The 144,179-nt window shown below is 41.5% G+C and overlaps 1 protein-coding gene across 1 annotated transcript; it reads right to left on the bottom strand.

Annotated features, from left to right (window-relative positions):
• Nucleotides 1–26,245: 26,245 nt before the first annotated feature.
• LOC124803177 lies at nucleotides 26,246–86,428 on the bottom strand. The gene is made up of 5 exons (XM_047264361.1): nucleotides 86,423–86,428; nucleotides 86,189–86,329; nucleotides 57,548–57,828; nucleotides 44,235–44,420; nucleotides 26,246–26,504 (listed from the first exon to the last, which is right to left on the bottom strand). Exons 1-5 carry the CDS (start codon nucleotides 86,426–86,428, stop codon nucleotides 26,246–26,248), a joined length of 873 nt encoding a protein of 290 aa, XP_047120317.1.
• Nucleotides 86,429–144,179: the final 57,751 nt, after the last annotated feature.

Here is a 144,179-nt window from a genome sequence, read left to right on the forward strand (position 1 = left end):
GGGAGATCTCCAAGAAGTAAATAAAGTTTTGTTTGCAGAATACTGCAGTAAAACAAACCCTGTCCTTTCCTTTTGTGTTATTCTGCTATGTGTTTGTGTACCCTTGTGTATTTGTGTTCTTGCTGTCTTTATATGTTTATCTGAAAAGAGATACGTTGTAGAATTTTTCTAATAATATGTTATTTTAGACATTATTTATTCTGTTTTGCTTTAATGCTCATGTGTGAAGTTGATGTTTTGAAAGTTATTCTAATCTTTTATGTATGTACTTATGTCATAATTCCTGTAACACTGATGTGTATGTTATTTAGATTCTTTTGTAAAGCCTGTATTACTACAAATGTTATCTATATCATTATGTTTTAATGATGTTTTCTGTATCTTTGTAATTGTATTCTCATGTTATAAAATTCTAATGGACACCAATTCATCAAATTAAGTAACTTGTAAGCATACAATTCACTGCACACGTTTCTGTTGGTCATAGTATATGCACAATATGTGAAAAAAAAGGGACTGCCAGTGCTCGCACGTGTGCTGATAATTCAGCAGGGGACTGGTTAACAGCGTTGCTTGTTCTAAGGACATTTAAAAAAAAAAATTGTGAGTGTACAAGTGGTGGTTCATAGACTTGCTATATTGTTCGCAAGACTTTTCGATGCTGATTGTGCACCTGCGCAGTCACAACAAATGGCTGCTGGCCGTCTCTAGAAGGACTGCAGTGGGTCTGCAACTCTGGTGGCCCATCAATACCATAATCTCTACCAGGACTACAGTGGGTCTACTGTGTGATGACTTGCCTACCAATATTCTTCAAAACTTCGACTGACTCTGCTGTGGGTTTGCTTTGTTGTGGCCCATTACCTGTCTGCATGTCAAGAGTCAGCACTGTCTTTCCATTGGAAGGACAGCACTACTTCTTCAAGACTGCATGGAAATCCATTACTTCCTTGTGCATTTTCTTTTACTGCTCAGATTTTGAGAAAAAAAGCACTGCAATTCCTACTGTACTAATGTGATAAATGATCAGGACTGTCTTCATGAGAAAATTTTAGCTTTTGAGCAACATTGTATCAATAAGTGTGAGCATTTGATATCTTTGTTATTGTAATTATGAAAAATTTTATCAAATCGTTATTGGCCACTGCCCAAAACAATTTGTAAAATTTTTTGTGGGGAACATAGGGGCTATGTAAGTAGGCTGTTTAGGATTTTATATTGGTAACGCCACGTAGCGCCCCTTAGAAAAATTATAAATGACTGTGCTTAAATTGACACACAATATTTTTAGTGCAACGCAGTCTGACTTTCAATAATCCCTACAAAAGAATAGCCCTGACTAACAATAACATATACCTTTCATGAATCACTTACCTCACAAAAATCTTTGTTACTCGAACTACTGCAATACAGCAAGCGCCACTAGTGCCAGCTAAATAAAAGACTCTAGCTACTGAAGGCACTAACTGCTGATAGGCATAGTTAGCAAATGAAAGATTTTGATAGAGAACAAACAATGCATTTACCTTAATAGTGTTCAAAAGTCATAATATATGTATCAGTTCATGATATCAAGTATTACAAATTTACTCTCTCTGATGGACACACGTCCAGATCATCCGCTCTCAAAACTCCGCCATCTCTCTCCCCACATCCACCACTGCTGGCGGCTCACCTCCAACTGTGCAATGCTCCGCGCTGTTAACAGCCAACTGCCCAACACTACAATAGCAAATTCCAACAATGCAAACCAGCCACAGACTGCACACAGCACAGCCAGTGATTTTCATACAGAGTGCTACGTGGCGTTACCAATATAAAAACCTAAACAGCCTACTTACAAAGTAACCTTGCCCAAAGTGAAAGTGAAAGTGTAACGAAAAACAAAGTGATGCGTGTGGCAAAGTCATTGTAATATTGTAAAAAGAGTGAGAAAGACACTCATTCCAACAAAGAATTAAATACAAGTAAATAATAAATCACACCTGTACCAGTGCACATTTGTATTTTTGTAATTCATTCTATTTTTTAATTCCACTTGTAAATTGTAATGTAATTCAAAAATGTACCATGTTTTTATATTTTGTATTTCATATGTAATGTTTTTTCAGTTAATCCAATATTTATGTATTGTAAATATTATGAAAACATGTTTGCAACGATAAATAATATGAATGAATGTAAAATTTGTATTATGAAAAAATTATTAATTATTTTAGATATGATAACAATTTAATTAATGTAACAGATGTGTTGAGACTATAGATAATAAAAACAAACGTTCCTTATCTTCAATTCATCTTCCATAATCAACATCATGAGTGTTTGATAACTGTGGAATGCCTGGAATTATTAAAAAAATAGGACAAGATAAGGAGTTGATGAACCGTTTGACATAAGTTAACAATAAGACAAAGTAAATATTGTAGAATTAAATTAATCAGAACTGCTATGAAAGACTGTAAAGACAAAACAGTAATCATCTAGATAGACAATACTGTGTAACGCCAGATTTCAAATTAATAATTTAGAATACTAAGACAATATCACCTAGAATAAGCTAGACCAGTAGCTGAACAACGATCAAAAATTAATTGAGCTTATAATTTTGCACTGCAATGACCAATGCCTCAACAATTGCTTGCAGCAGCACAAAGTCAAGTCGGAAGGGACGGCATGTGTACGACGTCCGCATTTTTCGCAACTTACATGAGCTTCATAATTACGATACAGAATGAAATCCCCAGAAAATAACTCTATATTGTTAACAGGAAACAACTGTAGTAATCTCATATACCGAATAACAAAACAGCATCTACCCTTATAACGACAGGGGAATGCGTAAATGAGATAAAGTGAACGCAGTTTGGAGGTGGACTGTGCACGTCACTAATGGCATTGGGAACCCCCAATTAACATTAACAAAAGAAGGCCCAGCTGCAGCAGAGAACGAAACATTACCTTTTAAATAAACACAACCGAGACCGTGGGTAAGTGGCTAGACAGCATTAACAAGGCTATGACGAGGAAGCGGTTGGCTGAAGCCTTACTGTGTGACATAGAAGAGACATGGTGGGGAGAGTGACATCATATTAAAGCATTTTTGAGAACTAAATTAACAGAACTCTCCTGTCTCGCAGCGGGCCAAACCTGTGTGTGGAAAAATAGCGAAGAGGTTGGGACCTTTACGTCTGCAAAGTCAGGGTGGTACGCTTCACGTATTGTGGCGACAGATTAAAGCGGTAGTTCATATTCCTGCGGGAATATTTGAGGGCATAGTATTGTGCACGTCGCCCCGTCCCTTAGCGAGTGTGCAATAGCCATTATTTCGACTAGGGAAAATTTAACATTCTACAGAACGCAGGAAAGTTGAGACTGAGTGATTCAGTCACGGCCAGAGTAGGGAATTAGCGTTTCATATCCAGCACAGAGCCAACGCCACTGCAGTTCCTGATTGCTAATGAACCAATGCACATTAGACAACATTAAATGTTGAGTCGAGACTTTGCTCACTCCAAACTGCATGCGCTTTGAATAAAGAATTTCAAGAGTTGAATACTAACATACCCTCCATTGAGTACATGAGAGTTTAATCAGTTTAAAAGACAAAATTTCATTCTCCACCAACTTAGTCCATTGAACATCTACAACATAAATGTAAATTTCACTGATGAAAGTTTAAGTGTTTTGCTACTTATAACATTCTCATATATAGGGATAAAAATTTAATAATCACAAATTTAATGTCTAAATGTTAATTATTTTGTTGAGAGTTGGACGTAATTGAACTTGCTCGTTATGTATCACTTGAACCCTGAAAGCAGTGATAAATTAAATGTAGAATGAAAAAGGGAGAGGTTGTGTTCCCATTTTAGAAAATAATCCCAAACTCTCATTTATATCAATTTGTGCATTCTTGTTATGTAACAGCAGAATTTCTAATTAATTTGAGACGATCCGCACCTAACATTAGCGGTATTACAGGACCAAAATTAATAGCTATGTAGAATGTCTGTTTACCACACCAGGCTTGAGAAGACATTAAGATATGTTATCCACTTGCATGCGATCACAAAATAGCTTTACCCACTAGCACTTTACACAAAATAACTACACGTTACAGGTACAGGTTCGTTCTATCTGTATGTCTCTCTATATTTATAGTACTCTATGTAGAACAGTCTGAAGAGGTCCGCCTTTGGACTGAAACTGGTCACAACAAAGGTGATTTGCGCCATCTAGACTGTTTTCCTCAGTACAGTTTATTGCGAAATTGATCGCTGTTTTTTCAAAATGTTTTCGAAAATATTCAGTGTGATTCTGCAAATTGCATGTCATGCAAACATTATTTTTCATCCGGTGAAGAGGCCATCGCATAGTACAACAGTGCTCTAGGTGACTTCCATGAAGAAACATGGAGACGCGTTTCCGAAGTGGTTTCAACGATAGGAAAAATGTGTAAGTGTTCATTGAGTCTATTTTGAAAAGTTGTAACAGTTATACGGCAAACAAATATTTTTCTGAATTTCCGCTAAATATTTTGGCATGATCCCTGTGTTACACACCCTGCTGTAGACAACAGGGGACCAGGCCATCAGATGTGATAGTCGTAATAAATGTTTAGGAAACTACCTTTATGAAAAACTATAAACACTAACCCGAAACAAGAAGACAATTCAGGCACAAATGATGTAAATGGTCAACCGGATCTAAATCACTTTTCTGATAGAGATATTGGATATGTGTTTAGACGAGTTTCTTCTCCACACAGTTGCTAAATAATTTATTCTAACCGTCGTAACACACAACTACAGAACATTCCAATATGCGTTACTTTTGAGCTGTAAATGTATTTCAGCTCAAAGAATAAATAAATCTTAGGTGACTTTCAATTAAGTAAACAAATACCATTCAGTTTACCTATCACTGTAGCGTTACTAGGATCTCCTGCAGCTTGTAGAAGTTTTCCATGCACCATCGTTCTCTATAATTCGATAATATCATAATTTAACGATAACTCAAATAGTTCTCTATAGAATGACGTGGAACATAAACTTCTGCCAACAATCTCCAATATTTTTGAAAAGGTAATTTATAAGCGACTCCTTATCCATCTTACAACAAATGATGTATTGTCAAAGGTACACCTTGGATTCGGATATTGATAAGGTTGTTTACACATAAGCGAAAACCTACTTAATTCATTAGGAAATAAAATACAGGCTACTTGTACCAGTACATATTATAAAAGGAGATGGATGTAGGTGAATATGTACGCTCCACACTTCTCCTGAACCACTGAACTGATTTGAACCAAACTTCGTACACATATCCCTTACTGTCAGTAAACAATCACTCTGGTTGCACGAACCACCTAAGTATCATAGTTCAGAAGATATGACGTCATAAACAATGAGATACGTGAAAAACTGCCGTATCACAAATTATGTTAAAATTTATTACTTCTGATCTACTAACAATATTCGCAATACATTTCACAGACAATATCCACATATGCCAGTGAATGTACCTACACAAATACTTCATTGTACGTCACATAGTTCAAGAGATATGGCGTCATAGCACAGAGATGCCGATGATGCAGTTACCTATAATGAAGCACTGTCTGAAAGAAGCTAGACAAATATTCAGTCAGATCTTGATAAGATTTCAGAATGATGCAAAGATAAACAACTTGCTCAAATGTTCAAAAATGTAAAATTGTGCACCGCACTTCAACAAACGAAAAACTGTAGTATCGTATGACTGTAATATCAATGAGTGACAGTAGGAATCGGCCAACTCATACATGTATCTGTGTGCAACAGTTTGCAGGTATATAAAATACAATGATCAGATGGCCGCCGAGTAAGTGACGCCAGAAACTATTTCCAGGAAGTTAAGTGATTTAGACAGGAATATAATTTAGTTTAACACCGACAACAAATTAAATACGTGCATTAGTGTATCGTTTAGTCTTGCCGTTAGTTTCACTTTTCTTTGCGTATTTTTTCAGAAAACACGAAGCCGCGTTTAGGCTTAAATTGTGTAAACGTGTTTGTTTCTTGTTTCACGATAATTTGACTAGTTTCTCGGTAACAAAGAAGTAAACTACCGTAAATAGCATATAACTTCATTGTTTTAATACAGATTTCAGAAAAACAGCGTAACTTTATATCGGAAACTTGCTTATATACATTTGTTTATAGGCCTAATTCTCGTAACGTTTTTGGAGAATCAAACTTAAAGTATCACGTTTAATTGTCCTTTTTTTCATTCCATTGAGTGAAATATATAATAAATAGCTTTTTTTTAAAAAAAAGAGGTGGAGCCCCTCCACGCCCACACCGGCATGATGGCCAACACAAAAGGTCTACTGCCATCTCTGCATAAGGGTTAGTATTCACTAAAGTGAGGTGTCGCAGGATGTGGGTACTGCGATGTCTGCGTACGTCTGGTTAGGATTAACCGTTAATACGCGCTCATCTGGAGATAGATTGGTCGAAATCTGACGAAGGGTAGCGCTTTGAAGGGCAGAGGAAAAAAAGTGCCAAAGCAAGAGCCAAGGGAAAAAAAACCTCTGCGAAAGTTAGGTCGGGCGGCAAGAGCAGTAGCGGTTGTCTTGCTGCCTGCGATAGGTTGTGTAAGGATAGGCTTTGTTAGTAGTGGGTATCATGCATGTCGATACCTTGACGTTGTGCGTTTGTGCTGCTCGGCGGCTGGCGCTGGGTGCTGGTACAGAGTCCTCGTTCAGCGTCCTGCATCCTGCAACTGTTAGGTTTGTTATCGGTCTTGTGTCCGATAGGTCATATACTAGAGGCACAGTGTGAGGGAGTGTTGGCAGATTGTTCGTGCGTCTGTGGGCGAGCTCGTCGGTGTCCCTGCTGTGGCCTGTTGGTTGGCTCTAATAGCAGCTGGTAGTTGCCAGTCAGTATTGCTGATATGCAGGGGCTTACCGGCGTTTGTCGCTGTTTGCGTATGTTAGTTTACCATAGGTGGTTATGCCCTAGCTAGCAGTGTCTTTGGCCGCTTGTGTTTCCACCTGTGGTTGTGATCGTAGTTTCCCAGAGTGAGGATGAAAGGATTGTTCGAGTGTCTCGAGTTCCTGTATAGTCGTGTGGCGTGTTTCTTGAATACTTCCTTGAGGGTATCAAGGCGGTATTCACGGTGAAGATCTACGGTGCGTGTGTAGCGTGGAGCATTGCTGATGATTCGTAGCACTTTGTTCTGTATGATCTGCAGGCGGCGCAGTCGTGTGGGAGCTGTATATCCCCAGACGGGAGCTGCGTACATCATCAGAGGTCTAATCAGTGTCATGTATAAGGACCTCGACACCCTCCTATTCAGTGTGCTTGCCCTGTTGAGCATTGGGTAGAGCTGTTTGAGCCTCGCGTGCGCTCGGTTGGCAACGTATTCGATGTGGTCCCCCCATGTAAGTTTCCGGTCCAGCCAGACACCAGGGTACCTGACTTTCTCTCGGAAACGTATTGGGCGTGTATGTAGTGTTATCGGTCTACAGTGTTGGTGTTTGCGCAGTAGTTTCGGTCTGCGTGTGAACAGAACTGCTTCGCACTTGTCGACGTTTACTTTAATACGCCATCGCTCCAGCCAAGGCTCAACTGTTCTGAGTGCTGTCTGTATTCGTGAGTTGATGTTCGACGGTTTCCAGTCTTGCGCGAGGATGGCTGTGTCATCCGCGTAGACGGCTAACGTCGTGTTTCGTGTCGCTGGGAAGTCATTAATGTACAGGTTAAACAAGATGGGCCCTAGGATGCTTCCTTGGGGTACTCCAGCTTGGATACCGTGTTGTGTTGATTGTTTATCCTGCACGTTAGTGTTGAAACATCTGTTCGTGAGATATGAGTGTATGAGACGCACGAGTCCGTCCGGGAACCAGCTTCGCTTAGTTTGCATATGAGTCCGTTGTGCCAGAGACGATCGAAAGCCTTTTCGATGTCTAGGAACACGGCCCCTGTGGCTTTGTTCATGTTGTAGCCGTGTGTTATATGTTCGACTACGCGGAGGAGTTGTTGTGTTGTCGAGTAGTGATTCCTAAAGCCGAATTGCTCCGGTCTTAGGGTGTCGTTGGCGGTGCAATGCCTAGTGATACGTTTTAGTATTACCTTCTCAACAATCTTGCTGAGCGAGCACAGCAGACTGACAGGTCGGTAATTTTGTGGGAGGGAGTGGTCTTTCCCTGGCTTCCTGAACATCAGGACCTTGGCCGCCTTCCAAAAGGCAGGGAAGTGTTGGTGTGTCAGGATGGCATTCGTTAAGTGTGTGAGGTATTCTACGGCTTTATCCGTGAACTCCTGGAGGACACGGTTTTGAATGCCATCAGGCCCAGGGGCTTTTCTAGCGTTGGTGTGCTTGATAGCCCATGTGACTTCATTTGTGCTAGCACGTCTTATTTCGTTGCGCGAGGGCTGGGCTACAAGTCGTGTAACCTCCTGGTCCGTTTCAAGTGTGAATGCTGGGTCTGAAGGAACCAGATTCGGCATGAAAGACGCTGCAAGTGTTGTGGCCATAAGCTCTGCCTTCTCCGTCGCGGAGTAGGCTGGGCCGTCTCGTCCTTGTAACGTGGGAATGTAATGTTTCTCCCTGGTGAAGTGTCTGGCCAGCTGCCACACGCCAGGACGTGTGGTATCCAGCCCAGCGAGTTTCTGTCCCCATTGTTCGTTTCTGAATGTTTGAATTTTATTCCGTATTATGCCCTGGAGTCTGTTGACGTGCGGTTTATAGAACGGGCGCCTGGTACGCTGCCAGTATCTCTTGAGGCGGTTCCTCATTGAAATAAGGCCCAGGATTTCCTGGGGCAGGGCCGTCGAGTGTTGTCTTGGTGTTGTAAATGGAATGGCGTCAGTCATTGCGTCTTGGACGGCAGTTGTGAGAGCCTCCACAGCCTCATCAATTTGCTGTGTGTTGTTAATTTCGTGTGTGTCAGGAATGCGACTATCAAGCGTTTCCTTGAACAGTGTCCAATTCGCACGCTTGTAGTTGAGCATCCTGCGTGGTTCGATGTCCTGCAGTGTCTCTTCCATGTGCAGTATTACAGGCATGTGGTCTGAGTCCAGATCGTTTTCAACCGCTAGGTTGAGTGTACATGTAATGCCCTTTATGAGGGCTATGTCTAACACGTCTGGCCTATGTCGGGCCTGTGTAGGCACGAACGTGGGAACGTCCGGTCCAAGTATAATGTAGTTTCGGCCTAGCGCGTGTTCGTACAGTTTCTTGCCGTTGGAGGTTCGTATTCGTGAGTTCCAATCAGGGTGTTTTGCGTTGAGATCTCCAGCGGCTATTACCCGCGGTGCTATGTTGAGTACTGTGCTGATATCGCGTGTTACTATGTGATTAGGAGGATTGTATAGCGATACCAGTGTGGTGTTGGCTCCGTTGAACTTGACCCTGACGGCCGTAGCCTCTAGTCTTTCAAGTGCTGGGAGCTCGATGTTCGTGTGGTCTATGTCTCTGTGTATGATGATTGCCGTGCCGCCTCCCCTCCTGCCATCCGCTCGGTCGGTACGATAGACGCAATAACCTGGGAAGAAGTATAATAAATAGCGTATACCTTCATCGTATTTATACAGATCTCAGAAAAACAGCGGAATTTTAAATCAGAAACGTATACATTTGTGAATAGGCTTAATTCTTGTAACGTCTTTTTTTGATTTTCGGTAATTTAATTGATTTATTCTAGCTAAAGTATTATTTTTGCCATGAGTGAGAAGTGCCTGAATTGCCATAGAATTGTTAGTTCCGGGGTTTGGTGTGATGGATGCAGTAGTTTTTTTTCATTGGGGGGATTGCAGTGGCGTGGGTGTTGGGAATGGATCAGGCTCATTAGTGGTTATGTAGGATTTGCAGCAGAGATAGGAAGATAGTGGAACAGGAAGGGAAAATTTCTGCCCTTCAGGCTGAGCTAGATCAGGCTAGGGAAGATCTGGACAGGTTAAGGAGGGAGAAGGGCAAAGAGAGGTGGGAAGTGGCAACAGGTAACAGCAGGAACAGGCCTAGAACTAAGTCTGACAGTTTTGTGGTGAATGTCAAAAATGAGTTTGAACTGTTGCTTCAGTTAGAAACTAATGAGCCTCAAGCAGAGGTAGGTGTAGACAGGACACAACAAACCTTCAATAGGAAATTGAAAAAGAATGTAGGAAAGTCATCAAAAAGGAAGAAAGTTTTGTTGTTAGGCAGTTCTCATGCCAGAGGTGTAGGCCAACTTCTGCAGGAGGAATTAGGACCAGAATACCAGGTCCCAATTTTTTTTTCAAAGCAAGTGCTTGTCTGGATCAGGTGACAGAGGATTTAGGTTCACTCTGTAAAGGATTTACCAGGGAAGACACCGTGGTTATTGTGGGAGCACCAGGGAACAGTATCGACAGAGATCCTGGGTACAGTATAGAGTGTGACCTGGTGAAGATTGTGTTGGCATCGAGACACACCAATGTTGAATTTGTATCTGTCCTGAGACGCCATGACCGGCCTCATTTGAACTCTTCTGTTGGGAGAGTTAATTTGGAGTTGGAACGGCTGCTTGGGTTGGGTGCGGGGGTCATATTGGTGTGGTTCCTGTTGATTCTCTCAGTAGGTGGGACTATACCAGGCACGGCCTACATCTCAACAGGAAAGGGAAGGGTAAACTGGCTGGGGTAATAGCAGGAAATTTAAGGGGGGGAGGCACTGCCATGAATGGTAAAATACCAGTGGTTACAGGTGTTGGAGCAGCACCTTTTTTAGGATAGGTAAGACAGAAAGATGTCAAGTTCTACGAAAGGTCAGGATTGAAACAAATCTTCAGTTTAGGAAAGAAATTAAACAGCACAGTTCTAGCACATTTGATCACCAATCACAGCTGTCAATTATAAATTTTCACGAATCACCAGATATTTTATCTCCACCAAGTTGTATCTCAGTCCTACATAATTGCATTGATGAATTAAAGTCACCCAACCCAGTTGACATAATCTGCCTCTCTGAACACCAAGTGACCACTGGTATAGGAACTAGGCCTAAGCACAATGAGAAACTCAGACAGGAGAGTACTGCAAATGTTAGAATAAGGAAAGGTTCTCATAAAAGTATAATTAAAAATAATGTAAGTATATTTCATCAAAATATTGGGAGTTTAAAGAATAAAATAGATGAGCTTCTGGTTTGTTTAGAAGATTTAGAAGGTGAGGATGAAATAGATATACTATGCTTGTCTGAGAATCACATTGTTACTGATATGGATAAGGTAAATGTAAGTGGATATAAGCTCTCTGCCATTTAATTAGAGAAAATATGGAGAAAGGAGGAGTTGCCATATATGTCAAAAGTTATCATTGTGCAAAAAGTATAGAAACAAAAAAGTTTTGTGCAGAGAAACATATAGAAGCATGTGTCTGTGAGCTTAAATTAAATAAAGGCACATTTATAATTGTAACTGTATATAGGTCCCCATCGGGAAATTTTCATCTATTTCTGAAAAATTTGGACTCCTTGTTGTGCTATCTGTCAGACAGGGGGAAGCAAATTATTATTTGTGGGGACTTCAATGTAGATTCTCTGAAAGAAGGTAATAGGAAAAATGACCTTGAAGTATTACGCGGTTCTTTTGATTTGACACCCGTTATTGATTTTCCTACTCGGGTGGTAAAGGATAGCAGCTCACTGATAGATAACTTCTTTATAGACCAAGATAAGTTTAACCAGATAAATGCTCAGCCTGTTGAGAATGGTCTTTCTGATCATGGTGCACAGCTAGTTACAATATATGACATAGCTCCATTCAGCAGTACTAAACAGTCCTCCAAAGTAGTACGTTCAGTCAACAATTTAACAATTGCAGATTTCAGGGAAAGCCTACAGCAGTTAGACTGGGATGAGGTGTACCGTGAACCTGATGCCAATTTAAATATAATTTATTTCCTGACACTTTTGTAAATGCATTTGAAAACTGCTTCCCCAAGAAAATAGTTAAATATACTCGTAAGAATCGATGTAACAAACCATGGCTTACTAAGGGTATAAAAATATCTTGTAACTGGAAAAGGGAAATGTATCTGACAGCAAGAAAGAGTAGTGACCCAGAAACTATCAAACATTATAAAAACTACTGTGCTATATTAAGAAAAGTTATTAAAAAATCCAGAAGTATGTATATCAAGTCTGAAATCAGTAACTCTGATAATAAAACTAAAACAATTTTGAATATTACTGAAAGAGAAACAGGTCAACCAAGAGCACAGGAAGACAGTATTACCATCAAATTGAATGAAAACTTTATGAACAAAAAGTCAGAAGTTGAAAATATTTTTAATCATCATTTTCTAAATGTTGTGGATGTAGTAGGATCCAGGTGTTCATTAGAAGATGCTAAGCTGTTGATAGAAGAGGCCATACCTATGCAATTTGATACAATTGAAATCTCACCCACTTCTCCCTCTGAAATTAGGAAAATAATAAACATGCTCAAAAGCAAAAACTCACATGGAATTGATGGCATTTCCAGCAAAATACTAAAAGCTTGTTCTCAACAGATAAGTAAGAGTCTCAGCCACCTGTGCAATAGCTCTCTGGAACAGGGCATTTTCCCTGTTAGACTGAAATATGCTATTGTTATACCATTGCATAAAAAAGGGGATAGATCTGATGTCAACAATTACTGTCCAATCTCCCTTCTAACAGCTTTATCCAAAATTTTTGAGAAAGTAATGTATTCAAGAGTAGCTTCACATATCTGTAAAAATGAAGTACTAACAAAATGTCAGTTTGGTTTCCAGAAAGGTTTTTCAACAGAAAATGCCATATACGCTTTCACCAATCAAATTTTGAATGATCTGAATAACCGAACACCACCCATTGGGATTTTTTGTGATCTCTCAAAGGCTTTTGATTGTGTAAATCATAAAATTCTGCTAGACAAGCTCAAGTATTGTGGCATGAGTGGGACAGTGCACAAATGGTTTAATTCGTAACTAACTGGAAGAGTGCAGAAAGTTGAAATAAGCAGTTCTCATAATATGCAAAGATCAGCACATTCCTCAAACTGGGGAACTATCAAGAATGGGGTTCCACAAGGGTCGGTCTTGGGTCCTTTGTTGTTCTTAATATATATTAATGACTTGCCATTCTATATTCATGAAGAGGCAAAGTTAGTTCTCTTTGCTGATGATACAATTATAGTAACCACACCAGACAAACAAGAGTTAACTGATGAAATTGTCAATAATATCTTTCAGAAAATTACTAAGTGGTTCCTTGTAAACAGACTCTCACTGAATTTTGATAAGATACAGTACATACAGTTCCGTACAGTAAATGGTATGATGCCATTAATAAATATAGACCTTAATCAGAAGCATATAGCTAAGGTAGAACATTCAAAATTTTTAGGTGTGTCCATTGATGAGAGATTAAATTGGAAGAAACACATTGATGATCTGCTGAAACATTTGAGTTCAGCTACTTATGCAATAAGGGTCATTGCAAATTTTGGTGATAAACATCTTAGTAAATTAGCTTACTTCACCTATTTTCACTCATTGCTTGCGTATGGCATCATATTTTGGGGTAATTCATCATTGAGGAATAAAGTATTTATTGCACAAAAGCGTGTAATCAGAATAATAGCTGGAGTCCACCCAAGATCATCCTGCAGACATTTATTTAAGGATATAGGGATATTCACAGTAGCTTCTCAGTATATATACTCTCTTATGAAATTTGTTATTAACAACCAAAACCAATTCAAAAGTAATAGCAGTGTGCATAACTACAATACTAGGAGAAAAGATGATCTTCACTGTTCAAGATTAAATCTAACTTTGGCACAGAAAGGGGTGAATTATACTGCCACTAAAGTCTGTGGTCACTTACCAAATAGTATCAAAAGTCTGACAGATAACCAACTTAAGAAGAAATTACAAGAATTTCTGAATGACAACTCCTTCTACTCCATAGAGGAATTTTTAGATATAAATTAAGAAAAAAAGAAAAAACCAAACAAAAAAATATAAAAAATTAAAAAAGCAAAAAAATAAAAAAGTTGTTATATTAACTTAATTATGTTGTTAAATTAACCTAATTATGTCATGTATCGGAAAATTTGACACATTTCACATCATTACGAAATATCGTATTCATGATCCATGGAACTAGTATTAATCTAATCTAATCTAAAGATAGGCTCGATCGTGGATAAAGCAGATAACAACCTTGGTTTATTGGTAGAACACTAGGGAAACGCAGTCAGTATACAAAGGAGGTTGTTTGTCCTAGAATACTGCTGAAGTGTATGGGACCTGCAGCAAGTAGGACTAACAAGGCATAATGAATATATGCAGAGAACAGCAGGATGAATGCTCACAGGTTTGTTTGATCTGTGGGAGAATGAACTGGCAGACTCTTGAAAACAGACGTAAACCGGCACGAGAGAGTCTACTAACAAAGTTTGAAGAACTAGCATTAAATCATGACTCTAGGAGTATATTGCAACCCCCTACGCATCCACGTATCTCTCACACAGGGATCGTGAGGATATGATTAGAATAATTACGTCATGCACAGCGACATTCAGACAACCATTCTTCCCGCTCTCCATACGTGAATGGAACGGGAAGAAAGCATAATTACTGGCACAATGGGACGTATGCTCTGTCAGGAACTTCGCGGTGGTTAGCAGAGTGTAGATGTTGACATAGGTGCGTGAAAAAATGCCACATCATGCATAAACTTCTAATAGATATATTCTTTACTACTAAGACGCTACTGCGGTCGAGTCAGCCTACGGAAATCCCTGAGAGCTGGCAGCTCTTTTAGCCCTCCGTCTGGAGTAGTCAGCCTGACAGGTACAGCTGGCATGTTTTTGTTCCCCTCTGTCCAATAATGCGACATGGGGTTTCCCTACCATTAGTGCCTTCCCATAAAATTACAACTCCCTCCATTACTTTTATACTTTTAGCGTGACCTTCGTGGAGAGTGGATGTGGAGTTAGTGGCCTCTCAAGCGCATTGCGCCCCATTACTTCTCACTGACAGAGGTTTGTATTTTTGGTTCGTTTTCGCCACAGTTGTTATATTGCTCACTTAGTGGATGTGTAATGTGAATTTTGCGTATATTTTCTGAAAATAAATACGTAGTATACCGAGTTTGGCCTTTCAGTCACATAGCACCTGAACACGTAATTATCGTCGTGTTCTCTCTTTTACATTCCAGATTCTCCACAGATATGGCTCGGAGTTTGTCTAATCCACGGCATCTCAAAGAAATACAGGATTTGCTGCTGTGCAGTGTCGAGGAAGACCCAATGCTGTCTGAGGATCTTAGTGATGAGAGTGACACTGATTCACATGATGAGATGGAAAAAGGTGAAAGCGATTCTGTAATAGAGCAAGATGGTGAGGATACTGCTGAAGATGAAGAAGGAAGAGACAATAAAACTAGAAACTACTGTTTGGGAAGAGATAAGAAGACAATGTGGGCTTAAAAGTCACCTGGGAAGGGATATCGCATGGGATATCATAACATCATCACACATCTTCCTGGAGTCATAGGAAATGCTAAGAATGCTAAAAGTGCAATTGAATGTTGGGATAGTTGATACATTGACGACATCCTTAACACAATCATCAAATATACCAACCAGTACATTGACACTATCAAGGATCGGTTCTCCAGAGAGAGAGAGAGAGAGAGAGAGAGACGGAGACAGAGAGAGAGAGAGAGAGAGACATCATTTCCACTTCCACAGATGTAATTGAATTAAGAGCTTTTATCTGCTTGCTGTACCCAGCAGATCCATACAGAGGGAATCGTCAAAGTCTGGAGGAACTTCAGCGGACTGAAGGCGATGGTGTTGAAAAATTAAGTCTCGTGATGAATCTCAAATGTTTTATGAGTATAATACATTGCCTTATTTTTGATGACTGTATTGCGAGAGCCCAATGGAAAGAATTAGACTGGCTAGCTCCTATTTGTGAAGTTTTCGAAAAGTTCGTAGAAAATTGTAAAAAGAGCTAATGTGCTTGGGATAGCGTCACAGTGGACGAAACGGCGGTAGATGTGTTTTCCTCCATAGCCTCAAAACCAAACAAATATGGAACAAAACATGTTGCTCTTGTTGATTTAAAATGATGTACACAGTCAACACAAAAATATATGTTGTACTACAGCCTGCAGATCCTTTCTTGTGTCAGCAACAAACCAACTGAAGTTGTCAGGAGGATGTCTAAGCCTGTATTTCGACCGGGTCGCAATATTGCAGTATCATTGCTGATGACTGGTTTCTGATTCCGACCCCATCGACTATTTGAGACAAGAAAGCTGTCATATGTTGGAACTGTCAGAAAAAATAAGACAACTGCCATGAGATTTTGTTGATGTAAAAAGGGAGAAGCATTCAGACGGGCCATGGTTCAAACCCACGCCCAGCAATCCACAGTTTGGTTTCCTGTGATTTCTCTGCATCACTCCAGGAAAATGCTGGGATGCTTCCTTTGAAAGGGCACAACAGACTTCCTTCCCCATTTTTGACACAATCCGACCTTGTGCTCCGTCTTTAGTTATTTCAATGCTGATGGGTTGTTAAACAGACTCTTCCTTTTAAGGGAGAAACAATACAGCAGTATGTTCAGCTTTAATGATGGGAAGGTTTTCGTTTCCTACATACCACACAAGAACGAAAATGTGATTCTTGTACCTTCCTTTTATAATGACAATGCCATTGATGCCGAATCTGGAGAGAAAAATAAACAACAGATTGTCACTTTCTACAGTCCAACAAAAGCTGGCACTGATAGAGCAGATCAAATGTGACCAAAACACAAAGTGCTGGCATCAACTCCCAGCCTTTTCATCTTGGAAACCAACTTAAGAAACTGTGTAGAAGAGTGTACCTAAAATCGACGGCACCTCAACTTGTTCTTGGAGAGCTGTAGAGGAGAAGGATGAACAATATTGGAATCCGCTCCAGATTCCAAAGCCGACTCAAAAGATTTGCCCCCACAGAAGACAGGGAGAAATTGCCGCCTCTCCCACATCTCAAAAGATATAGATCCATCACCTGCACTACAGAAACGGGCAGCAGAAGGACGTCAGACTACAAATGTAAAATCTGCTGTAACATGATCTGCTTATCCAAAGCAAGTATGGTCTGCCAACTTGGCTTCTGTGTGCGCCAATGTGTTTCTTCTGATAATTCTGCGTGATCGTGAAAGACACCAGTACCAAAATAGTGACTTAAAATTGGAGTTTTGTGCATACGTTTACTGCTTAATAAAATTTAGGTACTGAAAACGTTAACTGTTCAGTGGTGGTTTCAAAATTTCGGTCCTTCATATTTTGTTTCTTTTGTGTTTAATAAATGTTTCTTTTTGGCACCCGTTTTCATATGTTCCTTTCCTACACATTCCCACGATAGCCGCTGATTACGTTTAGGGTATTAAAGTTGAAAATATGAGGTAACAGGTGATTTCAAAACTGTGCCTTTCGGGCTAGTTTGCGCCCGAATACAGGAGTCCCAGGATTGCACCTGATAGAAGGTTAACAACAATCAACTGTGAAGATCGAATGGCTGTAGGCGAAAACAATATCCATCTGTAGAGCTATGAAGAAGTGTTGCCATAGAGACGTGTACAAAATGGCGCTGTAGACACAAGAAACATCTGTGAACAGTGTACTGGAACTGTCTGGGATCATCTCACACCAAGTCTACTGCAAAATGAATACCCAAGTTAGTCAGCTACAATTTTGTAATATGTCATGCTTGAGTGCATAAATCCTTACGACCTTTTAAATAAATTATAATATTGTTGCGTCGCAGGAAATTCTGCCAAATGACTCGTACAATACATCTCTTACAGCAAACAAAGCGTGGCGATAGTAAAGCAGTCAGTCCATCACCCAACTGGGATGAGGAGAGTATTCAAAGGAACTTGTGTGAAGCATGGAGAGCCAGACAGAAGTTCTGGCGGCAGCGAAGCTGTGAGTCACGTTGGAACAGCTCGGTCGGCAGAGGGCTGCCCACGAAAGTCAGTCTTCTAAATACGAGCGTTGGTCCCAGCCACAGTTTTAATTTGCGTAACGATTTTCTTCCTGGATCACAGTAGCGATTATTCTCCCTTTTGTGTTTGGAGTGCTTTGTTGATTCCTAAACATTTACTTACTACCATCGTGGCACAGACTGAGCTGACCAGTCATGGGATACACAGATGGCGGTAGTATCGAGTGTACAAAGTACAAAAGGGAAGTGCGTTGGAAGAGCTGTCATTTGTGCTCAGTTGATTCATGTGAAAAGATGTCCAACGTGACTACGGCCGCACGACGGGAATGACCAGACTTTGAATGTGGAATGGTAGTTGGGGCTAAGCACATGGGACATTTCATTTCACAAATCGTTAGGGAATTCAATATTCTGAAACCCACAGTGCCAAGCGTTTGCCGAGAATACCACATTTCAGGCATTATCTCTCACCATGGACAATGAAGTGGTCGATGGCCTTCACTTAACGACCAAAAATACAGGCAATTGCATAGAAATTTCGGTGCTGACAGACAAGCAACACTGCATGAAATAACCGTAGAAATTAATGTTGGACGTACGACGAACGTATCCGTTATGACAGTGAGGCGAAATCTGGCGTTAATGGGCTGTGGCAGCAGACGACTGACGCAAGCGCCTTTCCTAGCAGCACTTCTCCAGGGCTCGTGACTATATCGGTTGGACGCTAGACGATTGGAAAACTTTGGCCTGGTCGGATGAGGCCCGATTTCAGTTGCTAAAAGCTGATGGTAGGGTTCGAGTGTGGCGCAGACCCCATGAAGTCATGGATCCAGGTTGTCAACAAGGCACTGTGCAAGCTGGTGGTGGCTCCATAATGGTATGGGCTGTGTTTACGTGGAGTGGACTGGGTTTTCTGGTCCAGTTGAACCGATCATTGGCTGAAAATGGTTGTGTTCGGCCACTTGGAGATCATTTGCATCCATTCATGGATTTCCTGTTCCTAAACACGTCACCGGCCACAACTGTTCGTGATTGGTTTGAAGAACATTTTGATCAATACAGTCAAACGATTGAAACACCCAGATCGGCTGACATGAATCCCATCGAAACTTTATGGGACATAATCGAGAGGTCAGTTCATGCACAAAATACTAACCAGTCAACACTTTCGCTGCTATGGACGGTTACAGAGGCAGCATGGCTCAATATTTCTACAGCGGCTTCCGACGACTTTTTGAGTCCGTGCCGCGTCGAAATGCTGCACTAAACCGTGCGAAAGGAGGTCCGAGACGATATTCGGAGGTATCCCATTGCTATTGTCACCTCAGTGCATATTTATGACAGCTGTGGTTCCTTCCACTTGTTTGTTGCGATAATTGTGCTGTAATATACTATGGTTACTATTGAAAGTGTCTCGCAATTAATTTGCACAATATTGGGCCTCAAAACGTCCATCTCGTTCTCAACGAGTTTTGACGCTAAATGAACCAAAAATGGAAACGCCTTTGGGAGGAATGATCAATGAACTTTTTGACGACAATGATATTGATGCAGATTACGAGACACAAAGTGATGATACGAATTCAAACAGGAAGTGGATGGTGGTAATGACGATTGAACGGACGTGATTCCTAATTTTATGATAGGGGAATGTCAGAATAAGACAACGTACCGTAGTGTTGGAGATTCCTGATCCGCAACGTAGAGCTAATTCCTTGGTTGGGAATCCAGATATTGAGCAACAATGGCGTCTACATTTTACTCATGGCATTTTAGATGAGATTCTACAGTGATCGAAGACTAACATAGGTAAAATAAAAGTACTCTCATAATAACTTACTTTGGTACATTGATTTTGATGTTCTGGGATTGAAAGCTCTTAAGTGATTACTTGTCGTATGCACTGCACTCTCCAGATCTGGCGATGAATCCATCTCTCTACGGTTGCAACCAGACGTATTATTTTTTGCAGTTTTTGTTCATATCGACAGCGCGAACTTGCTCTTCGTCTTCCGAGCCTACAGCCCAGCACTGCTGGCGACAGCCATGATGTGGCATTCAGAACATGCAAGGATACTCTACCCTTGTCCTACCAGGAAGATTCGAATTAGCGCACACTCCTCTGCAGAGTGAAAATTCATTCTGGACAGAATTGCTTTCCTGTCGGCAGGAGTGTGGTATTGACAGGTCGAGCCACTGTAAAATCGCCCAACGTGTAAAAGGACATGCAATGTAGGCCTTCACGACTGGTATTTAATTCAGTTAAAATTCAGTTAAAACTTCCAGACTGGGAGGCCGTGGCTGGTGTATAGAACTGTTCCCTGAGGTTTCGTCTCTGACTGCGAGAGGCATCTTCGGAGGTCCGTGAGTTTATAGCGCTGTATTGGGGGCACCACAGTTCGTCGCGGTTTACAGCTTGAATGATTAAAGTCAATTAAAATTCATATAAATCCAGTTTACGATGGAGAAACAACGGAATTTTCTGAATGTACCAGTAATCAAATGAGCGGACTTTGGGTGTACAGGCGTCATTAGAACCTTAGTGGACACAGTGTTTAAATTTGCGAGCAGGGTTATTTACAAGGCGAACTGATCCATTTATTCGTTTGTTTTTTAACTGCCAGCCAACAAAAAATTGAATACACTGTTCCGTTGCGTTCATGATACTGTTGTGTGGTACAGGCATGGCAGAGAGGAAGAAGTTCGTTTTCGAGGACATCTCAGTGAGTTCAGTCCGAAGAGTCAGCTTAATATGGAGGAGGAGGAGGAAGACAACAGACTACACGTCCTTGATGTGGTTGTCTGAAAGAAAGAAGATGGTAGCTTGGAACAACGGGGTACACCAGAAAATTTGCCGGCCGCGGTGGTCTCGCGGTTCTAGGCGCGCAGTCTGGAGCCGTGCGACTGCTATGGTCGCAGGTTCGAATCCTGCCTCGGGCATGGATGTGTGTGATGTCCTTAGGTTAGTTAGGTTTAAGTAGTTCTAAGTTCTAGGGGACTGATGACCACAGCTGTTAAGTCCCATAGTGCTCAGAGCCATTTTGAACCAGAAAATTCATGCAAATAGGCCGTTATCTTCACTGAGATTCAAAACATAGCACACGCGATAAAAGCGAGATATTATGAAAACGTTGGATGGCAGAGCGAGGAACACCTGTAAACCGGTACTGCTTGACGAGTAATTGAAATATCTCACCTGTGTGTAGCTGAATGTTGCTCATTCGTCCGCTGAGATAAAAGGAGCGTTAAGATAACAGCGAAAAAACCTTAGTGGTACATAGGCGTTACCGAAACCCAAGATTTTCCTGCCGTTCATCAGAGACATTACTGGCCGCAAAGGAAAAATCTTGGTGAAACTGAATGGTGCTGTAATCTGCAAAGCCACGGAAACATACAGGAATCCTAAAGTCATCCAAGGATGCTCACAGAACGCTGAAAAAGCAAGACTTTATAGGATACTGTGTAGTTTGCCACTCCTATTTTCGACCTAGTTTGTATCTGTATCGACATTTCTACGTCATTTTGTAGTGTTGCTTATATAAAATGTTGTATCTTCCATGGAAATCCTTTGACTATGTACACATGTTTTAGTTATGTGGAACTTTTGAACGATGTTGTTTAAAATGTGCTTGTGAATTTAAATAACTACTGAAATGATTGTTATATAATGTACTGTGAATGACTTGGTCCATAGTTAGGGGGCGTAGTGTTGAATGTAAAGGATGTGGGGGAGCCACATAGCTACGGAAGTAGGCTGGCGGGGTGGAAAACGTGTGGTCGGCGCTCAAGTGGAAACTCGTCCTTTGTGATGGGTAAGGATTCAAATGGTTCAAATGCTCTGAGCACTATGGGACTTAACATCTGAGGTCATCAGTCCCCTAGAACTTAGAACTACTTAAACCTAACTAACCGAAGGACATCACACAACACCCAGTCATCACGAGGCAGAGAAAATCCCTGAACCCGCCGGGAATCGTACCCGGGAACCCGGGCGTGGGAAGCGATGGGTAAGGAGTCTGGACTAAGCAGTGCTGTGATTGTGGCTCACATTCCTGGAGTGTTGAGATCAAAAGAGCTTAAGGGCAGTATTTACGGGCGTCGGATGTTGCATTTGGTGACAACATTATCATGGCAAGGTATTTGGCCCTATAAAAATATAATGTCGACGCCAAGAAGATATGTAACAAGGCGGGGCCAACGGTATGCTATGATTGCATCGCCGCCAGGTTAACAGCCACTGCAAATTGCGCCACCAGTGTCACCAGCCTTCCACTAAATTGTTTATATTTTGCACTCAGTAAATGGACCAAGTGTTTGTGAAATTTGGTTGACTTTATGACAGTAATTTTCTCTGCCTCGTGATGACTGGGTGTTGTGTGATGTCCTTAGGTTAGTTAGGTTTAAGTAGTTCTAAGTTCTAGGGGACTGATGACCATAGATGTTAAGTCCCATTGTGCTCAGAGCCATAACAATAATTGTGGTGTTGTTAAAAATTCTGTCTTACACACGTGATTATCCCAAATCAAAAACCTGGACAGGAATCCCACCCTAGTGAATTTAAATCCGAGTGTCCTAATTTATTATGAGAAAGTGGTTGATCTTGAATTTACTGTTGTGTTGTCATTTGCACAGGCAGTTATACTTTTGAGTAGGTCAAAATACTGCTTATGAATGCACATTTGTTATTTAAAGATTTATAGTTGTTGTGCTTCACTTAATTAATGATGAAATGGTGTAGTTTTGTTAATGAGCATTATTCTTCAAACCATGAAAGTTTAATGGTCCTCATGTACTAGGCTAATTAGTTAATGAAACAATGCGAAAGTTCCTTCCGAGCCAGTGTAGTTAGATTTGCATTCTGTTTAGTTGCTTCAAACCAAATTTAAGAAAGAACTATTTGCTGTATTATCTATTATAACGCAAGTTGGTTAATGCACAGGCATAGCGACCCTGTACTAAGCAATGAAATTATACAGGGTGAAAAGTATTTAAACCGACAAACTCTGGGTGGTTGTAGGGGACAGCAAAACAAATATTTTTCTCAAATGTCATTTTTTCCTGTGAGGAGTATTTAAGCCGGTAGAGGAAGATTTCTCTGGCGGCAAATTAATTAAACCAACAAACACTTTTCCATTTTTTTATGACCCAGAGACAACACAATAACACAACCCAATTTCCATTGCAGTATATTTTCAAAAATGCCTCCATTGACACGTAAACAAAGGTTACACCGTCGGATCATGTTCTGTCTGACACCGGCAAAAACCCCAGGAGTATCCTGAATTGTTCCTGCTGCTGGTACTATCCGGGCAACGAGATCCTCTTCTGATGCTACAGGAGTTGCGTAAACAAGGTTGCGCATCTCTCCCCACACAAAAAAGTCCAGAGGGGACACATCTAAGGATCGAGCAGGCCATGGTACAGGACCACCTCTGTCAATCCACATTTCTGGCAACCGTCGGTCCAGGAACCGACGCACACGACAACTGAAATGTGCCGGCGCCCCGTAATCTTGGAACCACATGCGTTGTCTTTTAGGGTGCGAGACGTCTTCCAGCAATTCTGGCAATGCTCTGGCGAGAAAATTGAAATAGTGCATGCCTTTTAATGGCCTAGGTAGCAGATACTCCCCAACTGAACAGTTCCCAACAACACCGACCGACACATTAACGAAGAACCGCACTTGATGAGCGCTAGTAACTGTGGCATGTGGGTTATCCTCTCTTCAACATGCGAATTCTGCGTGTTGAAGACTCCATCGTGCCCAAACGTTGGTTCATCGGTAAAAAACACAGAGAATGGAAATGAAGGATGCATTTCACACTGTTCCAGGTACCACTGCGAAAACTGTGCTCTGGGTGGATAATCAACTCGTTCCAGTTGTGGACACGCTGTAAGTGAAGTGGACGCAACAATTGCTCTCGAAGAACTGTTCTTACATTCGTCACATTCGTCTGATTCGTCCCCATATTACGTGGAATTGCACGAGTGCTGATTGAAGGATCCCGTTCCACATGTTCCTCAAATTGCAGCGCTCTTACCGTGCGACGGCGTCCCTGTCCAGGTAATCTAAATGACCCGGTCTCACGCAGACGTTGGTACACAGCAGCAAAGGTCGTATGATGCGGGATACGGCGATTAGGATATTGTTGTTGATAAACCCGCTGTGCAGCTCGTCCGTTGTGGTGCGCTACGTAGTACGCACCAACCATATCAGTGTACTCACTCCAGGTGCAACGCTCCATTAGTAAACAGAGACAGTGCACTACTACACTGGTGGACAGCAGTTGCCTACAGCTGAAAAGCGTAATACGCCCTCTAACAACCGAAGAGCGTAATACGGCCTCCACCGGTTTAAATAATCCTCATAGGAAAAAATGACATTAGGGAAAAATATTTGTTTTGACGTCCCCTACAACCTCCCAGAGTTTGTCGGTTTAAATGCTTTTCACCCTGTAGATTATGATAATTAGCAGACACCCTGATTTAAATTCAGAATGATTTCAAGCTTTTCCCTGTTCAGTATTGCTACTAGTTTCATGTGTATCTGAACTGTTATACCTAGTTCATTTAAGGTACGTGTTATTGAGAGGCATATTATGTCATTGGCCATTTGTTCGTTAGTAGCACATTTATCTGCAAGGTTAGGTTACTGTGTTATAGTAGGAACAGACGTAAGGAAAGAGTTTAGTGTGTGTGTCAAGGAAGGTTAGGTTAGCCCTAGCACTGCCTCCTGGTTTATCATTTTGCTTGACGTAAGAATGTCTAATTAGGCTGGCGACCGCTTTTAATATGTAATGTTACAGCTTACTTTTGTGCTGGGAGAACGTCTGTCCGGCCCCACCGTTTACTGTTGGTCATACTTTGCTGGAGTGTTTCGGAAACGAATCCCAGTTTGATTGTTCTGTTTCCATTAGTTTATCTGACGGTCACAACTTTCAAAAATTCCTTGCAGAGGTATAACGTTAGAATCGATTGCCGTTTGAAGGCGACCTGTGTTACAGTTACAAGTTGTAGGCCGTGTATGTGGGTAGTACTAAATGAACGGTCGAAACACGCACTTTCCTCGCAACATATTTCTGAGACAGTAAGGACATAAACCACTGGATGTACCTGCAAAATTATTGCATTGTTCCGTACATAGTTCAGGAGACACGACGTCATAAACATTAAACTGCAAGAAAATAAAACTGCAGGGCGACATACAGAGAAAATGCGTGAACCAACACTCACGAAATAGGTTAAATACGTGTGAAATATATTTGCATGTGCTTATGCGGGCGAAGGCACGGGAAAAATACTCATCCTAAACCCCTGGAATCGCTTCAATCAAAATTGGTACACATGTTGGTTACATTGTGGAAAGCAATACTGTGGGGGCAAACACCATCAGCCTCCTGTTGCAGTGAGTGTGATAACATGGAGAGAGAAGGGGGCAAGAGGAGATGGACAGAGACATGAGGAGGAAGAGACAGGCAGTGATATAGGGGAGCAGGACGAACAGAGGGGAAGGACGAAATGGACAGAGAAAGGGAAGAGCAGGCGATAGACAAAGAGAGAACAGTGGGAGATAGAAACAAAAAGGAAAGGGGAGGAGATGTACAGGGAGAGGAAGAGGAGATGACAAAGAGAGAGAGGGAGGAGATGACGAAATTAGAGGAGGTGGACAGCAGGAGGAGGAGCAGACAGAGAGAGAGAGAGGAGGAGGAGAAGGAGGAGAAGGAGGATGAGAAGGAGGTCAGAGGGAGGGGCAAGAGGAGATGGATAAAAAGTGGGGTGGAGGAGATGGACAGGAAGTGTGACGGTGCATGGAGATGGACAGAGAGAAGGAGGAGTGAAGGTGATGGACAGGAATTGGAGGGGGGGGGGGGGGGAGAAGATTGAGAGAGGAGGAAGGACAGGTGGATAGAGGGGAAGGAGAAGGTGAATACAGAGAGGGGGCAGGAGGAGATGGACAGAGAAAAGCAGACAGAAGAAATGGACAGAGAGAGGGGAAGAGAAGGAAGGAGATGGGCTAACAGAAGATTGGAAGAAGTAGATTCCCAGATAATGTCGGGTTTCACAGTATTTTAATAAGAGTAAGAACATCATTGTTACGAGAGTGGGTGACTTTTGGAAAAGAAGGTGTGTCGTGTATAATACAAAAAATTGTAAACAAGTTTTACAACATATTTATTCGTGACAAGATGCTGTTAACTGTGAAGAACTAGAGAGGGCCTGTAGCGATACAGTTGACTTTAGTGCAGCAGGCTGGCGACGCGTTCAGCAGAAGCCGAGTTCGCACTGCTGGTGCACCGGGTTGTAGTAGGTGCCCCAGGTGCAGGCGCCGTGTACCCACGTCCAGTGCTCGCTGCACTCGTAGTAGCGCGTGCAGTCGTTCGGGTCGGGGAGCCTGGCCAGCGGCGGCGAGCACGAAGTTCCTGGGATGGGTGTGCTGGGGGTGGTGGTGGTGATTGTGCTCGTACCGGTGGTTGTGGTCGCAGTAGTCTCCTGTCCTGGGCTAGATGTGGGGTCGACACAGCTGAAACCATACATTTGTTTATTTAGCAGCTTTGACATCAGATACACGTACATATCTGCATTATCAGTTTTACAAAATACCACATACACTAAGTACAGGGTGACAATCATTGAACTACACGGTGTAAAATAGTCATAACTTCAGAACGGTTTGCCTTAGGACGTTCAAGCGGCACAGTTTCGCCGTGTGGCATGATGAGAATTAGTACGTGCAGTATGGTTTAGTTTAGTGACGAAGCCCACTTCCATTTGGATGGGTTCGTCAATAAGAAAAACTGGCATTTCGCGATCGAGAAGTGTTGTGTTGGCAGAAGAGCCAACACCGTGTGACTAGTGGAGGCCCAAATGCACGCGTTTTATCTCACGCAGGCTGGCGTGAGGAGGGAAGAACTATACTGACGTGAGGTCCGGAACATGACAAGGAATTAGAATTCAGAAAGCGGACGTAAAGTTTGATACTTAACTTTAATCCATTAATGATGAACGTCGCTCTTGACGGTACATGACCCACAATATTATCTGTTCCGAATTATAGTAACTGAACATGGGGCCTTGCTAGGTCGTAGCAAATGACGTAGCTGAAGGCTATGCTAAACTGTCAGCTCTGCAAATGAGAGCGTCTGTAGACAGTGAACCATCGCTAGCAAAGTCGGCTGTACAACTGGGACGAGTGCTAGGAAGTCTCTCTAGACCTGCCGTGTGGCGGCGCTCGGTCTGCAATCACTGATAGTGGCGACACGCGGGTCCGACGTATACTAACAGACCGCGGACGACTTAAAAGGCTACCACTTAGCAAGTGTGGTGTCTGGCGATGACATCACAAGAAGTCTCTTCAGCCTCAACAGGTGACTGAGCGGTGTGCAATGTCCTGTCACGGAATGATCTGTGCGATATTCCTTGATGGCAAAGTGACTACCGAACGGAGCGTCAAGGTTTTGGAATATGATTTCATCCCCATTATCCAAAGTGACCCTGATTTCGACAATACGTGGTTCATGCAAGACGGAGCTCAAGCCCATCGAAGCAGGAGAGTGTTTGATGTCCTGGAGGAGCACTTTGGGGACCGCATCCTGCCTCTGGCGTACCCAGTGGCCACTGGCATGGGCTTCGATTGGCTGCCATATTCTCCGGATCCGAACACATGTGACTCCTTTTTGTGCGGCTATATTTAAGACAAGGTGCACAGCAATAACCCCAAAATGACTGCTGAGCTGAAAACAGCCATTCAGAAGATCATCGGCAGCATTGATGTTCCGACACTTCAGCGGGTCATGCAGAATTTCGCTATTGGACTGAGCCACATCATCGCCAATGATGGCAGGCATCACAAGCTGCGACATTGTCGCGAAAAAACACAGTGACCTGTATATGTAATAAGTTTTCTTTAATTTACGTCTATGGTGACATTAGCGACATCTGGTCAACTTACTACACATCTTGTGGCTACTGTACGGGAGCTTGTATTAAACAGTAGTTTTACTGACAACATGACTCGTGCATGTGATGTGATTTATATGTATTTGACGATGCTGGTGCTGATTCCGCATTTAATATTTGACCATGCCACTATGGCTGCAGTGCATTAGGACTTTGATTTTATGAGACAGGTATGCCTCTTCACATTTAAAGCGCACAAATGTAAATTTTGTCAGTACTACTTTTCAATATGCTCTATGCATTGTTCTTAAGCTGTATACAGTTTGCGAGTGTATTTATATTTTTCCCATTTTTGCTGCAGATCTGATGATGGTCATTAAAGGCCGAAACCGGTAATCTGTTAAACAGAAAAGATTGTGACCATAGATGGCAGGCATATCGAACATGTCATAACCTAAATCTGAATATGTACAGTGACGTTTACATGTTGAATACAGAGTGTGCATGCCATAGTTTGTAACTGATTTACGTTTTTCTTTCATATCATTCAGTAATTGACACCCTGTAACTATTATGGGTATATCATTTTTAAATGCAAAACACCATACATAATTACACTTTTGTATCTACTGTATATTCTACCAATACACATTTTAATTCTATTATATTACACCAAAGTACACCTCTTGAATTTACAGCCCATCCCCCTATACATACACTGACGGAAAAAAACTGCAACATCAAGAAGGAATTATGCAACATAAAAGAAAGTTGGTAGGTATGTTCCTACATCTGAAAGATGATGTATATTCAGTTTTCGTGCAGGACGCATAACAGTGAGGCTAGTAGCGCCAATACGACGATGCAAATCTGGTTTGCTCTAAATACACACTGTAGTGGTCATGAGCGTTAGTCACATTTGAGATTGGGCGTGGTGAGGTGAAGTTACTGATGAATGCCTTTTAAGGCGACGAAGAAGCTATTATCAGTGCTTCACTGAGTTTGAACGAGGACGTGTAATAGGGGTACGAGAAGCTAGATGTTCCTTCTGCGATATTGCAGAAAGACTTGCTAGGAATGTAGCCACTGCACACGGTTGCTGGCGGCGGTGGTCAAGAGAATGTATGGTGGCAAGTTTGCGGGTTTGATCCGTCGTGCCCCCAAAGGCGAGTCGAGTATACTAACCACTGCGCCACCTCACTCGATAAATCTAGCAGCAGCTGGTACCACAGTGGCACAAAGAACTGATGCGAAGCGGTTACTTTAAGGACAGCTCTGAGACAGATGCCCTGTAGCACGCTTTCCACTGGATCCAGACCACCGACATTTGCGACTTCAGTGGTGTCAAGCGAGAGCTCATTGGAGGGTTGGGTAGAGGTCTGTTTTATTTTCTGATGAAAGCTGTTTCTGCCTCGATGCCAGTAGGAAGGCAGTCGAGGGCCTGCAAGCAACCTTTCTACATGCTAGACACACTAGACCTAGACATGGACTTGTCGTCTGGGGTGAGATTTCGTATGACAGCAGGCACACAATCATGGTTATTCCACGTACCCTGACTGCAAAGTTGTGCGTCAGTCTGGTGATTCGATGTGTTGTACTACCATTAATAAACAGCATTCCATGGGGTGTTTTCCAACAGGATAACGCTCGCCCACATACCGCTGTTGCAACTCAACATGCTCTACAGAGTGTAGCATATTGCCTTGGACTGCTCAATCAACATGTGTCAACAGATATGTCCAATCGAGCACTTATGGGACACCATCGGACAACAACTCCAGTGTAGTCCACACACAGCATTAACCGTCCCTGTACTGGCCGACGAAGTGCTACAGGCATGGAATTCCATCCCACAAACTGAGATCCGGCACCTTTTCAAATGTTCAAATGTGTGTCAAGTCTTATGGGACTTAACTGCTAAGGTCATTAGTCCCTAAGCTTACACACTACTTAACCTAAATTATCCTAAGAACAAACACACACACCCATGCCCGAGGGAGGACTCGAACCTCCACCGGGACCAGCCGCACAGTCCATGACTGCAGCGCCTTAAACCGCTCGGCTAATCCCGCGCGGCCTGACACCTGTACAACACAATGAATGCAAGTTTGCGTGCTTACATCCCACATTCTGGTGGCTACACTGTTTATTAATGTACCTGCGTTTCACATTTGCAGTGTCTTATCTCAGACTTACATTAAACTGTGATCTTGCATTATTAATCAGTTAATTGTGTTACCCAGACAAATATATTCCCGAAATTTCGTAATCTACAATAATTATGTTTTGCGTCAGTGTATTCCAATTCTATCACATGGTACGCCTGTTTCCATTTATTTATTTATTTATTTATTTATTTATTTTGTATGGACTCACCAACTGAATAGGAAGGACTTTTTTTACAGGTATTAGTTTTGTGGTTTGTTTAAATTTCTATTTCTTGCTGATATTTGAAATAATGAAGTGGTAAACACTTTTACAGTTTTACTGACATAAAAGCAGTGTTTCTTCCAAGTTTAGCTGTATTAAACTGAGGAACTGTCCGCCCCCGGTAGCTGAATGGTGCCGCGTGGGATTAGCCGAGCGGTCTATGCCGTCACGGTAGCTCAGCGTATTCGGTCAGAGGGTTGGCTGCCCTCTGTAATAAAAAAACTGAGTTAATCGATCAACAACGAACTGAAACGGGTGTCTTTCGACGTCCACCCAGAGCAGATACAACGAACGAAAACGAACAAAATGAGATTAAAAAAAAAAAAAAGCGGTCTAAGGCGCTGCAGTCACGGACTGTGCGGCTGGTCCCGGCGGAGGTTCGAGTCCTCCTTCGGGCATGGGTGTGTGTGTTTGTCCTTAGAATAATTTAGGTTAAGTAGTGTGTAAGCTTAGGGACTAATGACCTTAGCAGTTAAGTCCCATAAGATTTCACACAAATTTTTAAAGCCGGCACGGTAGCTCAGTGTGTTCGGTCAGAGAGCCAGTTGGCCTCTGAATAAAAAAAACTGAGTGAAAGGATCAACAAACGAACTTGAACGGATGTCATGTGACGTCAGCAACGACCAAACACAACGATCAACAACGAACAAAGTGGAAAAAAAGTGGTAAGAGATTGGTTTAAAAATAATGTGGCCAGCGCGACAGAATGTTAATCTTAAGGGCCCGGGTTCGATTCCCGGTTGGGTCGGACATTTTCTCCGCTCAGGGACTGGGTGTTGTGTTGTTCTAATCACCATTTAATCCCCATCGGCGCGCAAGTCGCCGGAGTGGCGTCAAATCGAAAGACTTGCACCCTGCGCACGGTCTTCCCGACGGGTGGCCCTAGTCACACGACATTAAGCATTAAATTACTGAGGAACTCTGAAGTAGGATACATAAGAACATCTTCATTCTTATTGAAGTTGTTTTTTCGTTACCTTGCAAATATCGGTGTTTTATACTATTAGGTATTGTAGAAAGTCATATTTTTAAGTTGTTTGAATAGTGGCCTACAGCCGTCTGTCCTTTTCGCATTAGTCGTTATTGTGCTTGTTACATTTTGCAGTCTGCAGATTTTAAATGCATCATTCGACTGATCCCACATTTACGTTCGGGATGTCATAATAGTACTAAAGTATGAAAAACTCACCATTCACATAGCATCATGTGGTACTAGCGGTTTAATGTTTCAGGGCACAAATATGGCTGAAATTAATTTTGTAGTTGTGGTAGCGATGTGGTCTTTCCACAGTAAACAGGTATCTATGGTAAGCTCTAAGAATTCTGTGTTCTGGGTTACATTTATATCCTGCTCTTGTATTTTTGAGGATTCCTCCATTTTTCCTCTGATGTTGTTCACGAGCAGTACTGTTTTACCTTCCTCGTTACTGAGAATTAGCCTATCGGTTTCAAGTCACCTAGTGATAGATTCAAGTATTATTTTGCTTTTTGTTATGGTATTCTGTGAATTTCTGTCACAGTTTATGCTGGCAGGATCATCCGCAAAATTAGTCACTTCACTTTCAGTGTGACAACAGAGATAATAATGTGCTACCCCGCAGCACATTGAGTTACACTAAGGACACTGATGACCTGTTCGTGGACAGTATCTGCAACTACACAGTAAAAGGTTGTGGCTCTATAATATGTCACATACTTAGCCACTTATGTAATTCAACGCGTTTTTCCACAAAAATTAAAATATATCTATCTTGTGAATGCGGCAGTGACGTAGATTTTAAGAACTTTTTTGCTCAGCTGTGACAGAAAATATCAATAAACCACGGAATGAATGCAGTGTCTGATGTCCTCTGGTAAAGCGTTCCCAACGAACATTCAAACTCTTTTAGCAACAGAAGACATAAAAGGGTAGAAACACCTACATGGTTGTGTAGCGGAAGAACGAATAAGAATATAGGAAAGCAATTTTCTACGTTTTATTTTTTTAATATTTTATATTTTTACATTATAAAATAGTAAATGAATAAGTACTATGTGTGACACAAACCTCCTTTCATAATGAATGTATTTTAATTTTCTTACATCAGTGATTTAGTTACATGTTAAATGGATTTAACTGATAATTGTTGTTTTTAATGATTTCGGGTTGTTACACACTTGAATTTAAAAAAAATCATTCTATTGTTGGCTCTATAAATGGTGTCCAAAGACCATTGATGAACTAAAAAAAAAAAAAGAACGGTGACTCCAAGGATGTCAAAACTACCATCCAGTGTCACAACATAATTTTCTAAAAATTTTTTGTCACCCACTTATGTAGTAATGTGATACTTATCTAATTACAGTTTCAAAAGAGCCACTATAACTGAATCAGCTGTTTATACGTTTCCCGCGTTGGTAATAAAATATTTAAATGATAAATTTCATCGTTTATGATCTTCTGTGACTTATCGAATGAATTTCACTATGTCAGTCATAATATTGTATTAGAGAAGTTTAGTTTTTGTGAAAAATGTAGCTGATTTTTATTCTTATTTAAGAAACAGAATGCAGGAAGTCACTCCACACTGAGTAACACAAAGGTGGACGCCACGTTATCTGCGTGCGAAAGAAATTACAGTGGGAGCCATACAAGGCTGGATGTTCTGGAAAACTACTGCAGATCGACGTCTGGGACATGTTTTATCAGATTCAGCTGATCAATAACAACAAAATAAATGGAAATCGTGCTTTACTTTAACCTCGTACAGTTTTGCGATGGCTTCATGTTGGCGAAGTTGCTAAATTTCGGGAAAAATGTTTTATTAGCCGTAACTCCGTAACTAAACATTTGCGGACCTATGTTTATATGGACTTTTTTTCTGTAGTTTTATTTGTAGAATAACATTTTAAAATATTTGAACATTTTCGTGAATCACCCTGTATATCCGATACGCTTGTTTCTGTGCCTTAACTGCTTTTGCGATATCTTCATTCCATACTGTATGCTGTGTCGTCCGAACAAGACACAGTCAGAGCAAAAGCACCACAGCCGCAAAGATGCGAGCTGCTGCCATTGCCACAGAGACTCGCCATTTGCGCGAGTCCCACCAGCGCCACGGGCGGCGCTGAGGGTGAACATATCGACTTCGCCTCGGCCACTTGCGGGCCGAGTACAATCCGGCAATGACTGGACGATAACGGAAAGAAGCCTACTCGGAAGATAGAATAGTAGCTCTTACCTACTTGGTTACATATCATCGTCCAGGGCTGACTTACAGAGGGGACGTCGTTTATCGAACTAAGAAGTGAACAGACAGTTGTTTATTGCATTTGCTATGTGATGTGAAGTTGACCTACGCTTATTTACACTTAGCCATTGAGTGCATTTTTTTGTGTTATATTACATGCAGTGATGTAGACATCGTTATTCGACAAGTCACAAAGATAAGTCAATCTTTCAACACATTTGTGTGACTGTTACTAATTTGGTGGAGTGTTGCAGAACCTTCGTTCTCCTGTCCTGTTGCCTGACCCTGGGGGCATAACTGTGTAATTGTGGCAAGGAGAAATTGTCTTAGCAGTGTACTGCACCAGAAGCCGTTTCACGAAATCACAAACTTGGCCTACCATAACAACAGTGGCAACTCGGCCTCTACAGCAGTAGCGACGAGGCCTTTACTAAATTGGCGACGAATGTTTACAAAACTCCAAGTCCCTTCATACTTCTTTTCTTATTCCTTTTTTGCTAGTGACTCATCTGCAACCTGTTCTATACATTGCTTTATATTTCCCAGTCAGGTTTCTAAACTACCGCTTGTATCTGCCTTTTTTAGCCGAAGATTCGATCTGTTTTGGTATAGATGTTTTTTGCTCTCCTCCTGTAATAGGAAAACTGTAAGCCTTCTTCCCTTCTTGTCTCAACTCTTTTTATCTTCTCCCATCTAGCGAGCATAGTTAGTTTTGCTATTATTAGATGGTGATCCGAGTTCATGTCACTACCTCCGAAAACACGAAGATCCTGCGTATTTTCCTGTTTGCCATCACATAATCTATTACTGATCTCTGTCCCCTCGCGCTCCAGGTGTATTTATGTATGTCTCTCTCTCCCTAAAAAAATAATTAGTTCTTTTCGGTCCATTGCTTGTGGCTAAATGTATAAGGAATATCCATCACCATTCCAAATCGTTTGTCCTTTTCTTGTTTGTGTCGCCTTTTATTTAACCCATCTGGATGATTACTTTGAAAAGTATGAGTAAATTTAAAGTCCACAGTACGGGATGCTACCCTGTAGCCAGGCTAGACGTGTGGTGGATCTGCCATCTTTTGGTCTCATGCCTTGCCAGTAATTTTTGATCGGAGTTTACTTCCTCTCGTCTTTGGTAAGCCAATCACCTAAGCCTGCAGATGTTTAATTATTCTTCGGGGTTGTTTCCTCTAGAAAGGTTGATGTCAGCACGTCTAAGAGCCCTTCGTGTCCCTTGTCTGAGCCCTCCCGGAGGCCGTCAAATCTCAAGCCTTCACTCATGTGGCAACATACAAATTAATACAAATTAAAAAATGTGGAAACTTCGTCCATTAATAGAAACGCTAAGAAAAGTTTTCTGTCCAGTTTCAGCCTCAGAAAGACATGCGTTATGATGAGAACATGATAAAGTATTTTGGCTGGAACGATGTTCTGAAAGGTAAACCCGTCAGATTTAGGTACAAAGTATGGTACGTAAACATAAACATGGGATATCTAGTGGGTTTTCAAATATACCAAGGATCTGATCCAGACAGGAACAAAGTGTACAAGAAAGCATTTGGAAAATATTCTGCACGTCTGGCTCAGATGATCCATTCACTTTCTGAAAGAAGTAAAAAACTGTCCTACAGGTTTTATTTTGGTATCCTGTGTACATCACATTGTTGATTCATTTAAACGAACTAGGTTATAGTTAACTGGAATCTTCTTGAGAATCTCTTGCCTAAAGGATGACCACTTATACCGTCTAAGATAATGCCCAAATGGAATAGAAGAGAAGATTTTGATTACGAGAACGACAAGGAAACTCCAGACAAGAGAAGAAAAGTATCGTTGTACTTCAACCATATGTTACTGGAGAATACAACAAAAATATGTGGCGGACTGACGGAATGAACGAAAAGAGGAAAACATAGCGTTATAAATGTTGAATATTAGAGGAAAGAAATGGTGGTGGCCGGTTTTTACGTGGCTACTGAATGTACCCATACATAATGAATGATGGATATGAATACGTAGCAGCTGCAGTTCAGGCGTTACAATGTGAAACGATATCTGACTTCCAACGCGAACAATTCGTAGAGATCGTGGTCATCCTGCATGACATCAAATGTTGTTGTTGTGGTCTTCAGTCCAGAGACTGGTTTGATGCAGCTCACTATGCTACTCTATCCTGTGCAAGCTTCTTCATCTCCAAGTAACTACTGCAACCTACATCCTTCTGAATCTGTTTAATGTATTCATCTCTTGGTCTCCCTCTACAATTTTTACCCTCCACGCTACCCTCCACTACTAAACTGGTGACCCCTTGATGCCTCAAAACATATCCTACCAACCGATCCCTTCTTCTAGTGAAGTTTTGCCACAAATTCCTCTTCTCCCCAATTCGATTTAGTACCTCCTCATTAGCTACATGATCTACCCATCCAAACTTCAGCATTCTTCTGTAGCACCACATTTCGAAAGCTTCTAGTCTCTTCTTGTCCAAACTATTTATCCCCCATGTTTCACTTCCATACATGGCTACACTCCATACAAATACATTCAGAAACAACTTCCTGACACTTAAATCTATACTCGATGTTAACAAATTTCTCTTCTTCAGAAACGCTTTCCTTGCCATTGCAAGTCTACATTTTATATTCTCTCTGCTTCGACCATCATCAGTTATTTTGCTCCAAAAATAGCAAAACTCATCTACTACTTTAAGTGTCTCATTTCCTAATATAATTCCCTCAGCATCACCTGACTTAATTCGACTACATTCCATTATCCTCGTTTTGGTTTGTTGATGTTCATCTTATATCCTCCTTTGAAGACACTGTCCATTCCGTTCAACTGCTCTTCCAGGTCATTTGCTGTCTCTGACAGAATTACAATGTCATCGGCGAACCTCAAAGTCTTTATTTCTTCTCCACGGATTTTAATTCCTACTGCGAATTTTTCTTTTGTTTCGTTTACTGCTTGCTCAATATACAGATCGAATAACGTCGGGGAGAGGCTACAACCCTGTCTCACTCCCTTCCCAACCACTGCTTTTCTTTCTTGTCCCTCGACTCTTATAACTGCCATCTGGTTTCTGTACAAATTGTAAATAGCCTTTCGCTCACTGTATTTCACCCCTGCCACCTTCAGAATTTGAAAGAGAGTATTCCAGTCAACATTGTCAAAAGCTTTCTCTAAGCCTACAAATACTAGAAACGTAGGTTTGTGTTTCCTTAATCTATGTTTTAAGATAAGTCGTAGGGTCAGTACTGCCTCACGTGTTCCGACATTTCTACGGAATCCAAACTGATCTTCCCCGAGGTCGGCTTCTACCATTTTTCCATTCGTCTGTAAAGAATTATTTTAGTATTTTGCAGCCGTGACTTATTAAACTGATAGTTCGGTAATTTTCAAACCTGTCAACACCTGCTTTCTTTGGGATTGGAATTATTTTATTCTTCTTGAAGTCTGAGGGTATTTCGCCCGTCTCATACATCTTGTTCACCATATGGTAGAGTTTTGTCAGGTCTAGCTGTCCCAAGCCTATCAGTAGTTCTAATAGAATGTAGTCTACTCCTGGGGCCTTCTTTTGGCTTAGGTCTTTCAGTGCAATGTCAAATTCTTCATGCAGTACCATATCTCCCATTTTATCTTCATCTACGTCCTCTTCCATTTCCGTAACATTGCCCTCAAGTACATCGCCCTTGTATAGACGTCCTATACACTCCTTCCACCTTTCTGCTTTCCCTTCTTTGCTTAGAGCTGGTTTTCCATCTGAGCTCTTGATATTCATAAAAGTGATTCTCTTTTCTCCAAAGGTCTCTTTAATTTTTCTGTAGGCAATATCTATCTTATCGCTAGTGATATATGCCTCTACATCCGTATATTTGTCCTCTAACCACCCCTGCTTGATCCTCTGCTACCTTCATTATTTCATCTCTCAACGCTACCCATTCTTCTTCTACTGTATTTCTTTCCCTTGGTAACAACGTCCTACGTCCTACTGAGTAGTGTGTGTGTGTGTGTGTGTGTGTGTGTGTGTGTGTGTGAGTGTGTGTGTGTGTGTGTGTGTGTGTGTGTGTGTCGGAGAACCGATTGGGGGACTATTTTACCTCCGGAATATTTTACCCAAGTGGACGCCATCATCAATTTAACCATACACTAAAGCTGCATGCCCTCGGGAAAAATTACAGCTGTAGTTTCCCCTTGTTTTCAGCCGTTTGCAGTACCAGCACAGCATGGCCGTTTTGGATATCCGCTTTGGTTGCTGTATCGCTGAGGCGCGCAAGCCTCCCCACCAACAGCAGGGTTCATGGTTCAGGAAAGGGGGGGGGGGTGATGATGAGAAAAATCATCTGGTCGCTTTGGCGCGTTAGAAAAATGGAACACGATGTGCTGCAGAAAAGTGCAGAAGAACTCTAAAAACAAAATGATATATGGTATTGGTTTGTGCACACCATATTACAGAAAGCGAATACTGTTCCCAAAAATAATCTAAATTACAAATTCTTCTCAGGTTATCAGCCGAGTGGTGACGTCGACTTCTCGTAACGTTTCGATGAGTTTCGTTGCCAATCGTCTTCTGGCGAAGTGTACCAGAAGATGATGGGTACGAAACTCAACGAAACGTTGCGACAAGACGACCCCACCACTCGGCTGATAACCCAAGAAGAATTCATCATTGGAATACCCCGAAAAAGACTGCAATCGCATATATAATCTAAATGACATAAACCGTATTATTTCAGGTGCTGTAATGTTCTTCTCTTAAACTTTATATAGTACCTAGCATGACATGTGTTACTCCTTTAGCTTCAGTAATTAATTTTTTGTTTTTGTTTTCTTGTTCTAGTATGTTTTTTTTGATGACAATAAAATTATATATGTCTGATTCCTTTTTAAAATTCAGAAGTGAAAATTAATTCTGGCAGAGATTTATGCTGACTTTTTTTAGCTGTGTCATGTAATGAATTCGTGAAAGAAGGTAAGAAATATCAATAAAAATTATTGCATTCCATCCTGCTTTGGTGATAAAACAACCTTATTATGGTTAATATTGATCTCAAAATATTACAGATTTCCATGTTATAAATTACTCCTGAAAATTTTACTTCACACAAATACAGAAGTATAATAAGAGTGTTAGACACTACTTTGAAGTCAAACGTTTCCTCTGCCTGACCAGACCATGTAATACACTCCTGGAAATGGAAAAAAGAACACACTGACACCGGTGTGTCAGACCCACCATACTTGCTCCGGACACTGCGAGAGGGCTGTACAAGCAATGATCACACGCACGGCACAGCGGACACACCAGGAACCGCGGTGCTGGCCGTCGAATGGCGCTAGCTGCGCAACATTTGTGCACCGCCGCCGTCAGTGTCAGCCAGTTTGCCGTGGCATACGGAGCTCCATCGCAGTCTATAACACTGGTGGCATGCCGCGACAGCGTGGACGTGAACCGTATGTGCAGTTGACGGACTTTGAGCGAGGGCGTATAGTGGGCATGGGGGAGGCCGGGTGGACGTACCACCGAATTGCTCAACACGTGGGGCGTGAGGTCTCCACAGTACATCGATGTTGTCGCCAGTGGTCGGCGGAAGGTGCACGTGCCCGTCGACCTGGGACCGGACCGCAGCGACGCACGGATGCACGCCAAGACCGTAGGATCCTACGCAGTGCCGTAGGGGACCGCACCGCCACTTCCCAGCAAATTAGGGACACTGTTGCTCCTGGGGTATCGGCGAGGACCACTCGCAACCGTCTCCATGAAGCTGGGCTACGGTCCCGCACACCGTTAGGCCGTCTTCCGCTCACGCCCCAACATCGTGCAGCCCGCCTCCAGTGGTGTCGCGACAGGCGTGAATGGAGGGACGAATGGAGACGTGTCGTCATCAGCGATGAGAGTCGCTTCTGCCTTGGTGCCAATGATGGTCGTATGCGTGTTTGGCGCCGTGCAGGTGAGCGCCACAATCAGGACTGCATACGACCGAGGCACACAGGGCCAACACCCGGCATCATGGTGTGGGGAGCGATCTCCTACACTGGCCGTACACCACTGGTGATCGTCGAGGGGACACTGAATAGTGCACGGTACATCCAAACCGTCATCGAACCCATCGTTCTACCATTCCTAGACCGGCAAGGGAACTTGCTGTTCCAACAGGACAATGCACGTCCGCATGTATCCCGTGCCACCCAACGTGCTCTAGAAGGTGTAAGTCAACTACCCTGGCCAGCAAGATCTCCGGATCTGTCCCCCATTGAGCATGTTTGGGACTGGATGAAGCGTCGTCTCACGCGGTCTGCACGTCCAGCACGAACGCTGGTCCAACTGAGGCGCCAGGTGGAAATGGCATGGCAAGCCGTTCCACAGGACTACATCCAGCATCTCTATGATCGTCTCCATGGGAGAATAGCAGCCTGCATTGCTGCGAAAGGTGGATATACACCGTACTAGTGCCGACATTGTGCATGCTCTGTTGCCTGTGTCTATGTGCCTGTGATTCTGTCAGTGTGATCATCTGATGTATCTGACCCCAGGAATGTGTCAATAAAGTTTCCCCTTCCTGGGACAATGAATTCACGGTGTTCTTATTTCAATTTCCAGGAGTGTATATGACAGAAATGCACATGTGCTAAAACCCAGCCTGTGTTGACAACACTAACCACAACGCATGTTGAACAAAACCAGTTGTTATCTTCTAAGTCGACCATACCGGTTGCGAAACTAGCTTTATTTCCCAGAGTACTGTGTGTGTGGTTTTTTATTGGAAAGATGAGGATGTAGAGATGTATCACTATGCACAAGGGGGGAGTCTAATCGAAAACATAAGGCACCATAGCGTGAGGGGAATGACCAGTGAAAAGATCTAGAATTGCCTGAAGTCAAGGCAGAGGTACAGGCACCTGCTTTGCAGCAGCGAAATTGTCCAGGTCATATTGTACATACGAATATGTTATGCAGTCACCATCCTCTGCCATACCATTTTTTACAAGCGAAAAAACTTGGCTCTTTGAACTGAGAACTTGATTGGTAACTAGAGACTGCTAACAGTTTCCTTAAAGTTAAGTGCTTTGACCAGACAAAACTGTTTTCATCCAGTTATAACCGTGAGTGATTTGAGAAGGCTGGGAGAAGCGTCATCAAACTAGAACATATGAAATATTATTTCACTTTACTACATTAACGAGTAAAAGATCTGCTTAACTTTGTCTCACTCCTTTGCTATAGGAGTAGTGGATAATTTACAGCTGTCGTGGACTAGCAATGAATCACTTGATGAATTAATAAACATACTGTTCTCTTGAGGTACAATGTTCAACGTTTACAACAGTAAAGGTTCATCTGAAACACTACCAACTCTTTGGTCCTACATTATGGGGCTAACTGCTGTAGCTGAGGTCTCACACTGGGGGGTCAAGCACTTGTGCGCTTGACACTATATTGACATCAGTGTGAGGGCGCTGCATTGCTGGGGAAGAGGTGTGGTCTTCAGCAGCGCCTCCTATTACGTCACTGCAGATAGCAGCGAGCCCTTGCTAATGATTGTGGAATCGATTCGCATTGCCGACTTTGGTGAAGCACCACAGTCCCTGGGCGACACCATATTAAGTCTAATGGCTGTCTGCCTAGATGATGTAAGCTTGCTTCACTCATTTCCAATTGCTCATGCAGCCTTAATGAATGAAACGTATCATAACATTAACCATTTATTACCAAAATTAAAGTAGTAAACATTTATGTGCCGGATTTCCGGTGATCTCAAAATCGTTACCACATTCATTATCTCTGAAAGTGGATATATTAAATTCTGTTGCATTTTGAGTCTGAGGAAGTTAGTCTCGTAAAGATGAACCACCTGACAACATGGATATTTCCAACGTGAACAGAAAAAGGCGAATCCTAACAATATAGAACAGAAGCAACCGTGGAAACTGTATGAACAAACATAACCCTCGGAATACATAAATCTAACGTTACATCCACATGGTACAGGTTTCTTAACAATACCATTGCAACAATACTTGGTGACACATAAATGTGGATTAGTTGATGCCCTTCTTCACAGTTTCACTTACTGTGTTCATTTGCACAGCTGGAAAGGGATCAGGAAAAGACTTGCCCTGCTGACAACAAACTCCAAAACCAACTATACGACAGACATCCTGCGTCAGCCTGCAGCCAGACTGCATACTACCATAAAAAATAACATTGCAATATGGCTGCTGAGACATTGTGTCAAATACGTAAGTAGCCTCAGAGGGGATGATGTCTTTACCAACTTCATTACTTACATCAAAGTGTTCTACTGGCAAACCAAAAGTGTCAGTAACACAAAAAAACTATTTGGCGACGTGATGGAAGCAACACCAGGGGACTGAAGCAAGACAAGGAAGAGAACATTATGTTTCACAAGAAGAAGACATTTAAGTTTATAAACAAATTATTTCTACTGCTCAATAACACTTTTACTGTAATATTTTTCATATTTAAATTAATTAAGTTATGCATTTTATTTTCATTTATCTCATATATATTCCTCATTTGTTAACAAAGTTGTCGAAAAAAAGAGAAACGTCCTACTTAAATCATACCACTAGAAACAGAAGGATTAAACTATGCAAAAATCACTGCAACTTGGGGCAATTATATAACTTGTTAAAGAAACCTATAATTGTCTACTCCCTGGTGCTGGACATGTGAAACTGGAGCTTGTGAAGAACTTTCAAGGCCTTGGAAGGTGTGGGAAGGTATTCCTGCATCTATAATTAGTTATCACTTCTCAATAAAGACAAAACGAGAAAATGGGGATGAGCAGTTCAATAACTTTTCGACAGTTGAGGGGAGTTACCCTGTATTTATTTTAAAAGTTTGATGATAACTGGGTCCACAGCCTTTGAGAAATTTTGAAACGAAATCATTCAACTTTTGGCTGTTAAAACATTATTTATTGCGATTGCATTTTCGACACGTAGTCATTTTCAAGCATTGTGGGATGTAAACCGCTCAATAATATAAACCTATGCCATGTTGTGTAAGAGCAGCTACAAGTGGTGTTGTGAATTTAACTGCTGCTCCACATACCATATACGTTAAAAAGTTGGAGATATAATGATAGATACACTTGCTTTTAAATTTCGTGTAGCTTAAACTTAAGTGTTTATATTCTTATTTCTCCAACTTCATAACATGTATGGTGTGTGGAATAGCAGATAAATTCACGATATCACATGCAGCTTCTAATACACAACACGGCACAGGTTTATGTTATTGTGTTACAACATTCCACAACGCTTGAAAATGACCACATATCGAAACTGCAATCGCAATAAATAATGTTTTAATAGCCAAAAGTGGAATGATTTCATTTAAAAATGTATTTATTTTGTTAGTGTCCATCAGCTCCCTTGAAAGTCCATAGGCAGAAACTACAATGCTTAAGTGGGAAACATGTGCTACACTATAAAGGACTGGAAAATAAGCTGTCCTTACAGTTGCTCATCTCTATATCTTTGGTTTTTTTCCTAAAAACTGCTCTGGTCTAAGTGACAATCCACCAAAACCTTTCCAAGACAGAGGAAAGTAAAGTGAATCGGCATTGACTTATTATTGAGGGACTTTCATCAAAGAAGCTCCACAAGCGACACGTAAAGTGGTCACGCCTTGACTAATAATTCTTCCTACAAAAACAATTAGGTGCATAAGGGTACATGCCTTAAAGGGTAATTCTGAAAAGAAAGATCAACTAAAACGCCACAGAAAAACTGACATTTTAACGACCATTTTTGTTTCAGCATCTTCAAAAACATGTTGATTAATTTTTTTCCATTATATTACAGAAAAAAGTTAGTTCTTTTAGTCTGCTTTTATTGACGCAAAGATCTTTTTCGTGTTGAATTACATTTCACATGTCAGCCGCTACAGATTCCTTACTAGAGCCATGTCAGTTATATCCGGGCGACCTAGAATGCTACCATCAGCAAGCCTTCTTTCTGGTAAGGTCTTCAAACAGATTTTTTTCTTTCTCTGTTCTTTACAACATCTGTTAACTTCGTATGTAACTTTTTTCGTTTTGTTCTGTGCAACGAAATTAAAAATTTTGTCTTTGCTCAGTTCAAGTTTCATTTCCATACTACACTGCGTTCCAGCTGTAATATTTTTGCAGGTTTTCCTGCAGTCCATGTCCATGTTGGTTGCCAGTAGAATTTCTTTGTTGAATAAAGCGTTGTTTGGCTTCACTGACTTTCTTCTGACGTCACGTTTACTTAGGACTTTCTGCTTCCTAAGTAAGGGCAGTCTTTACTTTCTCTGCTACAGTGTCTGTGCAAGTCCTGGTAATCACCAAATCGATAGGCTCTTTCTGCTACCCTTTCCCTCACTCATCTTAGCTCTGTTTATCTTATATCTAGATGGTGTGATAATTAGGCTGCTCAATGGACTGAAATGACGTAAGAATATAGTAATAATAATAATAGTCCTTAGAGATGTTACCTACGGGATAACTCAGGAGATGAAAATGGTGCTAATATCTGAAAGCTGGAGTTTCTGCTCAAATGTGTTGCGAACTGAAATTTTCACACGGTTGCTGCCACGGAAGATTCGTTGCAAAGTTGATTCTTGACATGCGTTAATGTGTAACGATAAAACTAAAACTTTTCATCTTGCCTTTGCATTGACTATTGTTAGTCGTTCTGCTACTAACTTACCTATAAGTTTCAGGGTCATAAACCTTTCCGTTGTGGCACTTGTACAGCAGGGGAGTGAGTACTCCGTTAGCATCTGCCGTGCAGACGTAGTACATGCTAGGATCGGTGTCCAGTGCTCCAGTCTGACCCGCACTTATGCAGGCAGGGACGGGGCCATTCGTGCAGACGGAGTCCGTCGTCCGGAAGCTGAAACAGAATGCGTACCAGCCTGTGGAGAATGCTGCCTAGAACCACTCGTGGCATGGCGGTATTTAGTCGTTCGGAAAGAGGCTGTATTGATCGTTCGTGAATATGCTCCAAGGAGATATAGACCGGGAGTTCTGTTCCCACATAGCATTACATGTGTGTCAAATGTGTGGTCACGTATATAGTCCCTAAACTACACAGCAACTTGTGGATTAATTTTTATTAGTTTCAGTAGACTTATTGTAGTAAAAGTTCACCCAACACTTTCAAATGGTAACAGTAGTTCACTATTCAAATGACGAATTGATAATTTTAATGTACTGGATGTACAAGGGCTGATCAACTAAGACTGGGACTTTTTTCTTGCAGTGGCTTTTTACGTTGCTGTGTATGACTTTGTACACAGTGGTGAGAAGAGGTGGGCTGCAGAGTGGTGCAGCAGTTGTCATTGGAGGAAAGCTGGACAGGACAGAAATGATCAGCATACAGGTCAACACAGTAAACAGAAGATTTACTTAACTTTATTTCTCCAAGTGTACAAAGATTGTAAGAGGTCCGAGCAGATGTAATTTCGACGTATTGCTCATGCGCTGCCTGCGATATGCAAGGTATAAGAGAATCGCTGACCAGAGAGCAGTGTTGACTGTACGAACTGTGTAGCAGTAGCAGTAAGTTGTTGCCAGTGTGTGTGTGTGTCTGGTCTGGAGTCTGCTCTAGTCTGGTGTATCATGTTGGCTGGGCCGGTCGCGGTGCAGCGATGCCGGAGCTTGAGTATTATTGTATAAGGTAAAGAAAAGCAGCCTCGCGCATATCTAGTAATATTATGTAAACTCCCATGTATATCTTTTAAAAATGTCCTAACAATAACAAGCATTCATTTCAATTTAAAGAATTTAATATTTTTTTCAATGCATAATCATTCCGACTGTTGCAAAAGAAAAATCATTTGCTTTCTTTCATAAATAACAAATGTATAGGCCAGCATTGCACAGAGCTGTGCCCGAAAAAGCTATTGTAAGAACAGATAGTTGCCGACATTATCGAGGTGAGAATTTTTGCTTTTTATTCAGAATGATTTTACAGGGCCATGACGCAGCACTGCTGTCGTCCAAATTTTACCAGGTTACTGAATTTATTTTTTATTACGAAGTTTAGGAATTTTTCTGTTTCGAGCTTACATTAAATGAGAAAAGAATTTTGTGGGTACATTAAATGGGAAACAAATTTTGTGTTGAGGTTAAATGTGAATGAATTTCTGTAGAGAGGTTACATTAAATTAGAACCACATTCATTATTCATATTTAAATTTTTGTGGGGAGTTTACAAGATTCATTACAAATAATGCAGAGAGAGTAGAGTGCGGCTCATAATGTCGACAAGGATTAGATACTCTGTACTAAAGTACGACTGATGGAGTTGGAGGCGCATCTAGGCAGCTTCTACGTAGTGTAGGGGCTCTGTGTACAAGTGGCTTGGATGCCTGCCGCCGGCCGCCTTATATTGCGGCGGCAGAAGGTGCTCGCGATACCGAGCCATTGGAGGTGTGGCTACACAGGCGTGCTCCATTGACTGCACCAGATCCAGGGCGACCGCCATTGACGTCTGACTAAAGTTTGCAAATCCATTGCCAACTGTAAGATGTCGGCAGGGTGGTATCGATATCTGATACCGCGTATGTCTAATTTCCATAGGCAGCAGCACTCTCGTATCGGTAGATTGGTTGTAATGATTCATTTTGTACATGCTCTTTGCACTTTACATACTAAACAATGGAGGAGCAGTATGGTGCAATAACTTTCTGTGTTCATTTAAACCAAATAGCCACTGAAACTTACAAAAAGCTGCAGCAGGCGTACAGTGAAGATGCATTACCTCGTGCAAACAGTGTGTAGGTGGTTCGACTTCAACGAAGGCCAACTTGTCTGTGTTAAGCAAGGTGGGGCTGATTTTTGGCTCCTGCTGTGGCTGAAGTCAATATCAACAGAGATCCTGTTGACTGTGCATGAGGATCGGTGGATAACATTTCGCAATCTCAATGAAGTGTTGAGAATTTCATATGGCAAGGGTCTTCACGACTGCGCATGATCATTTCCATATACCCGTGTCCTCTTTGCTGATGGAGGGGATGCGTTTCTGGAATCGATTGTCATCAGTGATGAGTCACGGCTGCATTATGATCCTCTAGGAAAACGAGCCAACACAGTGTGGAAATTGTTGGGTTCTCTATCACTAAAACAGGTGAACGCTGTTCTATATGCAGGGAAAGTTATGGCTATCACATTATTTTACTGTCACGGATCAGGGAGCACATTGCAAGGAAACTACTAGAACTTTCTCGGTCTAGATGGCGACTTCATCATGATAATGCACAGCCTCAAGTCGCAAATCAAGTCATGCACACCTCAACATCACCTGTGTACTGCATCAGCCTTATAGACCTGATCTTACAGCCCGTGATTTTTTTTTATTCCCATCACTAAAGGCAAAGCTTTGGAGAATTCGATTTCAGAACTCTGATGCAGTGTTCGAGAAAAGTGAGGCGATTCTCAAGAACCTTTCAAATAATGGCCTGCACCATGTGTTTGAGGACTGACAGGGACGCTGTAAAAAGTAAATTCGAGTAGAAGGGGATTACTTTGAAAAAGATCATGTAAACACTGTAATGGAATAATAACCATCTGTGAAAAAAATCGGTCTCAGTCTTTATTGATGAGCCCTCGTATGAGAACTGAAAAATGTGGATAAAAGTAAAAAGACAATTTTAACAAATACTGAAATATACAAATTTACTTAATACTCGAAATTTCCAATTTGAAATAATGAATCGCTTACTGATACATTTGTATGACATTCCATACATTTCGCAGAAAATATCTAGCTTACCAGTTTGTCAAATAGATAAAACACAGCCTCTAACAACAAAAGTAAGATTTATACTGCGGTAAGTCATAGCAGCGTATGTATGTGTCAGCGGGATGAATGTGTCAGTCGGACAGGCATCATCACCATTTCGAGATGGGTCACCGTCGAAGTGGAACAGAGCAGCAAAAATCAACTACTGAAGATGGACGTGGCGATAATCACACCGCGAACGAAAGTGCCCGATTTGTTGATGTATCAACATGTACTATCCAGTGTGTCTGCGAGGAGTGATGTACCAGTTGCAGCCTTATAACACGGCGTAAGTCTTAAAAGAAACTATAGAATGGAGCAATGAGTATGAGTGTCTCTCTCGGAGTGTACGAATGGAGAAGAGCTGGATGCTGTTCTGAAAGCAAGAGCTTCAGACCGCCGGCAGCTTTGTCGAGTTTGCTATTTTCGTAGCATACTGCGAAACTGTCGCACCAAGGGGGCTGCACCGGTAAGGAAGACAACAGTCCCATACACAGTATCTACTGCAAGAAACTCGGAAGATCCAGAGTCGTAGAGCAGACAAGAAGAAGCAGCGTCCTACAAATGTTCTATCCCAGTCTCCTAGCAGTGTACATTCGTCATTCGTGAGATGACTGGCTTGAATTTCATCAGGAGTTAACGTCAGCACAGGCCGGTGTTTCCTAGCAGATCTCTCATTTCAGTTTTCACCACAGATAAATCTACAGAAGTGTTAAGTTTGGTCAGTGTGCAGGCCATTTGGCGTTTCCTGACAACCGTTCCAGTGCTCTCCTAAAGTTCACTTAATAGGGCCTGCCGTTACGTATGTCGATTGGGACGGACATCCGTCATGTTGATACCACAACGATTGCCTTGTGTCCAGCGGGATGTCTTCCAGTAACTGCGTCAGCACCATATCTTAGGATCTCGAGATACTTAATTGTGTTTAGATTCCCATCAACTGAATAGGTACCAACGATGCGGATCTTGAAAAACACGCGACAAACGTTGATAGACGAAGAGTGTTTCTTTATCAATTGGTTCAAATGGCTCTGAGCACTATGGGACTTAACTTCTGAGGTCATCGGTCCCCAACAACTTAGAACTACTTAAACCTAACTAACCTAAGGACATCACACACATCCATGCCCGAGGCAGGATTCGAACCTGCGACCGTAGCGGTCGCGCGGTTCCAGACTGTAGCGCCTAGAACCGCTCGGCCACCCAGGTCAGCTTTAATCAATTCTTTGAATCAGCATGAATTTTCATCGCCTATTGTGATGCTTGATTTATCGATAGTTTGTAAACACTGTTCCTCTCTTAAACAAAATTTTACTCTGCAGTTTCACTTTTATTTTTAAAATAAGGACATTTTCCTGTCATACACTTGTGGGGTTCCCTTTTAGTACTCTCAGCATGATCGTATGCTCTAAGACGGTACAAGCAGTTTTACTATGTCGTTTCACTTTTATTTTAAAATAAGGATATTTTCTTGACATAAACTTGCGGGGTTCCTTTTTAGTAGTCTCAACCTAATCGTATCATATATTCGATCATCTATGACCAATAGCTAGTGTTTTGATATTGTAATGTCTGAAGGTGGCAGGGGTAAAATACAGGGAGCGAAAGGCTATTTACAATTTGTACAGAAACCAGATGGCAGTTATAAGAGTCGAGGGGCATGAAAGGGAAGCAGTGGTTGAGAAGGGAGTGAGACAGGGTTGTAGTCTACCCCGATGTTATTCAGTCTGTATATTGAGCAAGCAGTAAAGGAAACAAAAGAAAAATTCGGAGTAGGAATTATAATCCATGGAGAAAAAATAAAAACTTTGAGGTTCGCCGATGACATTGTAATTCTGCTAAAGACAGCAAAGGACCTGCAAGAGCAGCTGAACGGAATGGACAGTGTCTTGAAAGGAGGATATAAGATGAACATCAACAAAAGCAAAACGAGGGTAATGGAATGTAGTCGAATTAAACCGGGTGATGCTGAGGGAATTAGATTAGGAAATGAGACGCTTAAAATAGTAAATGAGTTTTACTGTTTAGTGAGCAAAATAACTGCTGATGGTCGAGGTAGAGAGGATATAAAATGTAGACTGGCAATGGCAAGGAAAGTGTTTCTAAAGAAGAGAAATTTGTTAACACCGAGTATAGATTTAAGTGTCAGGAAGTCGTTTCTGAAAGTATTTGCATGGAGTGTAGCCATGTATGGAAGTGAAACGTGGACGATAAATAGTTTAGACAAGAAGAGACTAGAAGCTTTCGAAATGTGGTGCTACAGAAGAATGCTGAAGATTAGATGGATAGGTCACATAACTAATGAGGAGGTATTGAACAGAATTGGGGAGAAGAGAAATTTGTGGCACAACTTGACTAGACGAAGGGATCGATTGATAGGACATATTCTGAGGCATCAAGGGATCACCAATTTAGTATTGGAGGGCAGCGTGGAGGGTAAAAATCGTAGAGGGAGACCAAGAGATCAATACACTAAACAGATTCAGAAGGATGTGGGTTGCAGTAGATACTGGGAGATGAAGAAGCTTGCACAGGATAGAGTAGCATGGAGAGCTGCATCAAATCAGTTTCTGGACTGAAGACCGCAACAACAACAACGATGTTTTAGTTTATATTGAACCCAAAATCTTTAAAGAACTTTTTAAATTTATCTCTAACCACAAAAATCGATACAGAAATGTAGACCGAATGGACAGCTTTCAGTTGTCTGATAAGTTAATTTAAATGAAGGCGAATAAATGAATATTTGTTAATAGCTACACTCTGAGACCAACAAAACGACGCACGACGAAGGAATTATCCGAATATGACGGAAATCGATAGAGGAGATGTAAATATACAGAAAAACAAATGAATACAGTTTCACGAAAATTAGATGATTTATTCAAGAAAAAGAGCTTCACAAATTGTGGAAGCCAATACGCCGTTGGTCCACCTCTGGCCCTCATGGAAGCAGTTATTCGGCTTGGCACTGATTGATGGAGTTGTTGGATGTCCTCGAGAAGGATATCGTGCAAATTCTGCCCAACTGCTGCGTTAGATTGTCAAAATCTCGAGGTGGTTAAAGGGTGCTGCCCATAATGCTCCAAACGTTCTCAATTGGGGAGAAATCCGATGGTCAAGGTGTGGTTTGTCGGACATGAAGACAAGGCAGTAGAAACTCTAGTCATGTGTAAGTAGACATTATTTTGCGGAAATGTAAGCCCAGGAACGCATGTCACGAAGGGCAGCAAAATGGGCCGCAGAATATCGTCGATGTATCGCTGTATTGTAAGGGTGTCTATGAAGAGAAATGGCACCCAAGACCACCACTGCTGGCGGCGGACAGTCAGGATGGTTCGCCGGCCAGAGTGGCCGAGCGGTTCTAGGCGCTTCAGTCCGGAACTGCGCGACTGCTACGGTCGCAGGTTCGAATCAAATGGTTCAAATGGCTCTGAGCACTATGGGACTTAACTTCTGAGGTCATCAGTCCCCTAGAACTTAGAACTACTTAAACCTAACTAACCTAAGGACATCACACACATCCATGCCCGAGGCAGGATTCGAACCTGCGACCGTAGAGGTCGCGCGGTTCCAGACTGCAGCGTCTAGAACCGCTCGGCTACTAGGTTCGAATTCTGCTTCGGGCATGGATGTGTGTGATGTCCTTAGGTTAGTTAGGTTTAAGTAGTTCTAAGTTCTAGGGGACTGATGACCTCAGAAGTTAAGTCCCATAGTGCTCAGAGCCATTTGAACCATCAGGGTGGTATCCCACCACTGTCAAGATTCTCTCCAGACACGTCTTTGCTAGTCATCGGGTCTCAGTTCGAAGCGAGACTCCTCACTGAAGACAATTCTACCCCGTTGAATTACATTCCCAGCCGAAGATGTGTCTGGAACCGCCCCAGACAGCGGTGGGGTGCCAGCCTGACAGCCGCCCGCCATACGATCTGACAACCAGGATTGATGGTCTGGGCTGCCATTTCTTTTCATAGGAGGACCTCTTGGTTGTCATACGTGGCACCTTTAGATTACAGCGATACATCGACGATATTCTATGTCCTTTTTTGCTGCCCTTCATGACAAGCGATCCTAGGCTTAAATTTCAGCAAGATGATGCTGGCCTGTACGCGCCGGTAGTTTCTACTGCCCGTCTTCGTACTACCTTAGCCAAGAAGGTCGCCAGATCTCTCCTCGATTGAGAACGTTGGGAGCATTGTGATCAGGCCCCTCCAACCATCTCAGGATTTTGGCAATCTAACGCACCGATTAGGCAGAATGTGACACGATATCCCTCATAACTCTAACAACTCTATCAATTAGTGCCAAGTCGAATAACTGCCGGAATAAGGGCCAGAGGTGGATCAGTGTGTTACTGACTTGCTCAATTTATAGAGTTCTTTCTTTTGAATAATTCATCCAGTTTTTCTGAAATTGTAATCATTTGTTTGTCCGTACATGTATATAACATTTACAAATTTCCGTCCCCTTCGGACAGTTCCTTTGTGGTGCGTCTTTTTTTTTTTATTTGAGCTACAGTATTTTATATGATCATCATGAACGTTCATCTACATCTACATCTATATCTACATCTACATGGATACTCGGCAAATCACATTTAAGTGCCTGGCAGAGGCTTCATCGAACCACCTTCACAATTCTCTGTGATTCCAATCTCGTATAGGGCGCATAAAGAATGAACACCTATATCTTTCCGTACGAGCTCTGATTTCCCTTATTTTACCGTGGTAATCGTTCCTATGTAGGTCGGTGTCAACAAAATTTTTCGTATTCGGAGGAGAAAGTTGGTGATTGGAATTTCGTGAGAAGATCCCGCCGCTACGAATAACGCCTTACTTTTAATGATGTCCAGCCAAAATCCTGTATCATTTCAGTGACACCCTTTTCACTATTTCACGATAATAAAAAACGTGCTGCCCTTCTTTGAACTTTTTCAATGTACTCCGTCAGTCCTATCTGGCAAGGATCCCACACCGTGCAGCAGTATTCTAAAAGAGGACGAACAAGCGTAGTGTAGGTAGTCTCCTTAGTAGGTCTGTTACATTTTCTAAGTGTCCTGCCAATAAAACGCAGTCTTTGGTTTCCCTTCGCCTCAACATTTTCTATGTGTTCCTTCCAATTTAAATTGTTCGTAATGGTAATACCTAGGTATTTAGTTGAATGTACGGCTTCAGTGTAGGAAACATGACTGTAATATTCTACGGGCAATAATTATGTATTAGCATTTTGGAAAGCAATAATCACAAGGCTGGGATCCATTAGTGGTTTTACATCCGTTTCTTTGAATAACCTTGGAGCACCTGTCGTGGCAAGCAGGAGTAGAAAGGTGGGGAGTCAAAGACCGGTTAGCAGTGTGTGCGAACGTGGGACTGTGTCATGTGTGGAGAGGCGAAATTCTGATAGCGCCAATACTAAGCCGACTGAAATGAGATTTTGTGTGGTTGTTGTTTTTATGGTGTAAAGTCGTCTCTCAGAATTATGGGTCGTGCATGCAAGATTTTCCGATCATAATCTAGAGCTATGGCGATTTCAAGAACAATGGCTCGTATAGGCAACGCGGTTCACCACATATTATATCAGCTTTAAGATGCGCAGAGCTTGACAAATTACCAGGCACCCAACATCTGCGACGGCAGTACAACCCCTCTAACAACTAAGGGAAGGACGTTTTCGTAAATTTAACTGTGCTTAGAACTGTTCAGAATATTATTGTCTTTTAATATTGTGCAACTTTTGAATGGAAGCAGGCATTAAAAAGCTTCTTAAATTCATTCTCCTAGTGTCACTTACTTAATCTTGTTTCCTGATAATGAATTTTGTTCAGGTTTCTGGATAAATTTATACGATCAAAAACCTCTTATCAGAATCCAAGTTTTGGACAAATAATGTCTGCCATAAATTCTAGTTCAGTTTAAATATAACTCTGTTATGGCTTAAAGAGCTATTACTGCTTCAATTAAATGTTGTGGGCGCTTTGAAAACTTGTTGATGATTAACTATATTTTAAAATAACTTCACAGTTTTGAAGTAATTAATTTCAGTAACAGTGTATTTCAAAACTTTTAATGGTGGTAATCATTGTGCTACGTATTACTATCGCACTTTGCATCAATTTTCTCTCTAAGTAAAAGTCAGTTTGTCAAGAGATAATTAACTTCATTTCAGTAAAAGTAACGTTGTTCTTGAAACGCTAAAGTTAAAACGCTCCTTGAGATCTGGCAGCCGATAGCTTTGGTGAATAACATTTTTTACAGAGGGACTGTCATACGGTACCAGTTTTCTTCGAGTCCTCACACTACATACTGCTGTGTTTAGGATAAAACCATGTTGTAAGAAATTGGCAGTGAAGTGAAGTGTCATTTATGTGTGTACCAGAACTGTAAATTAGACACCTATTCCTCATCCTGCTCTGGAAAGCAGTCAGTAATACTTTTTGATTGACTTAACAATAAAGTAAATTCCAGTTATCTCCACATGGTAGAAAGTATTAACAACATTTGAACTGCCTTAAATAAAGCGTTCGTAAAGTGCGGAATAAACGCCAGTTTTCAACTGAGTGAGCAAAAGCGATAGTGTTCGTGGAAATAATGTGTGTCGCGAACGGTAGTTTCCTGTGGCAACACGCCCACAGGTGAGCCATGGGCACAGAAACAGTCTGTACGCAGCAGCCAGGAAAATGGACTGTGGGTTCCAGATGTCAATAGTTCGATTCTCTGTAGTACCGAAACACTGCTGCAACAAAAAGTAGTTAGTACAAATTAGTTCACACTTGTCATTTTCGTAATTAAAAAATAAATCCCCAATTACGAAAAATTTAAAGTTCAGCTCCACACGATCTGTTCCGTAAAAATTTAACTGACTGGCGACAAGGGAAATGGAGAGTTTTGTTTTCGTATCTAGCTCAAAACCTTAAGGTGTAAGTAGGCTGTTTAGGTTTTTATATTGGTAACGCCACGTAGCGCTCTGTATGAAAATGACTGACTGTGCTGTGTGCAGTCTGTGGCTGATTTGCATTGTTGGAATATTTGCTATTGTAGTGTTGAGCAGTTGGATGTGAACAGCGCGTAGCGTTGCGCAGTTCGAGGTGAGCCGCCAGCAGTGGTGGATGTGGGGAGAGAGATGGCAGAATTTTGAGAGGTTCCTATAAGTGGACGATCTTGACATGTGTCCACCAGAAAAAGGAAATTTGTAAGTCTGGATGTCATGAACTGATATATACAGGGTGTTACAAAAAGGTAAGGCCAAACTTTCAGGAAACATTCCTCATACACAAAGAAAGAAAATATGTTATGTGGACATGTGTCCGGAAACGCTTACTTTCCATGTTGGAGCTCATTTTATTACTTCTCTTCAAATCACAGTAATCATGGAATGGAAACACACAGCAACAGAACGTACCAGCGTGACTTCAAACACTTTGTTACAGGAAATGTTCAAAATGTCCTCCGTTAGCGAGGATACATGCATCCACCCTCCGTCGCATGGAATCCCTGATGCGCTGATGCAGCCCTGGAGAATGGCGTATTGTATCACAGCCGTCCACAATACGAGCACGAAGAGTCTCCACGTTTGGTACCGGGGTTGCGTAAACAAGAGCTTTCAAATGCCCCCATAAATGGAAGTCAAGAGGGTTGAGGTCAGGAGAGCGTGGAGGCCATGGAATTGGTCCGCCTCCATCGGTCACCGAATCTGTTTGTGATGAACACTAACCTGTTGGTGCTACGTACTGATGTGCTTGATGCTAGTACTGTAGAGCAATGAGTCGCATGTCAACACAAGCACCGAAGTCAACATTACCTTCCTTCAATTGGGCCAATTGGCGGTGAATCGAGAAAGTACAGTACGTACCGACGAAACTAAAATGAGCCCTAACATGGAAATTAAGCGTTTCCGGACACATGTCCACATAACATTTATTTAGCTGGCAGTATTGGCGCTTGCTGTATTGCAGTAGTTCGAGTAACGAAGATATTTGTGAGGTAAGTCATGAAAGGTATAGGTTATTGCCAGTCACGGCCATTCTTTTGTAGGGATTATTGAAAGTGAGATTGCGTTGCGCTAAAAATATAGTGTGTCAGTTTAGTGACGATCAGAATAAGTAAAGAGAGATATGTCTGAGTACGTTCAGTTTTGCTCAGCTGTTTGAAAATCAAATAACATAAGAGGTTTACCAGCACAGTAATTCATAAATTTTTCTAAGGGGATGTTTCAAAGGGAGCCTGATAATATGTAGGACAGTTGTATTGCATGGAACTGGGGACCTACAAACGACGGAGAGGCGTCGCTCCCGCCGTAGCCCTTAATGGTTCATAGCCCCACAACAGGCTACAGCAGTCCACTCACCCCACCGGCGCTCCATACTAAACCCAGGGTAATTGTGCTGTTCGACCCTCAGTGGATGCCCCCTCTCCCGGGAACGTCTCACACCAGTGTAACCCCAATGTTTTGCGTGAGAGAGTAATTATGATGCAGGCGTACATGGAAACGGTGTTTGCGCAGCAATCGCCGACATAGTGTAACTGAGGCGGAATAAGGGGAACCAGCTCGGATTCGCCGAGGCAGATGGAAAAAGGCCTTAAAAACCATCCACAGACTGGCCGGCACACCGGACCTCGACACTAATCTGCCGCGCGGTTTCGTGCCGCGGACTGGCACGCTTTCCTGCCCAGGAAGCAGTGCGTTAAGCCGTCGACACACGGACCGTGCTGTCGAACGTTAACGTTGAGCGTGCCAAGTTCAACGTGTTGCTGAACGCTCAGGAACGATGCGAATTGTGCATACGGTTCGTGGGCCCCAACGCGGTATACGCGATCGCAACGCACTCCAGCGGCAGTTGAAGGATGCTTCTAGTTCATAAATCACACTGTTTACTCAACCGGCGCGCCTAAAATTCCCTTGCTAGCTCTATTAAAACCCACGTTTACTCCATCGTCTACGAAAAGGAAAGTACCATGTCCAGTCAATAAGGACACAGGTTTATAAAAGTTCCATTACAAACAGTGCATTACAAATTTGGATTACTTCTCCGCATCAGATAAACATTATTTCATCATTCCCACATTTTAGTAAAACCTCAAGGTCAGTCTTACTTGATCACTGTTCGTACCCAGTAGCAGAATCTTTGCAACATGTGAATTACGAAGTGTAAAAGAAAAAGGAGCAAAATATCTTTATAGAAGTAGCGCAAGCTATCCTGTAGATTAAGCCAATCAAACAAAGTCACCCCTAAAAAAAAGGTGAACTTATATTTACAGAACATCAAATATTATAGTATATATTTATATTAATCTAATAATAAAGTATCAGAACCTAATAAAAACGGGAATGTTAGGAAAAAAGTTTGGTTGTGCCAAGGGGCGAATCACCGAACCAATTCACAACTCTGTACAAGACAGTGACGCTACTCATTACGCTAATCCAACAGCAGACTCTTTTCATCTAATCATATTGTGTTGCCCATGCTGAAAACCTTAATCGTAGATATCTCACTAACTGAAATTTAATTATAACAAATTGTACCAAGAACAATACGTTTTGGGTGCATCTTCAGTGTGTCGCTGCCTTCAAATAGCCTACTCTCATAATACGCAAGTTACAATAATTATTTTGCCACGAATATGATGTTTCTCATTATTTTATTGGAACGAATCACACAGTTAACAACGAGCTTTCCAGTGATTCTCAGTTTGCTGGTGCTCAGAAATGGCATATATACGTATAGGCTTGAAATGAGTGCCAATATGGCACCTCACAGCTCTGTACTGAAGGGAGACGGCGTGCTTGTGACGTAGGTGGCGTTGTGCCCTCTGATTGGTCAACGCTCAGACGCACGCTCAATCTGACATGCCAGATATTGCATTGCATGTTGGGAAAGACTCCAGAGCGTGCTATTCCACGCTATGACGTCAGAAGCTCGGCACGGTCCGTGTGCCGAAGGTCTTAGATGGCACGGCTAACCGGGTGGGCTGTAGGGTAGTTACTTCGATACGCAGTTTGAAATGCTGTGTTTCTCACGTGTAGCCTAGCATTATTCGCAACAGTACAGTTGATGGATAAGACTCCTCTGTGAGAACACTTTGTCTTTGTGTGCGTGTGTCGGAAGATTAGGTATCGTTAGACGGATGTGTACTGACCTTCTCCTACCACGCGCGTGCCGTTATTTGACAAAATTACAGGGTTAGCTGTGTTCCTTTAAATGGTAGGTTGTGACCAGTCCTTCAGGAACGAAAACTTACCTGCACTCACTCGTGAGAGGATTGTAGGCGTAGCCGTCCGCGCACTGGTACGGCGTGGACTGGACGTTGGCGGCGAGGCAGATGTGGTAGACGGTGCAGTCGTAAGGGTCTGGGAAGTAGCCGAACTCGGTGCAGTAGATGCTGCCGCCCGGGCTGCTGCCACAGGACGTGGCGCCCTCCACGCACGCCCCCTGCTCGGCGCTGCACCTCGTGTCCGAGGAGCAAGTCTCCTGTGGCACCTCCTGGAAGCCTCCCTGCCCGTCTGACACGCAGAGGATCACCTGTACGGTGCAAAAAAGTCCTTTCACTTGAAGGAAGCCTCCTTTGCCAAATGGAATCTATTGGTGCCAAACATTGTCTAGATGTGTAGTAAGGAACAGAGTATGCATCCAGTCCATTGGCCCCAGAGCAATTGAATAAACATGTTGCAGAGAGGAGTTTGAGTCCAGAGCTTTCGTCTGCGTGTGTGCTTGTCAACTTTCTCATACTTACATTACACTGAAGAGCCAAAGAAACTGGTACCCTGCCTAATATCGTGTAGCGGCCCCGTGAGCACGCAGAAGTGCCGCAACACGATGTGGCATGGACTCGACTAATGTCAGTAGTGCTGGAGGGAACTGGCACAATGAATCCTGCAGGGCTGCCCATAAATCCGTAAGAGCACATTGCAACGAATCCCAGATATGTTCAATAATGTTCATGTCTGGGGAGTCTGGTGGCCAATGGAAGAGTTTAAACTCAGAGAAGTGTTCTTGGAGCCACTCTGTAGCAGTTCTGGACGTGTGAGGTGTCTCATCGTCCTGCTGGAATTGCGCAAATCCTTTGGAATGCACAATGAGCACGAAAGGATGCAGGTGATCAGACAGGATGCTTACGTACGTGTCACATGACAGAGTCGTATGCAGGCGTATCAGGGGTCCCATATCACTGCAACTGCACGCGCCCCACACCATTACAGACCCTCCACCAGCTTGAACAGTCCGTTGCTGACATGCAGGGTCCACGGATTCATGAGGTTGTCTCCATACCCGAGCACGTCCATCCGCTCCATACGATTTGAAACGAGACTCGTCCGACGAGACAATAAGTTTCCAAACTTCCTGGCGGATTAAAACTGTTTGCCAGGCCGAGACTCGAACTCGGGGCTTTTGCCTTTCGCGGGCAAGTGCTCCACCAACTGAGCTACCCAAGCACGACTCACGCCCCGTCCTCACAGCCTCAGTTGGCAGAGCACTTGCCCACGAAAGGCAAAGGTCCCGAGTTCGAGTCTCGGCCTGGCACACAATTTTAATCTGCCAGGAAGTTTCATATCAGCGCACACTCCGCTGCAGAGTGAAAATCTCATTCTGGAAACATCCCCCAGGCTGTGGCTAAGTCATGTCTCCGCAATATACTTTCTTTCAGGAGTGCTAGTTCTGCAAGGTTCTCAGGAGAGCGTCTGTAAAGTTTGGAAGGTAGGAGACGAGGTACTGGCGGAATTAAAGCTGTGAGAACGGGGCTTGAGCCGTGATTGGGTAGCTCAGTTGGCAGAGCACTTGTCCGCGAAAGGCAAAGGTCCCGAGTTCGAGTCTCGGCCTGGCACACAGTTTTAATCTGCCAGGAAGTTTCATATCAGCGCACACTCCGCTGCAGAGTGAAAATCTCGTTCTGGAAACATGTTTCCAGTCATCAACAGTCCAATGTTGGTGATGACGGGCCCAGGCGAGACGTAAAGCTTTGTGTCGTGCAGTCATCAAGGGTACACGAGTGGGCTTCGGTTCCGAAAGCCCATATCGATAATGTTTCGTTTAATGGTTCTCACGCTGACACATGTTGATAGCCCACCATTGAAATCTGCAGCAGTTTTGCGGGAGGGTTGCAGTTCTGTCACGTAGAATGATTTTCTTCAGTCATCGTTGGTCCTGTTCTTGCACGATCTTTTTCAAGCTGCAGAGATGTCAGACATTTGATGGATTACCGCATTCCTGATATTCACGGTATACTTTGAAATAGTCGTAGGGAAAAATCCCTACTTCATCGCTACCTCAGAGATGCTGTGTCCCATCGCTCGTGCGATGACTATAGTACCACATGCAGACTCACTTAAATCTTGATAACCTGCCATTGTTGCAGCAGTAACCTAACAACGGCGCCAGACACTTGTTGAGTTATATGGGCGTTGCTAACTGTAGCGCCGTATTCTGCCTGTTTACATATCTGTATTTGAAAATTCATCCCTAAATTAGTTTCTTTGGCGCTTCAATGTATATACAATGTCCGTAGGCGGCAATATTTTCATATCGGTCGGTTGGTAGTAATGCTCTACTTTGTACATGCTCTTTGCACTTCACATATGAAACAGTGCAGGTGACACGAGGAGAGCAGTATGATGGAATGAAATTCTGTGTTCTCTTAAACCATACAACCACTGAAAGTTACGATATGCTGCAGCAAACTGCCGGCCGGAGTGGCCGTGCGGTTCTAGGCGCTACAGTCTGGAGCCGAACGACCGCTACGGTCGCAGGCTCGAATCCTGCCACAGGCTTGGATGTGTGTGATGTCCTTAGGTTAGTTAGGTTTAAGTAGTTCTAAGTTCTAGGGGACTGATGACCTCAGTTGTTAAGTCCCATAGTGCTCAGAGCCATTTGAACCATTAGAATTTGCAGCAAACTTATGGAAATGTGTGGCTAGGGCCTCCCGTCGGGTAGACCAGTCGCCTGGTGAAGTCTTTTGAGTTGACGCCACTTCAGCAACTTGGTCGTCAATGGGTATGAGATGATGATGATGATGAGGACCACACAACACCCAGTCCCTGAGCGGAGAAAATCTTCGACCCAGCCGGGAATCAAATCTGGGTCCCTTGGCATTACAGTCAATCGCGTTGACCACATAGCTATCTGGGCGGACAGCAAGCAAACTTATGGTGAAGATGTACTACCTCGTGCAATAGTGTGTATATGGTTCAAGGACTTCAACAAATGCTGACTTGTTTGTGTCAAACTACGTGCACCTGGTGTTTTGGCTTCTGCTATGAGTGAAGTGAACATCAACACAGCTGCTGTGATCGTCCATTAGGATCTGTCCACCTCCTCCTATCCACCACATTGTCCACTTCCTCCTGCCCCTCTCTCACCCCCCCTCTGTCCACCATCTCCTCCACCTCTCTCAGCTCATTTTCTTCCCCCTTTCTCTGCTTGTGCCCCTCTCTCTCCCCCCTCTTTCTACCCATCGCCTCCTCCCTCCTTTCTCTGTCCATCTTCTCCTCCCCCTCTCTCTGTCTTTTTCTCTCACTCTCTCTCTCACTCTCCACATCCTCCTGCCCCTCTCTCACTCCTCTGTCCATCACCTCCTCCCCCTCTCTCAGTTCGTTTGCTCCCCCCTTTCTCTGCTTGTGCCCCTCTCCCCCCCTCTCTCTACCCATCACCTCCTCCCTCCTTTCTCTGCCCATCTTCTCCTCCCCCTCTCTCTGTCTTTCTCTCTCACTCTCTCTCTCACTCTCCACATCCTCCTGTCCCTCTCTCACTCCTCTGTCCATCACCTCCTCCCCCTCTCTTGGTTCGTTTTCTCCCCCATTTCTCTGCTTGTGCCTCTGTCTCTGCCCATCACCTCCTCCTTCCTTTCTCTGCCCATCTTCTCCTCCCCCTCTCTCTGTCTTTCTCTCTCACTCTCTCTCTCTCCCTCTCCACATCCTCCTACCCCTCTCTCACTCCTCTGTCCATCACCTCCTCCAGCTCTCTCAGTTCGTTTTCTCCCCCCTTTCTCTGCTTGTGCCCCTCTCTCCCCCCTCTCTCTACCCATCACCTCCTCCCTCCTTTCTCTGTCCATCTTCTCCTCCCCCTCACTCTGTCTTTCTCTCTCACTCTCTCTCTCTCTCTCCCTCTCCACCTCTTCATGCCCCTCTCTCACTCTGCTGTCCATCACCTCCTTCACCTCTCTCAGTTCGTTTTCTCCCCCCCCCCTTTCTCTGTTGTGCACCTCTCTATCCCCCTCTCTCTGCCCATCACCTCCTCCTCCTCTCTATCCATCTTCTCCTCCCTCTCTCTCTCTCTCTCTCTCGATCTCCTTCTGCCCCCTCTCTCTGTCCATCTGTTTCTTACCACTTTCTATATCAATTTCTTCCCACCACCTGTCCATCTCCTCTTCGCCCCTCTCTCTGACCTTGAGTCTTGTTTATTGTCGTTGCAAATTCAGGTTCTGTAATAGTATTCTAATTGAAGGCCAATAATTAATTAATAAAATTTTCCTCTTTGCTAACAACGTTTCCCTTTTATATTGTGTCCAAATGTTTATGAAAGTAACATATAATAATTTGAAGTAAATCAGTCAAGTAGTTTTTGAGATGTTCCGTAACAATGTTTCACCTATTATACATAGGGTGATTCTTATTAACATTTAAAAACACTAGAAGCTACATCGAAGCCACTGCAACAAGTAATTTGATACAAGAGACATGTCACGTCAAATGTTGGGAAATATCCAAGAAGTGGATTACAAACGTTGAACATGCGACGTCAACAGATGACATATTTCACTTCCCGTGCAATGGTTGGAGTTTCAGTCCTACATTCGGTGGTAGGGAGGCAGGGCTGCACACTGCTGCATAATGGTGCAAATTCCGAACATCTTTTGCAGATGTGATCTGTTGTAAACGTAGAAGTTATAAAATCACTGTCCTCCCAGTAAGCAACCAAAGCTGTTCTTATTTTATGTTTGTTCGTTTTGTCCCCTTTTTTTGTTTACGGGTGCTATTTAGTAAGGAAAAAATAGGTCATTCACTGGTGAAGACGAAATTCAGGAGCTTATAATAATTTACTTGTGAACCAATATGGTGTGCTTCTGTTGAACTGTACTTCGCAATAAACCAGTGGAGACAGCGAGATAGGTAAATAAAATAATAAATCGTACCTCAATGTAAACACATAACTGTCTAACACAATGAAATACAAATATTTCCTGCCAGACGCAAGACTCGAAACCTGAGTCCACGCACTAGAGTCGCACACATAAGCCCATAGCCAAACCAACGTAAATACTTGACTTGGGTTGCGACGATCAGGCGGGACAGACCAACAGGCTCAACTGCTCCACATCATCTGGTAACATCACATGTTCAACATTTGTCACCCCCTTCTGACTATTTCCCGACATTAGCAGCCCCATGCATCTTATATTAAACTATTCATCTCAGCATCATCTACGCCACTTTGCTGCTTTTTAAACGTTAATAAGAATCACATGTATATTAAAATATAGTAAATGTAGAGTAAATGATAAATACTTAGTAAATTGGTCGTGTACATTTTGAGATTTTTGGAACAATGTTTCTTCTTTATACATTACTTATATGTTTATATTTGATACATATTAAAAGTACATAGCCTTGTCCATCTGTATGGTCATTAGAATATTGTGCAAAAATTTGAAGTAAACTGATCGAGAACATTTCGAGATTTTTGGTAATAAAAGTAGCCCCTTTATACATTACATGTTTATTTATATATATTATATATATTGAAAATAGGTATATGAAACACATGTTTATTCAAATGCAATGATGTGCGAGAGTTTGAAAGCAATCAGTGAAGAACTTTCAGAGGTGTCAGATTTTGAACAAATGAACATTTACAGTTTGATATACATTTCCCCCATAAATATTACATATATATTTATAAAGTGTATGTGGCGCCCCAGTAGCTATATAAAACCACATGCATATTAGACTGCAATGTAATGTAAAAATTTCAAATCAATTGGTGAATAACTTTCATAAATTTAAAATTTTGAGCAAACGAACATTTACATATTTATTTGCGAGACGTGGTATACCTAAATTGTTATGTTTGAACATTTTGTACATATTTATTTTATGTAATATGAGTGGTATGTCCAGTGTACAGTTGAAGGACGCTGTAGTCGAGAGAAGGGTACTTACTGACTTTTGTTGGACTGATCTATAGCACGATTCCTGAGAGGCATGAAGACTTAGAGTAAAAAAAAATTTTAAAATTAGGAATTATTTTTCGTTTTGGGAAACGGTGTAAAATGAGAGCAGATGGTGATGTTTAAAAGGAAATGTTATGTAGTGTGTGTAGGGCATGCTGCACTTATTCAAAGTTACAATTTGATTGGTCCTCTATGTGGGTGATTTTGCTAAATGGGGTGACAAACCACAGGAAACGATCACAGATTGCATAAGGAACAAAAAAGATCATATGGTCATATGCCCAGAATTGCGTAAACGCAAGTGAAAGGGGAAATAAAAGGTATTTGACAGTGCAGGTTTTCGTGATTGAAAGCACACATGAGAACACAATAGACAGATATGTATGTCCTGTCTGTTATAGCTGAACACTCAAGAGTTCTTTGAACTATAATACCATCATGCAGTAACCACATTACCTTACGTATCAGCAAAAGCACTCTTCCAGCAGGGGAGGAAGGCCACAGCCAAGTGCAGATATGTGTCTCACTTATGAGGCATTGTGAAAGATTGACTGGTCCTATGAGGCGGTCGCCAATAATCCCCTCCCACATACTGAGGTTGAAGTGGTGCTAATAATTCATTGCCACCATACCCTGAGGATTCTACATAGCCCACAGTACGCTGTCATGAAGATCGACGATACCACCGCTCATCTGTGAAGAGGACGGATTATAGAAATCCCAGTTGCATGGTGGCCTGTGCAATGAACCAGTGACAAAACTGTTGTATCAAATATCGATACAACCACATGTGTGTTACAAAGTTGGCAACGGAATTGCAAGTTTCATCAGACGCCAACAGCAGTCATATGGGACCTGTAGGACACAATGGTTCGTGCCAGCTGAGCCACACCTCCAGTTGTTCTAGCTAGGAGTGCCCTCTGCCTCTGCAATATAGGATGGCCAGCGGCTGCCAGACAGCCACAATCGCACTTGGAGCCTCTTCACTATACGATGCTATGTGGCGTCACCTAGTCGTGGCTCTGAATCCATCATTCGTGCTTTAGTACACAGAGTCTCATGATTGTTGACATTGATATCTGCACTCGGTCTCTTGCTGCATTATTTGTAATGAGTCTTCATATGCCTCGAGAAATCTTGTTTGTTGTGTTACCTTGTTTGCTGTTCAGTTCTGTTCCTGTCCAGCTTTCCTAAGACAACACTTGCTGCACCACTCTGTAGCCTACCTCTCCTTACCATTTTGTATGAAGTCGTACACAACAAAAACAGCCGCTGTGAAGGCAAGTGCATAAGATAACAAGCCCTGTATGTGTTTTAGGTGATACAGGCTGTGGCAGTTGTGGAGAATGTTCCACACAGTTTTCTGGCTTACCCCACGTTGGCAGGCCACCTGCTTGATGCTGATACTATGGACACTGTCAAGTATCTTTCATTTCCACCGCCATGTGGGTTCACCTCTCTTGGAATGCATTTCTAGTGAAATGACAGCGAGTCCTATGTTGCTCATTATCCTGTCTGCTATTCTTTTCTTTTCTTTCCCTTTTTTTTTTTTTTTTTTTTTTTTTTGCAGTTTGCCCGTTTTATCAAGATCATCTCATACAGTTCATGTTATCAAAGAAAGAATATAAAGCACTGATGATCGAAGACATCAGGACCTCCATCTTAATAGCATGCTGGTCCACCTTTGGAATGCAATACAGCAACCGTACTTCGCAGCATACACTGAAGAAGGCCTTGGTAGGTCTCTGAAGGTATGTGGTGCCAGATGTCTGTGCATAAGTCACGCAATTCCTGAAAATTGCGAACCAGTGGATTGTGGATGCAGAACAGATGCGCAATAGCGCTCCAGTTCTGTTCCTAGTATTCAGATCAGGTAAATCTGATGGCCAACGTATCAAATTGTGCTCACTATCACGCTGCTCAAACCCTGTAGTTTGGTTCTTCTCCTGTAATATGGACAATTATTTTGCTAAGATGCCATTGCTGTCGATGAAGATATCAAACCCTGACGTTAGTTGTGACATTCAAGAAGGAGTTGAGATATGCGATTCAACAGAGACAGCAAGACCAGCGACCATAAAATCCCTAATTATCTACATACATCATCAGGTAGGAGCAGCTTATATATATATATATATATATATATATATATATATATATATATATATAACATAGCTGTTAGGCACATAAATTGTGTTATGTATCAATCCAGAGTGTACCAACCAGTCAAATTTCGAACTGAATTGCAATGTAAAGTCTTCTTTCATTATTTGGTGAAACAAGCTCTTTGTTTACAAGCATTCACACAAGAGAAATTACACATACATTTTTATATTTACTTCGTCATTCTGGACGACTCTCTCTCTCTCTCTCTCTCTCTCTCTCTGTGTGTGTGTGTGTGTGTGTGTGTGTGTGTGAAATGAACCACATAACTGACCATATACTAACAGATTGTTTTTAGTGACCCTCAACAAAGAACAGTATTAAAACTTCGCTTGTAGCCAGCAACCAAACAATAAAAAATTATCAACATACAACATAATTATTCTTATAAACCTACAATGGAACTAATCAACCAACTTTCTCGCTCTTGTAGTGTAAATGCTACATGCAACAGTGTTATGTATTCGAGCGAATATCCGAGTTTATGTATCTTGTGAAGCCACTTCTTCCACAAAATTAAAGAGTAGTAATGGGAACAATAATTAAAGAAGAAAAGTACAGTTATTGCATTATGATGCAATCCACCTGAAGTTAATGAAGACACATGCAAAATCAACACCGCATTCTGTCTGAGAGTAACTTTTCTTTATTTCACTTCTCAGTTCTTTGTATAAACTGACAAGTTGGGATGTTTAAGATTCGTGTCTTTAGCGATATTTTCGAACAAATCCCAGCGAGCTTTAAGTGAGGCAGTTGGTGATATATGACTAATAGCCTCATTCCATTCCATCGTCGTTTTGGCAGTCAGCTGCTTGCGTGAAGTGTCTCCAAAGATTTGCACAATAGTCAATCCTCACCTGCCTTGCATTACACTCTTTGAGCCATGCGGTTGTGTGACAGTAGTATCTTCTTGGCAGGTTCCTTGGATGTAGCAAGAGGTAACACAGCCTGCAGCTATATGAATTGCATTAAGTTGTAGTCTTCACACGGGATGAGTTAGTTAACATTGACATTGAGGTGCATGTGGTTTGTGGTGTCACGTCCTATTATTTCATGTTGAGTCACAGTTGCCTCCTGTGAAACTCAAAAGAAGGCCTGCAATATTTCAGCGATTTGCTGCAAAGCATTGAACCAATAAGAAGCAAGAACGCTATCTAAATCACAAGCAGAACTTGTCAGACGCCAAATTGTATTTGGCACTTCACTTTTAGTTGAAGCGCATATTGTGTGAGATTTATACTATTATTTACACGCTATGGCTGTGTTCTGTTTCTAAGCATCGGCACACTTAGCATCTCCCAAAACCCAGTTGTTAGTGGTATGATTTGTTGAAACTAAATGATGATAAATATTATCAGTGGTTACAGAATTTTCATATTTACTTATTATCATGTTAAATCTCTTGTGTTGTGAAAGTTTGCCATTTTAAGGCAATGGCACATAGAAGATTCACCAAAAACATGTGATTCTTGATAGAATTTGTTATATTAGTAATAAAATATCAATTAATAATATATCAATGATTAAAGCCTTCAGAACATTGTAACTAAAATACTAGGGCTTTTGATTTTGGAGTTCAGTGTAATGCAGTTGGCAGAGGTACCAAGTTATGAAAAAAAGTGTAACAAATTCGCATCTTGCAGTATCATTTTTTTTCTTTTTTTGCCTTTGCATTTTCTTGTTAAATTTATAGAAATGTTGTCTTTAATATTTGATGTTATGGAAATATAAATATGCTCTCTCAAGAGTGAGTTTGTCCAGTTTCGTGAATTTCTATAAACTGATGTTCTTACTGACTGGACATGTAACATGTTGCCTTGTAACATGTTCACGGATCTATTTCAGTAAACTATGTGTGTAGTTTGGGAGCCAGATACAACCGACAGCTGCCACTAGAGAATTCTACAGTCGCAAATCACATTAACTATCACCTCATGTGACAGAGGCACTGTGTCCTTTGAGGTTGGACTTCCCATCTGCATCCACATCAACTTTAGCCACCTTGCCTCATGTGAGAATAGATTTATAGTTGGGAGTGTGGTACTTGGAGATTAAGGATGCAAGTAGACTAAGGATGCATACCCTATTATCCCATTTGTATTTTCCCTTGCTGAGATGTATCCATGCATTATATGTGAAATGTGTAGCAGCAACTAATTTTGCATTTGCTCCTAACTGTTTTCTTATTTTAGGTGAATATGTTTGCAAATAAGTGGCAGCCAAACAGTTTCCATTTGAGGGCATTGCTGCAGTGTTTATCCAGTATAGTGTGAGTCCAATGCAGGTATTTAGATGGTCATTTTAGTACATAAGGTTGCCACACTTCCATCATAGGAGTTCTTTTAAAAACAAGTTGCACTTTCACAGGCAAATAATTTTTGATGTGAGTGTTTTGTACCATTTCCATCCCTCCTACATGGTGCATAGTTTATGTGTTTGTGTGAGTTGTTAAAATTTTTAGTTTAAAGTAATCTGGTGTGTTACAGATTTGCACCAGTGTAGTCTTTCAGAGGTTGTTGTGAGCGGTCGTGACTATAGCCGTGTTAAAAGGGAGCGGCAAGGTTCTCAGCCCGAAAGCTCATACTGTCAAAAAAGAAATTTGTTATTTCTGCCTCTGAATAAATTTTAATTTGATATTTACAGGGTGCTTTCTGATTATAAATTTAAATCTGTTTAAAAAAAGGGCTTGTAGGAATAAAATTTCCATCTATTGAAAGAAAAATTAATTTGTTTTCATCAGCTACCCACTGGCAACTACTTCCACGCTCACATAGTGTGATTAAATGAATATATATATATATATATATATATATATATATATATATATATAATCAGGGTTATTCAAAAGTCATGCCATATACGACAAAAAGAGTGAATCAGAGCTCTGGAACTCCACTGATAAACTTTCAGAAGTGATAGCATGGACCAAAATAAAACAAAAAGGTGCCAAGTAAACTAGGGTTCTAAAGGTTCTAAAGCGCGTACCTTAAAAGCAATGAGTACTTGTTCAGAGATGAGAAGTGTTTCACAGTAGCAAAGACGAACAGATCATTGAGCTCGTAAGATATTTAGCAGTATGACAGTGGTCCTTCACTGGCCTGATTCGGTTGGGAAGGGTGTCACAAAGCCACTGTGTCCTCTCGTGAGGCAAGCTGGCCCACAAATGTTGCACATCCTCCTTGATATCCTGGACAGAGTTGATGTCCAACCTGCTTCCACGTATGTTCCACTCGGGACAGATGTCTGGTGCTGAGAGTGCCTCAACATCTTGCCGACAGTTCATAGAAGCATGTCTCATGTCTGAATGAGCATGGTCCTGTTGAAAAAACGCACCACAGCACTACCACATGTGCATGCATTTAGTATATAGGCATCTACAAATATTATAAGTTGTGGTTCATGGGATTTCTCAAATCAGAATACTGGCTTAGTTTACTCTGCAATTTTTTACACGTATCTAATATTTGGATGAGCACTGAGTGTGTACCAGTGTTTCTCTTATCGAAAATACTAACAAGAAATTTACTATATTGCGACATATGTACTCGAAAACTTACAGCTCTGCAAAGCTACGTGTTTCCTTAGTCAAAGCGGCTCAAGAATGTTATAATACTGATAATTTCTTGTCTGAAGCAACACTGTGACGTGATTTTCGTTCTGTGATAATACAAATGTCTATAAATCTATCAGCTATTGATATTATTGATAGATAAACATACAGAGTTTTTTCCTCCTATGAAGAATACTGTATTAATTGATCTTGATTTCCCTACATCTACATGCGTAATTCAATGATGCTTCAGCACTCTAGAAAGAGTAAAACTGTAGTTCTGTTCTACAATGCGTGAAAACAGGTTGTGTGAGTTCACAGAAGAAAAGTGATTGAAAAATTTGATTTTGTTACCATATTTTTTGACAAATTTGGGCAACAGCCTCGACGATTGTTATTCGCCTTCAAACAAGATCATGTGTGATTACATTTTCTGTAGTTCCATATAAATGTGGTTCGTCACGGTTACTCAATGATCAGAAGACAAATGACATCAGAAGCATTTACTAAACATCTATCGCCGTATCTGTTATCACATCGTGTTTCATTTTTTCTAACTCTTGGGGAAGTCGGAACTGTACGTCACCCCGACGGGCCAGAAATATCTTCATTGTTATTCATTGTTAGGTGCTTTATTCATTAATACTGGACACAGGTTCACTGAGCCACTACTGTGCAACTTTTTGAACGTTGCGGCTGGCAGCAGTTGACAACATTACATCATAGTCACGAAGGCTATCGACTTCGGCCGATATGTGTCGAGCAGAACTAAGAAGCAAAGTAAGAATGCTACAGGGACAGAACCGATAGAAATAGTTTTACTGATAGTATATCTTGTGTTTTTATTGTTTTGATTACAAGAAATTATGTTTTAAAAACCTGAATTTCAAAACAGTATTTTGTAAAAAATGAATTATCGTTGTACGTTTTATCACAAGTTCTGAAAAATGGAAATTTGTGATTTTTATTGCTTGGTGGGACGGAGGGATGTGGGAATGGCATGTACGGCTAAACAGGTGCGTTTCGGCACCTAAATTTTTGGAAATTAAGCACTGGAGTATATAGAGAGGTTATTCAAGGGAAATGAACTTGAAGAGTTGAGAAGAGGATGTAGATGGAGATGACAGAGCACTGAAAAACTTAAATCGAAACAAGGCCCCAGGAGTAGATGACATTCCGTCAGAATTAGTGATATCCTGGTGAGAGCTAGCCATGACAGAATTATTCCATCTGATATGCCAGATGTATGAGACTGGCGAAATACACTCAGACTTCAAGAAGAACATAATATGTTCAAATGTGTGTGAAATCTTATGGGACTTAACTGCTAAGGTCATCAGTTCCTAAGCTTACACACTACTTAACCTAAATTATCCTAAGGACAAACACACACACCCATGCCCGAGGGAGGACTCGAACCTCCGCCGGGACCAGCCGCACAGTCCATGACTGAAGCGCCTAAGACCGCTCGGCTAATCCCGCGTGGCGAAGAACATAATAATTCCAATTCCAAAAAAGCAGATGGTGACAGTTGTGAATATTACCGAGGTATCAGTTTAATAAGTCGTGGTTGCAAATAGTAACACGAATCCTTTACAAAACAGCGGAAAAATTGATACAAGCCGACCTCCGAGAAGGTCAGTTTGATTCAGGAGAAATGTAGGAAACACAAGGCAATATTGACCCTGTGACTTACCTCAGAAGATTTTAGTAAAGGCAAGCATACATGTTTAGCATTTGCACACTTAGAGAAAGCTTTTGACAAAACTGACTGCAAATACTCTTTGAAATTCTGAAGGTAGTATGGGTAAAACACAGGAAGCGAAAGGCTATTTACAACTTGTACAGAATCCAGACGGGAGTTATGGGAGTCGAAGGGCTGAGAAGGGAGTGAGACGGAATTGTAGCTTATCCTTCACACTATTCAATCTGTACATTGAGCAAACCAAAAAAAAATTTAGAGAAGGAATTGAAGTTCCGGGAGAGCAAATGAAAGCTATGAGGTTTATCGATGGCTGTAATTCTGTCAGAGACAGCAGAGGACTTCGAAGAGCAGTTGAATGGAATGGACGGTGTTTTGAAAGGGGGATATAAGTTGAACATAACAAAAGGAAAACAATAATAACGGACTGTTGTTGAACGAAATGAAGCGATGCTGAAGAAATTAGATTAAAAAACGAGACACTTTAAAGTAGTAGATGAGTTTTGCTATTTGTGCAGCAAAGTAGCTGATGATGGCTGAAGTAGAGAGGATATAAACTGTAGACTGCAAATGGCAAGAAAACCGCTTCTGAAGTAGAGAAATTTGTTAGCATCTGTTAGGAAGTTTTTTGAAGGAATTTGTATGGAGTGTAATCACGTATGGAAGTGAAACATGGATGATAAACATTTCAGACAAGAAGAGAATACAGGCTTTTGAAATATGGTGCTGCACCAGAATGCTGAAGATTAGGTGGGTCGATCGCACAACTAATGGGGAGGTAGTGAATAGAATTTGAGATCAAAGAAATCTGGGGCACAACCTGACTGGAAGAAGAGATCGGTTGATAGGACACATTCTGAGACATCAGGAGATCGCCAAGTTAGTATTGGAGGGAAATTTGAGGGTACAACACGTAGAGGATCCCGAAGAGACGAATACAGTAAGCAAATTGAAAACGATGTTGGTTGCAGTAGTTATTCAGATATGAATAGGCTTGCACAGGACAGAGCAGCATGGAAAGCTGCACCATGCCAATCTTCGGGCTGAAGGCCACAACAACAACAATATGAAATGGAATGACCATATAGGTTCGGCATAGGTAAAGTAGTTGGTAGACTTAAGTTGATTGGCAGGATGCTGGGGAACTGTAGTCAGCCTACATACAATTGCAGTCATTTATCATACTGTCCATATGTGAGTCAGAGTCATTTGCAGAGTATCGGTGAAGATGCAGATATGTAATAAATGTGAAAGTAAATCTGCATTTCAGTAAAGAGTACTGTTTCTTCCTACCGTGAACGGGTGGCTTGTGTACACGGATCAGTTTGTCATCATGGCTCGAGGGGTCATTTCAAGCCTATACAATGCGTTAGCTGACACATTGGAGAAAGTAGGGTTGGGCCGGCCGACGTGGCCGAGCGGTTTATGCGCTACAATCGGGAACCGCGCGACCGCTACGGTCGCAGGTTCGAATCCTGCTTCTGGCACGGATGTGTGTGATGTTCTTAGGTTAGTTAGGTTTAAGTAGTTCTAGGTTCTAGGGGACCGATGACCTCAGAAATTAAGTCCCATAGTGCTCAGAGCCAAAGTAGGGTTGTCAATGCTGGAAGTTTCGTCTCAAGTAGCCATATGCTACTGCAACATCATTCGATCATGTGGCAGAAAACACAAAGTTCAGGTCGTCTTGGTGTCCTGAGGCGAACTGCATCAGGTGATGTCTGCTGTCTACAAATTAAGGCTAGTAGGTACGTACCTAGTGGATAATTCCACTGGACTGCATGCTGCTGTTTTGGGGGGAAATGGAAGGCTGGTCAAACCAGACAGCACACAGCCATATTCACACGATCAGGTCGACGTCTGTGTGTCCATTATGTTGCAGCGAAACCCACAAATCAGATGTCGCAATCTATTGAGAGGCGCAGATGTGCTGCCTAGAAAATCCTTGCTGTGATAGCACCCTGTCATACGGCAAGTCTGCCGTGGGGATGGGTCTCATTTCCACATGCCGTGGCACAACACTCCACTTAATACACCTACATGAGTGGAGGCATGCCCCTGTTACAACAAAGCTGTGCGGAGCGACAATAAATACTCGTCACTCAGCCCTGATCAGCACTGGTACTCGAAGTTCCTACTATGGCTGACGTCGTAATACTGTCCACGCAAGCCGATGGTCCCACACGGCTCTAGCAGCTTCAGTTTCACCTAGCAGCATCATCATCTAGCCACTGATTATAGCCTCCCGAAACGAAAGTGCAGGATCATTTATTTACAATTTTTCACATTTTTTTCCCCCTTGGGAGAAACGTTTCACGACGAAGTGAAATCTGAATAAAAACCGAATAACAGTGAGATGCGAGTAAAAGATCTGTGCACTGAACATTATAACCACGTGTATGAAGTATTACCCCGGAGAGGGTATTATGTAATGTCATCTTTCTCTTTTTGCTATGAACTGAAATGATCGTATGGCATTTATTGGCCGGGATATCCCCTTCGGGGCTCGGCCGCCGTATTGCAAGTCTTTTTGGTTGTCACCATTTCGGCGACTTGCGTTCAGTGATGATGAAAATGATGATGACGAACACACAAATGCCAGTCCCCTGCCGGGAATCGAACTTGGGCCCACTTGCATTGTAGCCGGTAGCGCTACCATTACGCTACGGAGGCGGACCTTTTTGCTATAAAGAAGCGGGATCAGCAGCCACAAACTGTCTTACGTTTTGTTTCCTGTCGAATGCAGTCGCTGTATCTAACGGAAGTGAAATTAAGGTGTGCAACTGTATAATTGAAGTTTAATATACATGGTGTATCATAATTAATGGCGTAAACGCATAAGTTGAAAGTACACGATACTAGAAGCAAAAAAATCTCAGTAAACATAGGGTCGAAAATGCATACCTTAAGAGCTACGAGCAATTTTGTATCTTCGATACTGTGAAGCAAATCTCTTCTCCTACAAGCTCTTTGCTTTCTGTATTTTGCGAAACAAGGAAAAAATGTCCACTAAACTATGCTCTAAAATGCATACCTTAAGAACTATTGCACGTGCTCATCTTCGCTACTTAGAAACACAACTCTTCTAATGAACAATTGTTAGTAACTTTTAAGGTATGCATTTTAGAGCAAATGTTTACTGGACATTGTTCCTTGTTTTGTTCCATACCAGTACTTCCCAGAATATAGAAAGCAAGGGCTTGCAGTAGAACAGATTTGCTTTACGGCATCGAAGATGAAAAATTGCTCGTAGCTCTTAAGGCATGCATTTTCGCCCCTATGTTTACTGAGACTTTTTTGCTTCTAGTATCGTGTACTTTAAACTATATGCATTTACGCCATTAATTATGATACACTCTGTATGTATTAGATATTGATTCAGTTATTGTTTATAGAAACCTTGCATCCCCTATGTTGTGATTTTAATTATTTCAGAATCTCTAGCATTTTCTAACTGCTGCGTCGCCAGCTAACAGAGCATCGCTGGTGGACAATACGGACCCATTACGCGGCAAATACAAATTTACACAAATATTGTTTTTTACCGTTTACAGTAACAGCAGGAAACTATCTAAAATTGTTTCACTGAAGGGTGTCTATCAGAACATCAAGATATTTTTCAGGTTTTCTCAGTTCTTACAGATGGGAATTTAAATAATGTAAATTACGTTTGGCCCCGTCAATGGTAGAAGTGATTTTAAGTTAAGTTTTCAAAGGTCGTATGCAGAATAACATTTGCTTTAATTATTTCGCTCTTGTTCTACGGAAGCCATACCACAACAGAAAGATTTATCACAAATACTGAACAGGCTTCCAGTCAGTCACATTAATACTAAACTGACCGGTATGGCGAAAGACAAAGTATGGTCTACAAGCCACAACAAGATGTGATGATTCTGGGTCTCAAGCTGGCGTCACCATGGGAAGACGTCCATTAGGGTGTCTTCCTCCGACAATCCAGGCGACTCTAAGGGTCCTCGGTTCGGCGTACGAGATATGAACGTCTAAACTGCTGTTGACCGTCACTGTGTCGTAAGCACGCTACCAGAAATTGGGCTGCAGTAGCGACCGCTGCCTGGATGACCACACACGCCACCGAGACGCCGTCATCAACGTCTGTACGGAAGTCTTGCAGAACAGAGGTTGTTCTCGACTCCGTTCTCGCTGTTGTATTGGCAGGATGCAACCCAATGTTCCTGCACGTGCCAGTCTACGGCAGAAGCCGTCTTGGCTTATAGACGTATCCGCATTGCCGACATCACTACAGTTACGAGAGACAGTGCTAACACCACCCAGCATCGCGGTGCGCCAACAAGGTGAAATGAATCCTTGATCATTAGTGTTGGGCTCTCTTCACTGAGGCGTGTAGGGTTTGTATGATACCTGATGGTTGTTGTAGGAAATTGTGGGGGCAGTGTACTTCTCAGATATGCAGTGCTACATGTTCAACAAGCAGGCGAAACAGCATCCTATACAAATGTCAGACGCCTCTCATTGATCCTATTACATATTTTCCAGCCACACAGTCAACTTTTTAGCAATGGTATCGTCTTTTAGGACGACATTGCAAGGGCACACCGCGACACTCTACCCACCCCGTGAACACCTTCTTCTGGGAGGCAGAACTCAGTCGACTGGAATGGCCTATGGTATCTGTTGACATTAACCTGCCTGAAGCATGCCTGGGACCAGTTGAGACTTGTAGTGGATTGCCGATGTAAACCACCCACCGTACTGGATGGCCTTTAGAGAGCCACCGTTGAGGAGTGGAATGACAGTCACCGAGCCAAGGAGGAGCTAAGATTGTTATAATGCATGGACTGTGTAAGGCGGTAATGTCATTTTGGTTCTTCCGTGTTATCGATGTGCACATCAGAGAGAGAGAGAGCAAGTTACGTTACTGGTAAGCAATCTTTGGTCTTGTCGTGGCAGTCTTTGTCTCTGCGCAGTCTGATACATTCTTAGTTGAAGGTGATAGGTGGTGGACGTATTCATTAGTGCCATATCGACTTCTGACTGTATCTGTTAAATAAAGATTTATTAGAAACGACAACAAGAATGAATATGATATATGCAATGAAAGGTGAAAGGAATATAAATTTTGAATAACGTGATTGTTTTTGAAGAGAAGAAGTTTGAGGTAAGACTGCAGCACTGCCCACCTATTTGTCGGAATGATTATTGTCAACTAGTTAACTTACTGAAATCTGAGAGAAAGACCACCGCACTTCCCTGGGTCATGCAGTAACATATTAACTGATTAAGCTGTTTGGTTTTTAATAGAAATTCTCTGTTAACACTGTACCATTTTTGAATCATTGTTCACTTTATTAATCACAGTATTGTTCAGACCAATGTTCTGTGTGAAGATCATGCGAACTTTTATTCTGTCTTTTCGAATATGTATTTCATTCTAAAATCCTTGTCTTTGAATATCATTTCATAAGAATAATTACTATACCCACCCCACCGTTTATCATTACGCATTACCGCATGCAGCGGTTTGAATGTGTATTTGAAAACAGAAGTCTAGCTTAGTCGCTGCCTCCTTACTGTTTGCCGCTGTGCTTTCGAGAAATCCGCAACAATGTTCTCAAGACGCAAGGTCAGTCGAAATTTTGATTAGGGCCAGGATTATTGTTTTACTTCCTTGCACATTTTATACAAAGACAAGCTGCATTCAGATCAGTTAAACTTCAGTTCAAATTATGTTCTGTTTCGTCAAAGGTTAGCATATGAGTGTAAATTGGATAACAGTTTATGGGTAGTTAGTTTTTAGGTAATATGTAAACTTTTATAGAGTGGGGGGTAAAGTTCGACTAAATTTCATACAGAAAAAAATATAGTGGGGAGGTTACATATGTCGTCCTTCTGCCACGATATTTCGTTGCTTCTTTTGGTGATGATGATGAGCGTTTGGCGTCATTGGCCGGGAGGCCCCTTGCGGGGCAGGTCCGGCCGCCTTGGCGCAGGTCTTATTACATTCGGCGCCACATTGGGCGACCTGCACGCCGGATGGGGATGAAATGATGATGAACACAACACAACACCCAGTCCCTGAGCGGAGAAAATCTCCGACCCAGCCGGGAATCGAACCCGGGCCCAGAGGACGGCAATCCGTCACGCTGACCACTCAGCTACTGGGGCGGACACTTCTTTTGGTAATAAATAGTGTTGAATTTCTCGAAAGCAAAAATACCGCTGCGCTAATTTTACTAATGTCATACATCTTTTCTCAGAAAATTCGTTTAAAATTCTGTGTTCAGTTCATTAAATTTTGTGTTGTCTGACGATTATCGATTACTTCGTTGCGTAAGCAGTTGACATAATAGTAAAAGTTATGTGTGGATTTCTTTCATTGTTGAGTATCTTTGTGCTCAATGCTAAAGTTTTGTTTTTGTTTGTTTGCTCATTGTAGCAATTTTGTTTTTCCAAGAAATAGTGTTTCATCATGCTTGGTACAACAGAAAACAATAAGAAAGTTTTTCATAGCACAAGACTAAATAACGAGTCGGTACAGGATGAGATAAACCACCTTGAGAAATTAGCAGATGCCAATAGTTTACACGAGACTGCAGAAAATTGCGCGGATCGACAACTATTAACCAATTTAACGAACAATTATGAAACAGAACAAACAATGGACAATGAAAACGTGAATTCTGAAGTTGAGTCGGTCGGCGATAAATCGCCAGTCTAGCGAAAGCTTACACAATCGTGCGAAAGTTTACAACTGGTAACAGACACATCAGAATCACGTTTTGGGTCAATGTTTTTTGAACGAACGCAAAAATCACCTTCAGTGAACAATCATACGGAACCACACTGCGCGAATCCGAAAAATTTTCTAGAATAAATACGCCACATGCTTAAAGAAACACAAGATGAGATGCTAACAAAATCACAAGAAAAAGATAGTAAATTAGTTATGGAAGAAATATGAAAATCACAGGAAGAGAATAGAAAATCGTTTAGGGAAGAAACTAAAAATGACCTTCAATCAATAATTCGCACTTTTGCAATAGGTTACGTGACCTTGAAACAGAACATGAAAACTTAAATCAGCGCCATGACAAGAACGAATTGTTAGCTAAAATCAACACTGTAGTTCCGAGTGGGATAGTTACACAGATAAAATAACAGAACGAACGTCTTAACACAACGGTAAAAGAAATTAGCGAACAAGTGGAAACTTTGACAATAAATTTTGAAGAACAAAAAGAATAACTTTGTACGTTAACAAACAACACATTAGCCAACACAAGGTTTAACAGTGAAACCAATCTGCGCAATGACAAAATAGAAAAACTAGCCAAAGTAAGCAATGTAATACCCTGTATGATTACAACTCATAGAGAACAAAAAATCGAACACCTTGCTATACCAACGTGTGAAGAACACGAACAAACAGCTATTATCATTTCGAACAACATATGCCGAAACTCAGATAACATTTCTCTAGTTTGTTCTTCACGTATAAAGCAAAGTGAAGCTTTGAAATAGCGTACAGACGTTCATGTAAAACTTAGGGACCAACAGCTTACACATTATGAAAGAAAATGCAAGTGTGATGATCTTGGTCACTCTTAATCATATTTTGGCAGTTTCGTTATCTGTATGTATTCATGGTATTCAGGTGACTTTTCTCGAGAACACAGTTCCTCTCGCAGTCGAGAGGAACTGGGCGACGTACCAGTAAGTTTTATGGATATAGAACGTACCAGTAAGTTTTATGGATATAGAAAGCTTACAGTTACGTTTACAAAAATTTTCACACAGACAACTTAGGCGATTATTTTCGTATACAAAAATGCAGTTACACACAAGACAGTGAACAGTCTGCACGCAATTATACAGAGCACTGGAGCAAAATAACCACGGAAAGAAGTAACAATCAATTCCAAGCATATTATTACGTTCAAATATAGGTGTGGGATCTATTACATTTTTCTGGATACATCGATTGGCGAACGATGCCTCCCCGAGCTGCGTGTTAACTATTTTTCAGTTTCTTGGTACACTAATCTTTTCTTATTATCCTTATAGTCGCTACGTGCAAGGAACTTTCTGCTACTATCCTAATGTAAATATGTTGAAAGTAATTTTGGTGACTTGAGAGCTATGATTAAGAATGTGTCATATTAGCGACTAAGTACATTCCGATACTGACAAACTGAAAACTTTGATTGCAAGGATTTCGTGACAGTAACAAAAATTTGACCCAGTTAAAAAATGTTAAATTGAAAAATCATTCGCATTTAATAAATATTTGATCCTGTTAGCAAAAGCTGTAGAGTTAAAACAAACGGCATTTCCATTTGATGTTCTACCGTGACACATACATAACAATAAGCGACAGAAATGTACTACAGAGCAGCAACTTGCAATTCCGGCAGTAAATAATAAGTCACTTCAGACAAAATTTACCGCTGCTACAGCACTAAACTTTGATTACTTGTAGAAATATCTGGGACATCTTATTGATCGTCCCAGGAATTGTGATCTCGGTAAATATTTTCTAAGACGTAGTTTTTGGAAGTGAAATACAGATTGACGAAACAAATACACAGCCTTGAACATCATCACTTTTACAGACAGAAGTAGTAGACATAAGTTATAAAATTAAAGATTTAGTAAAAGTTCTTATGAAATATACAGATGAATGAGATAGTAGTTGTGTTGTCCAAATGGAAAGTCTGTTTTGCAAATAATAATGGTACTGATGAAATGCAAGTATACGAAGGATTTCCTACCAGTTCAAGGAATAATTACAAGTTGTTAAAGGTAAGATTGTGTTGTCTGATGGAAAACAGCGTCCGAGTAGTATCCGTTTTTGTGGAGATTTTCTTTTCATTATCGGGTGTGCAGTAATGAAGGCTTGTTTGCTCTGTAGTGTTATTTATGAAGTGTGACTGTGGACTGTTTCACGTGTGAGGATTAATTAATGAAACAGAGCAGGGAGTATTTACTATTACGACTCAAATGGCTCTGAGCACTATGCGACTCAACTGCTGAGGTCATCAGTCGCCTAGAACTTAGAACTAATTAAACCTAACTAACCTAAGGACATCACACACATCCATGTCCGAGGCAGGATTCGAACCTGCGACCGTAGCGGTCGCTCGGCTCCAGACTGTAGCGCCCAGAACCGCACGGCCACTCCATTTACTATTATGTACGATATAAGGATATTGTGAGATGCAAGGTTATTACGGTGATGATACAGTAGAGATAAATCTGTTGAAAGTCTTAGTGATTATTGACGATGATCATGAGGATAACGACGATAATACAGTAGAAAGACGGTATGATTAGGAATTATGATATGTTATAAGGAATGAATAGGTAATGGTTAGGGCATATGTTAGGAAGCCTGTTTTTTTAAGTTTTTTCTTTGCATGGATATATTTCATTACCTTGTATGTAGTAAAGGGAAGGTGATGAACAGTAATGTGGTTAGTAGCGCAACAGAGATCTGAAATGGTTAGTAACACCAGTCTGGTAAAAGGCAGCACGCTATTTACTAAAATGGTACCCAGGTGAGACAACTATATTCACCTGTTTCTAAAATATTTCTTGCACTAGAGCGCACAGTAACAGCGATAAACAATGCTATTGCACTGCATGCCAGACGGACTCCCGTCGTGCGCCAGGCAACTTTTGACAGGAATCGAGCGATTTGTTGCCACCATACGTACGCTTAGTTTACAAACTGTTCCGCACTTCGAAATTTCATCTAGAAAACGAATAAGAATAAATAATTTCTAATAAAATGAACATTGACAGTATTTTTAAACCAGTTCTGAGACGTTACACAGATTATCAACAATGTGTTGTTCGCCTGAGAAATATTTTTGGTTTGCTGTGTTGTACGCTTGAGAAGTATTTTTGGTTGTACACAAGCTGCCTGTTTGCTTCTTGCCCTTGTGCTTTCGAGAAATCTGCAACAATGTAGCCAAGACGCAAGGTCAGTGGAAATTTTGGGCGCCCCCGGTAGCTGAGTGGTCAGAGCGACATAATGTCAATCCTAAGGTCCCCGGTTCGATTCTCGGCTGGATCGGCGGTTTTCTCCGCTCAGAGGCTAGGTGTTGTGTTGTCATAATCATCATCATTTCATCCCCATCGACGCGCAAGTCGCCGAAGTGGCGTCAAATCGAATGACTTGCACCCGGCTAACGGTCTACCCGACGGGAGGCCTAGTCACACGACATTTACTTATTTATTTATTTTGTGGAAATTGATTAGGGCGAGATAATTATTTTACTTCCGTTGTGCATTTAATACAAAGATAAGCTACACTTAGATCAGTTACAATTCACTTCAAATTAGCCTCTGTTTAGTCAAAGGCTAGCATACGAGTGTAAATTGGATAACAATTTATGGGTACATAGGTTTTGGTAATACGCAGACTTTATATTATAGAGTGGGAGGTAAAGTTGGGCTAAATTTCGTAACAGAAACAAAATTTAGTAGGGAGGATACAAATGGATCAACGCTGTATCGAATGTTACAGAGCAGCAGACTTCGTATTCACAGATGTATGTACTTTGGACCTTGCCGTTGGTGGGGAGGCTTGCGTGCCTCAGCGATACAGATAGCTGTACCGTAGGTACAACCACAACGGAGGGGTATCTGTTGAGAGGCCAGACAAACGTGTGGTTCCTGAAGAGGGGCAGCAGCCTTTTCAGTAGTTGCAAGGGCAACAGTCTGGATGATTGACTGAGCTGGCCTTGTAACAATAACCAAAACGGCCTTGCTGTGCTGGTACTGCGAACGACTGAAAGCAAGGGGAAACTACGGCCGTAATTTTTCCCGAGGGCATGCAGCTTTTACTGTATGATTAAATGATGATGGCGTCCTCTTGGGTAAAATATTCCGGAGGTAAAATAGTCCCCCATTCGGATCTCCGAGCGGGGACTACTCAAGAGGATGTCGTTATCAGGAGAAAGAAAACTGGCGTTCTACGGATCGGAGCGTGGAATGTCAGATCCCTTAATCGGGCAGGTAGGTTGAAAATTTAAAAAGGGAAATGGATAGGTTAAAGTTAGATATAGTGGGAATTAGTGAAGTTCGGTGGCAGGAGGAACAAGACTTCCGGTCAGGTGACTACAGGGTTATAAACACAAAGTCAAATAGGGGTAATGCAGGAGTAGGTTTAATAATGAATAGGAAAATAGGAATGCGTGTAAGCTACTACAAACAGCATAGTGAACGCATTATTGTGGCCAAGATAGACACGAAGCCCATGCCTACTACAGTAGTTCAAGTTTAAATGCCAACTAGCTCTGCAGATGACGAAGAAATTGAAGAAATGTATGATGAAATAAAAGAAATTATTCAGATTGTGAAGGGAGACGAAAATTTAATAGTCATGGGTGACTGGAATTCGAGTGTAGGAAAAGGGAGAGAAGGAAACGTAGTAGGTGAATATGGATTGGGGCTAAGAAATGAAAGAGGAAGCCACCTGGTAGAATTTTGCACAGAGCACAACTTAATCATAGCTAACACTTGGTTTAAGAATCATGATAGAAGATACTAAAAGGTATCAGATAGATTATATAATGGTAAGACAGAGATTTAGGAACCAGGTTTTAAACTGTAAGACATTTCCAGGGGCAGATGTGGACTCTGACCACAATCTATTGGTTATGACCTGTAGATTAAAACTGAAGAAACTGCAAAAAGGTGGGAATTTAAGGAGATGGGACCTGGATAAACTGAAAGAACCAGAGGTTGTACAGAGTTTCAGGGAGAGCATAAGGGAACAATTGACAGGAATGGGGGAAAGAAATACAGTAGAAGAAGAATGGGTAGCTTTGAGAGATGAAGTAGTGAAGGCAGCAGAGGATCAAGTAGGTAAAAGGACGAGGGCTAGTAGAAATCCTTGGGTAACAGAAGAAATATTGAATTTAATTGATGAAAGGAGAAAATATAAAAATGCAGTAAATGAAGCAGGCAAAAAGGAATACAAACGTCTCAAAAATGAGATCGACAGGAAGTGCAAAATGGCTAAGCAGGGATGGCTAGAGGACAAATGTAAGGATGTAGAGGCTTATCTCATTAGGGGCAAGATAGATACTGCCTACAGGAAAATTAAAGAGACCTTTGGAGATAAGAGAACCACTTGTATGAACATCAAGAGCTCAGATGGAAACCCAGTTCTAAGCAAAGAAGGGAAAGCAGAAAGGTGGAAGGAGTATATAGAGGGTCTATACAAGGGCGATGCACTTGAGGACAATATTATGGAAATGGAAGAGGATGTAGATGAAGATGAAATGGGAGATACGATACTGCGTGAAGAGTTTGACAGAGCACTGAAAGACCTGAGTCGAAACAAGGCCCCCGGAGTAGACAACATTCCATTGGAACTACTGACGGCCTTGGGAGAGCCAGTCCTGACAAAACTCTACCATCTGGTGAGCAAGATGTATGAAACAGGCGAAATACCCTCAGACTTCAAGAAGAATATAATAATTCCAATCCCAAAGAAAGCAGGTGTTGACAGATGTGAAAATTACCGAACAATCAGTTTAATAAGTCACAGCTGCAAAATACTAACTCGAATTCTTTACAGACGAATGGAAAAACTAGTAGAAGCCGACCTTGGGGAAGATCAGTAGAAATACTGGAACACGTGAGGCAATACTGACCTTACGACTTATCGTAGAAGAAAGATTAAGAAAAGGCAAACCTACGTTTCTAGCATTTGTAGACTTAGAGAAAGCTTTTGACAATGTTGACTGGAATACTCTCTTTCAAATTCTAAAGGTGGCAGGGGTAAAATACAGGGAGCGAATGGCTATTTACAATTTGTACAGAAACCAGATGGCAGTTATAAGAGTCGAGGGACAAGAAAGGGAAGCAGTGGTTGGGAAGGGAGTAAGACAGGGTTGTAGCCTCTCCCCGATGTTATTCAATCTGTATATTGAGCAAGCAGTAAAGGAAACAAAAGAAAAATTAGGAGTAGGTATTAAAATTCATGGAGAAGAAATAAAAATGTTGAGGTTCGCCGATGACATTGTAATTCTGTCAGAGACAGCAAATGACTTGGAAGACCAGTTGAACGGAATGGATGGTGTCCTGAAGGGAGGATATAAGATGAACATCAACAAAAGCAAAACGAGGATAATGGAATGTAGTCGAATTAAGTCGGGTGATGTTGAGGGTATTAGATTAGGAAATGAGACACTTAAAGTAGTAAAGGAGTTTTGCTATTTGGGGAGCAAAATAACTGATGATGGTCGAAGTAGAGAGGATATCAAATGTAGACTGGCAATGGCAAGGAAAGCGTTTCTGAAGAAGAGAAATTTGTTAACATCGAGTATAGATTTAAGTGTCAGGAAGTCATTTCTGAAAGTATTTGTATAGAGTGTAGCCATGTATGGAAGTGAAACATGGACGGTAAATAGTTTGGACAAGAAGAGAATAGAAGCTTTCGAAATGTGGTGCTACAGAAGAATGCTGATGATTAGATGGGTAGATCATATAACTAGTGAGGAAGTATTGAATAGGATAGGGGAGAAGAGAAGTTTGTGGCACAACTTGACCAGAAGAAGGGATCGGTTGGTAGGACATGTTCTGAGACATCAAGGGATCACCAATTTAGTATTGGAGGGCAGCGTGGAGGGTAAAAATCGTAGGGGAGACCAAGAGATGTATACACTAAGCAGATTCAGAAGGATGTAGGTTGCAGTAGGTACTGGGAGATTAAGAAGCTTGCACAGGATACAGTAGCATGGAGAGCTGCATCAAACCAATCTCAGGACTGAAGACCACAACAACAACAACATGTACTATTCAAACAAACTGTCCTTATTTCCGTTGCTTGTTTGTTTGTATTTAGCAGTAAAGTATTTTTTAAGACCTGTTCCTTCATTCCCTGCCCCATGTGAAAGTGTGAGTATACACATCCGCAGGTATGTAGGTGGTGCAGTGATGCACAATTCGGGTCAATTCTAGAGTCCGATTCCACCGTCGGCTTTGAACAAAGACGTCATGCCTATGGCAGAGACGCTACATAAAGGCAATTTTTTAAAGCAGTTGATCATATTCGTTAACGACAAATTATACCGACAACAATTAAAGGTAATGAAAATAAATAAGAACATAAAAAGAGAAGTATAAATGTCATAAATAAAGTATCATCGTAATTTACGCAAGCAAGAAAAGCGCAGAGAACCTTTAAATCCAGTACAGTATAGCGAATGGTGAAGTCATAACATTATGAATCACCGTTAACTTTTATTACTAACTGTTGAATCTAACGGGACGAGTAAACAAGTAACGAAAATTTACAAAAAGTAGGATCTAACAAATAGTGGAATCGGTAACTGGAACTGACCTATATAGGTTAATTCTAGTTACCTATACCAACCATTCCATGATTCGTTATTGGCATCGTTTTAACAACAAGTGTGTACACTGAAGTGCTACAGGATTTCTGCATATGCTATTACTATCTTCATTACTATGAAAAAGAGAAAAATTTGGAAGCTGTACCTACAACACTTATTAGTTTTCGTAGTAGTTATGAGATCAATAAGAAATCGTACAAAAACGTAGTCCACAGATTTACTGCAAAAATGTCCAAAATTATGAACAATCGAAAAGTTGGAATGGGTAGCTATAATTGACTTCCTATGTAGGTCAATTCTGGTTACTGATTCCAGCCATTCGATCACTCATTAATTAGGTCGTTTTTTCAGCACGTGTGTGCACTGAAATGTAGGCTAATGTGATTTCTGCGTTTGTAATTGCTCCTTGAACTACTTCAAAAAGTTATTAATATTGGAATCGCTATATAAATTATTTTTGTAGTTTTAGGCACTGAAACGTAATACCATTTCTACAGTTGTAATTGCTCTCAAAAACTACTGCAGTGTATAGCAAAAATTGGAATGGGGTAACTAGAATTGACCTATGTAGGTCATTTCTAGTTACTGATTCCAGTTTTTGCTGTATACTGCAGAGAGCAATTACAACTGTAGAAATCGCATTACGTTTCAGTGCTTACAACTACAGAAGTGAGAGATTTTTTTGAATGGTCACCATGCATTTGTGGGTGTGAAGGGACTACACTTAGTATTTACAAAAAAATCTGAGCTTCCGTTTAGAAGGGCACTTCACCTCTAGCGCTCTACATTTACCCTACAGCGCCTGCGTGTCCCCCTACCTCTACCACTCCCCCTACGCATGCCCTGCTGACTGCGCATCTACCGACCACGGTATTTTGTGCGGACTTTACGGAGGCGGACTGAGAGACTCGTTCTGCAAGCAGCGGGACGAGTCGAGCTCAGTGGCGTCTTACCTGTGTGCAGGCCGCATTGCAGATGGTCTGCCCGGCTTGACTGCACGTGGAGGCTGCCAGCTGCGTCCGGTAGTTGAGCTGCGCCAGGAAGCTGAGCGCCGCCCTCTGGGGTGGCGAGGCGGAGCTCTGGGACGCCGTCGCCTGCAACACAGACCACAGCCAGGCGAGTTAAACAACAGCGACGCTGTTCACCACACCGCAGTGCCTCGTCTGCCGGACGTATTGAAAACCTACCTCCATCTTTGGCTGCGCCTGCAAATGCAAACGAACAAGTGGCTTTAACTCTTTATAGGATAGTGGTCGATATATTGCCCACCTACCATAAGTGTGAAACCGTGTACGTTTTCTATAGAAAAATGACCCTTAAAGATGCATCATTTGTTGCTAAATGGATGGTGTACTCTCGAGCGACCACTTTTTGTTTGCTGAGGTTGGTAGAACATTCTTATTGAAATGGTGGTTGGCTAGGCGACCACTGTCCACGTGAGGAGTATCATTGGTGGCGTTTTGTGTGTACGAGAGAAAATCGTCCCACTGAAGGCGCAATTAATGTGAGAATTTGTTAAAATACAATGTATGTGTGACATTTATTGAATTAATAGTTACGTGTTTTACATTGTATATACGTTTTATGGACCTAAATAGAGACTACACGTAATAATACAGAGATAACTGAGAGCGTGGTAGCAAAACTTGAGTGTCGTTTATTGCATTTTCGTAAAAGTGCTCTTTCATCAAATGCGTACAAGGGACTATGCAATATTTTCGATATACCCCGATAATATGCAAGTAATTTACAATATATATATATATATATATATATATATATATATATATATATATATATATAAGCCAGTTTTAGTGTATGGCTAACAAATTATTAGCAAATGAACAATGACAAAACGTAAACTGACATAACCTCGCATTTCATTATTACAGATGCACAGAACTAAGAATACCTTTATATGTCGAGAATTGGAATAGATGTCATCACAAGACTTCCAGAGTTTGATAGGCGATGATCAGGCTGTTGATTCCGAGTGTGGAGGTGATTCGGATGCCGACGACATATTGCCTAATACTCATCCCACTAATACAAGCAGGGGAGATAATTCATCCCATGACTCTTGTAGTGATTTGATTCCTCTATCACCTCAACAAACATGTGTAATCCCTGAAAGTGATAAGGATGAAGACGAAAGTGAAGAAGAGGATGAACGTGTCGATGCTCATGTTAGGCCTACCATTCAGTACAATTTTTCAAAAAACGTTACTGATCTTGCCGTATACAATTCAGTAAATTATTCACAGGGTTTTGGAACAAACATTGAAGTGAATTTAGAATCTCCTATAGCTATATTCTCGCATTTTCTCTTATCTTTATCTTAGAACATAGTGTCAGAGAATCTAATCTTTATGCTAATCAGAAAGGTACTGGTCTAAATGTGACCACAGCTGAATTGAAAGCATTCCTCGGTGTACTTCTTATAATGGGTTTCCACAGACTTCCCAGCATAAGGCATTACTGGTCATCTGACCCCAATTTATTTGTAAACAGAGTAGCTTCAGTTATGTCTGTCAGAAGATTTTTTTAAGATATGAAGGTTCTTGCATGTAAACGATTCACAAAAAATGCCAAAAAGGGAGAATGTGGGTATGACAAATTGTATAAGCTTCGTCCACATCTTAACCATCCAAACCAAATTTTTTTGAAAACTTTTAGACCGAGCCGATTTATCAGTATTGATGAAAGCGTGGTGGCTTTCAAAGGTAGGACTTCCCTAAAGCAGTATATACCAATGAAGCCTACAAAACGAGGATTTAAAATTTGGGTTGCAGCCTGCAGTGTTACAGGGTACATGTTATCTTTTCAAGTGTATGAAGGAAAATCTGAATTCAAAGAAGAAGGTTCTCTAGGTGAGAAGGTTGTTTTGTCACTTTCAAAACCACTCCAGTTTTTAGGGTACTGCCTCTTTTTTGGCAGATTTTTTACTAATTTACCATTGCTTTCTAAATTATTGACTAGAGGAACATTTGGTTGTGGAACAATGCTTCAAAATAGAAAATATTTTCCTAAAACGTTATTGAAAGATGACAAGCAGATGAAATTAGGACAGCATGACTCTGTTATGGAAGATGATATTTCTATAACAAAATGGAAAGACAGAGGTACAAAATCAGTATTAATTGGGAGCAACATGCATAACCCTAGTGAGATGTGTCAAGAGACTAGGAGAAACAAGAAGGGTGAAAAGGAAAGTATTGAGTGTCCCAAGGGTATTGCTGACTATAATAGCTACATGAGAGGGGTTGATAAATTTGATCAACTTATGTCTGCCTACAGTGTTTCATGAAAATCAAGAAAGTGGTGGATAAAATTATTGTATTACTTTCTGAATGCTGCAGTTGTCAATTCCTTCATTCTTTATTATGAGACTGCAAAAATGGCACAGTCTTATACTGGAAGGCCACTGCCGCATCTAAATTTCCGCAGTATCTTGGCCAATGAGTTAATTGGAACTTTTTCTAGCAGGAAGACATGTGGGCCACAAACTTCCCCAAAAGTTTTTATCACAAAAACAAAATTTAGGGGCAAAAATGTTTCAAACGTGGATCCACAGATAGTAATGAATGTAGGCGGCACATTTGCCACAGAAGGGTACGAGCAGAAGGTATGCTCATTGTAGCACAAAAAAGCAACCCAAAAAATGTAGTATTGTATGCAAGGAATGCAAAGTTGCCCTTTGCCTTCCTTGTTCTCACCCGTTTCATTCTAAATAACATGTTTACCATTGGAATTTGTAGTATTTCATAGTGTTTGCTAATGTTTTATTGTTTGAATAGTGAAGTGTGTTCAGTTTTTGTACTTCAGTACATTAGTTAATAAACTGTATCTTACTTGCATTCAGAATGCCATGTTTTTATTTATCTATACCAGATATAAGAAGGTGGTCTTTTAAATGACCACCACCCACAGTAGTCTAAACTCCACCCAAAATGGATAGTGGTCTGTACATCAACCACCTATTTCTTCCTTTCAATTCCAAGGCAAATGGACGTAAAATAATTCTAAGTATATTACATGCCTATATAATTCAAATTTGATGCAATAAAAGTATTACCTTTCAAATTTTCAGAAAAAAATTCTGTCCTATAGTGGGTTAAAGGACACTTTGTAAGAGACGCCATCACTTTGGATACCTGTTAGGCTCAACTGAAACTATATTGTTTCTCAAATATGTTTTTTTTTACATTTACTGTTTCGATATGTAAATCACTCTTTAACTATTGTTGTTGCTGGTGTTGTCAGTCTGAAGGTTGCGTAGTGATTACTGTGACAATACAGGGCAATCCTTCCCCTTTATGGCAATTTGAACTCTGCTGGGGACCCATTCAATGACGCATCTGAATGTCTGTGTAGGAATGGCAGCTCATTCATCCTCAACAGCCGAAACCAGAGAGGATAGTGATGTTTGACACTGCAGTCTCGAGTGAAGCTGAGGTTCTAACTCATTCCCAAACGTGTTCCAGTAGGTTCATGTCAGGACTTTGGGTAGGCCAGTCCATTTCAGGAATGTTATTGTCCACAAACCATTGCCTCAGACAAGCTGCTTGTGAAACTAATAAAAACCATAATCGCCTCCGAACTATTCCTCTACCGTACACTCTACTACAATGCTGTAAAATAGGTTCATATCCTTCCTCACTTAGCGTTTTTTAAAGGTAATAAGGCTGCGTCACCTTAACCACCACGAAAAGCACCCCCATACCGTAACACCACCTCCTCCATACTTCACTGTTGGCACTACGAATGACGGTAGGCTACGTTCTACACATATTCACCAAACCCACACCCTTTCATCAGACTGTCAAAGGGTGTAGCGTGCTTCATCGCCCCAGATCATTCGCTTCCAGTCATCCACTGCTCAGCGGTGTTCCTCTTTACACTACCTCAAGTTTTGCTTAGCAACTTGCGGCTTATGAGGAGCTGCTCGCCCGTTATACTCCATTCTTTTTACCTCCCTGCGGAGCCATTGTGCTTCCCGGACTCCTGGTAGCACATTGGGACTCACGAATCATTCCGTCCACTGATTTCATCCGATTTCTTACAACCACCCTTCGCAGTGCTCGATGACCCCTGTCCGTCAGCACGTGCAGTATGCCTCGTCTTGTTTTGGCTGTTGTCGTTCCTTCGTATTTCCACTTCACAGTCACATCCACAACAGTGGACTTGGGCAGCTTTAGGATGGTTAAAACGTCCCCTGATGGATGTGTTACTCGGGCGGCGTCCAATCACTAGTCCACATTCGATGTCATTGAGCTCTCTTGACCGACCCATTCTGCAGTAACTGCTAACAACACAACAGCCCACGTCTCCTTTTTATACTGGTCTGATTCACATACTTACCGTGAACCACGTCGTCATGAAGTGACAACAACATCCCTACCGCATCAAATCAAAACTATCGCATCTATGACTTTAATGATTTTGCGGGAACGCACTGATACGAACGGCAGCCTTGTACTGTATTGATACGCGACTCCAACAAATTATGCCTCAACACTCGTGTTTTTGAGAAAAGTTAATTTTAGATTCACCTGCAGTTTCTTCCGTGGGCCAGACAGACCAATCGCTGGCCAGATGCGGCCCGAGGTTCATTTTTAGATTCACCTGCAATTTCTTCCGTGGGCCAGATTGAAACCAATCCCTGGCCAGATGCGGCCCGAGGTTTGCAGGTTGCCCAATCCATAGAGTGTGGCGATGACAATCAGCCGGCCGCTGTTGCCGACCGGTTCTAGGCGCTTCAGTCCGGAACCGCGCTGCTGCTACTGTCGCAGGTTCGAATCCTGCCTCGGGCATCGATGTCTGTGGTGTCCTTAGGTTAGTTAGGTTTAAGTAGTTCTAAGTCTAGGGGACTGATGGACTCAGATGTTAAGTCCCGTAGTGCTCAGAGCCATTTGAACCATTTGATTACAATCAGTTATAACTTCAAAAAGCACCAACCACTTTTTATATACTTTTATTTGTATTTCTGTTGTGCTTGTTTTGCACCTATTTTATGCACTTGGCACATAAACTTTTTTCTACGAGGTGTATGAGAAAAGTAATGGAACTGACTTTTTTATCCATCAAAGTTTTTATTTTTTTCAAACAACAGTATTCTCCCCTTCAAATCAATTCCCTTCAGCAGATATACACCGATGGAGTCGTTGTTCCGATTCTTGGTAGCAGCGTTGAAAGGTTTCAACGGGTAGAGTTTCAAGCACATCAGTCATATTGTTCTGAGTGTTCTCCAGCACCAAAATCACGTCCTTCTAAGACTTTTTCAATTTCGAGAGAAAAAAGTCACAGTGATTCAGAACAGATGGATAGGGGGCCTATGGAACAATATGAATGCATTTTAAGGTGAGAAATTCCGTGGCTGTGTGACATGGAGCAATGTCACGATGCAGCAGCCACTTGTCTGCAATGACTGGTGTCACTCGATTCACCCTTCTCCTGAACCTTCAAGGCATCTTTGTAAAACGCTTGGTTGACAGTTTGTCCTGGAGAAACAATCTCACAGGAGCATGTTTTCGTCTGTTTTTAAAGGTCTCCCTGAGCTAGGTTCATCTTCAACATGCTCTCGGCCTTCCAAAAATGATTTGTGCAGCGAAAAACTTGTACTCTTGATAAGGAATGTTCCCTATAGACCTATTTCAACTTTTCAAAGGTCAGACACGCGGACTCCCCATGTTTAACCCAAACCTTGATGGCATAACCTTGCTTTAAATTCCGCTGTGACATTTTCGTAACACACAACTTCACCGATGGCGATCTCAAGAATTACATGAAGGCTGTAAGGAGCTAAAACTCTGACTTAGAACAACACAGCGTTGCCAGATCACTCACAGTGTTATCAGTATCATCACTTTTCTCACACACCTCGTATGTCTGACGAATAAAACCAGCGCAGAGTCGCCATATTGCCACCTTGCCGCTGCATGATCAATAATGCAGTCGAAGTGTTAATGATGTGCTAAATATAAATCTTACGCCAACTGCAGACAACTGAGTGCCCGAAACACGTACTGGGATAAATAAAAATGTTTAACAACAGGCCAGCTGCTATATTTTTTGCAGTGATAGTTATAGCAAATCTGTCGGAGACTGGGACGATATTTTACTGATCTCAGCTGCCATGAACCCAACTCAGGACTCCCTAAGTAAAGCTCCATACACACCCACACTAAATCCCCACCACCTTCACGAGAACTGATTCATAGGCACTTCCTCAAACTGAACAATAACAGAGCTTCGGGAGAAAAAAGTGCATCATCGAACCAAATTCCCTCAAAGATTTTAGGCAAATCATTAAATAGATTCGAAAGCCAAAGGATCTCCCAGTGTAGTGAAATTGCACCCTCTTTCTCCCATTGCACAGGAAAGCCGACATGGAAAGTTCTGTCCAAAAAGCTCAGAAGAAACTGGATCACAAAATTTACGAATACCAGGCCGGCTTTCACACTAGTCGATATTAAATTGTATAGAACAAATATTCATTTTAAAAAATGCGAAAATACAAAGCGCCCATGAACAGCTCGATCATATCCTACTTGGTGGACTTCAACAAGGCATATGATTCAATCTATCGGCAGGCCCTTTTTATCATTCTCGTAAAACAAGAACTTTATTTAAAAATTTAAAATCTGATCATACAAATGCTCACCAACACGATTCCCAGTGTAAAAATTCAACGATGAGGTGTCGGAATCATTTCTAATAAAAACCGGTGTTCGGCAGGTAGACGAACTGGCTTATATCAACTTTAATCTGATTTTGGGCAAAGTCATCCGAGAGTTGGGAAACAGAACTTAAAAATAAAAACAATTGGGAGCCATGCAATTTGGAAGACCTAAAAATAACATCCAAATTTCTTGTCTACCTCTCGCAGACGATCTGGAAGTTCTAGCAGACGACGAGAAGACAGCAACCAGACAGACAGAAACTCTCTACGAATGGACTGAAAGATTTGGCTTCCAAATACCCTTCCAGAACACCAATTACATCTGCTTGTAATATCAACTCTCCTTTTTTTTACTCAAGTGTGCATTAATAATTGTGGCTGAGGTCAAAGAAATGGATGAACCACTGCCACTAACTAGTAACTGATCTTCTAAATATCCTTCCAAAACACCAATACATCTGTCCATAATATCACCTCCCCTTTCTTTTTTTACTAAGTGTGCACTAATAATTGTGGTTGAGATCAAAGAAGTGGACGAACCACTGCCACTAATTCGTCACATGAATATTACTCAGACAGCAATAACCACTTTAGAACTGTTTGTATTAACAATAGTAACTGACCGCATGTAGCCTGAGGAACTTCCCTTCAACATGACAGCGAGGCTTATGAGCAGGGTATTTCTTTCTGTCAGAACACGTCATATAAACGGAAGAGCCAACGAAACTGGTGCACCTGCCTAATTTCGTGTAGGACCCCCGTGAGAACGCAAAAGTGCCGCAACACAACGACTAATGTCTGAAGTAGTGCTGGAGGGAATTGACACCATAAATCCTGCAAGCCCGTCCATAAATCCGTAAGAGTACGATGGGGTGGAGATCTCTTCTGAACAGCACATCGCAAGGCATTCCAGATTTGCTCAATAATGTTGAGAATCGTAACTAGACGTATCAGAGGTCCCATATCACTCCAACAACGCACCCCCACACCATTACAGAACTTCCAGCAGATTGAACAGTCCCCATGGATTTATGAGGTTGTCTCCATACCCGTACACGTCCATCCGCTCGACAAAATTTAAAACGAGACTCGTCCGATCAGGCCACATGTTTCCAGTCATCAACAGTCCAATGTCGGTGTTGACGGGCCCAGGCGAGGCGTAATGCTTTGTGTCGTGCAGTCATCAAGGGTACGCTAGTGGGCGTTCGGCTCCGAAAGCCCCTATGGATGATGTTTCGTTGAATTGTTCGCACGCTGACACTTGTTGATGGCCCAGCATTGAAATCAGCAGCGATCTGCGGAAATATTGCACTTCTCTCACGCTGAACAATTCCCTTCAATCGTCGTTGGCCCCATTCTTGCAGGATCTTTTTCCGGTCGCAGTGATATCAGAGATTTGATGTTTTACCGGATTCCTGATATTCACGGTTCACTCGTGAAGTGGTCGTACGGTAAAATCCCCACTTCATTGCTATCTCGGAGATGCTGTGTCCCATCACTCGTCGCAGATTAAAACATCACGTTCAAACTTTCAAACTCTCTTAAATCTTGATAATCTGCCTTTGTAGCAGCAATGACCGATGCAACAATTGCGCCTAACACTTGTCGTATACCGACATACAAAACAAAAACGCTACGAACTTAGGCAGGAACGTAAAATTTTATTCTTACTTTGTTATAAACGAAGGAGAGATCACAACACTTTTTATACTGTTGATACGATCTTATGGGTCGGTCAGTTTAGGTCGTGATGTTTAGCTGGTGACTGCTTCAAATACGAAAAATTTGCACTACACATACCGCCCATGTTGTAATTATCTTTAAGCGTCTTTACAGCAGTGTTATATAAAGCCACTCGTTTTTGTTACATTATGTGGGCATATTCTTCTTTTCCAATCAAAATTTTTAATTTTAAGACCACAATAACTGATTTCTGCTAACGTTTCTCTTCGCCAAAAATACCACAGCAATATTAATACTTATTACCTGTACGCCGTATTTTTTTGGCACTTTCTTTTATATTGTTCTTTTCCCAATCCCCCAAAGATCATATTATTCGTTGGTGATGCCGACAAGTCATTTTGTGCATCACACTCCTTTCCCTGACAATTTATGTAAATCGAAAAATTCTCTATCTTCTCTCTTCCAATAAGAAAAATATTTACAAAATGTTGTTACAAGGCTAGTATTTGTACAACAATGTTTATGATTTGTTTTCGCAGAATATAAAACAATTGCTTTAGCAGAAAGTGTTCTAACCCGTAAGTTAATCTCGTGGCGGCGAATATCGGTGCTTCAACATAGCAGAGATTATCGTTGCTTACTTACGTAGTTGACCTAGCTCCAGCTTTCATGTTGGGCCGTAAACGTTAGATGTTTTAATGGCATTTTTATTAGGTTTTCATAAAATTTCTACGTAAAGTATTTGGTAAGCAACTGGTATTGTATGGTTTAGCTTGCTGTAGCGGTGCTTTACAAGTTTTATAAAGTAAAGTTACTTCCCCACTTTGTACATCACCAGCACTGTGGTAACGGTGGCCAGTTTGAAAATGTTACTACTAACAGAGACACAAAAGTGGGCTGTAAATTAAAAATATTGACTACCCATGGTCTAGATGGACTACAGATGGCACTGAGCAATCATTTGGACTTTACGTCCGACGCAAATTACAAGATGGAGGGGGAGTGCTGGAATCTCTTCCTTCACTTATGCGTTAGCACTTGAGATATTACATGCTCAATATATCCTGTTCAGAAACCGGTCACGAAATAGTGATAAATGTAGAACGTTCCATACTTAAGTATTTAGACGAAATCATTGAACGTAAAGGAGGAGAGAAAACAACACAGAAAATATGCACGCAAAAACTTAGCTGAGCTTAAGGTAAAATCTACAACATCCACTACACACAAAAAAAGAAGGAAGGGAAGAACATTAATGTTTAACGTCATTAGAGACGGAACACAAGTTTGAATTTGTGAAGGATGGGGAAGGAAATCGACCGCGCTCCTTCAGTGGCAACCGTCTCGCCATTTAATCTTGCGGTTTAGAGAAATCACGGGAAACCTAAATCCGGATAGCCGGATGTGGATTTAAACCACAGTGTCAACTCGCTCAGTCTTCTACAACAAAAAATGCATGTACGTTAACACGAAATCAGGCACTATGACACAGTTATCAAGCCTGAAGCCCTGTATGCATGCACACCCTTACACTCCAAGAAAAGATGATCGGAAAAAGAAGAACGCAAAATTCTCGGCCCAAAAAGAGCAAAAGATGGATACAGACTACAATCTCGATAAACTATAGAATCTTGCGGCATACATAAGAAGAATAAGTCTGAAATTTTATGGGCGAATCCATAGACTCTCACCGTCAAGATTCACTCACAAAATAGCGACGTACATAGAACGATTCAGAACCGTACCATGCTCCAGCGGGTCAAAAAGACTTAGAGAATTGGAGACAAAACGTTTTCGACAGAAACGCATGGAATAAAAAAATTAGCAAATGGGAAGTATTGGCAGAGAATGAAGTTACTACAAGACCAGGGACAAAGTGGACTGGAGAAGAAAAGGGATTCAACGGAGAAAAAGTGAGATCTGTTTGGAAACTCCAAGACTGAAACGCAATAGCTTTGGGTGATCCGATGGAGCCCAGTCGCACCTAATAATAATAACTACATATAGTAAGAAGTGGCTGGTTGCTTTGTATGTGAAAAGTAACATAATCCACAATTACAGACCAAAAAAACCAATAAAATGGATAAATTTAAGCTATTGCTATTTAGTTCATAGTGACACATAGATAATATAGTCATTACAAAGACTCTAAAATAAATTCCAAAATTAGAAAGGCGCATTTTGAGTTCTAGAATTGTTTTTAACAAAGGAGGTACAACCAAAGGACTTTCACATAACTCTATAAAAATAAATCCGTGAGTGTTCACTCCGGAGATCTGACCGACGTTTAGGGCAGAACGTAGGGTCATCATGTCCATTATGACCGATGAAACGGTTTGCAAGATGTTGATTTCAAAATGTGCAAATCTCCATACCGCAATTTGGAGGTGGTCCATCCTGCCGAAAGATGTAATCCGCGGGATCCATGTTAAGCTGTGGCATCAGCTATTGCTCAAGCATGTTCAGGAAAATGTATGTTGAAACATTTATCTCAATGAAGAAAAATGGATCGTACAATTTTTGTGTTGATATCACACTACTCACTCTGATGTTCAGTTGCACACGAAGGCTTTCCCACAACCCTGCCGCTCAATACTGCTACTTTTGCAGAAGGAAGGGTCATCTTCCTTCAGGGCATTCAACATTCTCATGAAACATAATTGCATATTGTGTGTGGATGTTTGTTGGAGCTTTTTATTTTCATTGTGTTGCGATTTAAATTCTGTATCATTGTGAAATGATCTATGGTTGAATAAATAAATGTCGTCGTATAATTCGTGCGTTTGAAGTAGTCTTCCTGTTTCAGTTCCTCTAAAATTTTAACTGTGTGGTCTCATTTTGAGAACACGCCAAACCGTTGATTGAGGCATTTGTAGCTCTCTCGTGGTTTCATACATCGATTTCCACGAACTACGTACAAATGAAAGATGAATTATTTCAAAATTTTGTGCCATTCCGCCTGGCCGCCCGTTTCTTTTTCCTTTACACAAAGGTAATGTTTCTTCAAACTTCCAATGCCGTCTGCGAAATTTTTTGGTATTTGTAGGCCCTTGACTGCGTAGCTGGCGAATTCTTATTTGCACTGTGATGACACAACGACAACTGTTAAATTGTAACATGAATATGTCTTTAAAAAAAATCGCACCGTGCACTGGCATGGTGACCATCACGAAAGTTCTTGTGATATCTCTGCGTTTGTTAGTGCTAAACAAGGTGTTCACAGGATGCTGGTCTGTGAGGTTGTCCATGCGTCTGGGTAGGATTACCCACTAATACGGGCTTTTCGAAGTGATAGGAAGTGGACTAAAAGCGGTTGCTTCAGGACAGAGGGAAAAAGTGCCAAGGCAAGCATCGAGGGGAAAGAAACCTCTGCGACAGTGTATGCGTTACGCTATTTTCGCTTACAGGCCACAGCACGTGCGTCGGCTTCCCGCTCACTGCGCTTGAACAACCATCGAAATTTGAACTGTTTACGTTCTCTGTAATTCGTATCGCTGTATACCTATCCATAAAATAGTTATAGCCGTTTTTAATCGTTATATTCACTTGGATCTGCCCTGTATTTGTATGACGCCAAAGGGCTGCTTTATACAAGCTTGTGTAATTTGCACGAGGGGCACAATTGTATGTAATATATGAACAAATTGGCGCAGATAACACTCAAGCGAGGGAGTAGTAGCTGTGGAGTTGTACGGAAAGCTCCACGAGATCCAGACGTACGGAAGGTCAAGAGCCGGGATGTCGCTTCCAGAAAATGTCACGTATTAACCCTCACAATACCAAGAGCCCCCCCCCCCCCCATGAACCATGGACCTTGCCGATGGTGGGGAGGCTTGCGTGCCTCAGCGATACAGATGGCCGTACCGTAGCTGCAACCACAACGGAGGGGTATCTGTTGAGAGGCCAGACAAATGTATGGTTCCTGAAGAGGGGCAGCAGCCTTTTCAGTAGTTGCAGGGGCAACAGTCTGGATGATTGACTGAGCTGGCCCTGTAACAATAACCAAAACGGCCTTGCTGTGCTGGTACTGCGAACGACTGAAAGCAAGGGGAAACTACAGGCGTAATTTTTCCCGAGGGCATGCAGCTTTACTGTATGGTTAAATGATAATGGAGTGCCAATTGGGTAAAATATTCCGGAGGTAAAATAGTCCCCCATTCAGATCTCCGGGCGGGGACTACTCAAGAGGACGTTGTTATCAGGAGAAAGAAAACTGGCGTTCTACGGATCGGAGCGTGGAATGTCAGATCCCTTAAACGGGCAGGTGGGTTAGAAAATTTAAAAAGGGAAATGGATAGGTTAAAGTTAGATATAGTGGGAATTAGTGAGGTTCGGTGGCAGGAGGTACAAGACTTCTGGTCAGGTGACTACAGGGTTATAAACACAAAGTCAAATAGGGGTAATGCAGGAGTAGGTTTAATAATGAATAGGAAAATAGGAATGCGTGTAAGCTACTACAAACAGCATAGTGAACGCATTATTGTGGCCAAGATAGACACGAAGCCCATGCCTACTACAGTAGTACAAGTTTATATGCCAACTAGCTCTGCAGATGACGAAGAAATTGAAGAAATGTATGATGAAATAAAAGAAATTATTCAGATAGTGAAGGGAGACGAAAATTTAATAGTCATGGGTGACTGGAATTCGAGTGTAGGAAAAGGGAGAGAAGGAAACGTAGTAGGTGAATATGGATTGGGGCTAAGAAATGAAAGAGGAAGCCACCTGGTAGAATTTTGCACAGAGCACAACTTAATCATAGCTAACACTTGGTTTAAGAATCATGATAGAAGGTTGTATGCGTGGAAGAACCCTGGAGATACTAAAAGGTATCAGATAGATTATATAATGGTAAGACAGAGATTTAGGAACCAGGTTTTAAATTGTAAGACATTTCCAGGGGCAGATGTGGACTCTGACCACAATCTACTGGTTATGAACTGTAGATTAAAACTGAAGAAACTGCAAAAAGGTGGGAATTTAAGGAGGTGGGACCTGGATAAACTGATAGAACCAGAGGTTGTACAGAGTTTCAGGGAGAGCATAAGAGAACAATTGACAGGGATGGGGGAAAGAAGTACAGTAGAAGAAGAATGGGTAGCTCTGAGGGATGGAGTAGTGAAGGCAGCAGAGGATCAAGTAGGTAAAAAGACGAGGGCTAGTAGAACTCCTTGGGTAACAGAAGAAATATTGAATTTAATTGATGAAAGGAGAAAATATAAATACGCAGTAAATGAAGCAGGCAAAAAGGAATACAAACGTCTCAAAAATGAGATCGACAGGAAGTGCAAAATGGCTAAGGAGGGATGGCTAGAGGATAAATGTAAGGATGTAGAGGCTTATCTCACTAGGGGTAAGATAGATACTGCCTACAGGAAAATTAAAGAGACCTTTGGAGAAAAGAGAACCACTTGTATGAATGTCAAGAGCTCAGATGGAAACCCAGTTCTAAGCAAATAAGGGAAAGCAGAAAGATGGAAGGAGTATATAGAGGGTCTATACAAGGGCGATATACTTGAGGACAATATTATAGAAATGGAAGAGAATGTAGATGAAGATGAAATGGGAGATACGATACTGCGTGAAGAGTTTGACAGAGCACTGAAAGACCTGAGCCGAAACAAGGCCCCGGGAGTAGGCAACATTCCATTAGAACTACTGACGGCCTTGGGAGAGCCAGTCCTGACAAAACTCTACCATTTGGTGAGGAAGATGTATGAGACAGGCGAAATACCCTCGGACTTCAAGAAGAATATAATAATTCCAAAGAAAGCAGGTGGTGACAGATGTGAAAATTACCGAACTATCAGTTTAATAAGTCACAGCTGTAAAATACTACCACGAATTCTTTACAGACGAATGGAAAAACTGGTAGAAGCCAACATCGGGGAAGATCAGTTTGGATTCCGTAGAAATATTGGAACATGAGAGGCAATACTGACCTTACGACTTATCTTAGAAGAAAGATTAAGGAAAGGCAAACCTACGTTTCTAGCATTTGTAGACTTAGAAAAAGCTTTTGACAATGTTGACTGGAATACTTTCTTTCAAATTCTAAAGGTGGCAGGGGTAAAATACAGGGAGCGAATGGCTATTTACAATTTGTACAGAAACCAGATGGCAGTTATAAGAGTCAAGGGGCATGAAAGGCAAGCAGTGGTTGGGAAAGGAGTGAGACAGGGTTGTAGCCTCTCCCCAGTGTTATTCAATCTGTATGTTGAGCAAGCAGTAAAGGAAACAAAAGAAAAATCCGGAGTAGGTATTAAAATCCATGGAGAGGAAATAAAAACTTTGAGGTTCGCCGATGACATTGTAATTCTGTCAGAGACGAGGAATGTAGTCGAATTAAGTCGGGTGATGCTGAGGGAATTAGATTAGGAAATGAGACACTTAAAGTAGTAAAGGAGTTTTGCTATTTGGGGAGCAAATAACTGATGATGGTCGAAGTAGAGAAGATATAAAATGTAGACTGGAATTGGCAAGGAAAGCGTTTCTGAAGAAGAGAAATTTGTTAACATCGAGTATAGATTTGTCAGGAAGTCGTTTCTGAAAGTATTAGTATGGAGTGTAGCCGTGTATGGAAGTGAAACATGGACTATAAATAGTTTGGATAGGAAGAGAATAGAAGCTTTCGAAATGTGGTGCTACAGAAGAATGCTGAAGATTAGATGGGTAGATCACATAACTAATGAGAATAGAATTGGGGAGAAGAGGAGTTTGTGGCACAACTTGACGAGAAGAAGGGACCGGTTGGTAGGACATGTTCTGAGGCATCAAGGGATCACAAATTTAGCGTTGGAGGTCATCGTGGAGGGTAAAAATCGTAGAGGGAGACCAAGAGATGAATACACTAAGCAGATTCAGAAGGATGTTGGTTGCAGTAGGTACTGGGAGATGAAGAAACTTGCACAGGATAGGGTAGCATGGAGAGCTGCATCAAACCAGTCTCAGGACTGAAGACCACAACAACAACAACAACAATACCAAGAGGGCGGGGGGTAGTTTATACTCACCTTTTGAAAATGTATGAAATACATGAAACGCATTCCTAGTCGCGAATATGGACAACCGTTAGCTGTATAGTGGAATAACGAGAATGAAAATTTGTGCGGGACTGGGGCTCGAATCCGGAGTTCCTGCTTATCACGATCGGCCTCCTTACAACTTGGCTGTTCGAGCACAGCAGAGCCACCGCCAACCTTCATATGTCTACAACCCGTACTCGAACATCTATTATGTATACACCGCACAGGGGAGACATTTTACTTGAAAGTCGCTTGCCCGATGTCGGCACATAAATACGATATTGCAGTGCTTGTGTTCTCTCGAATCTCAATGCACTATCATGTTTGGAAAATATTGTTATCTGGTCATGTATTTTACATTTTAATATTCTGAAATAATCTGTATTGTTTTTAATAATTTCTTGTGCCAGATTTCGTAACTAGTCTGAATTTTTCAGTTAAACGTAACAGAAAAATTTAAGTTTAGTTGTAAGCGTGAATTCTTGCAACAGATGTCATATTCATATTTTCTAGTTCAGAACCTTCCTTTTACACCAGCATGTCTTTAAAAAGTATGTTGCGAATAAAACGTAACGTTAATTAACTAAATCTATATTTTTTAAAATATTTGTGGTGGTCGTAAAACATCAGTCCTCTCTGTGTGTACATTACGGAAGATGCTGCTAAGACAATTCTGTAAGATATTTTCATATTGTAGACGCTACTTATACATAAGTACCTGTTTAAAAAGAATGTAGTCAGTAGAAGTTAAGAATCATTAACGAAATTTGTTTTTATTTATTTATTTATTTTGTGGGCATAAATTACCACCCCCCTCCCCTGGTAGTACACGTTATGGAAAATTCCTTGGTATTGCTAGAGTTAATTGAGGTTGCAATAACAGGAAAGGAGAACTGGAATGATGGACGAATCTCAATAGGGCCGAGCTGTGACCAGAGCAGAACGAAGATGTCGTGAAGTCTATCTGCAATGTCTGCACTGCAGTCTAAATATTTCCTTTACAAAAAGTTTGCTGTAGCTGCCTCCTTATTTCGAATGACTTTCATTTGAGACACTATTGTTAAAAATTAATCATTTTTGGAACTGGATACTGTATTGGAATTGTGTAATACAGTCCCTAATTTCGATCGATAACAGCTAACTGTTCAAGTCACTTACTGTTTGAAGAACTACCTTCTATCAGCGTGTAGGTGGTTTAATTCCATTACACTGCTTTAATTAATTTATTAAATCTGTGAACATTTAAATTTCTGAATTTTGTTTTATGGAATGATGAATTGTAAGGCACGTTCAGAGAGATACACTATACACATTTAGCACTACTTGCGGTGCCTCGCTGTGGTATTATGCGCCACATTTTCGGAAGCCATTCTCTGCATGTTTTGATAGCGATGTAGAATGTGTGCGAACTTGTAAGATTAGCTGTTGCCAAATTTCTATTCTAAATCATGCCTAACGTTTCCGCAGGGTATAACTGCATGCACACAAGTAATAAAACTACGAATATATCTCATTTCAAGTGAATATTGTTTATAAATCTTACGTGTTAAAGGTTTTGTACAGTTGTGCTATAAACCAGCACAGGAAGAACCTCCAAAAGTTTAACTTTACGGGAATAATTTGTTATTTAGGTTTCGTAATTTCTTCAAGCACTATAGTGTACCATGCTCGCTTGTTTTGTCTTCCAAAAGCTTGTCGGCCGGTTGTTTAATTTGCTTCTCTGATTGTGGTGTTAACCATCTTTGGGAGTCTACCTCTTTGACCACATGATATGGGTATTCCATTTAAATTTCCAATTAGTTGCCAGCTAAGCAATGCTGCGACTCATTATTGTAACCAGACAAGGCACTCTTCCTATACTTGAAACAACGATGTTATTAAGCGGAGTTTTGACGTTTCTTCTAAGCCCCTGTTAATAGTTACAGATGGACCAAAAATGGGATACAGTGGTTCGGTGGGATACTATTTTTTACGCCCACAGCTAGGACAGTGCAAACAAGTTATCCTCTCATCACACTCTTCCATCTACACAGCTGAACAATAGCCACAAACAAGGCACTATTTTATTAGTAGACAACAGGACATCGCAACACTGAAGTTATTTCAAATTCGGAAAACGTTACACAATCTATGGAAATAGAAATAGAACTATGATGCAAATATATACACAGTTGAAATTATTCACGTGGTGATGCAAAGGAACGTCAAAGGAATCGTCTCTTCTTTCATTTGGATTCACACTCACTCAGGCATGATATGCAATGAACAGACAGATAGGCTTGCGACGTCAGCAGTTACAGCATGAATTTTATATAACTCAAGAATTCCTAAATCAGACCTCAATCCCTGAATGAAGGAATAAATTAATATTTATAGGAAACAATATTGAAAGTTATTCGTCGGTAATCAGGGGAGATGGTATGCATCGATGCAAGAATGTATCCCACGTAAACCTTGGTTCCAAGACATAAACTTTTCCAGGAAATTAATAAATAGTGTAATTCAGGCGTGTTTCAATCATGGATATTTTCCAGCCCATCTCCACCGAATGGTCGCTTTGAATTCTCCTTACTGCGACTGTGACAGTACCTCCTACGCAAGTGCTTGTGCAAAACATAGTATGCGTAGACAGGTGTTCCTGAAGACTTAAAGAAAGCTGACGTCCTGCTACCTTACGGTTTTTCAAGTAACTTCATCAGCTCAAATTATAGTTTAGATTATATCTGTCATACTTAGAAATTCCGGAAAGGAATATTAAAAAACGTATTACATTGTTATTAATATCTGCGATGTATTACATACATAATATGAGTGGCTGTATGGTGCTATTTACCAAATCACAAAGAATATAAAGATAAAATGAAATAAACAAACGTTGTACGTCAGAGACGTTAACAAAAGGCTTATATTACGGTACTGTTATTAATGAAGTAAAAATTTGTCTTAAAGTGTGTGAATGAATCTTCTTCCTATTTTGATATCTTGTAAGTTGTTATAATCGTGTTGTCGGTTGTAGAGTGCTGAGTTTATGTACTGTAATAATCTGTGTGTGCTGTGTCAAAACGCACGGGTTTCGTTCGCCATTACAATTGGTGAGCATCAGACCCGACAAATGGCTAATAACATCTGGTGGTTACTATAAATGTACGTGTGCGATGTATTAAGGGCGACAAAACATGTTATAGATGAACCGAGAGTGTCGACGAAAAAAGCAGGTGGTGAAACGCGCACGACTTCGTCAAAAGTTGGCGTGGCGCTGCGTGTTTGTTCGTGTAAATGGTTCCTGTTGCAAGACGTAAGAAGGTAGTTAGCTCCCGAGTAGACGTCTTACCGACTAAGTTGATATATCGGGGTACGCCTAGGTCGGATAGGGTACCGACCCAATGCGTGGTGTATACTTTCCTACATTATAGAAGCGAATATTAAATTTGAACTAATATTGCGAAAATTTTGTACTTGGATAGCTTAGAATGAAAATCTTTCTGTTTATTGCAAAGGAAAACAATTGATTTTCTAAAACATTCTCTTTCATACACAACGTTAAACAGGTCACGTCGTCCAAATCATATGGAAGAACTGACACCGACGTATATCGGCAGGCAGTAAGATCTCTTGCCTTTTGGTCGGCAGTACTCGATAGCCATTTCTAGGCGCAAGTAACTGAAGAAAGGCAGCGCGTTTTTGTTATCAAGTAACGTCTCCATCAATTATTTTAGTTTTAATGTAATGTATGAGTAATTGCTGATGTTTGATATTAACATGAAAACAATTCCGTAGACAGGGAAAGAACCTGTTCTTGGGAAACTACTTCTATAGTGACCAAATGGCATCAACTGATCTTCAAGTACAGTGTTCCAGCAGCGGTATGAAGAAAATGATAGTAATAATGAAGGTAATAATCGAATTATCCGGTAACTTCACACTTCCCAGTGGATTTTCTCGAATTAAGAAATTTGCTGAATTTTTAAAACTTTCAAAATGGCTCCACATCGAGCCTATGATGCCTAGAAGAGTCTTTACATCCTGCTGGCATGAGAATAGTATAATCTCCGTGTCAGAAGCTTGCTTCTACTTAACCATTTAATAGACTCGCGTTTTTTCCACCATGACTAATTTTGTAAGCTAAGCACATCATCCGTTACAGCACACTCCTGGGTCTGGGAATGTGGCCACAATGGTCTGGTGGAACGATCACAGGTGCAATGCGTGGGTTCAGTCATTTACTTTCAAGAGGCACAAACAGATTTACTTTACCTCTGGTAACCTCAAGACAAAGACGTTATAATCCAGAATCCGCATTAAACATCACGTTCCTTCATTACCAGCCGGACAGAGCCGGTTTACGTTGGAAAATGACGTAGCAGAAGTAATGGTAAACAGAAATACAGTCGCCAGTAAACTTACTTAGGTTAGAAAATTTTATTTTATTTGATGAAGCGATAGCCATTTAAAGGAACAGGGCTCTTATTTTACTTGTACTTGATTGAACTAGAGACGTTGAAAAATTTGGTGGTGGACTGTGATTCGAATTCGTATCTCCTCTTTCGAGGATATGAATCTCTCGGAACAGTATAGTTCAATCATTTCGTTCCTTTTCCCAAGACTGCAATCTTCTCTAGGTCTCCTCCAAAGGTAAGTATGTGGGTCCGAATCCTGCTCCAATACAAAAATATTCATAATTTCATTTCAAGTCCTATCACGTGCACACCGTCCTACTAGTGAAAATTAACGTGCATTTTTAATGTCTCTTCAGGTGTTGCCAACAATCGCAATAGGTGTCGTTATTTCTGGTCAAACACGAACACATCTTACCGTTGGTTAGTAAGCAACTGATATTTAAGCTATATTCGTGGATGAACGGTAGGTGTGCAGTTCGATTGTCGCTTAGGCACGAAAGTTTTTACCCTTATTTTAGATTCAAACACCTAGCAGCTGGTAAGAAAAACCGATACGCAACATTTGATTTTACTTGGTTAACAATCCGATAACGTGTTGAGTTCGTATCTCCGTCACAGAACTTCACATCATGCACTTCATCTTTAAATGCATGCACACTTTGTTACTGCAGAATGGAGGTTTATCAGACATCTTTCGTGGTTAGTTAACAGGGACGAAAGGGTCTTGATAGGAGTCCCGGTTTATTACAAAAACTGTCGTTTTTTATTTTCAAGTTTAGATTTGGTTACTGGTATTGGCAAAAGTTTCGGTAATTCATGACTCTTCATGGCTTGTCATCAATATGATTAGATTAGATTAGATTATATCAATTCTTGTTTCATAGATCATGAATACGATATTTCGTAATGATGTGGAACGTGTCATGTTAATGAAAGATTTCTTTACATATCATGATTCAATTTCTTTACAACAATTTTTACTCTCTCTCTCTCTCTCTCTCTCTCTCTCTCTCATTCTTTTTCATTTTTATCTCTCTATCACACCCACACACACATATTCTTTTTTTATTTTTATTTGTTTGTTGTGCTCGACTATCGGCGAGGCACGAAAACGTCTGTGAATGAGTTTCTTAGTTTTGAGTACACTTACGAAAGAAATATGAAAACAACTACGAGAGTTACTAATTTGTGATGCTTAGTTTGCAGTCAGTTCTGAGTATTATTAGTAACTACGCTCCAGTCCCTAAACCGAGTTACAGAAATGCGAATCAGACGCATTACGTATTGCAGGCCGTAGCAGCTGCGACTTGGAGACACCAGCTGTGGTCACTTCCCAGCCCGCAGTATGATCACATCGGTTCGTCTTTTCCTGCTGGTACTGTAACTGAGATTTGGCAACAAGGCAACATAGTTTGGCAACTCTGTGATCGACGAGTTACTTCCTGGTGTGCGCGGAATTAAGCCTCAAAGTTCACTTGATTTTACCTGTCATTTCCATTGAATAATCTGAGTTATCTCTTGAGGTGTTAAAAAAGATTGTAAATTTACGGTTTTCAGCCCAGGAAAGTCGCTGCACGTGGAATCGCAACTAATCTCGTCCTTTAAATAGCGGTTTACGAGTTCTAGGCACAATTGATCTCGTAAGAGGAAGCTAAGGTACGTACTTCTTTGCCGGCTGTTTGGTAACCTGCTGGCCTGTGAAAAAGCGTCTGTTATGGTTCGCAGTTCCAGTCTCACTGACTGTACCTTTTTTATCCCTTCTGTGAAAGAGCTACGAGTAATCAGATCAAACATCGATAAGGAAATCGCAAGAAAATACTTTCGGCTCATAGTGCAATGATGAAAAACTTACAATGCTGCACAACAGGTAACTCCTCTTCCCGCCGCTGACAAGCAAATTTTGGGTTTCTAGAAATACAAAACTTTATTTATGAAATACCACATTTGCACTGCATGACGTTTTCAACAAAGAGAGAGCGCAATAGAGTAGCTCAAGTGGAAAGAAACACTTCCTATTTCAATTTCTGCATCTTACACTGTTGGCAGTTCTGTGTAGGTGGCAGTTACTTGATTTTATTTCGGTTGAAAGGGTACAGTACCGCCCGACATTGAAAATAGGTACAACATTCTTCGTTATTCTTGTCAGTACAACGTATTTTTTGTAAAAATAACTCAATTTCAATTAATACAGCGAAGCTGGATACCAGTGTAGGAAAGAATGACAATTTATTTATTTAATTGATCACATGTGCACTCCCACAAAATAAATCCCTACATCCAGTTTGGTGAGATCTGTGAAATGAATGAATGTATGGTCGTCTGCTAACTGCAGATAGTGAATGTGAATATATGATCATCTTTGAGACGATCCTTTGGCCACCTTTGGTGGGACCAAAGAGATGAAATTTACCTGAGCTTTGAGTGCCTGAAATGTGGCTGACCAATACGGTAGCAAGGTGCTCCCCCACTTCGGCAGAGGTGCAAGAGGACCTGAAGAACGGCCATGTTTCAGCACTCTGCCGCTGGATCTAGTGCTGGTAAGACCTGTCTTAGGTGTGCTCCGTAAAGACAAAAGAGTGGAGACATGGTATGCATGTGAAATACTTAAGAGTAGTTTGGAATAATAATTTCTCTATTTCAGGAACTTTTGTGGGGAAAATTAAACGTCAGGCAGGTAATATTAAGGGGATCGTAGTAATCTTCGGAAGTGACCAACGGTCACAATGAAACCACGTGTAGCAATAAGTTGAAATACTTCCGAGTGCTTAAGTTAAGCTGAACTACTAGTGTGTGTACTATATGTTGGAAATATTTAAGAGATGGCGTGTGCAGGAGTTGAAATTAGAGACGAGTACTGTGTGAGTCTCAATCTGTGTATGAGACAAAGGAAGAAGAGAAGTTCTCGTCCATGGTATCAGTTGAGGACTCGCGTGTGTGATGAATATGTTCTTAATATTACTTTGCGTGTTATGTTTCCGTGTGACGCTTGATTCAAACTATAATACTCTGAGAGTGAAGCAAGGTGAATCAGCCGTCTATCCAGCAACGCCACTTGGCTTGCATTGCACAGGAAGACGTGCATATATCCTCCAGAGTTCGTAGTAGGAAAGAAAAGCTACGAAATGGGGCAGTGTCGTGTGAAACTGGGATGAATTTTAATTGAAGTGGGAAAGCTGAAAGTTATGTGATTATAACGTTATGACTATTCCTTGTTTTGTATTGTATGTTGCCAGTGTGATGTATTTCATGCAATTTAAGTATGTGTGGTTGGCATGGGAGAGAAACAAGATAGTTTCAGAGGCAGTGGGTTATGCGTGTTCGTTTTTGTACCACTCGGTCTGGAGGAAAGTTTCGTGATGATGGGTGTGAGAGTCGAAATGTGAGATATAGCAAAAGATCCACCATCCTATCCAGAAAGTGCACTGTAGCGTTAAATAATTACGAGACCATAAGATAGAGAATCACCAATGTAAAGCCATGCCCACTGGGCGGAATTTCTCATGTGTTGTTGTTGTAGGTTATAGGATTTGTGTGTTTAGGTTATAGAATTTATCGGAATAAATAAGATAGTGAAAAGAAAAAGATTGGTGGCCTTTTCCTTCGAACTGTATGTTATCATGATATCCAGAATTTATAATGTGTGCGCCATTCATATTCAGTGCGATGGCCACGTGTTGATAAAAGCCGTTAAATAAAAAAAAGAAAATGTGGTATTGCCAGTGCGTAGTGAACAGAGTAGCGTAAATTACTAATAGTCAAATGTGCGTTTCCGTTGCATAATATTCATACAGGAGAATAATTTGTAACTTAATTGTGAGTACTAGAGTTCATGTTACTCGACAAATAAGAACGAATCCACTCGCTTGGCAGACCACTCATCTTGCAGGCCTGACTGCTTGATGCCACAGTATGAGCAAGGCATGTGGGTGCCTCTCACGGTGATTACAAAATAAAGTCGAATTTATGCACTGGGTAGCCGAGGCAGCTAGTTCATGGAGATTCGGTCAACCAAGTAAATGAATTTACTGAATATGCTGCAAATTACTATAGGGAGCCTTTGTGTCAGAATTCTCAACCAGTGTGGCGCAACGGCGTTACGATAGAAAAATGAGCCACAGAGAATTGGGTTTGGTGGTCTGTTGGACTGATGATATGTTTGTATATCTATGGTCTGGGTTCGATTACAACTTCTGTCAATGATTTTATATAGGGAGAGACCGATTTCATTCTCTTCTGGCTACACCAAGTGAAGAAGATATAATGGCATTGTGGTCTGAAATTAACATTAAAAATGATATTCCTTCTCTACCAAGTGGACGTTAGGTTGAACCACAATGAAGTCTGGAGTGGCGATATATAGAAACTCTCTCACCAGTAACCTTTCTAATACTAGTTATTTATTTCTAGTGACGAAACAAACGCTATGTAGGCTCACAGGACACTTATTCCGTCTTTTATCTGAGCGTCTGAATGTCGATAAAATTGGTTCTGAACTGGGAATGGAAATCAGACCGTCCTTAACGCGAAATTTGATCCCTTCGTGACAATAAAGCTCGGCTACAATTTGTTGTTTGTTCAAAACTGCAGATTCCTCAACATTTCCACATATTGCGCGTGAATGGGTTCGAATTCTGGCCTGGCACTAAAGATTTCATTATGTATTATCAAGCTCTAGCATGAGAACACCTATCTGCTGGTGGATAATAATTTTGATTTTTAATGTGTTTTCATTCGTTGTCAACACTAACGATATGTGACGTTTTTGACTCCCAGTGAGACACAGAACTATTTACGAGATCACTGTAAGTTCAAGATGTTAGTCGGAGCTGGAGAAAAATTCGGTAGCTGACGTCTCTTTGTGTGTAGTCAACAACGATATGTGTGGAGCTCTATTCCTAGTCAGCACTGAACTCTTCGTCATATTATTTCTAGTTCAAACATGCTCACATGTCGCTGCTAGTGCAACAAACCCATATTTAACGTTTTCTCTAGAATATAACAGCGGTAGGTGCCGGGTTGGAGTCCTGGGAAGGAAAAAATTAATGTTTCGTCTCGTCATTTCAGTTAAAACATCTAGCTACTGCCGAAAAAATCCGAAATGTCACAGTTGGTTGTGCATCGATATCTATCCGATTAGGTTCTGGGTTCGAATCCATATCCAACACAAAGCTTTACCTCACGTCAATTCAAGTAAGTTACTTGTTAAGAAGCAATATTTAACATCTCTCGTAGTTCGTTAACAGGGATAATAGGTGCTGGGTAGGAATTCGTGTCCGTTAAAAATGCTTGCGTTATGTAATTTAAAGTTGGTATTTGCTAACTGATACTGTCTAAAATCGAGGTATATCACTCTCTGTATTCCTAATCAGGAATGACTGTTAGTTTCCGTCAGTCACGAAATCTTTGCTTAGTCTGCATGTCCTGGGTTTGAATCCATATGCAGAACGAGACGGTTCGTCATGTCATTTGAAGTTCATACATATCCTCAACTAGCTGCTCGTGAATAACTTAAATTTTTAATCTCATTTTGTGTTAAATAATAAGTACGGTATGTTATTTTGAAGAGGAAACCATGAATACGGCGAACTTACTACGTGCATTACCTATCTGACATAAAATGAGAGTGGTAACATTTCAGGTATATCATTTATTGCAATAAATTTGAGCTTACAAGCCTTAAAGGACAGTCTTATCTGTGATAAGGTGTTCCCTGATATTTTTAGTATCGTGGTATTACTTTACATCTTGAGTTATTGCGATACAGAGCAGTGTTTTCTAGTGGTGACTTGTTGGAACCATTTTCAATAGTCATACGACTGTACCCAGGAGCGATTAGTGGACCTGCTAGACAGCTGCGTTATGTGGGTTGCATGCGAATCAGTCGAAATGCAATTCAGGTCGTTCGGATACTTTTGAGCATGACTGTACGTAGGCTCTGTGTGATCTTATAAATAGTCGCGAATGAGACACTGGTTTTGGCGAATTTATGTGCTAGGGCAATCGATTTATTGTCGTCCTGTGGACAGTTAGGTAGTGAGGAATAGTTTGCTGTGATAAATACAGCGTGAGCCGTATTAGAGAGAAGGAGATTTGCAGTGGCTGAGTTTTTGGGAGTCGTTGGAACCGATATCCTGTCCGTGGTGTACGATTAGTGGTGGCGGCTCGCCCAAAGGTAATTGGGTTGTTAGCTGCTTTGTTGGAGTGGTTTGGAGGGGATTGGTGTGTGTCGAGAAGGGAAAGCCTCGGAACACATTTTGTTGTTGTTTAAGTACCACGATCATACAGTGGACCTAGAATTGGCTCGTGTAGATTAGAGCTGTTTCACTGCAATTTGATAGATTGCATCGATAGTTGAGTTGATAAGCGACGATAATAAGAGGAACCATTTACAAGCAACACGCAACTAAACGAAAACTTTGTTAGACGAAGTGACGAGTGACCTATTTCAATTTAGGGAACTTAGAGGGTCGCGTTTTGCTAACGCCTGAAGAGGCTCAGAATTGTGTTAAATTGTTACTTAAGGTTAGGGTTAAAGAGGCGGTGGCGCCTAGGATTTTTGTTTATTTTTGTTTTTATTATTATTATTGAATTTCCGTTTTTGTGGGGTGTGTTAATCTTTGCTGGCACACGCTCACTTACGTGAATTAAATTGTATTGAGATACCTAGACCCAATAAACACCATTTTTCTTGGGTTAAAAGAAACCTTTACGTGTGGTCAATTAGTAGCTGTTGTGTGTAGCTATATTTTGTGAGAAAAGCAAAGGTTTAGTTTCAGAGATAATAACGTTTTGCATGACACGATTCTACGATGTTATTTGTAAGTTTTGCCTGATCAAAAAGTTCATTAATTGAGTTGATCCACGCTAAATATACAGAGCGTAGATATTCTACACAATTAAAACGATTTCAGTTATGGAAAGAGTGTTCTAACTAACTTCAGTCAGAATTGAAGTTGTCGAAAGTAATCACGGAGAAGTCAGCGATAATACTAATATCAAAGATTGGTAAATCTGTGGAATACGTTGCGTCGTATTATTTACATAGCAACGCTGGACTAAACAGAAAGAGATTTAATGGTAGCATAAATTATCTTAATCCTTATAGATATTGGTGAAAGGAACTTAAAGTGAATTCGTCGTAACACGACGATATATTGGATACAAAAATTGTAAGTAATTAAAAGATTACGAGACTTTTCCAGAGATAGTGTGCTGCGTTGTGAGAATTTCGTTGTGTGTGAGAACAATTGCAAGCTAGAGGTAACATTTAGCTTTACATAATACAAACAGATATTGTATTTGAAGTCGTTTGGTGTTGTGTTTGTCCGATAGTACGATAACGGGAGTTGTTATCGAAATCTGCCTGTCTCGTAATTGCTGCTCGATATTGTTTGTCAGTGTCATTGGCATGTTTTAGCGTGTCTATTCGTGGTGAATAGTGTCACTGTACGATTACGAAGTTGTGTATAGTAAAGGCGCTGTTTATTATTATTCGACATTTGAGTCTGCCGTCTCTTAAATGGTTATAATTGCTGCAATATTAATTATCCGAGGGTTGATCTGTCTTCAATTTGTCTTTTAACAGTACGGCACGAGCTAGACTTTGAGTATTTACCAGGCGTTCCGCTACGACTGGAATCTTCTAAAAACTAATAGCGATGCACAGTCATAACATCGACTGTAAAATTAAAACTGTACCAAATTCATGCTGTTGTGGTCGATTGGTTCGCTAAAGCAATTTTGCGCGGCAGGAAGCCAAACATCAGCGGCATAGCGACATTGGTACAGTGCGATCCGTTGTCGTTCTGAGTTCGATCTTGAGTACCGCCAGTCGGCGCGTTACAAGTTCCATCCGTAATTTATTCGTCTGCATAGTCAAAATTCAGTTTAAAATTGTTCGTAATTTATATTTTTTTAACTTCTTGTAATTGGGGTTCACAATCTTGCTATATTTTTTAAAAGACATCATAGTCATCTTGGATTGTAGAAATTACTTATTTTCCCTATTGCAGTTTCAGCCTTAAGGGCATTATCAAGTGGTATACTGCAAAAGAATGTGCTTTACTACATGTCAAACTTCATCTACTGACTTGTACGCATGTTGCCAGATTGCATTCTTGATCTTCATACTTGTTCGTCATCTGGCGTGATGGTGTACGCTGTCGTTGGTTACGCAACAGCATCACTTCTGGTTCACATAGCGAGTAATTTATCAGCTGACGTACATTTCTGATGTGTTAAGGCTGGTGTATCCGGCCTTTCTTAGAGGTCTCTGTGATTTAATCTTTCAACAGTCTAATGCAAAATTTCGTGCTTTCCATACTGTCCTGACCGAACTTCGATGCAGATGGTGATGGACTGTTTGTCTCACCAGCACGACAAAAAAAGTAGTGAGACTGATTTTCTTTGCAAGATGTGGCAACCCTGCAGGCTTGCGTAGGCACAATATCTTTGACCTTGGTCTATGCGCTGCTTCTAGTCCAAGCTGCACATCGATGCAACTGCTCAGTCGTAACTTGTACTGTAATAAGTTAACACGTGTTTGTGTCTCTCGTCACGGAAATGGAACCGCATAAAATTGCCCAACAATGTGCCACTTCTTTTTGCATTAAATTGAGTGAAAACGCGACGACAACTTACGGTGAGTTTCAGAAGGCTTTTGGAGAGGAGGTTATGCCAAGAGCTCAAGTTTTTCGTTGGCATAAAATGTTTAGTGAAGGTAGAACGAATGTTGAAGATAAAGACCGCATTGGACGACCATCAACCTCACGGATGGCTGTCAGCTTGGCCAGGGTGGGTAAACTCATATGATCTGATCGAAGATTATCCGTGAAAATGATTGCAGAAGAACTGAACATGAATCGAGAAACGGTTCGTCTAATAATAATTGAAGATCTTAGTATGAGAAAGATTTGTGCAAAAATGGTCCCAAAAAATCTCGTACCACAACAGCGAGAAACACGGAAAAATGTGGCAGTCAATCTGTTAGAGCAAACCAAAATCGATCCATAATTGTTGAGCCGTGTTATCACGGGTGATGAAAGTTGGTTTTTTCAGTACGATCCAGAGACAAAACGTTAAAAGGTCGCAATGGTGCTCAAAGGGATCACCCAGACCAAAAAAAGCTCGCATGTCAAAGTCAAAAGTGAAATGCATGCTTGTGTGCTTCTTTGATTCCAAGGGAATTGTTCATAAAGAGTGGGTGCCTCCTGGACAAACAGTTAACCAATATTACTACAAAGAAATTTTAGAAAGACTTCATAAAAGAGTTCATCGTGTCCCTGCCAACGTTGCCGATAATTGGATTCTGCATCACGGTAATGCGCCATCCCATACTGCTCGGTCGGTACAATTTTTAACCTCAAAACAAATTTCAGTACTACCACAGCCACCTTATTCATCATATATCGCTTTTTCCTATTTCCGAGAGTCGAAACGGCGGTCAAGGGACACCATTTTCAAACAACGGAAGATGTCCAAAAAGCTGTGACGGGGGTCTTGGAGGATATTACAGAAGATGAGTTCCAGAAATGTTACCATCAATGGCAGAAGCACTGGAAAATGGAGGATATTACAGAAGATGAGTTCCAGAAATGTTACCATAAATGGCAGAAGCACTGGAAAAAGTGTGTGCAATCAGAAGGGAACTTGGGACCATGGGATCAATATACAGAAGGCTGTGAGCGATCAAATCGAGCGGCATGTGTTTATATGCGGCACAGTACGATTGTTTCACGAAAATCAGATTGAATCACCATCTTCTCCATTCCAAGAATGTCTGAAGTAACTAATTGTGTTTTATTATACATCATAGGCATTCTTTTGAAAGAGTTATAAGGGTCAAGGGACATGAAAGGGAAGCAGTGATTGGGAAGGGAGTGAGATAGGGTTGTAGCCTCTCCCCGATGTTGTTCAATCTGTATATTAAGCAAGCAGTAAAGGAAACAAAAGAAAAATTTGGAGTAGGTATTAAAATCCATGGAGAAAAAATAAAAACTTTAAGGTTCGCCGATGACATTGTAATTCTGTCGGAGACAGCAAAGGACTTGGAAGAGCAGTTGAACGGAATGGACAGTGTCTTGAAAGGAAGATATAAGATGCACATCAACAAAAGCAAAACGAGGATAATGGAATGTAGTCTAATTAAATCAGGTGATGCTGAGGGAATTAGATTACGAAATGAGACACTTAAAGTAGTAAAGGAGTTTTGCTATTTGGGGAGCAAAATAACTGATGATGGTCGAAGTGAAGAGGATATAAAATGTAGACTTTTCTGAAGAAGAGATATTTGTTAACATCGAGCGTAGATTTAAGTGTCAGGAAGTCGTTTCTGAAAGTTTTTGTATGGAGTGTGTCCTTGTATGGAAGTGAAACATGGACGATAAATAGTTTGGACAGGAAGAGAATAGAATCTTTCGAAATGTGGTGCTACAGACGAATGTTGAAGATTAGATGGGTAGAACACATAACTAATCAGGAGGTACTGAATAGGATTAGGGAGAAGAGGAGTTTGTGGCACAACTTGACGAGAAGAAGGAATCGGTTGGTAGGACATGTTCTGAGGCATCAAGGGATCACCAATTTAGTATTGGAGGCAGCGTGGAGGGTAAAAATCGTAAAGGGAGACCAAGAGATGAATAACTAAACAGAGTCAGAAGAATGTAGGCTGCAGTAGGTACTGGGAGATGACGAAGCTTGCACAGGATAGAGTAGCATGGAGAGCTGCATCAAACCAGTCTCAGGACTGAAGACCACAACAACAACAGTGCACACCTTAAGTAATTCTGCTGGTTTGTACACAGTTTGTATGTTGTGGCACGTGTGTGCCTCAGAAAACTTCATATGATGTAGAAAACATTGGTGTGTGGTATGTCAAAGCCATCTTCAAATGTTATATTGAAAACTTGTGTTCGATATTTCATGTTTTTCATTCTCAGATGAATAAATGTGTTCTGGTACTGATTTGTTATACTTGTTTCCATAATTTCAGTCCTAATCAACTCATTCTAAAATTAAAAATCTAACTCTGAAAATGCTAAGTTTAAATGAAAACATGGATCTAGTTTGGCTCGTGGGATATGTTTTTTCCACTTCACCGATTTTACCTATCTATTCTTGAAGTGAGAGGTGAACCAATTGTGAGCAACTGCCCGTATTCCCTATAGGTCCAATTTCTGGATACATATTTTTTGAAACACAATAAAACACCTTTTTTAAATAAAAAAAGATGCCTAGCCTTCGAAACTTTTTGTTTAATCCATCCGGCATCTCACAGAGAAAAGAGAACACCAAATTTTCGGTTGTTAAACCACTTCTAAAATCGAACTATACATTTTACAGCAAATTGTTTGAATTGAAATGATTACCCTTATATACATAGCCTTTTCAAAAACTTTGGAAAACGCTGATGGCATAGAAATAGGTCTAAAATTGTCTACATTATCCATTTCTTGCTTTTTATAAAGCAGTTTTTCTGCTAAGTACTTAAATCTTTCAGGAAACTGATCATTCCTACAAGTAAAATTACAAATACGGTAAATTGTAAGTACAGGGCTAGCATGAGCAGCACAGTACAGTACTTTATTGCTGTTGGCACGTAACGTTCTCCACATATTCGCCAAACCCTTACATCGGTTACTACAGGGTACAGCGTGATTCATCACTGGAGTTCATCCTCTGACCATTGCCATGGCTCTTTACACCACCTCAAGCGCCGCTCACCAGTGACTACAAGAAAGCGTGCCTTATGTGGAGCTGTTCGGCCATTATACCCTGTTCTTTTTAACTCCCTATGCACATGGGACTCACGAGTGATTCAGTCTGCTGATTTCATGCAATTTTTTTTTATGAACGTACACAGGCAGCCAGCACACTAGTTAACAAATTTAAACTCTTTTTCTGCATCTGGTTTGCAAATGGGTGGATTTGCCTAATTTTGGAGTGCTGAATACACTGGTAAAACCAGTTTTTCTCTATGACGTCACATTTCGTAGATAAACAGCAGAATAAAAATGGTAATAGCGAAAATTGACACAATTAAGTCAAACAAAAATACACATTCAGAACGTTTGAAATCAATACTATTTTGTATGCGCATATGGGCGTGATGCCAGTAAAAGGTTCACATTAGTTCAGAATATATTTTCACGTTTAATCGTCTTTGGTTTTTTAAAAATGCGACGACGGAACTCTTCTTTTGTTTGACGTTTCATCACTCTCCCTAAAAAGACTCTAGCAGTTGTCACCCATCATCGAAAGGTTCCAATGGCCGTGGTAGCGGTGTTACATGGTAAGAATGTCTTGGTGAAATCTTTCACCATGCTCATCGCCTACGGCTCCCAAATTTTTCGGAAAGAAATCAAGATGAGAATGTAAAAAGTGAATTTTAAGCGACATTCTACACCCCATGTTCTTATAGTTGTCCAACAGATTATTCACAGTGGTAACATAGTTTTTGTGTTTTCTGTTACCCAAAAGACCCTTCACAAAAGCTTTAAAAGAAGACCAAACAGCTAATTTATCTGTGAGTTTAGTATCAAAAGTTGAATCTTTCAGCAATTTTCTTATTTGTGGTCCAACAAATATACCCTCTTTCAGCTTTGCCTCACTTAATTTGGGAAACTTTTCTTTTAAGTGATTGAAGCCCTCACCTTCTTTATCCAGAGTTTTACAAAGTACTTGATAAGGACCAACTTGATATGAAGGGGAGGCAAAATGATTTTATCGGGCTCAATCAATGGGGTATTGTTCACATTTACGTTTCCAGGGAAATGTGACTTCCTTATAGCCCATTCCTTGACTGTGGTTCTTGGTGTCACGGCTATCCCAAAGGCACAAAAAGCAGCAGTATTTCGTGAATCCAGCCCGTAAACCTGAAAGGAGTGCAACAACTTTTAAATCAAAGCTAAGCTGCCATTCATGATCCTAATATTTGATTGCCTCCAGCAGCAAAACCATGGTTTCATAAGTTTCTTTCATGTCTACTGCGTAAGCCAAAGGTACCGCTGAAAATGCATTGTCATTATATGCAGTAGTACTGCTTTCAAGCTGGTTTTAGTGGAGTCAGTAAATAGTCGCCACTCCTATGGATTATGTTGTACACGTAGCTGCATCATCAGACCATTGACAGCTCTACATACACACATTGAATTCTGCGTATCGAAATATTGAGCGAAGGAAGCACCTCTTGATCTGACACAGGAAATTTTCCGTCCCTGGAGCTAGGAGGTTCCGTTGTTGCAGTCTCGACCCCAAGAGTTCAGCTTGCTGTTTCGAAAGTTTTCGATCGCGAACCACATCGTTAATTCCTTTTGATTAAAGAGCTGAGGCGAAGTGTCATGATATTGAGGGCAGTACTCGTATGTCCAATACCTTCTGAGTCACTTGACATGGTGTCTGGTTCCGTGACTTTCAAGTTACAAGACAGAAACAGGCTACCCTCATCATAGGGCACAGGCAAATGCACTGAAGATACATTTGGATACTTTATGTCTAGTTTTGCTTGAATGTCCCGAAATATTTGTAAGACAGAAGAAACAATGTAAATAATGGTCATTAGGCTCACACCACACCATCGGAACAGGGAATGGCATGGCTCGGGCGGCCGGAGTGACCGTGCGGTTCTAGGCGCTACAGTCTGGAGCCGAGCGACCGCTACGGTCGCAGGTTCGAATCCTGCCTCGGGCATGGATGTGTGTGATGTCCTTAGGTTAGTTAGGTTTAATTAGTTCTAAGTTCTAAGCGATTGATGACCTCAGAAGCTAAGTCGCATAGTGCTCAGAGCCATTTGAACCATTTTTTTAGCATGGCTCGGCGTTTTCCTTTCAACCACTCGGCTAAGGTTGTAGTACAGGTTATGCAGACAATATGAGGTGCAAAATTTTTATCTTGATCACCAACAGGACAATCAAAATACAATTTATATGCCTTCTTAACCAAATCAGTGATTAGAGTGAATTTGCTAAACACATAACAAAACTTGTTGGGGTGGTTTAGACATCAGCGAGATTTACCAGTTTCCATTTCTCTTAGTGCAAGTTTTAAACACAAAAAGTTTGCACTATCTTTCGCAGGAAACACTCACTGATGATCTCTTTCACACCATTGGATTACCTTTGGAGTGAATTTGCTACACACATAACAAAAGTTGTTGGGGTGGTTTAGACAGCAGCGAGATTTGCTAGTTGCCATTTCTCTTAGTGGAAGTTTTAAACACAAAAAGTTTGCACTATCTTTCGCAGGAAACACTCACTGAGGATCTCTTTCACACCATTGGATTACCACACCAACCATTTATTGACGATTTGTATATCTTCTATCTCTCCTCTGCAAATCAAAAAGAAACAATTAAACATCAAATCAGAACAGCAAAAAGCAAAATACTGAATACGAAAGATAAAAAAACCTTTAAAAACTCAAAAATGATACGTGCTAGAACATTTTGAAAGGTACGTGTGGATTCTACACACCAAAATACATACTAGCTGATGTATCACATCCCAGATACAAAATGGCTGTTGACTAGTGTTATTATCCAGAGTGTGAAGTTTTCTTGTCCCACGAGTGTTCACTCCTATGCATGAGTGAAAGAAAAATCTCTTCCCGGATGTTTTTTATTGTAATTTTCTTCATCTGTCAGACGTATACATGAGACACTTCAACAGAGCATACCACCAGAGACTGCTTATCCGCTTCCATCGTCAGCAAAACAGCCCACAGTTTCCTCTTGCGGCAGCCTATCAGCCATGTGGAAATCGTTGCTGTTCAAGGAGCCTCTCTTTCAAAACAATATGAGCCGCGCGGAATTAGCCGAGCGGTCCAGGGCGCTGCAGTCATGTACTGTGCGGCTGGTCCCGGCGGAGGTTCGAGTCCTCCCTCTGGCATGGGTGTGTGTGTGTGTGTGTGTGTGTGTGTGTTTGTCCTTAGGATAATTTAGGTTAATTATTGTGTAAGCTTAGGGACTGATGATCTTAGCAGTTAAGTCCCATAAGATTTCACACACATTTGAACATTTTTGAACAAAACAATATGACTTGGTGATGTTTTGCGACAGGCGCATCGATATTGCTACTTCACTGTTCTTAACGGAGGCTGACAACTGTCTGATGGCGTGAAAAATTTGCAGGCAATAAACTGGAGTAAAGCATGCTGACCTTGTCAACCTAGTAATCCAAGACCCCATCCGATGTGTTAGGTGACATTCGCGATATTCGATGCCTGCTAAACATTTTTGCATCTGGCGCATTGCTTTTGAGTTGTAGGGTAGACAGGGTTAGTAAGTACACTCCCATGTATTTGAAGCCTCTTTTTAATTTATAATAGCAACATAACATTTCCAGTCGAACACATATTCTGCGATTAGGATATGTCACTTACATTGAGAAATTGCGCTTAGGATGTCCTGGGTTCAATTACCAGTGGTTGCCATTTTTTGCAGATTTTGGTATTTGCTACTATTTTGGCACTTAACCAAGTGCCTCACAGCTTTTGCCTATGGTGATTTGTGTCTGAAATTACCTAGATTCAAAAATTGCTGGAAGTATCGGCAGTTATTGTTATTTGGTCTCTTGATTAGGCCCTTCATTACTTTTTACCAGTAGAGTTCTCGACCTAGGTCGCGGGTTTGAGCACGACTGCCCGTCCAATAATCCACGGCATCATCCCAACGGTATCGTGACTCTCGACGTCCTTGAAGCAATTGTTTTTCACCTGACAATTTGTCAGTTACGCATTCTAAAGGCTTCAGATATTTTGCCTTCGTTTATTACAATCTCGCGTTCCGCAAGCAAGCTTTTGTTTATGATAAATACGTTCTCGATCATACACGTATTCAGTGATTAGGAAATATCAGTTATCGCATTTGCTCAAGAGAGCACTCCAGGGAAAGCAAATCGAGAGGTTTCATCAAGATTAGTGCAATCTACGTTTTGCTCTTGAGAGATAACGGGGGAGTTCAAAACAAAATCCTCAGGACAGAATAAAAATTCTTGATAGTTATGCAACAAATGCATCAGAGTTGGAGGCTGTATTTTCTTGGAACCGACAAGGAAGTGGGAATTACGCGTACAGAGTGATTTATTACCCCATCATAAACCCTTGAGAATGTATACGTCACACACAAAGGGTTTTTTTTTTTCATGGTACATATCCGTTTTTCCCATCGCTTATACTTTATGTGATGTGACACAGAATGACTCGCACTGCTCATGATAGGCATTGCTTCGAATCCAAGTGGTAATTATTTGTCACTGCTCATGATAGGCATTGCTTCGAATCCAAGTGGTAATTATTTGTTGTATTGCATAAAAACAAAGTTGTTTGCATTTGAGGTTTTGGATATAGAAGCGATTTCGCAGTGGAATACTTGCAAGTTACTCTTTAGTAGTGTAGACAGGGGTTAGTTGGCATTACTTACAAGGGAACCTCCCCATCGCACCCCCTTCAGATTTAGTTATAAGTTGGGACAGTGGATAGGCCTTGAAAAACTGAACACGGATCAATCAGTAAACAGGAAGAAGTTGTGTGGAACTATGAAAAAAAAAAGAAAATATACAAACTGAGTAGTCCATGCGCAAGATAGGCAACACCAAGGAGAGGGTGAGCTCAGGAGCGCCTTGGACCCGTTGTTAGCGTGAGCAGCTGCGGAACGAGAGGTCCCTGGTTCAAGTTTTCCAATGAGTGAAAATTTTATTTTCGCAAAGTTATGATCTGTCCGTTCGTTCATTGACGTCCCTGTTCACCGTAATAAGTTAAGTGTCTGTGTTTTGCGACCGCACCGCAAAACCGTGCGATTAGTAGACGAAAGGACGTGCCTCTCCAATGGGAACCGAAAACATTTGATCGCAAGGTCATAGGTCAACCGATTCCTCCACAGGAAAACACGTCTGATATATTCTATACGACACTGGTGACGGCATGTGCGTCACATGACAGGAATATGGTGTCGACCTACCTAACTTGTACACTTGGCAAATGGGTAAAAAGATTCTTCTACCTTGCCCGATTTAGGTTTTCTTGTGGATGTGATAATCACTCCCAAAAAAGTTATGAAAACATAAGAGTTTGTCACATAAACTGCAACAAATGAATGCAACAGTTTCACAGTCGCACAGTTTTCCCTGTACTCTGTTAAAACATATGTTTTTAACGTTTTCAAATTCTTCCGTGCGTAGACAGTCAAATCCTGCATATGTCCAAGCAAATCTGAACATGTCCTGGAATTTTGGAGAGCAAAGTTGATTATATAAAAAATTAAACTTCCCACTCGAGTGAAGATTTGAACCAAGGACGTCTCGCGCTGCAGTTGCTCACGCTAACCACATGACCACGGCGCTCCTGAGCCCACAGTCCCCTCGATGTTGCTTATGTTCGCATCGACTACTCAGTTTGTATATTTTGCTTATTTTTTCACAGTTCTACACAACTTCTTCCTGTTTTCTCGATTGATCTGTGTTCAGTTTTTCAAGGCCTACCCACTGTGCCAACTTATAACTAAATCTGAGGGGGGTGCGATGGGGAGGTTCCCTTGTTAGCACATAGCTTCTATTTCCTGCCACTGCGGAGTTAGAGCGCTGTCATCGCGCTAGTGCAGACTGTATGTAAAGGTATAGCGTCCGCCGTAACTTCCGTTTGTTGGGAAGTGTCAAAAAGAAAGCAGCCCTGTTTAATCGTTCTTCTGACTGGTCAGTAAATTTTTAGTCGTTATTTGTTTTTGTCCTGGTGAACCCGTAGATCGAACTAAGGCGCTACTGCTGCCGGTTTTCGAAAGAGCGCTAAACTGTCGTTGCATTCATGTATGATAATTTTTTTTCTGAGATTAGGGATTATGTGGTATCCAATTCGGTTTTGATACCGCCGTGTGGCTAGTGCGCAGAATTAAGTATGGAATAAGCTGGCATACCTATGACAGCTTGCTTCACACCTATACCAAGTAACGCCTTCATTAAAGTTCATTAAAAAACAACTTTAAAAAAAATAAGTGTACATCACCCCGGAAGAAACTCGCCCTTTCCCACAGGCCGGCCACGCCATCAGTCCAATCACGGCCGAAAAATAAGGTTTACTGCTGTTCTAACACACAGTTGCATCGAAGATTGAATCGTGGTGAAAGGGCCAACGAGAGGAAAAGGGCACGTACAATCAAGGAGGGCGACATGGCTAAGGCTGGCAAGTCGAAGAAGAAAAAAATATGTCGATCTGAACTTTCTTGTACGGATTCTGATGAGGGCGTGTCACACAGTAGATATGCCAGACGTGATGACAGTTTAGCCCCTCCTTAATGACAGTCCAGAGGCTGAAGAACCTCTCCGTGGCGAAGAGCTTTCACCCTCAGCCTCCTGCTTAGACGACAGTGAGGGGTGTCAATAATGAGTACCAACGAATTCTAGAGAACGTCAAAAAGATGCCAATAAGAAACTTCGAACAAGGCCTAGACCGAATCCCTGACAATCTCAGGGGCCTCCTGACCGTCTTGAATACCGTATATATCACTTTGTTTTGGTGAAGTACCATACCCGCCAACACTCTTGAAAAATTATCGGAAGTGATGGCAATGAGACAGTGTGTTGCCATGATCAGAAAGGGGGAAAAACTGGAGATGGGCAGACGGGAATGGGTCAGTTTGATAAGACCAAAGTAAAATCCTGCAGAAATTGATTCCACCTGTTCAAATACATCTACGTGATTACTCTGCTATTAACAATAAAGTGCCTGGCAGAGGGTTCAATGAACCACCTTCAAGCTGTCTCTACCGTTCCACTGGGAACGGCGCGAGCACTTAAATTTTGCTGTGCGAGTCCTGATTTCTCTTATTTTATCGTGATGATCATTTCTCCCTACGTAGGTGGATGCCAACAGAATGTTTTCGGAATCGGAGGAGAAAATTGGTGATTGAAATTTCATGAGAAGATCCCGTCGCAACGAAAAACGCCTTTGTTTTAATGATAGCCACTCCAGTTCATATATCATGTCTGTGTCACTATCTCCCCTACTTCGCGATAATACAAAACGAGCTTACCTTCTTTGTACTTTTTCGATGTCATCCGTCAGTCCCATCTCACGCGTATCCCACACTGCACAGCAATACTCCAGAATAGGGCGGACAAGCGTCGTGTAAGCAGTCTCTTTAGTACACCTGTTGCAGCTTCTAAGTGTTCCGCCAGTGAATAGCAGTCTTTGGTTTGCTCTACCCACAACATTATCTATGTGATCGTTCCAATTTAGGGTATTTGTAGTTGTAATCCCTAAGTATTTAGTTGAATCTGCAGTCTTCAGATTTAGGTGACTTATCGCGTAATCTAAATTTAGGGGATTTCCTTTGTACTCATGTGAATAACTTCACACTTTTGTTTATTCACGGTCAACTGCCACTTTTCACGCCATACAGGCATCTTATCTAAATCAGTTTGCAATTCGGTTTGGTCATCTGATGACTTTAGAAGACGGTAAATGACAGCATCATCTGCAAACAAACTACGACGGCTACTGAGATTGTCTCCTATGTCGTTCATATAGATCAGGAACAATGGAGGGCCTATAACACTTCCTTGGGGAACGCCGGATATTACTTCTGTTTTACTCGATGGCTTTCCGTCTATTACTACGAACTGTGACCTTTCTGACAGGAAATCAACGAATCCAGTCGCACAACTGAAGCGATATTCCATAGGCACGCAGTTTGGTTAGAAGACGCTTGTGAGGAACGGTGTCGAAAGCCTTTTGGAAATCTAAAAATATGGAATCAATTTGACATCCTCTGTCAATAGCACTCGTTACTTTATGAGTATAGAGGGCTATCTGTGTTTCGCAAGAACGATATTTTCTGAATCCGTGCTGATTACGTGTCAATAAATCGTTTTCTTCGAGGTACTTCATAATGTTCAAATACAGTATATGTTCCAAAACCCTACTGCAAATCGACGTTAGTGACATGGGGCTGTAATTCAGCGGATTACTCCTACTTCCCCTTTTGGGTATTGGTGTGACTTGAGCAATTTTCCAGTCTTTAGGTACGGATCCTTCTGTGAGCGAGCGGTTGCATATAATTGCTAAATATGGAGTTATTGTATCAGCATACTCTGAGAAGAACCTGACTGATATACAATCTGGGCCGGAAGCCTTGCTTTTATTAAGTGATCTGAGCTGCTTTGCGACGCCGAGGATATCTATTTCTCTGTTTCTCATCTTGGCAGTTGTTCTTGATTGGCATTCAGGAATATTTACTTCGTCTTTTTTGCTGAAGGAGTTTCAGAAAATCGTGTTTAATAACTCTGCTTTAGTGGCACTGTCATCAGTGACTTCACCGTTGTTATCGCGCAGTGAGGGTACTGACTGCGTCTTGCCACTGGTGTGCTTTATGTATGACCAGAATCTCTTTGGGTTTCCTGCCAGATTTCGAGACAGAGTTTCGTTGTGGAAATTACTGAAAGCGTCTCGCATTGAAGAATGAGCTATATTTCGAACTTCTGCAAACTTAGCCAGTCTTGGGGATTTTACGTTCTTTTAAATTTGGCATGCTTTTTTCGCTGCTTCTGCAACAGCGATCTGATCCGTTTTGTGTACCATGGGGAGTCAGTAAAATAACTTATTAATTTATGTGGTATATATCTCTCACTTGCTGTCGATACTGTCTCTCTGAAATCATTCCACAACTTTTCTACGCTTACATGATCAGATCGGAATGAGTGCAGACTGTCTCTTAAAACGGGGTTAGGAGCATTTTTATCAGCTTTGCGTTTCTTTTTGATGGTTGTAGGAGTTCGGTAATCAGCCTAGCAACAACTGCCTTGTGGCCGCTAATCCCTGTATTCGTCACGATACTCACTAAATAAACAAGTGCCCAGTCCTCACATTTGTGGTTGATTTAAAACATCGAGCTAATTCTGTTTGAATAACTGTAGATAGCCGTAATAGTAAGCAGAGTTTTATTTTTCTTGAAGAATTCATTATTTCTTGATGCATTTAAGTTCATACTGTTGTTCCTACATTCAAGCAGGGTTCATTCTTATCTGGGCACTATTTCTTGAGGAGGAATGTATTCTAACGGTTTATAACCTAGAAGAGAAGTTACCGCAGGCTTTGATAAAATAGAATTTTTCCCCGAAAATTGCCGTGTTCTGTTTCAGTATCCCTATGCACATCAGCTTAAGCCATCTCCCTCCTAAGGGTATACCAGCACTCGGGGTTAGTTAGTTAGTTACATGTTCCATAGATCATTTGAATGATGCTTTTATCGATATAACGTGGCACGAGTCAGTTTACATCATATAAATACCTGATTTATGATAATCTTAATGAACACATTATTATTTTTAGTCCTCCCCACGCAACTATACATTTTTTTACTGGCTACCAGTTTTTAAGTAGAAAAATATCAATGGAACACAAGGAGTTGTCCAGGAGAAACGTTTTAAATTAGATTTAAAACTTACTTCGATACCTGTCAGACATTTTATGTTGTTGGGAAAATGATCAAAACTTTTTGTTGCTGCATATTGAACTCCTCCTTGAGCCACTGACAGCTTTAACAATGAGTAATAAAAGTAATTTTTCCCTCTAGTATTGTAATTACGTATATCACTGTTTTTCTCAAATTTTGATGAATTATCATTGACAAATTTCATTAACGAATTTGTTTATTGCGTCGGCGCAGTTAAAATACCTAGCTCCTTGAAGTGGTACCCACATAGATGTCCGTCGGTGAATACCACATAGTATACTTGGCTGTTGTGTTATCAATATTTTATTTCTAAGCGATGAGTTACCCCAGAAAATTATTCTGTACAACATTATTGAGTGGAAATATGCAAAATATGTCAGGAGGTAATTATACGAAGAGCAAAAGTAGCTGAACTTAAATGTTGGAGAAACTTACTAATATGCTTGTTCCAGTTCAAGTTTTCATCAATACGTATATCCAAAAATTTGGAGCATTCTACCCTACTTACTGTGTCCTGTTCAAGTGCTACATCAATTGTTGTTATTACACCATTTTTTTGGACAGAACTGATTGTGCTATGCTTTCTCAAAATTAAAGAAGAGCCCGTTGTCAGAGGATCTCTTAATAATTCTTTGAAAAACACCGCTTTTCCTGCTTTCTCTCTAATGGGATTTATAACACTAGTATCACGAACCGAAAGTACCAATTCTGCTTGTTGAACGTTCAGAGGAAGTTCATTCAGCCCCTTTTTCTCTGGTGTTTCGACAGATATTTGTAATTTCGTTTTTACTATGTATAGCTGGAGTAATCCCAAACAAATATTGCTCATCACTCTTTAAGGCGACTTCCAATGTTTCCCATTACAAACAAAATCATTTTAAAGCGAAATTTCTCTTGTCCATTAGATAGAGCGGCCCCAAAGTAGCCCACTACGATAGTCGTGTTGTCGATATTCTTTGGCAGTGACAGTAAAACACGAAGAATAACAAGTACTCCAGCGGCTACGGCACTGCCCTGGCCCTCGCCGACAGCTATCACCATGCAGTAGCAGCGCTGCTCAGTTGCTGCTAGAGTCTTGGTGATTCTTCGTGTTTTACTGTCACTGTTAATACTTACCGCCAACACTGCTATCATACTAGGCTAATTCTGGACCGTTCTATCGAATGGGAACGTAAATTTCCGCTTGTAGATCATTTTGTTTGGAATGGGAAACACTGGGAGTCAGCTGAAAGGAGTGATGAGCAGTATTTGTTTGGGATGACTCCAGCTACACATAGCAAAGACGAAATTGCAAATATCTGTCGAAATACCAGGGAAAATGTGCCTGACGGCTCTTGGTAAATACGCCCTGTGTAAGAAATAAGAGTTGGACCCAACGCTGAATTCGGTGGGACTTCCTTTGTGATTTCTCCTCTGTTACTAACGTATCCTATCCTTACAATAATGTTTGAATTATTCAGCGCAATTTTTTTCATTGGTTACTAAGAACAGGGTGACAATTATTGAATTATATGAAATAAAATCGTCATAGCTTCTGAACGGTTTGCGTTAGGGTGTTCAAAACTGCACAGTTGGCTGCTGAGCATGACGGGAATTAGTATGCGCATGTGCATGCGCCTTGTTTTTGTCAGTCAGTTGCACGTGGAAACGTCACTGTACAGCATTCCTAAGCGTATAGCGCCCGTGAAGGCCTACTGTGCGAGCAATAACAGCCCAACTGAGGCTCCAAGAACGTTTGCGACCGACTCCAATCTGAAGACAACCGGTCCAAGTGTGCTAACAATCAAGAATGTGGTTCGCAAGTTTGAGAGAATGGGTAGTGTTCGCGATGACAGTGTTGACAATGTCGGTCGCCAAAAAACGGTGGAAACGCCTGAAAGCATCGAGAAGACACACCCCGTGTTTCAAACCAGTTACAGGAAATCGATCAGACGAGCTACGCAACAGGTGAGAATCAACCGGAAGACACTGTCACAAATTGTTATTGAAGACTTCCATATCTACCCATACAATTTTGAAACCCCTTTCTATTACAAGGCATGCTCTCACGATTTGCTTTTCACATTTCATAAGCGCCAGTGCAATACAGCATCTCACTGGTAAAACGAGACCTGTAATAGTGTACAAAACAACAACATCCTCTTGAATCATAGCTTGTTGTTGTTGAATGTAAAATGATTGTGTTTTTCCCGACATGAGACCAAATGGCGTGAAAGGCTGTATTCTGTAATGTCATTTCATGTGTCTGAAACGTTTGTAATACACATATGCATGAAAGTTTATTTATGGATACTGATTTGAATGCCAGTGATACTCTCAATCTGTGTATTTTTGTCCATCAAACTCACTTAACATAGATGTTTTCTTTCTGCGGAGCTTGCCGGTCGATGTGGCCGAACGGTTCTAGGCGCTTCAGTCTGGAACCGCGCGACCGCTACGGTCGCAGGTTCGAATTCTGCCTTGGGCATGGATGTGTGTGATGTCCTTAGGTTAGTTAGGTTTAAGTAGTTCTAAGTTCTAGGGGTCTGATGACCTCAGATGTTAAGTCCCATAGTGCTCAGAGCCATTTGAACCATTTTTTTCTTCGGAGCTTAAATTCTCGCTTTTTGTTTACTCTGATGAATGTTTCGAAATAACAGGACATTCTGCAGCCATCGGTAGTTTTTGCAGCAAATTAGTGGACATGTATAAAAGCTGTGAGGTAAGTTAATACATCTGTCAGATGTATCACTGTAGAGCTCCGACCTCTGCAGTTTTCCCATCTGTAATCGGCAGCAGTGCTGTAGATTTTCTTTCTTTTTCTTTTTTCACGTCGTTGGATGTCACAGAATAATGGGATGCGAGAGGAAAGAGAGAGAGATGCGAACTGTATCCTGCAGTCAAACGTAAAAGAATGACCGTATAGATGCCATTCTGTATCGATAATTCAATCATCAAAAAGAATTCAATACCCTCATGCATGACAGTTTATAATTTGAAAAAGAGTAATGCTCTCAAACTGTACCGATTTTGCTCATAAAACTAAAAGAAAATGGACTGCGCCTCTTTTCGTGAAAACAGGACATTTATTATCGTTGCGACTGTGTGTTCTATTTTAACAGAAGCTCCCTTATAAGAGATGCATTGACGTTAAATACAATTGTTACACGAAAGTGTTTTCCCTCTTAGAATGCGGGTGCGGGCGCTGGGGGTGTGGGGGTGTGTCTTATAGACAGTCACAGTTACACTTATAGCCAAAAAACTCGCAAATGGGGTAGCGTCATTTATCTCGCTTTGTTCTGTGGCCTGGTGACGTCGCGGCCTATTGCGTATGTGTGAATTTATGGATAACATTGACCGTCCGCAGCCAAGTGTTCCGCTGTGGAGGCTGGTCCATTGCACTGCCTACTTGCAGGGCGGGTTGCACGGTGGCACGCAGAACTGGTAGCAGCTGCCCATTTCCTAACCACCGGATGTTTGAAAAAGCGATTTGGAGAGTTCTCCAGAATTTGGTTGTTGTTACAGGGAGGCCCGTCATTCCAAGAAAGACATTTAACGGATTGCAGGAACCGTCCTGTCCTTTTTGTCCATCTGTGACTGATTGCTACAATCTGGAGACAGTGTATCAATGCCACCCGATGGATCTCTTTATGGACCATCAACGACAGGATAGAACAGGCTTGTATCCGTACATACAGTGAAGAGACGGGGAATGAGAGGTGGTAAGAGGGGGATGTAAGACTGGCACTAAGGTGTTTAGTTTGTGACCGCACATCGGGAAGAACACACGTGCAACTGCCACCCCTCTCTCCCGTTGCAATCTTTTGGGATCGATTTTTGCAGTAGTCGTATTATTACAATGATTTTCTCAATCCCCAGTACATGTGTTGCATTATGACCCGTTGTTCCGCGTGCTAGTTTCTTCACGAAAACTGTGATGCGTAATTAGAATAGTGAAGCATTTTCATTAGTTGTAGTAGCATGTATTAGCGTTTCTGAATTTCGAGCACCAGATCTGCTGGGCGATTGACAATTAGTATTGTCGATTAGTGCAGCGGGAGTCGTCTGTAGCGAATGCTGATGTCAATGGGTAATACACTTATTAAACTTCTCTCTGGCCAACACCAACATGTCATCAGTTGAACACATTTCCCACCAGAAATAAAGATAGTAGCTTCCATTCCAGCCTTTTCCCACTAACTTGTAGATGAAGGGGTCTTCCGAAATAGAATTTGAGTTCGTCTGACACTCGTTTTGAGTGGTATTGTGAATTTTTTCCTCCAGCAGGATAACACCAATTGTATGACATCGTCAATTTCTGATCTGTATTGCGACTTTAGGTGCTCTTTGTGTAGCGCTATGAATCTAGATGTGTAAGTAGGCCCAATCTTTATGATTAAATACCTAATTAGGACCAATATTTACTTCATTTTCCCACACAACCTAAAGTACACGAACCTAAGCTTCCTCTCCCGCATCTAGACAGTTTCCCTGTGTAAGGAGGAGCACTTGGGCTTTCTGCCCAGAAGTACGTGGGTTTGAGTCCCAGAAAGGGCACTGTTATTTTGAATTTCCCGTCAATCCCGGGGGGGGGGGGGGGCGGGGTGAAACGTCAGCACAGCCTTGGGGCAACGAAACTCCCGCCATATTTGAAATTCCTGACAAAATTCTAAATTCCTACCAACAGGGCAGGTGAGGGCTGTGGGTGAGTGTAATTAATAGATCATTTTAATTAGTTTGATATCAAAATTGGGGTGGTGCCGCCATTACCCCACAACAACCACCGAGCTCAAGGATGGTGTAGAAAGAGAGAGAGCACTTCCTGGAAATACACTTCCTACATCAGGTGTGCTGCCGACGTCTGTTCTCTGCACTGGTTGTTGTGAAACAGGGGGAGCACACCCCAGAAAGGTATTCATCACATCAGAGGTGCTGCCGTCTCTTCTTCCACGAGAGTGGGTGATCGAGCCGCACCTGCATTCAGAGTGCGTATGTCGCGCATAATCTCGGTCTCCATAGTCCTCATTTGTGGAGCGTACTTCGTCCACTGCTCACATAAAGGTAGAACCTACTCTCATCACTGAAGACAACAAAGCCCCTTCCATTCTCCAGTCGATTCTTACCAGACTACCCATGCTTGGTGATGTCGTGGTGTAGGTGGTAGCCTGGTCAGAGGCATACATGATGTTAAGACATGCTGCAAGCAGATGGTTCTCAGTGGTCCCTGGCGACATAGAAGGCGCTGTGTGTGCCCAGATTTTGTCCCAGAATGATGTTCGGTCAGGCATCGCTGCTCGCATAAAGCGTCGATCGTGACGTGCGCGTGTAGAATGCGAACGTCCACAACCTGGTGCATGGGTGTGGGAGTGTTCCACAGACCACTGCTTAAAACAGCGGCTCGCCACCGATACACTGTGCCCAATAAGTGCACCAGTCTGTCGATACACCTATCGAGCTTCGGCAGGTCCATAATGCGACGCCATTCAAATGGCCGACGCTGTTCAGCAGCAGTACGTAATCGTTGGTGGGCGTGGTTAACCCCTAGAATGAGTGTTAACAAACACTGTTCTCGTCTAAACGCAGCACAGTTACTGCCTGGAGAGTCAAAACAGAGAGTGTACGGACGGGCCTCCTGAGCGTCATGCGATCGCCGATGATCGCGACAGATGATTCACTGACACTGCAGCGCCTCGGTACACACTTATTAGACGCAGGTGCCACTAAACACAGTCCTCAAGGGTGTTGCATTTTATTTTTATGGCAGTGTATAACAAGAACAAGTAAATATATCGAGCTGCTGTTTTCGATAGGCAGTAACGCACGATATGGTGAATTTTCTGACATACGGAAGTAATTTTCGACATTTATAGCTTCTGAATTATAATATCGACTTTGGCTTTTTGTGGTGCTACATACTTCTTCTCTGGCATAAAGAGCGTTCGAACAGAATATCAACGACGTAAAGTCTGTGTAGCTCCATCTTGCAGCAAGAAGATATACAGCGTCGCAAGCCAAAGTCCCGCCGTCGGAGATGAGGTTCCACGATAGGGTGGTCCATTAATCGTGACCGGGCCAAATATCTCACGAAATGAGCATCAAACAAAAAATCTACAAAGAATGAAACTCGTCTAGCTTGAAGGGGGAAACCACATGGCGCTATGATTGGCCCGCTAGATGGCGCTGCCATAGGTCAAAAGGATATCAACTGCGTTTCTTTTTTTTAAAATAGGAACCCCCATTTTTATTACATATTCCTGTAGTACGTAAAGAAATATGAATTTTTTAGTTGGACCACTTTTTTCGCTTTGTAGTAGTCACAAACGTATAAGTACGTGGTATCACGTAATATTCCCCCAGTGCGGACGGTATTTGCTTCGTGATACATTACCCGTGTTAAAATGGACCGTTTACCAATTGCGGAAAAGGTGGATATCGTGTTGATGTATGGCTATAGTGATCGAAATGCCCAACGGGCTTGTGCTATGTATGCTGCTCGCTTTCCCGAACGACATCATCCAAGTGACCGGACCGTTCGCCGGATAGTTATGTTATTTAAGGAAACAGGAAGTGTTCAGCCACATGTGAAACGTCAACCACGACCTGCAACAAATGATGATGCCCAAGTAGGTGTTTTAGCTGCTGTCGCTGCTAATCCGCACATCAGTAGCAGACAAACTGCGCGAGAATCGGGAATCTGAAAAACGTCGATGTTGAGAATGCTACATCAACATCGATTGCACCCGTACCATATTTCTATGCACCAGGAATTGCATGGCGACGACTTTGAACGTCGTGTACAGTTCTGCCACTGGACACAAGAGAAATTATGGGACGATGGCAGATTTTTTGCACGCGTTCTATTTAGCGTCGAACCGTCATTCACCAACAGCGGTAACGGAAACCGGCGTAATATGCACTATTGGGCAACGGAAAAACTACGATGGCTGCGATAAGTGGAACATCAGCGACCTTGGCGGCATTATGAGACGAAGGATAATTGGCCCCCATTTTCTCGATGGCAATCTAAATGGTGCAATGTGTGCTGATTTCCTTCGTAATGTTCTACCGATGTTTCTACAAGATGTTTCACTGCATGACAGAATGGCGATGTACTTCCAACATGATGGATTCCCGGCACATAGCTCGCGTGTGGTTGAAGCGGTATGGAATAGCATATTTCACGACAGGTGGATTGGTCGTCGAAGCACCATACCATGGCCCGCACGTTCACCGGATCTGACGTCCCCGGACTTCTTTCTGTGGGAAAAGTTGAAGGATATTTCCTATCGTGATCCACCGACAACGCCTGACAACATGCGTCAGCGCATTGTCAACGCATGTGCAAAAATTACGGAAAGCGAACTAGTCGCTGTCGAGAGGAATGTCGTTACACGTATTGCCAAATGCATTGAGGTTGACGGACATCATTTTGAGCGTTTATTGCATTAATGTGGTATTTACAGGTAATCACGCTGTAACAGCATGCGTTCTCAGAGATGGTAAGTTCACAAAGGTACATGTATCACATTGGAATAACCGAAATAAAATGTTCAAACGTACCTACGCTCTGCATTTTAATTTAAAAAACCTACCTGTTACCAACTGTTCGTCGAAAATCGTGAGCCATATGTTTGTGATTATTAGAGCGCCATCTATCACAAAGCGAAAAAAGTAGTCCAACTAAAACATTCATATTTCTTTACATAATACACGACTATGTAATAAAAATGGGGGTTCCTATTCAGAAAAAACACAGTTGATATCCGTTTGGCCCATGGCAGCGCCATCTAGCGGGCCAACCATAGCGCAATCTGGTTTCCCCCTTCAAGCTAGACAAGTTTCGTTCTTTGTAGTTTTTTCGTTTGACGCTAATTTCGTGAGATATTTGGCCCGGTCACGATCAGTGGACCACCCTGTTTATTAAATTGATGTACAACACAGATGGGTCTTTTGAGTCCAGTCGGGATACATTCGTAGAAACTTATCATGTTATGTACTTACTGTACTAGCAATATCTGTTTACATTAACTAAGACGATGCGATACTAGGTTGTAAACTTCAAAACTCTCACAGAGTTCACGTTAGGAGGGGGGGGGGGGGCCTTAACCCTTATGACCAAATGAAAAACAACGCGGTGACGTATAAAGACTTGATCACTAATCTTTGCACCAAAACCCTGGTTTAAATACCATACCTCTCCGCAGTGTCTCATGAATTGAGGGCATATGAAGCTGTTGAGTCCGCAGCTCGTGGTCGTGCGGTAGCGTTCTCGCTTCCCGCGCCCGGGTTCGATTTCCGGCGGGGTCAGGGATTTTCTCTGCCTCGTGATGACTGGGTCTTGTGTGATGTCCTTAGGTTAGTTAGGTTTAAGTAGTTCTAAATTCTAGGGGACTGATGACCATAGATGGTAAGTCCCATAGTGCTCAGAGCCATTTGAACAATTTTTTTTTTTTTTGAAGCTGTTGATGGTGATTCGCTTGTCAAATGGGGCCGTTAAGCTCGGCGGCTATTCGAGAAGAGTAGACGATTTGCCGGGACCGGGTTTCACTCTTCCCCCTTCCAACACAGTCAGGACACCAGAGTACACACATCTACACCTATCAGATATATTTCAAAAAAGGCAACTGCCGCCCTTTGCGAAGTCGGTCAGGATCTCGCAAACAACACTGCCACAAGACTGTACTCTTTTTTTACAGAGTTTAAGTCTTTGTAATCTTCAGAGACAACAAACTGCAGTAGCGGTGTATCAGATCTGACAAGAGTTATAATCCTCGTCGAGGGCCCGAACATGACATATAGCGATATAGAATTCCATGACTAAGAAACTGGACTACGTGGAAAAGAATGAACATAGTCTGAAACGTAGCTGACGCCTTACAAACCAATCCCCTTTCATTTTCTGTAAATAGTGGAACACAGGTCCAGTCTATTCCAACAACGGCACATTGGACAAAATGTGTTGTAATGTGTATTTACTCACAGGAGCAGCTTTTGGCTATTCCTGTTTGGATCCTGTTGTATCTGCAATCAGGACCCAGCGAGTTAGTGCAGCAGTTAAAGCACGGTACTTGTGTTCGAGTGGATAACAGTTTGAACGCCCGCTCGAAAACCGACCTTTTTTCGTGACTTCTGTAAATAGTTTTAGGTGAAACAAATTCGTATTTTCCGTCTTGTTATGTCAGTCGTCTTTTAGGTAACCAATAAAATGGAGACAGTAATGTTGTGAGGTAACATGCATGTGTAGTAGCAAGAAGGGGACATTTTGATTGTTTGAATTGTCACATGATATAGATATCGATTTGACTACCATAGTAATTAGTCTCGCGTAAATTTCTTGTTCAAAAAAGTGTTCAAATGTGTGTGAAATCTTATGGGACTTAACTGCTAAGGTCATCAGTCCCTAAGCTTACACACTACTTAACCTAAATTATCCTAAGGACAATCACACACACCCATGCCCGAGGGAGGACTCGAACCTCCGCCGGGACCAGCCGCACAGTCCATGACTGCAGCGCCCTAGGTCGCTCGGCTAATCCCGCGCGGCTAAATTTCTTGTTTCATGTATTAACCATACAGGGAGAGCACCCAGTTCCACGGACAAAATTTTATTCATTTTTCATTTTCTGAGCGTTTTGATACAGGGGACACGTTTTTACCTGTGGCTCGTTACAGAGTACTTGCATTCCGTTTGATTTCTTACCTTCATTTACCTTTGTATGTGTGTGGCATTGAAAATGTTTGCCCAGCAGTAGAAATGTCGACGGCACGCGGTCTGCGTCTCGTCTGATACACTCTTGCTCCTTTCACTCCCGCCACTTGCTGTCGACAACAGTAACGCCCACTTCACCGCGTACCCTCAGGATTGCGTTCAGTAGTGCTCTTTTCCGTCACGGGTTTGCTTTCCCTGCAGTGTTGAGTCGTATGTTTACAGTGATAATACAGTGTTATGGATAGGATTACTGCTAAAGTGCTGGCCGGTATGCACTTTACCTGTTGATTCATCGAATGCAGTGGAAGAGTGTCACAAGAGACGACTACGTCACGCAACTTTTTCGCCTGCACACTACACTGTGTTTTGTGTGGCACGTTTTGGAGATTGCGTGTTACAAGCTTTTGCGGTGTTGCGAAGATATTTTTATGGAAACAAAGGTAACTGTGGTAATAAATCGAATAAACCATGATTATTTCTCTGTAACAAGGCGCTTGTATCAAAATTCTCCCACAGCAACCTACGGAATTTTATCTGTGCAGGTCTGGTTCTCCATTTATACAGAGTAGATCAGAAATACACTACTGGCCATTAAAATTGCTACACCAAGAAGAAATGCAGATGATAAACGGGTATTAATTGGACAAATATATTATACTAGAACTGACATGTGATTACATTTTCACACAATTTCGGTGCATAGATCCTGAGAAATCAGTACCCAGAACAACCACCTCTGGCCGTAATAACGGCCTTGATACGCCTGGGCATTGAGTCAAACAAAGCTGGCGTGTACAGGTACAGCTGCCCAAAAATGGTTCAAATGGCTCTGAGCACTATGGGACTTAACATCTATGGTCATCAGTCCCCTAGAACTTAGAACTACTTAAACTTAATAACCTAAGGACAGCACACAACACCCAGCCATCACGAGGAAGAGAAAATCCCTGATCCCGCCGGGAATCGAACCCGGGAACCCGGGCGTGGGAACCGAGAACGCTACCGCACGACCACGAGATGCGGGCTACAGCTGCCCATGCAGCTTCAACACGATACCACAGTTCATCAGGAGTAGGGACTGGCGTATTGTGACGAGCCAGTTGCTCGGCCACCATTCACCAGACGTTTTCAGTTGGTGAGAGATTTGGAGAATGTGCTGGCCAGGGCAGCAGTCGAACATTTTCTGTATCCAGAAAGGCCCGTACAGGACCTGCAACATGCGGTCGTGCATTATCCTGCTGAAATGTAGGGATTCGCAGGGATCGAATGAAGGGTAGTGCCACGGGTCGTAACACATCTGAAATGTAACGTCCACTGTTCAAAGTGCCGTCAATGCGAACAAGAGGTAACGGAGACGTGTAACTAATGGCACCGCATACCGTCACGCCGGGTGATACTCCAGTATGGCGATGACGAATACACGCTTCCAATGTGTGTTCACTGCGATGTCGCCAAACACGGATGCGACCATCATGATGCTGTAAACAGAACCTAGATTCATCCGAAAAAATGACGTTTTGCCATTCGTGCACCCAGGTTCGTCGTTGAGTACACCATCACAGGCGCTCCTGTCTGTGATGCAGCGTCAAGGATAACCGCAGCCATGGTCTCCGAGCAAATAGTCCATGCTGCTGCAAACGTCGTCGAACTGTTCGTGCAGATGGTTGTTGTCTTGCAAACGTCCCCATCTTTTGACTCAGAGATCGAGACGTGGCTGCACGATCCGATACAGCCATGCGGATAAGATGCCTGTCATCTCGACTGCTAGTGATACGAGGCCATTGGGATCCAGCACGGCGTTCCGTATTACCCTCCTGAACCCACTGACTCCATATTCTGCTAACAGTCATTGGACCTCGACCAACGCGAGCAGCAATGTCGCGATACGATAAACCGCAATCGCGATAAGCTACAATCCGTCCTTTATCAAAGTCGGAAACGTGATGGTATGCATTTCTCCTCCTTACACGAGGCATCACAACAACGTTTCACCAGGCAACGCCGGTCAACTGCTGTTTGTGTTTGAGAAATCGATGGGAAACTTTCCTCATGGCAGCACGTTGTAGGTGTCGCCGCCGGCGCCAACCTTGTGTGAATGCTCTGAAAAGCTAATCATTTGCATATCACAGCATCTTCTTCCTGTCGGTTAAATTTGGCGTCTGTAGCAAGTCATATTCGTGGTGTAGCAATTTTAATGGCCAGTAGCGTACTTTTACAAACCCTCGGACAGGATGTGTTACTGGCTGAATTCACAGTCTCCCAAAGTATCGCACTATGTGGTACGCCAGACAGATGTTGTTCAAATATATTATTCAGGACACAGAATACACTAATTATGTCAATCAAATATTCGTTTACTCGTAGTAAAAGTTGTAGTAAGAATTTAACGTCGAAGACCAGCAGTTGCTGTAGATCGGTAATGGAAGATTTGCCATACGACTTTGCGGTTTTTACCCCTCACTGGTCGATACCATGGCATAGTCCATAGATAGGGTTTCGAACCAAAAACACTTAACCTGTAACCAAACGTGTCAAGCAAACTAGCCTTCATCGAAAAATCATGGGATAGGAATTCAGATCATGAAAGTTTCCCTCATTCAGTAGATGTGAGAGCTGAATTCATGCACCTCGTACTTATTCAGTTTAAAACGGTAACATGAGTACTTCGCTGACAGCATGAGAACTTACTTGCGTCTGAATTTAAGGAATATTAAGAGCAGTGTTGAGATGAAGAAGCTTGCACGGGATAGGGTAGCATGGAGAGCTGCAGCAAACCAGTCTCTGGACTAAAGACCAGAGCAACAAGAGCAGTGATAGCCTCCGAAAATTATAGGTGAAACAATAAAATTAGTGCGGAATTATTAAAAACGGTGTTCCTCAAGGCTCATTCCTTGAACCACTGATCTCCTTAGTGTGCATTGTGACCTACCAGCGTCAGTAAGTAAATATGCAAAGATATTAATGTCTGCTGATGATACAGGTATCTCGACCAAGGGCTTGAAATCCTCAGCACAGATTACAACTGAAACAATAACGCAACAAGTCAAGAAATGGTTTGCAGCAAATTGTCTATCATTAAACCTCTCAATTATAAATTTAATGCAGTTTCAGGCAGCAAATAACAACCTAAAAGCTCCTCATATAGACATCAATGGTCAGAAACTAAACGAAACTTTTAAGAATTTTAGGAATACAAGTGGATAATAAATTAAGAAGGAATGGAAGCTCAGCATGCTTTGCCCTTAGAGCTATTTCACTCTGTGTTTACAGGGAAATAATAATGTTGTCGTATTTTGCATATTTCCACTCTCTAATGTCGTATGGTACAGTATTCTGAAGAAATGTTGCAAAACAGGAAAAAAATTTCAAAATACAAAAACGAGCTTTGAGGTTGATCTGTGATATTTCAAATCGGACGTGCTGTAGGCACCAGTTCAAGGCACTTGGGGTATTGGCACTTACAAGTCAGTGCATCTACTCACTGACGATATTAGTATTCAGCGAAAAACTTTTGCAAACTGTGATATTCACAATCATGCCACGAGTCAGAACCAAAGCCTTCAGTAACTCTCTATATAGAATAAAAAGGAGTTACCCAGGCTGGAATAAGAATTTACAACAAGCTCCCACTGAATATAAGAAAGGCCATTGAAAACCCTTATGTATTCAAGAGGAAAGTGAAACAATTTCTCATAAATCATAATGCATACAATTTAAATGAATTTCTGGAGCTATAAGCTTTGTAAAAGATGTATTACGTTACAAATGATGTAATTTGTATGGTAAAGTATGTAATATTGTATATCTTGTATGTATATTGCCAGTGATACTGTGGTTTTTGTCGAAACATCGAATGTAGTACTGTATTTGTTCTGTATTTGTATTATTTACAGTATTATTTGTGTTTCTTCTCTTTTTGCCCATGTATTATTATATTCGTTGACTTGTCTTACATTTCTACATCTGCATCTACATGGATACTATGAAAATCACATTTAAGTACCTGGCAGAGGGTTTTTTCGGACCACCTTCACAATTCTCTATTATTCTAATCTCGTATAGCGCGCGGAAAGAATGAACACCTATATCTTTCCGTATGAGCTCTGGTTTCCCTTATTTTATCGTGGTGATGGTTCCTCCCGTTGTAGGTCGGTGTCAAATAAAATATTTTCGCATTCGGAGGAGAAAGCTGACGATTGGAATTTCGTGAGAAGATTGCGTCGTAACGAAAAACGCCTTTCTTTTAATGATTTCCAGCCCAAATCCTGCATCATTTCTGTGACACTCTCTCCCATATTTCGCGATAGTACAAAACGTGCTGCCCTTCTTTGAACTTTTCAATGTACTCCGTCAGTCCTATCTGGTAAGGATCCCACACCGCGCAGCAGTATTCTAAAAGAGGACGGACAAGCGTCGTGTAGGCAGTCTCCTTAGTAGATCTGTTACATTTTCTAAGTGTCCTGCCAATAAAACACAGTCTTTGGTTAGCCTTTCCCACAACATTTTCTACGTGTTCCTTCCAATTTAAGTTGTTCGTAATTGTAATACTTAGGTATTTAGTTGAATTTATGGCTTTTAGATTAGACTGATTTTTCGTGTGACCGAAGTTTAACGAGTTCCTTTTAGCACTCATGTGAATGACCTCACATTTTTCGTTATTTAGTTTCAACTGCCACTTTTCGCACCATTCAGATATTTTTTCTAAATCGTTTTGTAGTTTGTTTTGATCTTATGATGACTTTATTAGTCGATAAACGACAGCGTCATCTGCAAACAACCGAAGACAGCTGCTCAGATTGTCTCCCAAATCGTTTATATAGATAAGGAACAGCAAAGGGCATATAACACTACCTTGGGGAACGCCAGAAATCACTTCTGTTTTACTCGATGACTTTCTGTCAGTTACTACGAACTGTGCCCTCTCTGACAGGAAATCACAAATCCAGTCACATAACTGAGACGATGTTCCATAAGCACGCAATTTCACTACGAGCCGCTTGTGTGGTACAGTGTCAAAAGCCTTCCGGAAATCCACAAATACGGAATCGATCTGAAATCCCTTGTCAATAGCATTCAACACTTCATGTGAATAAAGAGATAGTAGTGTTTCACAGGAACGATGTTTTCTAAACCCATGTTGACTGTGTGTCAATAGACCATTTTCTTCGAGGTAATTCATAATGTTCTAACAGAACATATGTTCTAAAATCCTGATGCATATCGACGTTAACGATATGGGCCTGTAATTTTGTGGATTACTCACTGAAGTGACCTGTGCAACTTTTCAGTCTTTGGGTACGTATCTTTCGTCGAGCGAACGGTTGTATATGATAGTTAAGTATGGAGCTAATACATCAGCATACTCCGAAAGGAACCTAATTGGTTTACAGTCTGGACCAGAAGACTTGCATTTATTAAGTGGCTTAAGTTGCTTCACTACTCCGAGGATATTTACTTCTACGTCACTCATGTTGGTAGCTGTTCTCGATTCGAATTCTGGAATATTTACGTCTTCTTCTTTTGTGAAGGCATTTCGGAAGGCTGTGTTTAGTAACTCTGCTTTGGCAGCACTGTCTTCGATAGTATCTTCATTGCTGCCGCTAACATACTTCACATACGACCAGAATCTCTTTGGATTTTCTGCCAGGTTTCGAGACAAAGTTTCGTTGTGGAAACTGTTATAAGCCACTCGCCTTGAAGTCCACGCTAAATTTCGAGCTTCTGTAAAAGATAGCCAATCTTGGGGATTTTGCGTCTGTTTAAATTTGGCATGTTTGTTTCGTTGTTTCTGCAACAGTGTTCTAACCCGTTTTGTGTACCAAGGAAGATCAGCTCCGTCGTTTGTTCATTTATTTGGCATAAATCTTTCAATTGCTGCCGATACTAGTTCTTTGAATTTAAGTCACATCTGGTCTACACTTATATTATTAATTTGGAATGAGTGGCGATTGTCTCTCAGGAAGGCGTCAAGCGAATTTCTATCTGCTTTTTTGAACAGGTATATTTATTACTTATTTTTCGAGGATTTGGGGATTACATTTTAGTACAATCTTTATACAGAATATAATTTAACAGGACCAAATAAAAGTTCGAATCAAATCACTGGATAGCATATGACATAGGATTATCAGTTAGTGAGTGAACCAAACCCTCAGTACAGGAAACTGAGATTTATGAATTAGAGTAAATAGCGTTAGGGAAGCCCAGCTGCTCATCTTAACGGAACACTGGGAACAGGAGAACTGTAGTTAGTGTGGGCCGGCGTGTAGTATGGGCCACTTGGTGTTCCTCGGGTTTGCCGCACAACAGTGGAAGCATGCGGTGCTTTGAATGAAATGCAGACATCATTCTGCCATTTGCTACAGCTTGAGTGCTGCTGATTTTGTGTCACAGCTAAATTGCACTTGTTTTTGAGTATCAAAGCTGCTAAACGGTTAATTCTCAGTGTCGGTTTATGGTTTCAGAGGTAAGCACTAATATCATCATATTAATATTTTGTATTTAAGTAGCCTAATGTAGACAGCATCGTAAAAATGAAATTCTGATCACTGAAGCCGATTTCTGTTCCGCTAAATTTTAATGCGCTGTGTCAGTCGGACAGTATGGGCCATGCCAAAGTCGGGTGGTATGGACCATATAACTAATATTTTTGTTTTGCTTTTAGTGCACAGTGCCAGGGTTGAAGCAGAATCTCACTGGTGGGGGTCGACAGAAGCGGTCGGGTAGTGCAATGAAGCAGGCGGTTTCAGGTGCTTTGGAAACCGAAATGACCGAAAGGACTGCTGCAGGTCGCTTTAATGTTCCTAGAACCAAACTTCAAAGGAGATTACAATCGTTGTAGCGAAGCAGACATCTGCGACACCTCAGATGGGATTTTCCAAATGAACATTTGAAGAAATTTACGAAGAAATGCTTGTAGCACACATCGGAGATTTATATTCTAGGCTAATGCCGCTGGTTGGCTTGAATTGGCAGCAAAATTTGAAACTGCCTCACAGACTTGACAAATAAAGGAAATTGCCATGTAAAGTTTT

Source organism: Schistocerca piceifrons, chromosome 6 (assembly GCF_021461385.2).
Source record: "Schistocerca piceifrons isolate TAMUIC-IGC-003096 chromosome 6, iqSchPice1.1, whole genome shotgun sequence".
Lineage (NCBI taxonomy): Eukaryota > Metazoa > Arthropoda > Insecta > Orthoptera > Acrididae > Schistocerca > Schistocerca piceifrons.

Coding starts and splice junctions, on each gene's coding strand:
- LOC124803177 (XM_047264361.1), bottom strand. Junction 57,829..86,188: donor GCAATGCGGCCTGCACACAG/GTAAGACGCCAC, acceptor TGCACCGTACAG/GTGATCCTCTGCGTGTCAGA. Junction 26,505..44,234: donor TATGACCCTGAAACTTATAG/GTAAGTTAGTAG, acceptor GTATGGTTTCAG/CTGTGTCGACCCCACATCTA.